At 47.2% G+C, this 143707-nt stretch overlaps 3 protein-coding genes across 3 annotated transcripts; all 3 read left to right on the top strand.

Moving 5' to 3' along the window:
• Nucleotides 1-517: 517 nt before the first annotated feature.
• Nucleotides 518-54574, top strand: RIGI (RNA sensor RIG-I). Its single transcript, XM_032971795.2, has 18 exons — nt 518-998; nt 14559-14693; nt 19417-19595; nt 19805-19946; nt 21147-21275; nt 25181-25330; nt 26097-26247; nt 28266-28530; nt 30073-30235; nt 31168-31269; nt 33587-33747; nt 38378-38513; nt 44310-44458; nt 45019-45112; nt 46388-46558; nt 48012-48166; nt 52134-52283; nt 52629-54574. The coding sequence occupies exons 1-18, from the start codon at nt 830-832 to the stop codon at nt 52944-52946; spliced, it is 2919 nt and encodes a 972-aa protein (XP_032827686.2). The 5' UTR covers nt 518-829; the 3' UTR covers nt 52947-54574.
• LOC142931048 (uncharacterized) lies at nt 6269-9271 on the top strand. The gene is made up of 2 exons (XM_076074320.1): nt 6269-8891; nt 9000-9271. The coding sequence occupies exons 1-2, from the start codon at nt 6851-6853 to the stop codon at nt 9110-9112; spliced, it is 2154 nt and encodes a 717-aa protein (XP_075930435.1). The 5' UTR covers nt 6269-6850; the 3' UTR covers nt 9113-9271.
• A 5091-nt stretch (nt 54575-59665) lies between the features above and the next one.
• On the top strand, nt 59666-120536 carry LOC116952450 (heparan-sulfate 6-O-sulfotransferase 1-A-like). Its single transcript, XM_032971808.2, has 2 exons — nt 59666-60561; nt 114535-120536. Exons 1-2 carry the CDS (start codon nt 59996-59998, stop codon nt 115535-115537), a joined length of 1569 nt encoding a protein of 522 aa, XP_032827699.2. The 5' UTR covers nt 59666-59995; the 3' UTR covers nt 115538-120536.
• The last annotated feature ends 23171 nt before the right edge of the window (nt 120537-143707 follow it).

Below are 143707 nucleotides of genomic sequence, written 5' to 3'. Positions count from 1 at the left end.
GGACCGGTTCAGATAATCGTCACTGATGTTGGCCGTGAGCGGGAATCGAACTCGGGTGGACAGGTTCATAGCGCAGCGCGCTAACCGCTACACTGTCGCTCCCCACAGACACACACGCACAGACGCACAGACACACGCACACACAGACACACGCACAGACACACACGCACAGACACACACACAAAGATCAAAAACAACAAAGATCCCCCATATAGCCTGTAACAGACTGTAACAGACTGTAGGGGCAAGTGCTGTTAGCGAGCACCTATGAAGGCTGGAAAGGTACACGAGGGGGTGGGTGGCCAGCACCACGCCCGACCGCCTTTGTCTCCCTAGTGGCGATGTTTACACACCGCACCAGGTACTCATTTGAGGCTGAGTCGACCTAGAGGAGGCCCAGGACCGGTTCAGATAATCGTCACTGGTGTTGGCCGTGAGCGGGAATCGAACTCGGGTCGCCGGGTTCATAGCGCAGCGTAGCGGTAACCGCTACACTACCGCTCCCCACAGACACACACGCACAGACACACGCACAGACACAGATACAAACACATACAGACACACGCACATACACACAGACACACGCACAGACAGATACACACAGACACACGCACAACATAAACACACGCACAGACACAGATACACACAGACACAGACAGACAGACACATATACAACACACACAGACACACACAGACACACACACAGATACAACACACACACACAGACACACACGCACAGATACAACACACAGAGACACACACACAGAGACACGCACACACAGAGACGCGCACACGGAAGTGAGTTCTCTTCCCGTGCTGCCGAGAGGCGATGGACGAGTCGGAGGCGATGGAGGGGGTCGACGAAGCGGGCGCGCAGACGGTGGACGCGCACATGGTGGACAAGAACAGGCGGGAGTGGCTGAAGCTCTACGAGGAGCTCATCACGAGCATCATACGGGGCCCGTATCTGGTCACTAAGTACAGCCTCATGAAGCGAGGTGAGCCGGCGGGAGGTTCCTGCCGTGCCCCAAGAGGCCCTCGGCGCGGTGGTGGTGGTGGTGTCGGTGGTGTCGATGGTGGTGGTGTCGGTGGTGGTGGTGTCGATGGTGGTGGTGTCGGTGGTGGTGGTGTCGGTGGTGGTGGTGTCGGTGGTGGTGGTGGTGTCGGTGGTGGTGGTGCTGGTGGTGTCGGTGGTGGTGGTGTCGATGGTGGTGGTGGTGGTGTCGGTGGTGGTGGTGCTGGTGGTGTCGGCCCCCCACTTGGGCGAGCCGAAGTCGTCTAATACAGTACAGCATGTTCTAATAGTCCAATATGTTCTAATACAGTACAGCATGTTATAATACAGTCCAACATGTTCTAGTACAGTCCAACATGTTCCAATACAGTACAGCATGTTCTAATAGTCCAACATGTTCTAATACAGTACAGCATGTTCTAATACAGTCCAACATGTTCTAGTACAGTCCAACATGTTCTAATACAGTACAGCATGTTCTAATACAGTCCAACATGTTCTAGTACAGTCCAACATGTTCTAATACAGTCCAGCATGTTCTAATACAGTCCAACATGTTCTAGTACAGTCCAACATGTTCTAATACAGTACAGCATGTTCTAATAGTCCAACATGTTCTAATACAGTACAGCATGTTCTAATACAGTCCAACATGTTCTAGTACAGTCCAGCATGTTCTAATACAGTACATCATGTTCTAATACAGTCCAACATGTTCTAATACAGTCCAACATGTTCTAATACAGTACATGTTCTAATACAGTCCAGCATGTTCTAATACAGTACATCATGTTCTAGTACAGTACAGCATGTTCTAGTACAGTCCAACATGTTCTAGTACAGTACATGTTCTAATACAGTCCAACATGTTCTAGTACAGTCCAACATGTTCTAGTACAGTACAACATGTTCTAGTACAGTACAACATGTTCTAATACAGTCCAACATGTTCTAGTACAGTCCAGCATGTTCTAATACAGTACATCATGTTCTAATACAGTCCAACATGTTCTAATACAGTCCAACATGTTCTAATACAGTCCAGCATGTTCTAATACAGTACATCATGTTCTAGTACAGTACAGCATGTTCTAGTACAGTCCAACATGTTCTAGTACAGTACATGTTCTAATACAGTCCAACATGTTCTAGTACAGTCCAACATGTTCTAGTACAGTATAACATGTTCTAGTACAGTACAACATGTTCTAATACAGTCCAACATGTTCTAATACAGTACAGCATGTTCTAACACAGTACAGCATGTTCTAATACAGTCCAACATGTTCTAATACAGTAAAGCATGTTCTGATACAGTACAGCATGTTCTAATACAGTACAGCATGTTCTAATACAGTCCAGAATGTTCTAGTACAGTACAGCATGTTCTAATACAGTACAGCAGGTTCTAATACAGTCCACCATGTTCTAATACAGTACAGCAGGTTCTAATACAGTTCAGCATGTTCTAATACAGTACAGCATGTTCTAATACAGTACAGCATGTTCTAATACAGTCCAACATGTAGTACAGTACAGCATGTTCTAGTACAGTCCAACATGTTCTAATACAGTACAGCATGTTCTAATACAGTTCAACATGTTGTAGTACAGTACAGCATGTTCTAATACAGTACAGCATGTTCTAGTACAGTCCAACATGTTCTAGTACAGTCCAACATGTTTTAATAGTTCAACATGTTCTAATACAGTACAGCATGTTCTAGTACAGTCCAACATGTTTAATAGTCCAACATGTTCTAATACAGTACAGCATGTTCTAATACAGTCCAACATGTTCTAGTACAGTACAGCATGTTCTAATACAGTACAGCATGTTCTAATACAGTCCAACATGTTCTAATACAGTACAGCATGTTCTAATACAGTACAGCATGTTCTGATACAGTCCAGAATGTTCTAGTACAGTACAGCATGTTCTAATACAGTACAGCATGTTCTGGTACAGTACAGCATGTTCTAACACAGTACAGCATGTTCTAATACAAGTCCAACATGTTCTAGTACAGTACAGCATGTTCTAATACAGTACAGCATGTTCTAATACAGTCCAGTATGTTCTAGTACAGTCCAACATGTTCTAATACAGTACAGCATGTTCTAATAGTCCAACATGTTCTAATACAGTACAGCATGTTCTAATACAGTCCAACATGTTCTAGTACAGTCCAGCATGTTCTAATACAGTACATCATGTTCTAATACAGTCCAACATGTTCTAATACAGTCCAACATGTTCTAATACAGTCCAGCATGTTCTAATACAGTACAGCATGTTCTAGTACAGTACAGCATGTTCTAGTATAGTCCAACATGTTCTAGTACAGTACAACATGTTCTAATAAGTCCAACATGTTCTAGTACAGTACATGTTCTAATACAGTCCAACATGTTCTAGTACAGTCCAACATGTTCTAGTACAGTACAACATGTTCTAGTACAGTCCAACATGTTCTAATACAGTCCAACATGTTCTAATACAGTCCAACATGTTCTAATACAGTTCAACATGTTTTAATCCCCGGAGGAATCAAGAATCAGATGAGCTATGAAGCTCTTTTTATCCCCGGAGGAATCCAGAATCAGATGAGCTATGAAGCTCTTTATCCCCGGAGGAATCAAGAATCAGATGAGCTATGAAGCTCTCTTTATCCCCGGAGGAATCAAGAATCCGATGAGCTAGAAAGCTCTTTTTTCACAGATGTCCAGTGGGGGTGGTGGGCCGGGGGGGTTCAGCAAGTTGCTGTACAACATAAAACGAATACAGCACTGATGCAGGCCCCCGGCTATCAGTTGTCCGTGACAAAGGTTACCGAGATGAACTCTCCTGCCACAGTCACCCTCAGTGCACACGGTCCATGATGTGAGCCTTGTTGCGTCTGGTCGAGCCAGGCAGGGACTCCAGGGGTGGCTACTCGACCTTTAACCACTAGTCACCCTCCTTGACCTTTAACCACGAGTCACCCTCCTTGACCTTTAACCACTAGTCACCCTCCTCGACCTTTAACCACTAGTCACCCTCCTCGACCTTTAACCACTAGTCACCCTACTCGTTCTTTAACCACGAGTCACCCTCCTCGACCTTTAACCACTAGTCACCCTCCTCGACCTTTAACCACTAGTCACCCTCCTTGACCTTTAACCACTAGTCACTCTACTCGACCTTTAAGCACGAGTCACCCTCCTCGACCTTTAACCACGAGTCACCCTCCTCGACCTTTAACCACTAGTCACCCTACTCGACCTTTAACCACTAGTCACCGTCCTCGATCTTTAACTACTAGTCACCCTCCTCGACCTTTAACCACTAGTCACCCTACTCGTTCTTTAACCACGAGTCACCCTACTCGACCTTTAACCACTAGTCACCCTCCTCGACCTTTAACCACTAGTCACCCTCCTTGACCTTTAACCACTAGTCACCCTACTCGACCTTTAACCACGAGTCACCCTCCTCGACCTTTAACCACTAGTCACCCTCCTCGACCTTTAACCACTAGTCACCCTCCTCGACCTTTAACCACGAGTCACCCTACTCGACCTTTAACCACTAGTCACCGTCCTCGATCTTTAACTACTAGTCACCCTCCTCGACCTTTAACCACTAGTCACCCTACTCGTTCTTTAACCACGAGTCACCCTACTCGACCTTTAACCACTAGTCACCCTCCTCGACCTTTAACCACTAGTCACCCTCCTTGACATTTAACCACTAGTCACCCTACTCGACCTTTAACCACGAGTCACCCTCCTCGACCTTTAACCACTAGTCACCCTCCTCGACCTTTAACCACGAGTCACCCTACTCGACCTTTAACCACTAGTCACCCTCCTCGATCTTTAACCACTAGTCACTCTACTCGACCTTTAACCACTAGTCACCCTCCTTGACCTTTAACCACTAGTCACCCTGCTCGACCTTTAACCACTAGTCACCCTCCTTGACCTTTAACCACTAGTCACCCTACTCGACCTTTAACCACGAGTCACCCTCCTCGACCTTTAACCACTAGTCACCCTCCTCGACCTTTAACCACTAGTCACCCTCCTCGACCTTTAACCACGAGTCACCCTACTCGACCTTTAACCACTAGTCACCGTCCTCGATCTTTAACTACTAGTCACCCTCCTCGACCTTTAACCACTAGTCACCCTACTCGTTCTTTAACCACGAGTCACCCTACTCGACCTTTAACCACTAGTCACCCTCCTCGACCTTTAACCACTAGTCACCCTCCTTGACCTTTAACCACTAGTCACCCTACTCGACCTTTAACCACGAGTCACCCTCCTCGACCTTTAACCACTAGTCACCCTCCTCGACCTTTAACCACGAGTCACCCTACTCGACCTTTAACCACTAGTCACCCTCCTCGATCTTTAACCACTAGTCACTCTACTCGACCTTTAACCACTAGTCACCCTCCTTGACCTTTAACCACTAGTCACCCTGCTCGACCTTTAACCACTAGTCACCCTCCTCGACCTTTAACCACGAGTCACTCTCCTCGACCTTTAACCATTAGTCACCCTCCTCGACCTTTAACCACGAGTCACTCTCCTCGACCTTTAACCACTAGTCACCCTACTCGACCTTTAACCACTAGTCACCCTCCTCGACCTTTAACCACGAGTCACTCTCCTCGATCTTTAACCACGAGTCACCCTCCTCGACCTTTAACTACTAGTCACCCTCCTTGACCTTTAACTACTAGTCACCCTCCTCGACCTTTATCCACTAGTCACCCTCCTCGACCTTTAACCACGAGTCACACGTCGCCCACGTTTAGGTCAATGAACGCCCGACAATGTCAAGACCAGTGCAGAGTTTTTCCTTTTACAAACACAGTACTTTAACTGCATTGAAACAATGTTCCTGACATGCACTCCCTGAAGGCGGTGTGGCTGATAGGATGTGTAAATACAGAAAAATATATAATCTGTGATGCTCCAGGCCCTTTATAGCTTATCCTATAATGTAATTCACCTTTGGTGTGCTATGAAGAAGGGCCATTGCCTGAAACGTCGCCGATATTGTTTCTATTTTAAGGCCACAGTGTTGTATGTGCTGTATGTATGTTGAACTTCTTTCGCACCTTACGTAGCCAACCGTGCGAATCGGGGGTGCGGTGTTGTTAACGAACGTGTCGAGTTTTTTGGTGATTTGTGCTTGTGTGCCACTGCCGACGCAGCAGCAGCAGCAGCAGCATCACCCGCTGATGATGTGTTTAACCACAACACAAATCGTTCTGTCTTTAAAACGTTCGTAAAGTCTTGAGTGGCAAAGTGCGGTGGTGATGAATCTGCACACATCCACAAAGTAGCAGCGAGTTCAATGGGAACCTCTACTCTTGATGGAGGGTATATAGAAATACACTTTAATGCAATATCAAACGACTTCATTGACTCCAGAGTCATCAAATTCCTAAATATAACATGGTAACAAAATAGAATTGCTGGACTTAACTATAATGTAATTCAGCTGTGTTGAGAGTGAATGGGTTCTATGAATATCTCTTTAGTGTGGGATCCCACTGCTATTAAGAAAGGCCACGTTGCCTGAATTTCTCGTCATATGTCAGTGTGATTCATGAATGTGTTGTTGAGTCTGCAGGTGTTTGGCCGGAGTCGCACCCTGTCCCGAGACACTTGGGTTTTTTATCACTCGCACATATCAAAACACAACCTTTAGTCACACGAGAGAGCTATACTAATTCATGACACCACAATCGGATTTAACACCGCGATTTACCAACTCTGACGTTGATGCCTCCGCAAGGTGTATGGGTATAGTTCCCTGGGTTACTGAGCCTGATGTTGGATTACGTTGTTTTATTGATTGCATGCGGGCACAGTCTTCCTACTCGTTCCTTTATGAAGCAGCAGCTGGGTAAAGTGGATGGTGCCTGGCTGTGGCAGACGGTACAAGGTGACAAGACGGTACAAGGTGACAAGACGGTACAAGGTGACAAGATGGTACAAAGTGACAAGATGGTACAAAGTGACAAGGCGGTACAAAGTGACAAGACGGTACAAGGTGACAAGACGGTACAAAGTGACAAGACGGTACAAAGTGACAAGACGATACAAAGTGACAAGATGGTACAAGGTCACAAGACGGTACAAAGTGACAAGACGGTACAAGGTGACAAGACGGTACAAAGTGACAAGACGGTACAAGGTGACAAGACGGTACAAGGTGACAAGACGGTACAAAGTGACAAGACGGTACAAGGTGACAAGATGGTACAAGGTGACAAGACGGTACAAAGTGACAAGACGGTACAAAGTGACAAGATGGTACAAAGTGACAAGACGGTACAAGGTGACAAGACTGTACAAGGTGACAAGACGGTACAAAGTGACAAGACGGTACAAGGTGACAAGACGGTACAAGGTGACAAGACGGTACAAGGTGACAAGACGGTACAAAGTGACAAGACGGTACAAAGTGACAAGACGGTACAAACTGGCAAGACGGTACAAAGTGACAAGACGGTACAAGGTGACAAGACGTTACAAACTGGCAAGACGGTACAAACTGGCAAGACGGTACAAGGTGACAAGACGGTACAAAGTGACAAGACTGTACAAAGTGACAAGACAGTACAAAGTGACAAGACGGTACAAGGTGACAAGACGGTACAAAGTGACAAGACAGTACAAAGTGACAAGACGGTACAAGGTGACAAGACGGTACAAAGTGACAAGACGGTACAAGGTGAAAAGACGGTACAAACTGGCAAGACGGTACAAGGTGACAAGACGGTACAAAGTGACAAGACTGTACAAAGTGACAAGACAGTACAAAGTGACAAGACGGTACAAGGTGACAAGACGGTACAAAGTGACAAGACAGTACAAAGTGACAAGACGGTACAAGGTGACAAGACGGTACAAAGTGACAAGACGGTACAAGGTGACAAGACGGTACAAGGTGACAGGACGGTACAAGGTAACAAGACGGTACAAAGTGACAAGACGGTACAAGGTGACAAGACGGTACAAAGTGACAAGACGGTACAAGGTGACAAGACGGTACAAGGTGACAAGACGGTACAAGGTAACAAGACGGTACAAAGTGACAAGACGGTACAAGGTGACAAGACGGTACAAGGTGACAAGACGGTACAAGGTGACAAGACGGTACAAAGTGACAAGACGGTACAAACTGGCAAGACGGTACAAACTGGCAAGACGGTACAAACTGGCAAGACGGTACAAGGTGACAAGACGGTACAAAGTGACAAGACTGTACAAAGTGACAAGACAGTACAAAGTGACAAGACGGTACAAGGTGACAAGACGGTACAAAGTGACAAGACAGTACAAAGTGACAAGACGGTACAAGGTGACAAGACGGTACAAAGTGACAAGACGGTACAAGGTGACAAGACGGTACAAGGTGACAAGACGGTACAAAGTGACAAGACGGTACAAGGTGACAAGACGGTACAAGGTAACAAGACGGTACAAAGTGACAAGACTGTACAAAGTGACAAGACGGTACAAAGTGACAAGACGGTACAAAGTGACAAGATGGTACAAAGTGACAAGATGGTACAAAGTGACAAGACGGTACAAAGTGACAAGACGGTACAAAGTGACAAGATGGTACAAAGTGACAAGACTGTACAAGGTGACAAGACGGTACAAGGTGACAAGACGGTACAAAGTGACAAGACTGTACAAAGTGACAAGACGGTACAAAGTGACAAGACGGTACAAGGTGACAAGACGGTACAAGGTGACAAGACGGTACAAGGTAACAAGACGGTACAAAGTGACAAGACGGTACAAGGTGACAAGACGGTACAAAGTGACAAGACGGTACAAGGTGACAAGACGGTACAAGGTAACAAGATGGTACAAAGTGACAAGACTGTACAAGGTGACAAGACGGTACAAAGTGACAAGACTGTACAAAGTGACAAGACGGTACAAGGTGACAAGACGGTACAAGGTGACAAGACGGTACAAAGTGACAAGACGGTACAAAGTGACAAGACGGTACAAAGTGACAAGACGGTACAAAGTGACAAGACGGTACAAGGTAAACAAGACGGTACAAGGTGACAAGACGGTACAAAGTGACAAGACTGTACAAAGTGACAAGAGGGTACAAGGTGACAAGACGGTACAAAGTGACAAGACGGTACAAAGTGACAAGACGGTACAAAGTGACAAGACGGTACAAAGTGACAAGACGGTACAAAGTGACAAGACGGTACAAGGTGACAAGACGGTACAAGGTGACAAGACTGTACAAAGTGACAAGACGGTACAAAGTGACAAGACGGTACAAAGTGACAAGACGGTACAAGGTGACAAGACGGTACAAAGTGACAAGACGGTACAAAGTGACAAGACGGTACAAGGTGACAAGACGGTACAAAGTGACAAGACGGTACAAGGTGACAAGACGGTACAAGGTGACAAGACGGTACAAGGTGACAAGACGGTACAAAGTGACAAGACGGTACAAAGTGACAAGACGGTACAAGGTGACAAGACGGTACAAAGTGACAAGACGGTACAAAGTGACAAGACGGTACAAAGTGACAAGACGGTACAAGGTGACAAGACTGTACAAAGTGACAAGACGGTACAAGGTGACAAGACGGTACAAAGTGACAAGACGGTACAAAGTGACAAGACGGTACAAAGTGACAAGACGGTACAAAGTGACAAGACGGTACAAAGTGACAAGATGGTACAAGGTGACAAGACTGTACAAGGTGACAAGACGGTACAAAGTGACAAGACGGTACAAGGTGACAAGACGGTACAAGGTGACAAGACGGTACAAAGTGACAAGACGGTACAAAGTGACAAGACGGTACAAGGTGACAAGATGGTACAAAGTGACAAGACGGTACAAAGTGACAAGACGGTGCAAGGTGACAAGACGGTACAAGGTGACAAGACGGTACAAAGTGACAAGATGGTACAAAGTGACAAGACGGTACAAGGTGACAAGACGGTACAAGGTGACAAGACGGTACAAAGTGACAAGACGGTACAAAGTGACAAGACGGTACAAGGTGACAAGACGGTACAAAGTGACAAGACGGTGCAAGGTGACAAGACGGTACAAGGTGACAAGACGGTACAAAGTGACAAGACGGTACAAAGTGACAAGACTGTACAAAGTGACAAGACGGTACAAAGTGACAAGACGGTACAAGGTGACAAGACGGTACAAAGTGACAAGACGGTACAAAATGACAAGACGGTGCAAGGTGACAAGACGGTACAAGGTGACAAGACGGTACAAAGTGACAAGACGGTACAAAGTGACAAGACTGTACAAAGTGACAAGACGGTACAAAGTGACAAGACGGTACAAGGTGACAAGACGGTACAAAGTGACAAGACGGTACAAAGTGACAAGACGGTACAAAGTGACAAGACGTTACAAGGTGACAAGACGGTACAAAGTGACAAGACGGTACAAAGTGACAAGACGGTACAAAGTGACAAGACGTTACAAGGTGACAAGACGGTACAAAGTGACAAGACGGTACAAAGTGACAAGACGGTACAAAGTGACAAGACGTTACAAGGTGACAAGACGGTACAAAGTGACAAGACGTTACAAAGTGACAAGACGGTACAAGGTGACAAGACGGTACAAAGTGACAAGACGGTACAAGGTGACAAGACGGTACAAGGTGACAAGACGGTACAAAGTGACAAGACGGTACAAGGTGACAAGACGGTACAAGGTGACAAGACGGTACAAAGTGACAAGACTGGCGCAAGCGACAGGGAGCAGTCACAGCAGAGCCACCCAGAGGGCGCCAGCAGCTATGAGTGACGCGCTCGCGAGCAGTGATGTTAAGCACCAGGAGGAACTTAAGCACAAGGCGTGGGCCGAGCTCATAGAGTTTTCTTTTTTAATGCAGTGCGAAGCTGAGCCTCATGTGGTGGACTCTTTTACACGGTGGAACGTGGTCATCAAGATGCCCGTGCAAAATGGAGGGATAACACAGGCAGCATGCAAGGTGTTTTAGAGTTGTCATAAACATAGATTCATTGGTACAATACGGTGATTAAGGACGTGCATTAAAGCTAACAATGTCATAGGAAGAAAACAAACGCACAGAAATCGAACGGCAATATGTAAAAGAGTCAATGGATTGGTATTACAAAAGTGAAATCATGAGTTAAAATCAATGAGGGGCTCCAGATTGATAGCAACACGTAGATTTTGATTTTCTGTAAAATGCAACAACGCGCACGTCACACTGAGCAGGTGTGTATCAGACCTCCGTTAACCGTGTGGCTGGTTGGGAATGGGAATACAGTACAAGGTGACTTACTCAAGAGCCCTGTCAGCCACCTTCTGGCCGGAGTCGATATTAGCCACGTGTGTACATGCACGATTTGTCGAAGCCTATAGAGGGTAGGGACGCTGTAAACAAACGCACCTTACACGATTGCTACAATCCCGCACGGCGTGCCCGACACGGAGTAACCTAATCGCACACCGCCGTCTGGGCTGATTCGGGAAGGACGCTCGTGGTCTGCAACAGCCAGTAACAACTGACGGGTTCGCCTCGTCCTTGCCCTGCGGGTTGAGCGTCGGAAATAGATCCGCAACGAAACCCGACCTCGCGTGGGCTCGCGGGGACGCCCAACGCTGGGCCTGGGTGCTGCTCAACGGACCGTGCCTACCTGGACGTGTGTGAAAAAGCGCCGTGAAGCTCACAGGATTCCTCCAGCGTGAATAAATATTCTTAATTCTGAAAAATATTCCGCCGGATCGCTGCCACATCTGGAGCAACGTTTGTCGCGGCCCCGCCGAGGGCTAAGTGACTGCTGCTGATGTTTCTGTTGTGCCACCACATTAAAGCAACGGTGATGGTGACGATGAAACAGCACAGCGAGCAATAGTAGATGCTATGTTCAGGTTTGTCTCACACACTTGTGAACGAAGCGACGGCAGTAGCAAATATGGCACACACTTCTTTCGTGTACTGTCTTGTGCAATACATCTTCGTTCAGGAATGTCCTATAATGCCTTCCTTATCAAACTTTACAGATTAAACAGCTCGACTTAAAGATTAATAACATGCAAAGGGAAATCATGTTTATTATATACATCTCTCTGGATTATGAAGACTATACTTCTACTTACGAACGAGTTAAGTTTCCTGAGGTCTGTTCGTAAGTCGATGTGTTCGTGAGTCCAACTTTACTTTTGTCGATTCCATACGGCATGTACACTCAACATGGGGAATGGCTTTAAACGTTGTATAATGTCCTGTAGATGCCACTGGTTCTTCATGTTCGGCAGATGTAGATGCCATTGGTTATTTATGGTCTGCAGATGTAGATGCTAGTTCCCTTTGGTGTTCGTGTTTCCTCCATACTCTTGAAAAACTTTCCAATAGATGTCTGCACAGTTGATCCTTATGGCAGTAATCCAGGGTACCAAATAATACAAAATGGCCGAGGCAATTAAATATTTTATTTCTGGGACACTATTTTTCCCAGGGGTGTAACTTCACTCCGCGACTGGGGTACCAATCAATCCGACATCAGTGCCACACTCCGCGATGTCGAAACGCCAAACGTTAACATAAAAAATCCGTTATCGAAAAATTCAACTTTGAATCGCGCATCGTGAGTACAGCTCGTCGAGATGAGTCGATTGCCACATCGCCGAACATCAACAGACTAAAAACGACTGCATCATTGACATTTTGCGAGAGCCGGGGTACTATGGGGGCCCCGGGGTACTGCCACAAGGTTTAGTTGCTCTCTTCTCTTCATAAATACTTGAGTAAACCTTTCCATGTTTGGGTCCCGAGACTCAAAACAAGCCAGTGCCTTGTTCGTATCTCTGAAAGTTAATTAGTTGATTGTTCGTAAGTAGAGGAGTCCCTGTAACTCTCTTGGTCACTATACTCTCACAAAAAGGGGGTTTCCCATTGGCGACTTATGAAACAACTTTTGACTCATATTCTTAGTTTTTTTGGTAAAGTCACGTTGAAGAGAAACAACAAAATAATAAAATATATATAAAACAATAAAAAATTATCACGACGTTTCGACCATAACTCAAACGGTCATCTTCAGGTGTGTTGGTTTGCACGACGTTTCGACCATAACTCAAACGGTCATCTTCAGGTGTGTTGGTTGGTTTCCAAACCAACACACCTGAAGATGCCACTGGCATCTACAGGACATTATACAACGTTTAAAGCCATTCCCCATGTTGAGTGTACATGCCGTATGGAATCGACAAAAGTAAAGTTGGACTCACGAACACATCGAAACGTCGTGAGAATTTTTTATTGTTTTATATATATTTTATTATTTTGTTGTTTCTCTTCAACGTGACTTTACCGAAAAAACTAAGAATATGAATTACTGCAGTCACGAAAGCTTTAAATCAAAATTTAACTTTTGACTTGCTTTATGGCGAGCATGATGCTGCTCTCTATCCTCTCTTCATGTTTTGCAAATCAACAGAACTCTCTAGAGCTGGTTACTTGCATGCCACTAATAGAGAAGTTTAGCTTGGTGGGGTAGGGAAGCCATTCCGTCTGGCTCCATCTCCTTCTCGGAGGCAGTAACACGTTATCCCCGGAGACGATAGTGAGTACAGCATTATATCTAAATTTCTCCATTGGCTTATATGGGGATGTGTAATTTGAGAACCCAAATCCATCCCACTTCTTATTAACTCAGCATCTCGCCTGGTATACATGAGTTTGTGGTTTTTATCCTGACCCTGATGCCTGTATATTTTAAGTTTGTACGTTTTTCCCATGGTCTCGTGGATGTTTCTCCGATTCCTCCAGTTTTCCCCTCCATATTTGTAAACATGCGGTGAGAGTATTGGGCTCCTGTACATTTCCACATGATGAGCCACTTTGTTGAGCTATCGTATGTGGCCAGGTCGCCTCTGAAACAGAGCTGCATAGCTCACCAGGCCTTGCCTGGTAAAAAAAAAAAAGTTAGCAAATTTCGAGTACGTCATGGCGAGGGACACAGTTCTTAAAACGGGATTGGGTATCAATGAGTTGAGTACCTTATTGCAAAAGGTACATAAAAAGGAAGGGCATAAATAATGGTGTTACTGTACTAGCGAAACGTCGTTTCCAATTGTTAAATGTTGTAAATTGATCTCCAACAGACCGGTGGTGCAGCTGAAGCAATAATGAGTTGTCACATTTGGTCAAATTGGCAGTGTCGGGTGGAGGAGGGTTTATGACTCAAGATTTGTTTGTACTGTCTGTCTGATACTGTTTAATCGATCATGTATGTTTCACGTGTACTCTTCCACGTACCATCTCATTTGTACCGTTTCGGTTGGCACTGGTACCGACTCGTCTTATTTCCTGACGACTGTGTTCGGCATCGTTTATACTTGGTCTCATTTGCATTGCCTCATTTCAACGGTCTCGTTTTTACTGCATCATTGCACCAAACCTTAGACCATGCGTGTATATATATACACACATGTATATTTATCTACACATTTGTAAAATGACTTTTTGTTTTCCAGAACATTGCGAAGAAGTATGTGCGATGGACACCAGCAAAGGGGCAACGTGTGGAGCTCAACTCTTCCTGTCCAGAGTACTGGAGTTTGGCAAGGAAGGGTGGTTTGTGGAGCTCATCAGTGCTCTCAGACAAGCAGGTGTGGTCATTAATTTAAATAGGCTTCATATATATATTTCTCCACAATCCTGGCTGTGTCGCCTGATGATGCTGGTTGTAATTACCGGCGAAATGTCGTGCTCGAAATGTAAATGTTGTGGGTTTACTCTCCAACACACAACGGGTGTGCTGTACTAGTGACGAATTGGGAACGTTCTGTTTACGTGACATACCTTACTAATTGGTTGTGTCAGATGTTGGCGGGTTTAACGACACATTGATATTTACGTGGCATAAACCCAAAAAAACAATTATGGATAGGCTATATATCTTGGTCTCTTATGTGGGTTTGGCTATTGGTGTGCCATCATCCCGCTGCTCCGGTGAGTTTGCCCGGTCACCCCAGCAGGGCCCCCTCCCAGTCTCGTGGCCCCACGGTCTTACTGCTCCCCCCCCCCCACCACCACCACCAACATGGTGCGGCAATGTGGCCCGGTGACCGTGGAATCACGCAAGCATGCGTCCCTACGTGCTTGGTGAACTGCTTTAATTTTGACTCGTAACGCACCACACAGTATTCACTCGCTCGATAGAGAGGGAACGACTCAAGAGGCTTGGGGAACCGCAGGCAAGCCGGAAGGCAGCAGCCACGCGTGTGCCAAATGCCAAGTTTCCCAAGCCGTGCGATCATATTTATATCAAGGTAGTATCGGCCAATTGAGTGTTTACATGTGTGGGAGTAAACGGGAAAAACCTAAGCGTGCAACGGGAAATCACTACATCCCGTACCGATGGAACAGGTGGGAGTCCACGTGTCTTCCATACCGCTTTCTGCTCTCATCTGCTGGTTTAACAGGGCTCTGTGTATTGTTTGGTATTTTCAAACTTTTTCCCATTTCTCTCATTTTTTCTTCACTTTATTTTTTGCGTGTTCTCGGATAGCTTGTGTCGTGTTTGCGTTTTTACTTTTCTTCCAGCTTTTTGGTGCACTGTCCCGCAAAATGTCAGTTATTTAGAATTAATCCTGCCACCTCGCTAGACATGGCGGTGTTCTCCTGCCCCTCTCTTTGCGCTGCTGGCGAAGTGGCCATCGCCTGGCTCGGCAAGGCGAGTGTACGATACGTGAGACTCGCGAATCCAGAACTGGCCATCGCGAGAGTTTACTGTATGTTATAAATTATCACGTTTATTCTAATCACTTGATTAAATTATAATTGTATTTGTTATCTCGCAAGACTAGCCAGAATATCGTACAGTTTTAGTTAGGTGTGAACATTCATTGTAAACTGTTCAGATCAATTCTGAGGGTATATTTTGGGGTTCGTGGTTCAAAAACCGGCAAGCCGCCCTGGTTAAAAACTGTGGGTGTAATAACCATAGTAATAAAACGACGACACGCCATCTGCTTCACAGTGGGCACAAAAGATCCACTGACGACAATCGAAGCCAGTAGGAGGTTATTGTGTGCTGGCATCATAGTCTTAATGGTAAGGGTCCAAGTTTTGCCGAATTCGAGAAATCACACCGCAAATTACTCAACTGGGATCTTGCATAGCAACGTCGCTCCTTCCTGGCAGATTACATCCATATGTGAAACGAATATAGTGCCTTCGTGATGGCCTTGCGCTGTAAGATTGCCGCAAATACAAAATGTACAAAGTTAATACTCTGAACATTTATAGTAATATTAAGATATATTAGTAAAATAGTAACAGTAGAATAATCTAACTAAACATATTTAATAATTAAGATATCCATATAATAGTATATTGAAGTATATTTAAAGTAATGTAATATGAAATATAAATCATTGTATGTATAAATCTTGACTTAAAGCTTTCGTGACTGCAGGAATTCATATTCTTGGGGTCTGTCGGTGAAGCCACGTAGATAGAAAAAATGATATAAATCAAAATCACGATGTTTCGATCACAACACAAGCAATAGTCTTCAAGAGAGAGAGAGAAATCTGCCGAGGCAGGCTGTTTATAAAAGTTTAGAGATGGGCGGGGCAGCTAATGCCACAATGTCGGAGCGAGTAGGAGAGAGAAATTTGAGGAGGGAGTAGGAGAGAGAAATTTGAGGAGCGAGTAGGGGGAGAGATTTTAGGAGCGAGTAGGAGAGAGAGAGATTTGAGGAGCGAGTAGGAGAGAGAAATTTGAGGAGCGAGTAGGAGAGAGAAATTTGAGGAGCGAGTAGGAGAGAAAGATTTGAGGAGCGAGTAGGGAGAGAGAGATTTGAGGACCGAGTAGGAGAGAGAAATTTGAGGAGCGAGTAGGGAGAGAGAGATTTGAGGAGCGAGTAGGAGAGGGAAATTTGAGGAGCGAGTAGGAGAGAGATATTTGAGGAGCGAGTAGGAGAGAGAGATTTGAGGAGCGAGTAGGAGAGAGAAATTTGAGGAGCGAGTAGGAGAGAGAAATTTGAGGAGCAAGTAGGAGAGAGAGCTTTGAGGAGCGAGTAGGAGAGAGAGATTTGAGGAGCGAGTAGGGAGAGATAAATTTGAGGAGCGAGTAGGAGAGAGAAATTTGAGGAGCGAGTAGGAGAGAGAGATTTGAGGAGCAAGTAGGAGCGAGTAGGAGAGAGAGATTTGAGGAGCGAGTAGGGAGAGTTAAATTTGAGGAGCGAGTAGGAGAGAGAAATTTGAGGAGCGAGTAGGAGAGAGAGATTTGAGGAGCGAGTAGGGGAGAGAGAGATTTGAGGAGCGAGTAGGGGAGAGAGAGATTTGAGGAGCGAGTAGGAGAGAGAGATTTGAGGAGCAAGTAGGGGAGAGAGAGATTTGAGGAGCGAGTAGGAGAGAGATTTGAGGAGCGAGTAGGGGAGAGAGAGATTTGAGGAGCGAGTAGGAGAGAGAAATTTGAGGAGCAAGTAGGAGAGAGAGATTTGAGGAGCGAGTAGGAGAGAGAGATTTGAGGAGCGAGTAGGAGAGAGAGATTTGAGGAGCGAGTAGGAGAGAGAGATTTGAGGAGCGAGTAGGGAGAGATAAATTTGAGGAGCGAGTAGGAGAGAGAGATTTGAGGAGCGAGTAGGAGAGAGAAATTTGAGGAGCAAGTAGGAGAGAGAGATTTGAGGAGCTAGTAGGGAGAGAGGAATTTGAGGAGCGAGTAGGAGAGAGAGAAATTTGAGGAGCGAGTAGGAGAGAGAGATTTGAGGAGCGAGTAGGAGAGAGAGATTTGAGGAGCGAGTGGGAGAGAGAGATTTGAGGAGCGAGTAGGAGAGGGAAATTTGAGGAGCGAGTAGGAGAGAGAAATTTGAGGAGCGAGTAGGGAGAGAGAAATTTGAGGAGCGAGTAGGGAGAGAGAAATTTGCTTGCAATTGTAAGCATCTGCGAGGGTCCGGAGGACGTAGTGGCAAGCCGCCATTTACGAACACACCTAAAGGTTGGCTGTGTTAGTGAATGTAACTCAGAGAGTCGAAAATAACTGCTAACATCGGCAGGTAGGATAGGAACATCACAGCTAGTTATGACCTAAACTGGTTAATAACGTCCTTCCAATGATTGCTCAGTTTGTACCCATCTTCTCGGTTGAAATTGTGTCTGTGTCTATATATCTGGATGGCTTCATGAACCATCCTCCTGCTCGCTCCTACATTGTGCCATTAGCTGCCCCGCGACTCTCTAAACCTTTATAAACAGCCTGCCTCAGCAGATTTCCCCCTCTCTTTTTCACCTGAAGACGATTGCTTGTGTTGCGACCGAAACGTCGTGATTTTGATTTTATTATTTTTTTCTATCTACGTGGCTTTACCGAAAGACCCAAAGAACATTGTATGTATGTTGAACTTCTTTCGCACTGTATGTAGCCAACCATGCTAATCGGATGTGTAGGTATATATTTCTATATATTTATATCGAACGTCTGCTATGAACTCATTTTTGAAGTATACTGCCATTTATGACATATTCATGGAGCCTTTTGACAAAACAAACGCAGTTCAATTGATGCCTCTACACAACTTACGGTTGAAACTATGAAACTAGGCTGTATTGCGGGCACCACTGATCGAATCACGAGGATCCTAAACAAACACGATGTCGAAGTCAGGTTCGGCGCCATCAGCAGCTAGAGACTCACCATTAATCGTGGACGGTGTATAACCGAATGTTAGCCTGTGGCTGTGGTCTTCTCTATGTTAGCCTGTTTGGCAGATCAGTTGTGACAATGATTAAACTGGTCCACAGTTGTCTTATCATTGTTGCCTGTCGGTCAAATATGCTCACGTTGTTTTAATGGTGACCTAAGAAAAGAGGACCACAATGCACTTCTTCAGGAAATGCTGATTTATGTTTGTTTGCATAATGCACAGAGGCTGTCTGCTATTTATACGTGTCTAGGTCTCGTTTGAAACGAAAGTTTTTCCATGCTGCTTTAAATAACCTCTTCAGATTGAGTCGCCTCGTCATTTATAGATTTAATTACGCTACTGTATTTCCCAGGTCTCTATTGAAAAACAGATGGCGAGTCTTAGTAATCCCTCACCTGCCTGTTCCCTTAATATCATAATAATCACTTACCTCAATGTGACATCCCGTTTATCTTTTTTTATATATGTATTTTGATTGAGGCAATGTGCGGGCACGTCATGACACACGCGTACAGACACCGTCAACACAAGCCAAGCCGGTTATGAAAAGCATACCGGGGCGGGGGGGGTCCCACCAAAAGAGGAGAGGGTAGCTTTTGACACTACGTTTCTTTTGATGCCAAGGTCCGAAGCAGTGTCTCATCAATGATTGCTAATGCTTTTTGTGTGTGTGTGTGCAGGATATAACACCTTGGCAGACTGCATAGACGAACAAAACTTTTTCAAACTGAATGATCTAGAGAACCAACGAAACATCATCAGACTGCATAGAACCACCATGGAGAGTCAGCTGCTTCCACGTGATGTCGTAATACATTTGGAGTTCCTGAGGGAGCTCGACAGGCAGGAAATCATACAGGTATACGATCGGGATATACGAGAGAAAGGTTCTACACTTTTCAGATGCGGTACAGCACTCCCCCACAAATGTTGTTGATGTCCTGTCATGATTACACAGCGCCACTTATTTACTAACAGATCACGATCGACGTGTACGTTTTGATTGAACTTTGGCGTTTTAATGGACTTTCGTCAATTTGCGTCTTTATTTGATCCGTGTCCAAACAGGAAACCGTTAGTTATGGGGACATCCGTGGCACAACAAAACTTATTGATCACGTGCTGCGATCTGACGAGCAAGATTTGCTGAAACAGTTCAAGTCAGCCATCATCAAAGCTGGCACTGGAGAGATAGCCGATCTTCTTGAAGGTACCGTTGCATTTGCAGTGAATAATGGATTTAATTGTCTTCGTTTTGGCCACAATTATGTGGACAATCTTAAATGGTTTTATTAATTGTTGGAACTGTTTAGCAAAGACTGTTTGTGATTCCCAAATGCCGTGCGAATAACAATTTGGCGCAAAGTTACGCAAGGGTGGACCACCCCACGGTAGGATGTCTCATCAGTTCATCTCAAATCGATGACCACACATTGGGACCTTAATGGTTTGCATGTGACGGTGTGTTTTGCACAATGATGTACCTGTGAAGTGTCAGCATTCCATGAGGGTTTTGTGAAATCGTGGGATTTCGTTTTCAGTACAACCCAGAGTGGATCCTATTGGATTATCCAGTCAATCAGTGACGCGGCTATGAACTTTGGTGCTTAGGGGAACCCACTCCTGCCCTAATTCCGTTTGGATCCAACACTTGAAGTTTTTCTTCCACAACCTCAAACTACATCCCCATAGGTCTGCCTCAGTTCCTTATGCTAAGTGGTATCCATTATAATTTTCCTTTCACAGTCGTATGCCTAGTCATGCTGTAGAAAAATATCGCACCCCGGGTTACTCTGTGCAGACCGAGATGGAATCCCCAATACACAGTCTCTTCCAACAAGGCCCGACTAGGCAGAACACTTATCAAGGCACGTGATGAAACAAAATACACTGCAATAAGGCCACGTGGTAAATGTTAAGAGGTTACAGAACTTTGTGAAACTGATCCCTGTGCTACAAGTATCTTCACTTGGTCTTCATCTTGCAGTCATCAGCGCTGACCCCACAGCCCCAAAACCTCCATCCCCCCTTTCCTACATTTTCCTTCACCCCACTTTTCCTCCAGACCCTTCCGTGCTTGTTCTCTTTCACCGACATTCCCATTACCGCTGCTTTCCCTCCACGTGTTATGCTGTGCGCGTACAGTACGGTATTGCATAATAGTCAGTTTTCAACGCGGTACATTTGCAGTTTAAATAATTGTGCAAAAAAGGCGCATTTTCTTAAAGAACGCATATGCAAAACTTGTAAAGAATATGTTCCCTAATTCATCATCAATGTGTATGCGCAACAACTCAATGTGATAACTTGCAGCGGAGGATCCCAGTACATTGCAACAATATTGGTATTATTGTATGAATCAGGAGTACAATCGTATCTGAACACATCAATTACATTTTTTACTTAACAGGGAAAGAACTCTATCATGATGAAGATGTTCAAAATGAATCTTTACAGTACACGGTGGACTTTGAGAAGCAAGATTGTGGAGCTGTAGACCATTGTAATGAATCATCCCAAAAAAACGTTGATGACCAAGGTAAATTCATGGTTGCAAAAACATATTGTTGTTCATTACACAAAATAAACAGCGTTGTTGTGGATTAAATAAAATGACAAAACAGATAAGCAGACACTATGTCTCCTTCAAGTATCCGTATCTCCACACCAGAAATAAAAGTATTTCTAAGACAACACATTGACCCAATGGCCTTATGGGAATGCATAATGTTTGAAGTACAGTGAGGGGAAAAAAGTATTTGATCGCCTGCTAATTTTGTACATTTGCCCACTGACAAAGAAATGATCAGTCTATAATTTGAATGGTAGGTTTATTTTAACAGTGAGAGACAGAATAACAACAAAAAAATCCAGAAAAACGCATGTCAAAAATGTTATAAATTGATTAGCATTTTAATGAGGGAAATAAGTATTTGACCCCCTCTCAATCAGAAAGATTTCTGGCTCCCATGTGTATTTTATACAGGTAACGAGCTGAGATTAGGAGCACACTCTTAAAGGGAGTGCTCCTAATCTCAGCTTTTTACCGGTATAAAAGACACCTGTCCACAGAAGCAATCAATCAATCAGATTCCAAACTCTACACAATGGCCAAGACCAAAGAGCTCTCCAAGGTTGTCAGGGACAAGATTGTAGACCTACACAAGGCTGGAATGGGCTACAAGACCATTGCCAAGCAGCTTGGTGAGAAGGTGACAACAGTTGGTGCGATTATTCGCAAATGGAAGAAACACAAAAGAACTGTCAATCTCCCTCGGCCTGGGGCTCCATGCAAGATCTCACCTCGTGGAGTTGCAATGATCATGAGAATGGTGAGGAATCAGCCCATAACTACACGGGAGGATCTTGTCAATGATCTCAAGGCAGCTGGGACCATAGTCACCAAGAAAACAATTGGTAACACACTACGCCATGAAGGACTGAAATCCTGCAGCACCCGCAAGGTCCCCCTGCTCAAGAAAGCACATATACATGCTGGTCTGAAGTTTGCCAATGAACATCTGAATGGTTCAGAGGACAACTGGGTGAAAGTGTTGTGGTCAGATGAGACCAAAATGGAGCTCTTTGGCATCAACTCAACTCGCCGTGTTTGGAGGAGGAGGAATGCTGCCTATGACCCCAAGAACACCATCCCCACCGTCAAACATGGAGGTGGAAACATTATGCTTTGGGGGTGTTTTTTTGCTAAGGGGACAGGACAACTTCACCGCATCAAAGGGACGATGGACGGGGCCATGTCCCATCAAATCTTGGGTGAGAACCTCCTTCCCTCAGCCAGGGCATTGAAAATGGGTCGTGGATGGGTATTCCAGCATGACAATGACCCAAAACACACGGCCAAGGCAACAAAGGAGTGGCTCAAGAAGAAGCACATTAAGGTCCTGGAGTGGCCTAGCCAGTCTCCAGACCTTAATCCCATAGAAAATCTGTGGCGGGAGCTAAAGGTTCGAGTTGCCAAACGTCAGCCTCGAAACCTTAATAACTTGGAGAAGATCTGCAAAGAGGAGTGGGACAAAATCCCTCCTGAGATGTGTGCAAACCTGGTGGCCAACTACAAGAAACTTCTGACCTCTGTGATTGCCAACAAGGGTTTTGCTACCAAGTACTAAGTCATGTTTTGCAGAGAGGTCAAATACTTATTTCCCTCATTAAAATGCAAATCAATTTTTGACATGCGTTTTTCTGGATTTTTTTTGTTGTTATTCTGTCTCTCACTGTTCAAATACACCTACCAATAAATTATAGAGTAATGATCATTTATTTGTCAGTGGGCAAAACGTACAAAATCAGCAGGGGATCAAATATTTGTTTCCGTCACTGTAAGTCTGACTGCTGATGAGACACTGTAAAAACACCGCTCGGAGTTTGCTTGCATTTTAGTGCTGCTGAAATGAAGCAACTCCAAGAAGGGCCCCGTTGGGTTCATGGGTTGGTGTAGGAAATATTTACCACGTGGAGAACAAAGCGTATTAGCCACTTATCGATAATGTAGTGCAATTCATGTTTTTCTACGACGCAAGATATTTTGGGATGGACTTACTTATGGTCCTTCCCTTTGGATTATTAAATAAATCACCGTAAGCAACTGGAGCATGGAATCGGCAAGTTTAAGGTTCATTATTGGTAGGCCACAAATTGTACCCCATAGGGAGAAAGCTGGAACCATGCCACGTGATACTGGTAAAGGTGAGTGGAGGCGTTTTATGAAGATATCGATTACAAAATATTTATACATCCCAGGCATCGAACCATATTTTCAGATGAAGAGGAGGAAGTTCCAGATGTCGCACTTGATGGTGTAAACTCTGCTTTTTCACGGGAATTACGAAAGGGAGAAACTACTGATCCAGATGAACTGGGAGATGTCAAGGGAGTTGAATCAGTTGTTGGAACAAGATGAGCCAACCTATGAATTCATGTTGACACACATTAAATAGTTCAATCATTCAGGAATGCTTCATTTCTGCTTATATCAAAACAAACAGTGGAACATATAAATGTATTCAATGATAACCATCCTGGATTTGCTGACGGTATAGTTCATTACAAAATGGCCAGTGCCAATTAACACTTGGAATTATTTAATGAAGATAGCCAGCAAAAGAGTTGGGCTCAAGATAAACGTGAGAAAGCGAAGAGTCGCGTACAAGTTTTTCGAGATGAATTGGGGATACTTGTCAGAGGTACTTGCAGGCCAGCATCAGCTCTAATGAGAAACATGAATTTTGATTTAAAGCTTTCGTGACTGCAGGGATTCATATTATTGGTTATTTCGGTAAAGTCACGTAGAAGGGAAACAATAAAATAATACAAAATATCAAACAATAAAAAAATTCTCACGACGTTTCGACAGCAAGAAAATTTGAAAATTTTGACTTTCGAATTTTTCTTGCTGTGGTTTTCTCACACCTGATGATGATTGCTTGTGTCGCAGTCGAAACATCGTGATAATTTTTATTGTTTGATATCTTTATTATTTTATTGTTTCCCTTTCTACGTGACTTTATCGAAAGAAGCAAGAATATGAGAAACATGAAGTTTATATTCTTGTTTACAGTGGCGACAAGTTCCGGAGCTAGAACCAATGTCGAGGTCTGCTGACCCCAACGAGAGGGCCTCAGGAGAGAGTTCGTTGTGGCTTTGCTACGTCTCCTCTTCATAATAATTCATAATAAAGGTGTTTGGGTTAGATCGCGTTATTTATAAATGTGTCGTAACCCTCCACCACCCGACACGGCCAATCAGCAAAAAAAAAAGTGTCACGTTGACAAAAGACAAATAGTTCACTACTTTAGCCCACCGGTGTGTTGAAGAGTGAATCCACAACATTTACAGTTTGAGTACGACGTTTCGCTGGTGATTACATCCAGCATCATCGGGCAATTCGCCAGAATGGTAAAGCCCTCACTTGCTCCCGGTCTTAAATAGAGCAGCATGGTGACGTCATTATTTAACTCATTCAGGTGCAGTGATTTTAGGCGGGGGGGGGGGGGGGTGTATTGTAATTATATAATCGATTGGTAATCAGTCAATGGTTATGATTAGTAATGAGTTGTAGATTAGAAATCAGTTGTAATGTGTGTGTTATTGTGATTATATGCTACGTTAGTAATCCGTTAATTAGTATGTGTTTCCCCTATAAGGAATTGTAATATGTATTATTATTTAATATCTTCACCTACGTGTATGTCTCCTCTGTTGAAGGAACGCAGATGGCGGTGCTTTACTATGCTTTGGGTTGCATGGCCACGGTCACACTGTGGCTTGTCTTTGACTTGCCATTCATGAAGTAGATGAAGAAGTCGTGAGAGAAGGATGGGAGTGCATTAAGTGGAGGAAAATGGTTAATCCGTGGGCATGTTCAGTTTTCACGTGTGAACGGTGCCAATTGAAAACTCCTTCGATAAATTTTTCTTTTTACAGAATGTGCACTCGCACAACCAGCGGAACAGGGGACGTCAATTGATGAGCCGAAGTCTGTGAAGTGTGGAAACGTATCGCTACGACAGTACCAGGCTGAACTCGCGGAGTCTGCTCTTAAGGGAAAAAACTCCATCATTGTTGCCCCTACAGGTGAGCAAGCCCGCAAGCCTCTGGGCGATATGCTTGCCAGAGCTAGGAATTTTTTTTTATCAGGGGTTCTTAAAAAGTCACGCCGCTCTAAGTTTATTCTCAGAAATGATGGGCTCCACGTACGCGAGGCGCTGGTGGCTGTGCACGTGGCCTGTAATCCAGCACTGGAAGAGGGCGAGGGTTGGTGGGTTGCAGAAATGTGAAACCCCTCCCGTGGACGTCGAGGACTCCACCTGTTCCATCTGTACGGGGGGGTAGTGTTTCCCCCCCCCCGCACGCGGGAGCTTTCTCAGGTGTGCTCCGGTTTTCTCCCAAACTCATTAATTGGCGGTTAACACCTTCATATGCAGTGGACCGCAGAGCCTGGGCAGTTGTTGGTAGTGCCGGCTCATCATGTGGCTGCTGCCTTCCCCGCTTGTCTGCGGTTCTTCTTCGTGCCTCTCGAGTCGTTGTCTCGATGAGAGCGAGTTGATATGCGGCGGCGGCGGCGGCGCGTTACAAATACAAATTATTATTACCTACAGCGGCGTCACGAGTAATGGGCGACTTTGCGCTGAATTATACAGTTCCTATCACATGGTAACCGGCGCTGCGGTCACAGGCGATGTGGCTGAAGGTGGCACTCATTTTCAGCAACCCTTTGTAGCGTTGAGAATGGTAGGCTTTTTATTGAAGTCTTGAGCTTCTCATTTGGTGAATGTCCTAAGGTAAAATGTTATTTCAATCAAATAGTGAATATTTTTTTTTTCTCTTTATCTTCGCACAGACAGTGGCAAGACGTTTGTGGCTTTAGCGATCTGTGACGAGCACCTGAGGCAACGCTCCGGAAAAGGCCCGAAGGTGATCTTTCTGGCACCCACACTGCCTGTGTTCCAACAACAATACGAACGCTTCCGCAAGCACTATCAGGACGAGAGGTATGTGTGCACACAATCGCGCACGGAAATGTCCCATTTTTACCCTTAGACCCACGTGGGATAATTGCCGTTCGCAAGTGATGTGTGTCCAGTATGGCTGAAGCCAGCACATAATAACCATTCTAAATGTTTGTCCCGCTATCAGTCGTAACAAATGAATATCAAATGCTAGTGCACGTGGCCTTTTTTGCCGATCGTGAAAAAAAAAACAATCGTTTTTAGTGGAAATCGAAGTGGTCATCCAAAGCTCTCATAACCAAGGTATTCATACTCTTTGGGTTATTTCGGTAAAGTGACGTAGAGTATAAAACTAAATAAATTAAATCACGACGTTTCGGGCGCAACACAAGCGTCCGCCATCAGGTGGGACAACCACAGCAGGAAACAACTGCTGAAGTGGGCAGAAGGACTGCCGTGACACGAGGCTATGTATAGGCAAGAGAGCGGGGGGGAGAGGCCAGGGAGGATATTGCATGTCAGGAATGACATCCTTCACAGATGGGATTAGATCACGGAATTTTGTGTACTGTACTGAATCGGACCTGGATGGATTTGAGTAACCAGGCAAAAACCTTAAATGCTTTATGGTGTTGCCTTCATATCCGCATCTCATTTTGCTTTACCTCAGCTCTCCCACTCCCAGCCCCGCCAACTTCCCCTCCCCACCCCCCCCCCCCCCCCCGACAAATCCCTTTAATCCCTTCTAGCTGCTCTTCACTTGGCGGCTCTCCCCCCCCCCCCTTTCTGTCTCTCCTCCCTGGCCCTGCCCCCAAAGAGTGTGGATCTCTGCAGTCACGAAAACTTAAAAATCTAGATTGAACCAATGTATTAATTAATTATGTGTGGACATCATCTGCTATTTTGAGATTACATAGAGTGATCAAGCATATATAATAAGAGCCGTCGGGAAAGGAGAGAGTGTCTCACCGAAGTTAAAGTGTTGATAGCCATTGTGACCACTGATAAAAGTGCGGGTGATGGTGATGGAAGCAGTGGGGTAGGTTTGGGGGATAATGTAAATGAGGATGATGTTGCAGGGCGATGAGGGTAAAAGTGGTAATGAGATGCAGGCACTGTGAGATGGGGTGATGATGTGATGAATGGAAGTCGTATAATTGGTGTAAAGAGTTGCGGGTGCACTGCATGGCAGTTACAGTTTGGATAAAATTGGGGTTATGAGAGGTGAAGAAAAGTGGGAGAAGTTCGTGTAAATGTTGCAGGAGTACACTATAAACTATTTAAAAAAAAAATATTTTACCGGGTGTAAGCCCCACTGAGCTGTGTAGCTCTACTCTTTGGTGCTATTCGGTAAAGCCACGTAGGTAAACAATAAAACAACAAAAATCACGACATAGGTAAAAAATAAAACAGCAAAAATCACGACGTTTCGGCCACAACACAAGCGGCCTTCATCACTGAAGGCCTTCATCGCTGAAGGCCGCTTGTGTTGTGACCGAAACGACGTGATTTTTGTTGTTTTATTTTTTTACCTACGTGACTTTACCGTAATAGAACCAAAGAGTATGGATCCTTGCAGTCACGAAAGCTTCAAATCTAGAGCTATGTAGCTCTTTTTCAGAAGCGACCTGGCCACAAATGATGGCTCAGCGAAGTGGCTCATCACGTGGAAATCTATCACCGCAGCCAGATACTCTGGAACACGTGATGTTGATTCTAAACGTGGAGGGTGAAAAAAAACGGAGGACCCGGCGAAGAATCCACGCGACCACGGGGAGAGAGAGACACGCAAACTCCAATTATATAGCAGGCACCAAGGTCGGGATCGAATTCACGACCTCCGGCATGCCGGGCAAGGCAGTTAACATCTCCTATCTACCGCAGGAGTAGTTTGGCTGAGGGGGGGGGGGGGGGATCGGGGTGAAGGGGTGCACGGGTAGGGGGGGGGCGGTGGTGTCCGTTTGTGTTAATTTGTGGTAAATTTCCACAATCTTCCATCTTTTGTCATCCTGTTTAAGCGCCTCGTGTGAATCCCCTTTCGATGTCCCTCAACGTTTCAGCAACAGGGTGTCCGTGGGCCGCGTGGCTGGAGGAGCCGAAACCCCCGAGCCCCTAGATCTGCAGCTGAAGAACAATGACGTTCTGATCATGACACCGCAGACCCTGCTCAATGGGCTCGAGAAAAATAATGTTTGCGCCATCGTGGATTTCAGCCTCATCATCTTCGACGAGTGCCACCATACCTGTAAAAACCACCCCTACAACGTCATCATGCAGCATTACCTCGGCGTCAAACATGGACCCAGTGCTCCACCACTGCCACAGGTATGCATATGTGCGCGCGTACGGACAGCGTTACATCTCGGTTGAAGTAGGATGTTTTTAAACAGGCGGTTTCAATCTGGAAAGGTGTTCCATCAGGGGTGGGACCGTCAGGGCCAGCAAGGCCTTCTCTGCTGGCCTAGAGATTGTCAGGATCAGAAAATTTAGACTTTTATAAATTAATACGTATTTTAATTAATTCTATACGTATTTTGCAAGGTTCGTTCCCATTAGTATATTGACGTCATTTCATTGCTACTCTCTCCCTCAGTTGCGCTGCTTCCAGTGCAGCTAATAAATTAGAGCTTTTATCCAATCAGATTTTCCACCTGTGCTGTCTCCGCCTCTCCGGGTGAAAAATCTACCCTGAGGCCTTCAGAATGTCGAGTGAATCCCGTCTGCTGTTGAAGCAAATGGGGACGATGTTGTTGCTTGTCATATTCTTTAACCAATCAGATTTCGAGTTTGCCATGGTGGGCGTATTCTTTGACACGCCGGAGCCTTCTAGCTGGCCTAGCCTCCTACGTCAGCCTTGTTCATGTGGCGTGATCGGAGGGCCAGTTAGCTAACTAAAGTAAAACTAGCTAGCACGTAATGTAGTATCATCTAAGATTCATTTAAACTTTATTTCGTGACGTTTAGATTTTTTGATGTAGTGCTTTAGATTTTTTTTCTGTGGCGAAGCCTGTTGAATCCTGATTGTGTTATTTGTGTTTTGCGCCTTTTTCGCTTGCTCGGTGGTCGTATGTGTAAATGTGACTGGTTGTTGTGAGTTTGTTATTACATCTTTAGTAATTACATTGATTTGGGCTATGCGAATATGGGGCGGTTACGTCGAATGACAATAGCCTATGGCCCTAGTGTCATGGTGAGGTTATTCGAAGGCGGTTTAATTGCGAGAGGATAGCACTGAAGGCCTAGGTGTAAAATACACGGCCCGCCACTGTATTCCACAAACGGTTAACACCTGCTGATTCGGCTTTAACCTTTCTGGCATAAATGCAGCTGTCAAGATCCACAATACAGGTGTTTTTTTTTAAGTATTATGGATGATATTGGTCGCGAGAACCTACGTGTTAAACGGAGCTGTCAAGTTGTTCCAACGCCAAAAAGACACCTATTGCAAAGCATTAAGTCGATATTATCCACACATACTTGTGGTAAAATAGGGTGACTTTGGTGGCTGAACTTCTTAACAGTTGTATTTACGCCAGAAAGGGTTAAGCTTTTTATTTTGTATTTTCTTAATACTGGCACACATAGATGTTACCTGCTGATTTGTAGTTTTTACTTAAGGTTATAGGCCGCGATTCTAGTCTTTGTTGAAAGGCAACTCTTGCTATTTGGCAGAAAATAAATGGTGGTGATCACGCCAAGGTTTGACTTTTTTTTTCTCTCTCCAAATTTAAACTTTCCAGCTCCTCTATATCATCATTATAATGCGCACCATTTACACACTCAATCTGCCACTCATTATTGTCGTCATGGTAAGGTGTAATGTATAGTATTTTAAAACACAATTTCCTTTTATTTCCCCTTTCACAGATCGTGGGCCTTACAGCCTCTGTCGGAGTTGGAGAAAATAAGAGCTTGCAAGGGGCAATTGATCATGTCTTAATGCTGTGCGCCAACATGGATTCCTGTGTCATATCCACCGTTCAGAGGAACCTCTCAGAGCTTGCTCAGTTTGTGCCCATAGCACAGCACAGTACGTGGGCTTCACCATGCAACCTCATTCACACCCATCTTCTTGTGTGTGGCTGATGTAGATGCAAAGCAAAAACTGCGATGTCACATTCAGGTGGTCAAGCCCAGATAACCGCATCAGGAGCAGCGGAGTAGCGTATCGTTGCCCTGGTGATGTCTCCTTCGTGTTTGTGGGATCGGTATGCGTTGTACCGTCTTCCGGATGATCGCGGTCGCGCACCGAGAGACTGTTTAATTTTCCATTTGTGCATCAGGTATCCGCATCTAGGTTCAGTACTACAGGGCCTTCTTGGCCGTAGTGACAGAATTTTTAAAAAAGCGTCAACGTTGTCCACGTTTGGTAATTTGAACAATGGAAGAATGCAAAGTGGTGACGTCGCTGAGAAAGCGTTCAACGAAAGTAACCAACTTCAAGGCGAACGTGCAGTGACCGACATTACACCCCCTGCATCGTACCATAATGTCGACATGCATTCCCTTCCCAAGCGGTTTTGCGTAGTCCAATCGGGAAAAAAAAATTAGGTACTCAATCAATTAAAACTAAATTTTACTAAATGTATCTACGAAGGAGCTATGAACAGCATATATGGCAAACTTTGTAAAGTTATGTTGCTATGAAGCATTACGGTTAGCAGTTTTACTATTCCTGCGTTTTTCGTAAGCCCCGAGGGAACAGCCCTCAAATCATGAGCGTCTATAAAACAGTTTTTTGTGCACAAACTAAAGATGCATTTAACATTTCAAACGGGTGTTTTTTTTTACCTCTGCACATTTAGCCTTTAAAAGCTGGTGATGAGATCAGGTTGCAATGCACATACAGTGCATGCTGATGGGCGAGTAAGACAGAGTATGGGTTGACAGGTACTAGAGAGTGTTTTCACAGGAAACGTCTCATCTTTCGTACCCGGTTACGGGTTTACTCTCTCGGCGCAGATATCCTACAGGTTGGGAGACGTCGTGCCGACCCATTTGCAGACATCATCAAAGATATTATGGCCAAAGTGGAAGACCTCTTACTTTCCCTGAACTTACCAGGTGAGCGTTCATGCCTTCTTCATTCAGTGTTCAGTGACCAGTTGAATAAAAAGCTTTAAGTGATTCTTTTTCTCCCCCCCGCTAAAATTCAATGAAAGACAAACCTCCCCCGTACCTTGTCCTTCCTCCGCACCTCCGATTAGCACGGTTCGCTACGTACGGTGCGAATGAAGCTCAACATACACACATAACTACAAACTAAGTGTAAAATTCTACCCAAGGTGTAGTTTTTACCAACACTGGGGCACACAGTGCTCAGCAGTTGAGCATGCCAGGCGGTCGCCTCCCCCCACCTCGCAGCAGATTATTTGAGGTTAATCCTTTGCTTAGTTTTTTGCCAGGAACCTTGCCGCAGAAGGTCACATTGAGTGTGGCGTTGGCGCTGTTGTTGTGGAGACGAATTTGCCAAGACAATCAATTTACTTGGGTTCGGTCTGAGTCGATATTTCGTGAAATACTCTGACCTGATGTTTGAGGTCACAGTTGAGAGTAGCTCCACCTCACCACGACTGTGGGGTTGTGTAGGAGGGGGGGGGGGGGAAGATTGTCCACGCACATGAACTTGCAGGAGATATCTATGGCATAGTATTCGTGTACAGGTTGCATAGTGTCAAAGTGAACAAATCACTCTGGAGATGCCAATTATTGAAAGTGAGGGGTAATAATAAAACCTGTTTGGCCAGGTCCACATGCACTCTTCACTTGTTGAGCAGGTTACGGGTCAGCAGCAGCAGCGTTTGGGCGTATGGCAGGATTCTGGATAGCTTCAGCATTACATTTTGATACCAAGCCGAATCATAGGTCAAAGACAGATCAATAAATGTGACATTGGTCTTGATATTTCTTTCGAATCCGCCTTTGATGTTCATTATACTGGCCAGGACTTCATCACGGACAATTATTTGTGGCCTGATCCTGGCTTGTTTTTTTGGGAGGATGGCTTCCATGATGGGGCTGATTCTTCTCACTCCATTGTCTCTCCGGTTAATCTGACATCCCACATCTTGCACACCAATACCACCTGTTGAAAACTCATTATATCAGCAAAACTTTATTTTTTACACATTGCACTGTTCACTTCGACGTTGCTTAAATTTTTCTGCCAAGAATTCCTAGCGTCCTCCGAGCTGAATTTGTGAAAGGTATTTCCACCATTGACCACATAAATATATATTATCAGTTCGGTTCTAGAATATATTCAAATGTATCATATAGCTTTATGCATAGATTTTCTTGATTATTTAATACGATTTTCTCGTGGAAAATTATACATTTTAGCCTTCTTGTACTCTTACACCAATGCCTGGAGATAAAATGTGTTGTATTTATCAAATCCATACTCTTTGGTTACGCCCATCCCCAAACCTTTATAAGCAGTTTTTCCTTTAGAGGCCGACTTCTGTGCCTGATGACGGCCGCTCGTGTTGCGATCGAAACGTCGTGATTTGTTTTATTTTATTTTATTTCTACCCACGTGGTGACCTTACCGAAAGAACCAAAGAGCACGGATCCCTGCAGTCGCGAAAGCCTCAAATCAAGACGATCAAATCCTATTATAAATGGCCACATGGTTTGCGTTAAGAGAGCGACGACATTGCATGAAGAGAACAGCAAGATAGAGATATGAAGAGCGGTCACGCAGGCGGATTTCCTCACCGAAGATATTTCGAGTACACGTTAGAATAGCAGATAGATAGATTTTTTTTTTTTAAGCGTTTGAGCAGAGGGATAAAGACTTGGGACAAGTAACCTGAGGGAGGTTCAGCCGGATGTTTTGTTGACACGGCCTTTATTTCAACGAGCGGTGAAAACAAATACATTATTGAAGAACGTCATTAATGGGGCTGCAAAGATGGACTCGCGGCCCGATAAGCAGATTTATGTTATCAGCAAGGTTATTCAAACCTCCACCCGCCTAGCTGCATTGACTTACTCTTCCCTCCAGATTAAACAGTTGTCAGCTGCTACGGTAAAACCTTGTGGATTGCGAGTAACCTGGTATGCATGCGAGTGTTTTGCAAGACGAGCAAACATTTTAAATAAATATAAATTTGATAAACGAGCGAGGGTCTTGCAATACGAGCAGCAGCACCTGTACGCTTTGTCGGGCCGAGCGTCACGTGATCACAGCTGACATGCGACGAGTGCTTTGATAAACGAGTGCTTTGGATTGCAAACACGTTTCCGGGACGAATTATGCTCGCAATCCAAGGTTTTACTGTATTTTTACAGCCAAGACCTGCCATTAATCCCCGTGTCAATGAAATGTGATTCCGATAGGTAGGACGTTAATCCCATTCGCCCCTTCTCGACCCAGATTCGGTGCCCGAGTTGAAGAAAGAAAAGGAACGTGGCACGCAGCAGTATGAGCAGTGGGTGATAAAAGTGCAGAGGGAGGGGAGCATGATCTCCATTCCGGACAAGGAGCTTGAGCAGAAATTGTGTTGGTCCATCTTCTCGTGCACAAGCCACCTCCGGGTAAGACTCGAGCCGAGAGCCCAGCAAAGAATCGGTGTAATCTTTTCTTCACTCGTCTTTATATAAGCGGGCCCCGCTATCTCGCACTTTTGGCCGTGAACTTGCTGAGCTCACGGTTGGGGGGGGTGGGGGGGGTGGGGGGGGCGGGTGACGTTAAATCGATATTAAAAGTTCGACAGTACTCTTGCTTTGCATTCCGCCGCGGCTCTGTGTTACGCGGTTCCAACCTCTCTCGGGCACCTGCCACTGCACATTGGGACCCTCGGATGAAATGCGCCTTGCAAATGTCAATTATTATTAGCTTCCAGGGGACGGCGTTGAGCCGTGGCAGCGCCCACATCATTCCTGCGCTGGCAGGGACTGAACTTTGATTGCCACCGGTTCACTACTCGCTTCACAGATGCAGCACGCCTCACTCTCCCTACCTCTAAACCCCTCCCACGTGGCTTTCCGTATACAGTACTAGCTTTACTACCCGGCTTCGCCCGGGACTTGGATTCACCACGCCCGGCCGCCTTTGTCTCCCCAGTGGCGATGTTCACACACCACAGCAGTTACTCGTTTGAGGCTGAGTCGACCTAGGGGAGGCCCAGGACCGGTTCAAATAATCGTCACCGGTGGCGGCCGTGAGCGGGAATTGAACTCGGGTCGCCGGGTTCGTAGCGCGACGCGCGAATCGCTACGCAGTCGCGGGTCACATGACAGATGTGACGTCACAGCTCACTTGCCGTGCAAAAAATATAAATGCATTATTGCGCCCCTCCCCCCCCCCCCAAAAAAAACACAAAAGTTTATTTTTATAATTTTTGCATGGTGTACAGTCTGGAAAGTACCCACATGGTACATTTCAAGTTTGTTGCATTTCGGGAAGTACGCTAAACATTTTTTAACAGACACGCATATTCACAAATTTCCCTTTTATATATCGAGATGAAACAGCATTTAATGGAGCGTTTTACTATCGTAAGGAAAAAAAGTTGTTAATATATTAGAAGGGACGGAAGGTTGCTTGCTACGCCTCTGCTCTAAGCCCATCACGACCCAGGCCTGTCCACGCTACTACTCCTCTCTTTGTTGTCATCCCTTTGTTCATCTGCACTGTTTATCACGAACTTTACCGCACCTGTTACACTCGTTCTATATGGGGTGATGCAACCCCGTGTGTACCTGCAATTACGTACTGAACAGAACATTTCGGTGTCTGACTCTTGACCAATTGCTTCATGAGGTATCTGGCAGGACCTCCATTGATACATTAGACTACAGTTTACAACATATGGAGAGAGTTCAATCTCTATTGAACACTCAACATACATACACACTGCTATACACGACATACTACACTATACACTACTCTATACTACACTACTATACACTACACTATATACTACATTTGTTGGCCTTCCCCCCGCACCTCCGATTAGCACGGTTGGCTACGTAGTGCGCATAAGAAGTTCAACAACGTACATGCACAAGTTCAACGTACATACAAAGAGATTGATACAAAACAGAGAGATGGAGAGGGAAGCTGTTAACCAGAGGAACAGAAATTGTTAAACAGAAACAAAAAAACAGATATATATACAGTAAAACAGAGAGTCAGCAACTATGAAACACTGAAACGGTGAACACACAGAGGACACTAAAACATCAACACAAAAGCCGAGGCAGAAATTTCTGAGCTTTCTTTCGGAGTGTGGCATTACTGAACGTTCCTTTCTGCCCATTCCCCCGTTGAACTTACGCAACTGTCTGCCAGGCAAATGGATCGGAGGCTAGATGTCAAACAATTCCCAGGCTGGGGCAGGATATGGGAATTCTGCCAAGATAATTTTTCAAGGAATTATCCATCGCCCTGATTGGGCCTCGTTCCCATACACATTGTACACCCAAGGTGAGCGTGCCGGATGGTCCTGTGAATCGGACGGAAAGGTCGCATCGATTGCACCAACTCGTGGTTCAGGTTTCAGGTGGATTTGCTTGCAAGCCTAATGAACAGGCCTTAAACCTCTCCGGCAAATAATTTCCCCTGATACCCAGCTTCTTCAGATTCCTGACTACAATATATCCTTTTGTGAGAAAAAAATCAATACAATTCTTATACATCTTCTTTTGAGAATTTGTCCCGCTTTCCGAGCCCTCTCTCTCTTTCCACGGTCTTTAATACATCGCCATCCTCACGGTAATGCCATCGCACGCTCTCCTATCCTCACTGACAACTTCTCGCCATGCCTTCTTGGGTCTCTCCCCCTCTTTCTCTTTCCCTCGTTTGTCATGGATCTGAACTTTCCAACGCAGCCATCCGCACGTCCAAGCCCTCACCAAGTCTATTCTCGCTCAAATTCTCCTCTGCTGACGATGCTCCCTGTATTATGGATGCTTCCCTCGCTCGTCCGTATCATCTTTTAGTTTCTCACGCGATCTCTTCCACTCCCTCCACAAATCCACCTCGGCATTCTCATCTCCGTTAACCTCATGGTGTGTTCCAGACGCTCATTAGCACCCAGCACTCCGGGCCATACGTTAACGCTCTTTCCTCGCCGATTAATTGCCGACGGCACCCAAATATTTTTCTCCTTTCCCTCTTTCAACCCTGACATTTCCTGCCGCATCTCCTCCACCCTGCCTGACTGCCATCCAATCCTGGATGGCGCTTCGCTCTCTCGATCCGTCCAAAACATCATTATTTTTGTTACAGCCTCCCTCTCTCCCCCTCCCATCCTCACCATCTCCTTGCCTCCTCTCTCCCTCGCTCCAGGTTCCTCTGCCCTCAACCTTGGATGTCAACTTTGACTCTTGGCTCATTTTTTTTCTACCCACATATCCGCGGCTATTCGCATCTGTCACTTTCATCTATTCAATATCAGGAAAATCCCACCTCTCATTTAACTTTCTGCCACCAAAACTCCTGGTTCATGCTCTGATCTTGACCCGGTCTGTACTACTGCAGTGCTCTTCTATTCGGTCTCCCTGCCTATGCACACTCACTTCCCTGCCAACAAATTCAAAATACCCCCGCGTGGATTATTTTATGTCCCCCGTTTAATTCTCACATTTCGCCTCCTCGCCATCAACTTGGCTGGCTCCCCGTTTACTATCGCTGCCTCTCTCTCTGTCTATTGTCATGTCCCCCCCAGTGCCCTTCGTTCACAGTCTTCTCTCTAGTAATAATAGGGGTTTTTCCCCTTTTTTCTGGCAACAAAACTGAAACCTTTTTGCAAGGAATCATGTGTGCATTAACCACAATAACTTGTGGTCAAAATGCAAACAAAAAACACACTGATAATATATGCATTGTCCTTGCAACTGCTTGGTCCATATATTATCAGAGTGTTTTTTGTTTGCATTTTGATCACAAGCATTGTGGTTAATGCACACATGATTCCTTGTAAAAAAGGTTTCAGTTTTTGTTGCCAGAAAAAAGGGGAAAAACCCTATTATTATATTTTGGTACTGGCAAAGGAGGTCTAATGATGTAGAGTCTTCTTTCTGTCTCTCTGGGCCGCCTCCCTGTGCCCAATCTCGTTTTCGATTCCTTCTCCCTCCTTGCGCACCTACCACGGGAGAAGCAACTTCCCCTGTACATTGAGCAGCACCGCCCATAGACTCGGCACCGTCCATAGACTCGGCACTGTCCATAAACTCGGCACCGTCCATCGACTCGGCACCGTCCATCGACTCGGCACCGTCCATAGACTCGGCACTGTCCATAGACTCGGCACTGTCCATAAACTCGGCACCGTCCATAGACTCGGCACTGTCCATAGACTCGACACTGTCCATAAACTCGGCACCGTCCATCGACTCGGCACCGCCCATAGACTCGGCACCGTCCATAGACTCGGCACTGTCCATAAACTCGGCACCGTCCATCGACTCGGCACCGTCCATAGACTCGGCACCGTCCATAGACTCGGCACCGTCCATAGACTCGGCACTGTCTATAAACTCGGCACCGCCCATAGAATCGGCACCGTCCATAGACTCGGCACTGTCCATAAACTCGGCACCGCCCATAGACTCGGCACTGTCCCCGTGTACATGAAGCAGTCCCCCTCCTTCACCTCTCTTCACCTCCCTTCTCCTTCCCTTCCTCTCTTGACGTTTCACCCCTTCTCCGTTGCCCATCCTCTTCCCTCCCATCGCCCCCCCCACCCACCCACTCCGTTCCGCCCTTCCCCTATAGCCCTTCCGTGACCCCCACGTGACCTCTGTTACGGTCATTCATTCCTCGGCCCTTGACACGCCCATGCCTTCTAAATCACTCTATTTTCGTTACCGCTTTTAAATTTTGTAAAGCGCCTTGCGCTACAAGGCGCTCTATAAATATAAAAGTAAGATACTATTCATGCTAATTGACGAGTTTCTTTCTTCGGGGGCTCTGATGCTAAGGCCACAGCCTGCGGCTTGCATGGTTTCTCTAATCTTTTGCTTGAATGTTTACAGCGTGAATGGAAGCCTGTGCCTATACTGTATGTATATTTTTTTGAATGGCGAACGTGAGAAGCTAAAGCCACGAGGAGAACTGCTGTCTTCGTACCCGGCTCTTCCACACATTCATTTTTGTGTCGTTCAAATTGGTCTGATCATAGCCAAAAAGGTGCCACGTGATATTTTTTTGTTTTTGCAGAAGTACAATGATGCTTTGTTTATTAATGAAGATACAAGAGCTAAGGACGCAATGAACTATCTTGAGAAATTCTTTGCATCGCTGGATCCCGAAGGTTTCATTGACATCGATGAAACACTGGCCAACTTTTTTAAAGGTAAGCTTGTCGTTAAATTTTTACTAAAAAGTATTTAGTATACCCGTCTGGCCCAGGAGATGTCCCTCGTCTTTAAATACGCGGTCAACAAATGATGTATTCTCAACATTACAAAATGTAATCATTACAGGTGTTGTATGTGTAGATGGACCACTTTAGGCTTGATAGAACAATCCGAGGAAGCAAAAAGATAAATAAAATGTACAGTAGATATTTTAAAACATAGACCCTGTCATCAATGGAGTCTTCTTCCGCCTGCCATTGGGCAAAGACTTCCCAGATGACCCCAAACAGAAAACCCTTGCCTGCATTATTTATTTACTAGCTGTACTACCCGGCTTGGCCCGGGACTTGGATTCACCACGCCCGGCCGCCTTTGTCTCCCCAGTGTCGATGTTCACACACCACACCAGTTACTCGTTTGAGGCTGAGTCGACCTAGGGGAGGCCCAGGACCGGTTAAAATAATCGTCACCGGTGGTGGCCGTGAGCGGGAATCGAACTCGGGTCGCCGGGTTCGTAGCGCAGCGTAGCGCTAACCACTACACTACAATGCGTCACGCTTCCACATGCGCGGGTCACGTGACAGATTTTACATTACAGCTCACTTGCCGTGCAAAAAAGATATGCATTGTTGTTACATGGTGTACAGCCTGGAAAGAACCCACACGGCAAATGTCAAGTTTGTTGCATGTCGGGAAGTACGCTAAACATTTTGAACAGACGCACATATTCACAACTTTGCCTTTTATATATATATGGAGATGAAACTTGTACATTCATTGTTTTGCCGGTTAGTAATTATCACGTCTGACCTTAAAGATGATGGAGGCATTATATTTTTTTTACACACTTGCTGAGCAAAGGCCCAAAAGGCTAGCAATGAACACGCGGACGGTAACAAACAGCGCTGTCACGACCAGAGCCGTTCCTCATTCAACGCGCTGGATGCGCGCCTGACAAGTGCCGCTTTAAGCGAAAACTCATGAAGCGACGAATCACCAATTTATCTGCATTGGAGGGCACAAGTCAATTAAACCGATGCAAATTTGAATCACGCTTGCCACTGTATAGTCAAGACTACAGTCATCCAATGGCAGGGCAGGAAGCTGAGATAAAGCTACGCCGCATACTGTATCACACCGCGAAAACGCGCAGCTCAAGAAAGTAGTTCTTGATCGACCAGTCGAAAACTGCGTTCATAACGGTGCGCGTTCTGTTTTTGTGCGAAAAAGTGCTCCCTCGTGTAAGAACTGCATTATCTTGAAAACGCACGCTCCTTAAGCGAGGACTTTGCGTATTTGAAAATTTCGTCGCTCGACAGAGGTGTGGGTCGGTCCAGAGGTTTGGTCACCCAACCCCCAACAATATCCAGAAACCCACAATCATAAAATAACGTGTTCATTATTGAAAATAACAATAATCAAAGGTCTTGTAACGCAACACTCGCCGGTACGCGGGGAATAATATTTCAGACAGGTTTTATGGAGTACGAGTCTCGTCACAGCACATTCCCAGAGCTTGGTTCTGCATACAGGAGCACATTCAGAGAATGTTTTTTCCCCCCTCGGTTACGCAATCAGATAGTACATTCATATTTATCCCTTGATGATGGCAGAGGTTGTTTTTTTTTCCACCCTCACCACCACCGCATCAGTTGTTTTGCACAATTGCACGTGAGACGGAGAGACGGACAACAACATCCGAGATTAAACTTCGCTTCACATGGGCGCCTGCGCTCTCGTTCCTCGCCGGCTGCTCCCCGCGGAGCGTCAACTTTGCGCACTCATTCTGAGCTCGGAGTCAACCCCAGAGAGACTCGCTTGGCTCGGCCTGATGAGTCCTTGTCCACCAGACATGGACCCTCGTCGATGGCCTACTTCCAGACTCCTGAAAGGCCGAAGTAAATATATATATATGAGAGTTCATTATACTCCGAATAATTATTTTCACTCACCGCTGACCAAAATTGAAGTGTACCGTGTTGAGATGGCATTCCAACCGACTGATGCTTATTCAGCCCTTGCTTCACAAGATGCCCATGAATGCTGCCCACTTTGCTTTTGTCTGTTCCATCGCTCTGGCATGATATGTAGCAAATGTTTGTGTAGGTATGGTGAACCTCATTCGCGCCGTACGCAGAAAACCGTGCTAATCGGAGGTGCGGGGGAAGGACACCAAACTCATCACAAAAAGCAATTCTAACGGAACGAGTTTTCAATCGAGATTTATAGGAAGAAAGAGCGGTCCATCTGAAAGCGCGCGATGCGGTGATCATCTTTGTTCGGTGGTTAGCCAAAATGCGCTGCGAGAATGAAATGTTTGCTCTTCACGCTTATATATATTTATATATTTGTATATATTTATATATCTATATTTACATATATTTATATATCCACATATGCATATTTATATATAGAGTTATATCTATATTTATTTATATATTTACATTCGTATATATATTTATATATTTACTTATTCATATTTTAAACTGATTAAACTCCCTCGCCTCTGAACGAAGCTTACAGTGAGGGGGAAAAAGTATTTGATCCCCTGCTGATTTTGTACGTTTGCCCACTGACAAAGAAATGATCAGTCTATAATTTTAATGGTAGGTTTATTTGAACAGTGAGAGACAGAATAACAACAACAAAATCCAGAAAAACGCATGTTAAAAATTTTATAAATTGATTTGCATTTTAATGAGGGAAATAAGTATTTGACCCTCTGAAAAACATGACTTAGTACTTGGTGGCAAAACCCTTATTGGCAATCATAGAGGTCAGATGTTTCTTGTAGTTGGCCACCAGGTTTTCACATATCTCAGGAGGGATTTTGTCCCACTCCTCTTTGCAGATCTTCTCCAAGTCATTGAGGTTTCGAGGCTGACGTTTGGCAACTCGAACATTCAGCTCCCTCCACAGATTTTCTATGGGATTAAGGTCTGGAGACTGGCTAGGCCACTCCAGGACCTTAATGTGCTTCTTCTTGAGCCACTCCTTTGTTGCCTTGGCCGTGTGTTTTGGGTCATTGTCATGCTGGAATACCCATCCACGACCCATTTTCAATGCCCTGGCTGAGGGAAGGAGGTTCTCATCCAATATTTGATGGTACATGGCCCCGTCCATCATCCCATTCATGCGGTGAAGTTTTCCTGTACCCTTAGCAGAAAACACCCCCAAAGCATAATGTTTCCACCTCCATGTTTGACGGTGGGGATGGTGTTTTTGGCGTCATAGGCAGCATTCCTCCTCCTCCAAACACGGCGAGTTGATGCCAAAGAGCTCCATTTTGGTCTCATCTGACCACAACACTTTCACCCAGTTGTCCTCTGAATCATTCAGATGTTCATTGGCAAACTTCAGACGGGCATGTATATGTGCTTTCTTGAGCAGGGGGACCTTGCGGGCGCTGCAGGATTTCAGTCCTTCACGGCGTAGTGTGTTACCAATTGTTTTCTTGGTGACTATGGTCCCAGCTGCCTTGAGATCATTGACAAGATCCTCCCGTGTAGTTCTGGGCTGATTCCTCACCGTTCTCATGATCATTGCAACTCCTAGAGGTGAGATCTTGCATGGAGCCCCAGGCCGAGGGAGATTTACAGTTCTTTTGTGTTTCTCCCATTTGCGAATAATCGCACCAACTGTTGTCACCTTCTCACCAAGCTGCTTGGCAATGGTCTTGTAGCCCATTCCAGCCTTGTGTAGGTCTACAATCTTGTCCCTGACATTCTTGGAGAGCTCTTTGGTCTTGGCCATGGTGGAGAGTTTGGAATCTGATTGATTGATTGCTTCTGTGGACAGGTGTCTTTTATCCAGGTAACAAGCTGAGATTAGGGGCACTCCCTTTAAGAGTGTGCTCCTAATCTCAGCTCGTTACCTGTATAAAAGACACCTGGGAGCCAGAAATCTTTCTGAATGAGAGGGGGTCAAATACTTATTTCCCTCATTAAAATGTCTTTTGAATTTGGGAGTATCTCTGGATGAGGCATCCCTTAAATTAGAACGACAACATTATACTGGTAGGAACGAAGTTGTAAACTGAGTGTACCAGCCTGCAATAGATTAATGTGTCCGTCCGTCCGTCCCCTTTCAATACTTTAACGAAGTGAAATCTCGTGCTGTTGGGTGTAAAATCAGCAATAGACAGCGCAGAGACTTGTCCTACCAGCCCACCCTGCAGGGACCTGTTACTGTCTGTTGTGTCCATTGAACGGCGCACACGCCGTTGCGCACGATGCTGACGATTCACACCCGCGCGAGCCCCCCCACAATGGAAGCAGATTTATTGAAAAACAGGAGACGAGGGAGAGCATCCCGCCACGCGAAGGCGCGCCACCACAGATTGGATTCTTAACCCGACCCCCGTACACGTAAACACGAATACACGTGTAATGCGAGCGTGCGCCGACGGTCGCCGAACGGTGGGATAGGCTTCGCCGCTTCGGCCTCTTCAGCCAATCGGGTGACGGGGAGTATCTGGCCCGGAGTTTCAAGGGCGGGGCCCCGAGGGTGCTAAGTTGGGAATACCATCTAGAAGGTTCGTGAGGGGGGGGGGGCGTGGCTAGAGGGCGGGGCTTATAAGGGGAAGCCGGAAGGGGACTCGGGGGTCAGCGCGGTAAGTCTGGAAGCGGGACCGCGTCTCGCGCCTCCGGGACGCCATCGGCCAACGTGGCGGTCCGGAGGCGGTCTCCCTGCGCGCCGTCTGCCAGCGGCGGGCGGCAGCGGGGAGAGCGAGCGGAGGACACCAGCTCGCGCCGCGCAACGCGGAGCGACGGAGGAGGTAGCGTGGAAGAACGCGGAGCTGTCCAGCGGCGATGGATGAATAAATAAATAAAGGAGACGGTGGCCGATTGTCGTCACAAAGTGTTTTCTCGCACATGTTGACGACAAAAAAAAACATTTGTAACGGACATTGCCAAAGCCTCTTCCTCTAAGGCTTCACGTTGTTTTTCACGCAGCGATTTCATCCAGCCGAAGCGCGTTCGCCGCTTGTCGCGGAGGTTCGCGCTTCGAATTCTCAACAGGCCGCCCTGGTTATTACTGCGGGTGCACCAACCTTAAACAAGACTATGCACCATCTGCATCGCAGTGGACGTCGCCGTGATGCCATTCTAAAAGAGTAGGCAGTGAGTTGGCTATTGTGCGCCAGCGTCATGGTCCACAATTGACCAAAAATAGAAAAATGCACCCTTCACGTTACTCAATTGGGATTACGCATAGCAACATCGCCCCGCTAGCTGTGCTACTACTGCACACTATGTGAAACATCGTGCACTTTTGATAGCCTTGTACTATCAGAAGGGTGCGCAGAAATGGAAATGCACGCCATTATTATTTGAAGAGCACGGGTATGTATACTCACGTGACTGGCGCATGCGAAAACCAGTCGTTTTTGTCACGCACAAGGCCATGAATGTTTCGATTATTAATAGGTTTCAAATTCAGTCCTGGGGCAGGGCGATTTGGACAAATATTTACTGGCCTTGATTTGAAGCTTTTGTGACTGCAGGAATCCGTACTTTCTGGTTTTTTCGGTAAAGTCACCTCGGTAGAAAAAAATCATAAAAGAAAACACGACGTTTTCGTCGCAACACAAGCGACTGAAACGTCGTGTTTTATTTTATTATTATTATTTTTATCTTCGTGACTTCACCGAAAGAACCAGAGAGCATTAATGGCCTTTTAAAATTTTTCTTTAATGTTTCTTACGGAGCTTGTCACTTGTAAAAGGGAAATGTGTGTCTGCACGTGCGTGTTTATGTCTTTGTGTGTTTGCATGTTGCCCTCGTTTTCAGAAAAGCTTCACGATCTGCAGTCATGTCTGAACAATCCTGAAAATGAAAATCCGAAGCTCCTCAAACTGGAGGAAATACTGCGGGACGAATACCAGATGAATGCTGCAACCAAATCCATCCTCTTTGTGAAGACACGTGCCATCTCCGAGGTGAACGCACAGTAACACATGGCTCTCTCATAGCCGGGCGCTGGTGGCTCTCACACCCCTGCGTGTCGAGGTGCCATTCCCTGGCTCGCCATGAGAAGGCAGCCGTTCCATATGGGATAGAGTGTTTCCCCCTCACACGTGTGGTTTTTCTCTGGGTGCTGTGGTTTCCTCCCACATGTCAACACTGATTAATGTCCCAATAACACCTTGATATATAGAGGATCACAAGTGTTGAGTCATTTGCACGCGAGCTTTCGAATTTGGCAAATGTGGACTGTAACGCTGGCAACGCTTTGAATGACGTCAGGGATTTTTAGCGTCCACTGCGAAAGGGGATGCCGCGTATTTCACGGTCAGTACGTGAGAAAGGGGGAAACATTCTATCCCATGAATACGGAACGGGTTGAATTCACATCTCCTGGTGAGCCAGGTGAATGGCACCCCCGACACTCACGGTTGTGTGCCACCAGCGCCCGGCGCAATTTTTTTAAATCTCAGCATCGTTATACTGCAAGAAGTACGACTCAAGGAGTAACGGATTTCAACTGCTTGTGTTTCAGGCAATGGAGAGTTGGATCAATGAAATTAAAACGGAGTTGCCTCATCTCAAGCCCTCCAAGCTCATTGGACGGGCTAAAAGCAAACACCATGAAGGTCCGTTTCCCTGATGAGAATGTGGCAACTTTGTCGTGAATGGTTTCACGTGTGGGACGGGAGTAGCGAGTTGAATCTGAACCTGGCTTGCCTTAAACTCGGCTGAAAACAATAACCGAGTGCAAATTTGCGAAAATCGGCACGTGTGCACTTACCTGCTCATGGCAAATGAAATGAGGTCCAAAAATAGTCGGATTCTCACCTTAATGGTCAAGCCAGGTGCTGCTCACCCAAGAGGGATGAGCCATGGTTTCACCTTTACTTAAAAACAAACGGCTCATCACAATCAATCGGTCGCAGGCCCCAGTCTATCGGGCAGCAACGTTTGGCGCCCGACGCCAAGCTGAAAGCACGCCGAGATTACGATGTCTGAGAAATTGCATCTAGCCTGGCACAGGAGTCACGCTGGCATTGCCGCCACCCTATGGGGAAATGAAAGACGACGTTGTCTTTGTGCGCGCACGCAAAATGTTGATGTATGGTTAAACGCACTTAACGACTAACGTTATTTTGGTATCGGTAAGTGGCATGGTCCTCTCGTAGGTTTTCTCAGCCGAATAATGAACACCTCTTACAGTGTGTCTTCAAGAGCACTTCAAGAGACAAAGACAGCCACGTTTGATGAATCCAAACGAGCAAGATTGTGCTACCTTTTCCAATAAACCAAACCCAGATATATATTTCTCAATCAGATGAGATCTATAAAAAAAACTCTACAATATACTCTAAACAAAGTTCAACACAACACCAGCAGATGTCAGTAAAATTCAACGTCTGACTGTCCAGGCTGTGTTGGAACATTCCGAATGTACATTTACATTTGTGGATAAGATATTCCTACCATATTACTCCCAACAATATTCATCATCAGCCGAACTGGACCAGATGGCAACCCTCGATACAATTTCCTGAGTATTTTTATAAATGCACTCGTGTGTGTGTGTGTATGCATGCACTGGGCGATGAACCTGGTGACCTGGGTTCGCTTCCCGCTCACAGCCAGCATTGGTGGCTAATATCTTACCAAGTATTGGGCCGGTCCTAAGCATCCCCAACGTAATTTCAACCTTAAACGAGTACCTGGTGCGGTGTGTAAAAGATCACCACTGGGGAGACAAAGGCGGCCGGGCGTGGTGTTGACCAACCATTCCCTCGTGCGCCGTGTCGGCCACCATAGGTGCTCGGTAGCAGCACTTGCCCCAACAGCCTGTAAAAGGCTACGTTGGGGGATCTTTGCCTTGGTTTGTGCATGCGCGTGTGCTTTGGGTATGCAAGGGATGACTCTAAATCAGCAGTCGGGGGCTGTGGACGAATTCCGAGAGGAGCAGGGAAGCAATCTGCTCATCGCGACGAGCGTGGCAGACGAGGGCCTTGACATCCAGCGCTGCAACCTGGTGCTGCTATACGACTACGTGGGCAACGTCATCAAGAGCGTGCAGACTCGCGGTACGAGCTCGTACCGCCGGGCAACATGGCGGCGGGGCCACGCGCGTAGCAGACCGGCGGAGAGTTAACTAACCGCTTAGTTGCACAAAGCAAGAGAGTGCTACTTTCATGAGAATAATAATAATCATTTGCATTGAGCGAAATGGCCCTTCACGCCGGAGCGTTCACGTCGGCAACTTGAAGTCGCATCTCATCTCAGATCATTTGAAAAGGCGCCCGCGCAGTGGCAGCTGTCCCAGTGCGGTACACGGCACCTGGTGTGCGAAGCGGGCATTAGCCTGGCAGTTGTACGGTGGTGATGATTGCTGCTGCGTGTAATTCAAATTGAGTCATTTGCGGGTGATTGAACGATTTTTGGCAAATTTGGGGAAGGACGCTGGCACGCAGTGGCCTCTTTATTTCGAATGACGTCAGGGGATCATTAGCGTCCACTGTGATGCGGAGAGCGTGCACTTTTAAAATTAATACCCCCCCGCAGCTATTCACTGAAAAAAACAACTATGATTCACACGTTACAAAATATGTTCAATATATATACACGTCACTTCCCCATATGTTGTTCCTCTCCAATCTTGCCACCCCAAGAAAACTGACACGAACCTCCTCTCTCTCTCGGGCATGCGACAAGTGCTCGTTCGTTTGCGTTCTCATTGTCTGAAACGAGCTTTGCCGCGTCATTGTTACCTCTGGCTGAATTCCAGTCCTAAAAAATGTCTACGTTCAAAAAACGTGATCCTGCCCGCGCGATTCAGTGTCAAGTGATCTCTTGTGCAATTCAACACTTTTGTGGTTCTTGGGATGTCCATGAGCTGTTTAGAGGGCCTCGACAGCCCAGTTCCCAGTGGACCATACCAGCCAATGTTCAAGTCTTATAATCTGGCAATATTTCAGGTGCCACAATCTATTATGACATTGCTCCAACTATAACCGCCCACCGCTACCTCTGCTGCTGCTGCTGTACGCTCGCTTCCTCCCGTTCCACGACTCTTACCGCGACCTGAAACGGAAAAGCGTGGAGCAAAAAGGAGGGGCCTAAATCAGAAAGGGGTGGAGCCTGAGGAGTAAGGGGGAGGGGCATAGGGGAAGGAGGTGGGGGCCTAAATATGAGGCGGGGCCTAAAAAGGAGGCGGGGCCTATGTAGGTTGAAATTCCCTGTGGATTTATAACGTAATGGAGGCTTATAATCAAATGCATTGCAGCAGGTAGCAGTTTGGAGCAGCATAGCTTTAGTGCCGCAGATGCGGCCATAGGCCAACTAGTTCATGTGAATACAGTGAAACGCAGGAGGCAACACATGGTGGTTGTAGGCACTGTCACACTGTACAAACACCAGCAGGCAAGTGAATGTGGTCATGTTATTCTTCTGCGTGCATTTCTTTGGTTGTGTAACGTTTCACAGCACAAGCCAGTGCCTGTCAGTGTACATGTCTTTGCCCATCTTCGCGCCGAATAGGACGAGGCCGTGCAGAAAACAGCAAGTGTATGCTGATCACCACCTTGAAGGGCGGCTTGGCAGAGAAAGAGAAAGTGAACCTTCTGATGGAGAAGGTCATGTACACCGCTATCGAGAATGTACAGAAGCTCGACCCTGTCACCAGGGCTAAAAAGGTAACTGTGCAACGGCATGTTTGCATTCCCTTAATTCCTGCGATGTGCTCCAATCCGTTCCGTGGGCTGGATGCCATTGACTTTGGGTCCCGTACCCCAAAACCAGCAGCTCACCTTTTGCGGACAACATTTTAAATAGTGAAAACACCGGGGGAAGGCTTGGTGGAAAGGGTTGGTGGATCGCGCAAATGTTGCGAAAATCCCTTCCCATGGATGCCAAGGAGGTACCACACCCCCTGCCTTGCCAGGAAAAGGCGGTGCAACAAAAAATTTGAATCCATCTGTATGGGATAGCGTTTCACCCTTGCACTTGTGGGCTTCCTCCAGGTGTTCTGGTCTCCTCCCACATGTAATTACTCATCGCTTGGTTTGTAACACCTTCATATATAAAGGACGGCAGAGCTTGGGGAATTGTTTGCGCCGACTGGACTGCGTGGATGCCTTCCCGCTTGCCCGTGGTTCTTTCTCGTGCCTGAGTCATTCTCTCTCTCTCTCGCTCCTCGAGAGTGATTGATTACTGTGAAGCAGTGCGTTACGTGTTGAAATTATCTTTATAATTGAGATTATTTCAGCAATTGCTCGAAACTTTGACTGTTATTGGGCGTGGCTGCCTTAGCAGTTATGCCACTCTACCGCGACATGAATAAAGTTTGTTACAATATACGTGCGAGCTATGGTATATTTAAGCTGCAAATCCAGAATGGTATATTTAATTAGTGTTAATCTGTGAAAAAAATGCTATTCTTAAAAAAAAAATCGAACTCTGTCAAGTAACAAGACTGGCGGCTAGGCCTCGGCAAATGCTGTCATCAACTCTGCGATCGACCCACCTGAACACCGTTTGACCACTTACACTCCGAAATGCCTGCGCTGACTCACACATCATACACTCACTCAACCTAATACTGACTCACACATCATACGCTGACTCACACATCATAAACTCACTCACGCTGCTGCTGACTCACTCACACATCATACACTGACTCACTCACACATCATACACTGACTCACTCACACATCATACACTGACTCACTCACACATCATACACTGACTCACTCACACATCATACACTGACTCACTCACACCATGCACTGACTCACTCACACATCATACACTGACTCACTCACACCATGCACTGACTCACTCACACATCATACACTGACTCACTCATCATGCGCTGACTCACTCACATCATACACTGACTCACTCACACATCATACACTGGGAGTGTCGTACTGCCAGCTACGGCTGCAGGTTTGTGTCGTACGTGTTATGTTCATCGTTTATTGTTAAATTTAAAATCACAGTTCCTATGATTACTCTTGTTACATTGTTTTTGTAGCTTTATTTTGGTCTGGTTGTGGTGTAATAGTTTTCTGCAATGTAGATTCATATTTAGTTTGTTGCGGTTGCACCCGACTTAAGAGCCGCATGGCTTACAGGGCTTTACCTAATAAATGAAACTTGAACCATTACGCCTCCTCCCGAGAGGCTTGGCAACTGTTGGCCTTCTTAGAGGGTGCGATTTAAACTACCGGATTTCTGGTCCTCAGACTATGGATGTAGTCACTCCTCGTCGCTGTCGGGAGGATCATCAATGTGACCTTCCACTTTGGTGTGCCAGCTTAAGAGCTGATATAGAATTGAAGCTTTCGTGACTGCAGAAATTACTATACTCATTGGTTTTTTCGGTAAAGTCAACGTATGTAGAAATAAATAAAATAAAAAGTAACTAAATTAAAATAAATCACGACGTTTCGAACGCAACACAAGCGATCATCATCAGGTGTAAAACAAATAGCGAGGGAACACTTAGGGGGACATCACGCACATAGCACATAGCGAACGTTGAACTGCACGGAGGCAAATACAACAAGAAGATGAGAAACGATAAACACAACAAACCTAAGAAAAATAACGCGATGCAAAACCAGTCGGCCAACAGCACAGACACTGACATGGTTGACCACGTGTTTCAGAAGACTGCTAAATTTCGTGTTCATCCTCTGGGTTGGACAAACCAGCATAGACAGTGTGAACAAATACGAGGTACAAGGTAGCAGAGATACATTACACAGGGAGGAACATCCAGGGAAAGATGTATTGGGCAGCACAGATGGACAACAAGAGTAACACCACACCAAGAGACATACACACATGGAGAGGCACACAACACAAAAGACTGGAGGGATGACGGACAGAGACTTAAATAGGCTGCAGAGGTGGGGGGAGGGGGGGAAGACAATAGGGGACATACGCGGAGGGTAGCACATTGATGAGCAACATCGGGGCAGAAAATAGAAAGGATGGAAATAACTGAAATAGAGACACAGTCCACGGTAAACAAAAAACGAAGTAACGTTGAAGGACATAGAGATACATACGAAGAAAAGATAACACAGGGCAATATTCTTTGTTTTTTTTCGGTAAAGTCACGTAGAAATAATAAAAAATAAAATTATATAATAGCATACGATGTTTCGATCGCAACACACGCAATCATCATCAGGTAGAGGAAACACAACCGCAGATATATATACAGACCTTAAGTAGGGGGAATTAACACAGATATACCAGGGGATACAGAGAGACGGAACATCACACTAAATCAAACAGGGTTTAGCAACCCTGTTTGTGTTGCTTTATATAGTTTCCAAATTTTGCTAAACCCTGTTTGATTTAGTGTCATGTTCTGTCTCTCTGTATCCCCTGGTATATCTGTGTTAATTCCCCCTACTTAAGGTCTGTATATATATCTGCGGTTGTGTTTCCTCTACCTGATGATGGTTGCTTGTGTTACGATCGAAACGTCGTATGCTATTATATAATTTTATTATTTCTACGTGACTTTACCTAAAAAACCAAAGAGTAATTCCTGCAGTCATGAAAGCACCCAATCACAGGGCAATATGTTTAGGACAGAATTGTAAAGATAACCTCCCCGTAGAGGTAGATTAATATAGAATTTACCCCGCATCTAACCCTTACTAACGTTGCCGCTGAGACACGGTAACCAAGTGTATCTTGCCCCGAGAAGATGCACACTGAGATCAACAACCCAATGATAATGATATCTCCCATTGCTGTGAAGGGGAGTCCCTACTGGAAGAGGCTTCTACCACTTTAGAAATAGATGTCTACCCACTCCTGAGACCCACTGGTTTTTTCTTGTCAGGCAGCTAAGTTGCTATTGTGCCTCCCACCCCACAAACCCAGTGTTTTGTCCTTCATTTACATATTTGGCAGCTGTTAAAGTCTACATGAAAAGCTGCTTCTTTGAGCTTTCATTTGTGGCCAGATCGCTTCTGAAAAAGTACTAAAAGCCTCCGCAGGCTTTACCTGGTAAAATTAAAAGTTTCAATCGTGCATGGTCCAACACCCAATGACTATTTCAGTCAGATGTTTGCAGGTGGAATTTGGTTACACAGGCAAAACTCGGTGCTGTTTTTTTGTTTTAACCTGTTGAGTTCCATGATTAAAGTGTGTCTTGTTAAATTAATTTTTAATTAACACGCTTGTTTTTTACCCAAGAAAAGGCTCGCTGAGTTTCATGCCTTTTTTTCAGGAGGGCCCTACCAAGTTTTGGTAGTGGTAGTATATTCCAACTGATGATTTTTTTTTGCAGGTCATCTTTCAAATGTGGGCCATGATGCCGGCACGCGCTGGCCTACTTTTGCAAATGACGTCACGGGATCTTTAACATTCGCATGTGAAGCAGACGGTGTGTGTGTATATATATATATTTTATGAAGACAGCCGCACTAATAACCAGGGTGGCCACTGGATTCGAAATGTGAACTCTCTGGAACAAGCAGCGTACGCTTGTTGCAGAGATGTCCCTGAACCTCAAAATCGTTCAGCAGAGTACTGTATGGCAATAAGAACAAGATTATTTTGGGCTATCTTAATGGAATGAGTGTAGTAGAATGTAAAACCGCTTTGGGTTTTTTTTTTTTGTTACAGATGGAAGGCTTGCAAAAGGCCACCCTGAGTTCTGCCGAATTTCAGCGCATGCTGCAGAGATTTAAAAAGACAGAGGAAGATATCTACTTTCTGCATTGCATCAAGTGCAAAGAACTAGTCTGCAAATCAAGCGACATCCGCTTAGTTGAGGTGGGTAATCCATGTCGAGGAAGTGTGACATTTTATTCCACATTTACCGAGCATAACGGTCTGAATAGTTGCAGCTGGGCCACCTGTGTTGATGACGGTTTCTGTACGAGAATGTCTGGATGGCGAATGTAACCACGTGTGATTATAGTCGAACAACCAAGAGGATATACATTTGACACCGAACCTCCACTGCCCCACCATCATCTGCTTTGATGTCTTCCCATTGGCATAAGTTGACTTGCTTTTCATTTGTACGGTTTTGGTTAATTTCAGCCAGCGCAAAGCATGTGTTTTCTTACGTACGTACATGTCGTTTTATTTGTGTAACTTGTCTGCTGTGAACAGAATACACACTACACTGTGATTTCTTCTGCCTTCATGGAGCTGGTAGACCACAAGCCCCACCAAAAACCTATGTCTTTTGATGGAATCAGTAAGATTGGAAAAATTCACCATAAGACATGCACTAAAGATTGGGGGATAACGGCCATCTACAAGAGCTTGAAGTTGCCCATCATCAAGATCCAGAGCTTCATTTTCAAGAAGGAGAACAGCAATGTTCATATCGTCCTCAACAAGTGGAAAGATTTTCCAGGAATAATTGCAGTGTTCTCTTTTGAGGAAATTGGACAGATCGGGGAAAATGTCCTTTCGGCTGAGTAACTTGTCATAGGATGCTTATTTTATTGCTGCACGAATAGGGAGTGGAAACTGTTCAATTGTGCTTCGTTATACCCTTACAGTGACTTTACGGTGTACCGCAAAAGGTATAATATGTTGTTTGGATTTTTGTGTGAGCTTACGAATGTTAAAAATAGGGTTTTAATTATTGCATGACGTACACATTTTAGGGTTTTAATACTTAAACGTAAGTTATGTATGTTAATACATATATGGAGGTGTCTGATATTGTGAATAAACAATGCGTAAATCCACACATAACCCTCCCAGCAAACATGGAACATTGGGCCCAGCGTCAGTCCAACGATTCTCACCATATGCCACCGTTACTGGGTTATAGTGAATTACTATGTAAGCAATGCAGTCATTTAATGAAACAAACTTCATTTAATATAGCACACTTCATAATATATTTGTCAGAGAACTTCAGAAGTCAACAAAATACGTAAAATAAATGCAATTGACAACAAATAAAAGTATACACCATGTTTCAAAATTGTGTATGTGAAAGATTGTAAAATAAATCTTTAGCCTGATTTAAAAAACCGCATAAGCTTATCAGATGGTTTTCATAGTGCACTCCATATGAACAAAACGTCGACAAGCACGCTGCACCATCGACACATTACTCGCAAAACTGTACCCACAAACCTTGGCTATGAACATATAAACCCGGACTATGAACCCACAACCCTAAACCAACAAACCAATAAACGCAGATTCCGAACCCACAAATCCGTACGAGGAACACACAAACCAAGACTCGGCACCAATAAACCCGGTTTATGAATTCACCCAGAATTTAGCAAACCCTTCCCTCTCGCAGATTTAGCTATCGCGTGGTTTTGCACCAAATATATTGAGGCACAGTTCACTATTCGTGCACTTTGGGTTGACCGTGAGATTCCTGTACACGGTTGTAACTGCACTGCCCGCGACGGTGCTGCCGCGGAAGAACACACACGCGGCACCATCTCGTCTCCATCTCGTCTCCCAAGTGGCCCATCGCGGGTCCCAGGCCATGAGGTGTTCCCAGCCTCCAGTGGGGGATGCTGTGAGGTTCAGCCGTGTGATTTTTTTTTCCCTGTAGTAGACTATTGTACGCCACATTTACCATTCAAGTTACGTTTAACACTCGAGAATATTAATCATATTTTACATTCACAGTACTTCCTGTTGAATCTGTTGGGCTGATGTAGGGTAACGTAAAATAAATGTAGGAGTGGGTGTTGTATTACGAACCGTGAAGCAAACCATTCTTTTCACATTTTTTGCCTTTGAGTTTGCGGATCGGGGATTTGCCGATAGCAGCGATTTGCAAGAACATATCTCCCACGATGGGCAAGGCTCTGCTGTACCTTCCAACAAATGTATTAGAATATTATATCTCCAATCTCAATGCTTTCTGAGGGCTTGGATCATTAGTTTGCACAAGTTTGCACAAGCTCGGATCCATTATAGCGAATTACATTTATGACACAGGATGATCGTGAAACACAAGTCGATTTCAGAACCAAACTGAAAGAAATAAAGTTTGTCAAATTATAATAGGGGGTATTGTAATGTGCTTAAAAAAAGTGTATACCGTTAATAAAGTGATGCAGAACGGATGGCTTTGGTGGCTGTTTTGGGGTGGGGTGGGGCTGGGTGGGGAGGGAGGGGCTGGGTGGGGAGGGGCTATGTGGGGAGGGAGGGGCTGGGTGGGGAGGGGAGGGTGGGGAGGGAGGGGCTGGGTGGGACTGGGTGGGGGGTGGGAGGGGTGGCGAGTGGCTGGTCACCCCGTGGTGCCCTTATAAAACTCAACGTTTAACCTACTCACGCCGGCTTGTGCTCACCCTCACAGTCGGGCATATTTGCGGAATACACCACGTGGTGCCGCCGTTGACCCTGGCCATTGACCGAGCAACCCAACGTTCCTACCAGCTCCCTCCGCAGGAGAATGTGTTGCGAGAGCCAGGGTGTTATGGTACCTCAGGGGTACCCACCATAAGGTTAATCTGTATACTTAATTGATGTGATTGACATGCATAGAGATATACAGAATACACAGACACAGACCCAGTGGGTGTTACGGGTTCACTGATTGAGACGACTGATGGATGCACCACCGCCTGATAGTTCACGGACACTAAGGGGCCGTCCATAAATGACGTCACGCACCTAGGGGGGAGGGGGGGGTCAGACATTTGTGACGATGTGTGACAAGGGAGGGGGGGGTTTGAGAATGTGACGTCACATCAAAATGCGCTACTTTAAATAAATATAGACTACACGTTCTACTTCATTAACAATACTTTTTTAATGTTTTCTCCTACAACATCAGAGTGCAGCGCCACATTAAATACGCACTACAATGACAATAGTTTAAAGCGATTTGAAGCATGTTTTATCTTTTTTTGGGTGGGGGAAAGGGGGGCAGAGCTTTGTGACGTCATATTTGAGGGGGGATCTGACTTTTTATGACGCCGTGTGACGAAGGGGGGGGGGGAGGTCAAAAATCGTCCAAAATCGCGTGACGTCATTTATGAACGACCCCTTTACTCATCGCCTGTTGCAAGGAGCGTGCGTCGACAAAGATAACAAAGATCCCCCATATAGCCTTAACAGACTGTAGGGGCAAGTGCTGTTAGCGAGCACCTATGAAGGCCGGAATGGTACACGAGGGGGTGGGTGGCCAGCACCACGCCCGACCACCTTTGTCTCCCTCGTGGCAATGTTTACTACACACCGCACCAGGTACGCACTTGAGGCTGAGTCGACCTAGGGGAGGCCCGGGACCGGTTCAGATAATCGTCACTGGTGTTGGCCGTGAGCAGGAATCGAACCCGTGTCGCTGGGTTCATAGCGCCGTGCGCTAACCGCTAAACTACCGCTCACACACAGACACACGTACACACACAGACACACACAGACAGATACACAACAACAACCGCAATTCGCCACTAAGTGGCGGTGACGTCACCACGACGCTTTTGCCAGGCCATGTGCACCTTGAGGCCACGTGAAGTGTCGAACGCCCGCTGACAGGAGATTACGGGGCAGACCCAGGTGCCACGGGTCGACTAAGATGACTGGCTGATGCACCACCTGTGCCCCCTACTCTGCCAACCTGCTGTGCTTTAGCAACCTGGCGCTCCGCTCGTTGTTGTGAGCGTCGCTCCTCCGCCCTCCGTTGTTGTTGGAGGGCGACTGCCTCCAACTGCCCAGTAGCGTCCTTCACGAGCCTCCTCCACAGAGGCCGATCTTGACACCGCTGGTACCAGTCATCGGCAAGTCCACTCAGCTCCACGTCCTCCTGTACCACATCACTCCATCTCTTCTCTAGCCCGTGCCGTGCCCGTTTAGCCCCCTCGATCCGGCCGAACAAAAGCTGCTTCGGCATTCGGTGGCTGGGCATGCGGGCAACATGACCCAGCCAACGCAGCCTTGCCTGTCGGAGGAGCTCACCGATGGGACCTTGCCCAGATCTTTCAAGGATTTGTGAGCTCCTCACACAATCCAGCCTGGTTTAACCCAGGATGGATCGTAGGCAGGCTAGCCTAAATGTTTCTAACCGGCGAAGATGTTCCATTAGGGGGGTCCACGTTTCGCAAGCGTAGAGAAGCGAGGGAATGACCGTGACCGAGAAGACCTGAAGCTTAGTGCGGAGTGACAGACCAGGTAGCTTCCACACAGCGTTACGCAACCGATGAAAAGATATTGCCGTTTGACTGATTCGGAGTGAGACCTCTGCTGTTAAACTGGAGCCGGTCATAAGCACACTGCCCAGGTATGGGAAACTCTCCACTCTCTCCACAACTTCCCCATTACCGATTGGGAGTTGTGGGGGTGGAGTGTCCGATGGTACAAAATACCCAGGCAGGTGCTTAGTTTTGGTGGGGCTGATGGTAAGGCCCCATCTCTTAGTGGCAAGCTCCAGTCTCAGCAGCAGCATCTCCAACTCCTCCTCTGAATGAGCAGCTATTACCAAATCATTGCCATACATAACGTGGTTGAGAAATAGGGAGCCATTCCTTGACCGCACCCGGGCATCGATCAGCCTCCCATTATATCTGTACCAAATGGAGATTCCCCCAGCACAGCTATTGAAGGCTTCACGAACTACGTGGTCAAAATAGATGTTAAATAATGTGGGAGCCAGAGGACATCCCTGTCGCACCCCAAGGTGTACAGGGAATGGCTGACTCCTGGCCATGTAGTTTTACCCGGGCCCGCTCACCATCATGAAGGTCCTTAATGATCGTGAGCAGAGGATCAAGGACTCCAAAAGCACGAAGAACAACCCAGAGCCCAGGCCTACTGATGGTATCATAGGCCTTGACCAGGTCAATAAAGCAGAGATGTAGGTCTTGCTGGAATTCCCTACACGTCTGCTGTAGCAGACGGACAGAAAATATGGCATCTGTGCAGGACCGCCCTTTCCTGAAACCGCATTGGGGCTCCGCAAGCCTCTCCTCAGTGTGCCTGGCAAGGTGATGTTGAATAATCCTTGCCAGGACTTTTCCCGGCACACTGAGAAGTGAGATGCCCTTATAGTTGTTACAGTCTGTGCAGTCCCCCTTCTTAAAGAGGGGGACCACCAGGGCATCCTTCCAATCCTGCAGAACCCATCCAGTGGTCCAGACTGTTATGATGTCATATAGGGCAGTCTGTACAATAACGCCACCCTCCCTCAGCATTTTGCTTGGGAGATAATCTCTGCCCGCTGCCTTTCCTGGTCTCAGACTCCGGATCGCCTTCAGTACTTCCTCAACAGATGGTACTTCAGCCAGCCACTCACAGGGGGTGACTTCTTCCAATCTTTGAGGCACCGCAGCCTCAGCAAGGTCATCCTCACTTTGTGCCACGATGTTTTCCTGGCTGAGGGATTTTCCCTCCCCCAGGACCTCACAGAAATGCTCAGCAAATCTGCAGAGATTGGATCACCGTTTTTTCCCCTAATTATGGTAATAGGTGTGGTGCTGCAGGTTACTTTTTTATGGACTTAAATAGAGATTTGTGATCACGGGCCACTGAGGCAGACTCCATCTCCTCAGCAACCCGCGACCACCACCCATCCTTGCAGCGCCTAACGGCTCTCCGAACCTCCGAGCGAAGGCTGCGGTCAGCCTCCTCATTCTCTGACGTGGGATTCTGTAGCCGATGACAGTGGGCCTGACGCTTTTTCTCAACCATCCTGAACACCTCCTCTGTCAGCCAGGGTCTCTGGGGAGGTCTGTACCGCATACCCAAAGCAGCCATTGCAGCTGCATGAGTCACAGTCCTAAACCTCGCCCATTTACCCTCGACATCAGGAGGAGTGGGGGACGATGCCAATCCCAGCCGCAAGCGATGATGACATTCTCGCTTGCAACTTTCATCAGATAACTGAGACCAGGCCACTTTAGGTTGGAATGGGGTCCTGGGTGTACACCCACCACCGGAGCGGAAGAATGGCAGGCGCATCTTACAGATGACTATGGTCAGAGGGCAGATCAGCTCCACGGTAGGTCCTGGTGTCAAGGACATGGGCTCGCATCCGCTGGTCCATCACTATGTAGTCCAGCAGATGTTCTTGCTTGGACCCGGCATGCATCCATGATGTTGTGTGGATGCGCCGATGCCGGAACAGCGTGTACACAGAGACACACACACAGAGACACACACACAGAGACACACACACACAAGGTCACCGACTCGCCCCCATGCGAAACGCGCTGCCACGCGCGCTTGCTCAACCCCCCCCCCCAACTCCAATCCATCATCAGGCGCCTGATTTGGGGATGCTGCGTAGATAATGAGGGGGTGGGTGTCACGGAAAATGTGATAGCGATCAATGATTCAACTCAAGCCTTACGTCTGGTATCGATATTAATCGATAACACCCGAGGGTTGATGCAACCCTCCCAATGAATTGACCCTTAGATTTGTGTTTTTGCCCTTTGCATATTAATTTCTGTTTTAAATCAGCCTTACTTTAAAAATGCATATTACGTTTTAGATAATTAAATGGGGGGGGGGGGGGGGTCACAAGACATCTGGACCAGTCTGTAGACTAAAACCGGGCATATTTGCCTCTAAATGAACAGCATGAGGTCCGTCATCACAATGCAGTTGGATTGTGGTACAGTTCTAAACTGTGATTAAAGTTATAAACTGATAAAGTTATAAACTGTGATAAAGTTCAACACGGCAATACCGGTACCGGATTGCGTTACAAATCAATTCCTTCTGACAAACGAAATTTTTGATGCCAGTCAGAGGCGGAGCTCGAAAATCCCCGACGGGGGAGGGTTCCTACATTCACATTTAAAATCACAACACCATTCAATCGCGTATCTTCTCTGATGATCAATCAAATATGCCGATTCCTTTAGATTCTTACGGTGACATATCGAACGGGCGAAATCTGGACAGGTGCCTCCACCCCCTGCCTGCCACTGCTATGCAGCGTCGAGCCCCTACGTAAGATGGCCGCAAACGCTCCCCCCCCCCTCCACGACAGCCCTGACGTCACGTCAGCGGGGCGTGTGTGTGGGGGGGGGGCGTTGGCGGCCATCTTACGTAGGGGCTCGACGCTGCGTGCGGACGAATCCCGGAACAGGTGGCAAACGCCACCCTCCTGCCTCTACCACGCCAGCTTCGAGCCCCTACGTAAGATGGCCGCAAACGCTGCCCCCCCCCACCACCTCCACGACAAGCCCTCGCGTCACGCGGACGCGACGTCACTGCGCGACGTGACGTCACCGCGCGTCGCGCGCACTGCACGCCGGGATGAGGGAGCCATGGGGGACCACGGCGCTGTTGGGCGCCTTCTGCTCCCCCCGGCCGCGCCGCGACTCCCCGGCGGTGCTTACCGCAGTGGCGGTGGTGGTGGTGGCGGCGGCGGCCGCGTGATTCGCCGGGGCTGAGCGCTAGCGGCGGTGAGCACACGAGCGCGGTTCTCACCCTCAGGGTTTTTGTTTTGTTTTGCGGGGGTGCGAAGTGTGGGAGCGGGCGGTGTGTGTGTGTGTGTGTGGGGGGTTCGCCGGGCGCCTTTACATGGACGAGAGATGGACCAGCGTCTGAGCAAAGCGCTGCTGGTGGCGGCGGCGGCCCTCATCTTCTTCACCATCGCCTACCAGTACGTGTGTCCGGGCGCGGGCTGCGGCCTCCTGCTCCTCACGCCGCCGCCACAGGCCCACCGCGGCGGCGGTGGCGGCGGCTCATCCTCATCCTCCTCCTCGTCCCTCTCGTCTCTCTCCTCCTCCTCGTTGGACCCGTACCCGGCGCCCGACCCTCACTACGTGCGCAAGTTTCACTTCGCGACGCGCGACCTCGACAAGACGGTGCCCTTCGACCTCAAGGGCGACGACGTGATCGTGTTCCTGCACATCCAGAAGACGGGCGGCACCACGTTCGGCCGCCACCTCGTGCGCAACATCCAACTCGAGCTGCCGTGCGAGTGCCGAGCCGGGCAGAAGAAGTGCGCCTGCCTGCGGCCCGGCCGCCGCGACACGTGGCTGTTCTCGCGCTTCTCCACGGGATGGAGCTGCGGCCTCCACGCCGACTGGACCGAGCTCACGAGCTGCGTGCCCGCCGTGCTGCAGCGCAAGGGCAGCCGCCTCGACGCCAAGAGGTACTACCCCCCCACCACCCACCCCAACAGCTACCCCCCCACCACCCACCACAACAGCTACCCCCCCACCCCAACAGCTATCCCCCCCCCACCCACCCCAACAGCTATCCCCCCCCCCACCCACCCCAACAGCTATCCCCCCCCCACCCACCCCAACAGCTATCCCCCCCCACCCACCCCAACAGCTATCCCCCCCCACCCACCCCAACAGCTATCCCCCCCCACCCACCCCAACAGCTATCCCCCCCCATGCACCCCAACAGCTATCCCCCCCCACCCACCCCAACAGCTATCCCCCCCCCACCCACCCCAACAGCTATCCCCCCCCCACCCACCCCAACAGCTATCCCCCCCCACCCACCCCAACAGCTATCCCCCCCCCACCCACCCCAACAGCTATCCCCCCCCACCCACCCCAACAGCTATCCCCCCCCACCCACCCCAACAGCTATCCCCCCCACTCACCCCAACAGCTATCCCCACCCACCCACCCCAACAGCTATCCCCACCCACCCACCCCAACAGCTATCCCCACCCACCCACTCCAACAGCTATCCCCACCCACCCACCCCAACAGCTATCCCCACCCACCCACCCCAACAGCTATCCCCACCCACCCCAACAGCTATCCCCACCCACCCCAACAGCTATCCCCACCCACCCACCCCAACAGCTATCCCCACCCACCCACCCCAACAGCTATCCCCACCCACCCCAACAGCTATCCCCACCCACCCACCCCAACAGCTATCCCCACCCACCCACCCCAACAGCTATCCCCACCCACCCACCCCAACAGCTATCCCCACCCACCCACCCCAACAGCTATCCCCACCCACCCACCCCAACAGCTATCCCCACCCACCCACCCCAACAGCTATCCCCACCCACCCCAACAGCTATCCCCACCCACCCCAACAGCTATCCCCACCCACCCACCCCAACAGCTATCACCCCCCACCCACCCCAACAGCTATCACCCCCCACCCACCCCAACAGCTATCCCCCCCCACCCACCCCAACAGCTATCCCCCCCCACCCACCCCAACAGCTATCCCCCCCCACCCACCCCAACAGCTACACCCACCCACCCCAACAGCTATCCCCCCACCCACCCCAACAGCTATCCCCACCCACCCACCCCAACAGCTATCCCCCCCCACCCACCCCAACAGCTATCCCCCCACCCACCCCAACAGCTATCCCCACCCACCCCAACAGCTATCCCCACCCACCCACCCCAACAGCTATCCCCACCCACCCCAACAGCTATCCCCACCCACCCCAACAGCTATCCCCACCCACCCCAACAGCTATCCCCACCCACCCCAATAGCTATCCCCCCACCCACCCACCCCAACAGCTATCCCCCCACCCACCCACCCCAACAGCTATCCCCCCACCCACCCCAACAGCTATCCCCACCCACCCCACCAGCTATCCCCCCACCCACCCCAACAGCTATCCCCCCACCACCAGCTATCCCCCCCTCCCACCCCAACAGCCATCCCCGCGATACACGCGCGCACGCACTGCTGCAGCAGCTTTGAGTTTGTGTGTACGCCATGTTGGACTTCTTTCAGCGCCGCACGTGGCCAACCGTGCTGATCGGAGGTGCGTTTGATTCGTTACGCCTGGATGATGGTCAGGTGTTTGCCAACTTTCCCGGCTATTTTACAACGGGGAGATCCCGCGGGGCGTTAAACGCAACCAAAACAAAGACGACGACAACACTGCAAAGGATGAGTACACACTCCTTAAGAGAATGCCGATGGTTCATTCATTGGTGTGTTGTTTGGATCGCGCCTTTGATAACGAATGTTGCGGCAGGCACGTACACCCCCCCCCCCACCTCCGACTCGTGCGTAGGGGATGAGATGTTGACGGGATGCTGCTGCTGCTATTGCCGCCTTTCAAGACCTTGACAACACGGCAGATTTGTCGCGAAATTGTCAAAGAGTCTTCACCCCACAAACACTTCACTTGCGAGGAGCCTTATGGCCCTGAAATGGAACCATAGGGTTGACGGAGAGTCTCTCAGGGATACAATCGTGAACAGTTGCGGGAGAGACTGGATGTTCTAGATTTGAAGCTTTCGTGACTGCAAGGATCCACACTCTTTGGTTCTATTCGGTAAAGTCACGTAGGTAAAAAAATAACATAACAAAAATCACGACGTTTCGGCCACAACACAAGTGGCCTTCATCAGGTGAAGGAGACCTACGTGACTTTACCGGATAGAACCAAAGAGTACAGACTGTGTTACCCCCCCCCCCCCCGTTTGTGTCACGCGTGTCCCGTCAGCCAATGACTCTTCCACGTAAATTCCACCAACAGCTGCTGCCTCTCCCAAAGCGTCTCTAGCCGACCGCATCTCACAACCACGCAAACAAATAGGGGAACCCTTTACCCATCTGGGGGGAGGGGTTTTTGTTGTTGTTGTTGTTGTCGTGCGAGGGTGCGGTTTTTGTGGCGTTGTATTAATTAGAGCAGGCAACGAGCGTTAACATTCTTTACAGGCCTGCGAAGGAATTGAGATGACCTGATGATCGTACAGATGCTCATGGGTACGCTTCATAGAAACAATGGCTGAAAAGGAAAATTACTTGAGTAAAGGCGGACGGGTCTGCGCGGTGTGGATGGCCATAGAAAAGGAATTCTAGAATGTAGGAGCAACAACAAGGAGCACGACCTCCCCTTGATCGAGGGTTGTTGACAGAAAGCCATTGCTGCTGGAACGGGGGTGAAGAGCGCCACGGTTTGCTAGGAGATGTTAACTACCTCGCCTGGTGTGCAGGAGGTCGTGAATTCCATCCCGACCCTGACGCCTGCTGCTGTATATTTGGAATCTGCGTGTCTCTTCCCCCTTGCGGTCGCGTGGATTTTTCTCCGGGTCCTCCGGTTTCTCCCTAAACATTTAGAAACATGAGTTTAGAATATGTGCCTGCTATAGATTTCCACGCGACAAGCCACTTCGTTGAGCTATCTATTTGTGTGGCCGGGTCGCTTCTGGAAAAGAGCTTAGTGGAAAATAGCTTAGTGGGCCTTACCTGGTAACATAGCAAAAATTTGTTACAAGTTAAAGTTGAATGGGCCAGTTGTGATGATGGTGGCCGGGAGATAGATGTCCACCATCGTCGTCGTTACTTATGAAGGTTGTGATGTTGTAGTTGGCGCGGTGATAGATTTACACCGTACATACCATTTAAGGGTGAACGCAGTGATTGGAGGCGAATATGAGTTTGTGTTGTGGGGAATGTGATGGATGAATCTTTTCATCATGGAACAGGCAAGCCAGGATGTAGGGACATTTAGAGGTGAGTGCGGTGATAGACTGGTGGCTCTGTCATTTACAATGAGGCGACCGGGGCGGGTGAGGGGGGGTCGCAGTGATCCCCCCCCCCCTTTCCAGGACCCTCCCCATCCTTTACCCCAACACCCCCCCATCATTTCCAAGACCCCCAACTCACCAACCCCCCCCCCCCCCCAAAAAAAAAATTCCCCTGTCACGCCAACTACAATTCACGAGCCCCTTCACGGGGCTGGCTGGTGTCCGTGCCATAGCTCAGCGGGAGCCACCCTGGAGGGGTAGGGGGGCGGGGTTGGTGCACAGTGGTGGTGTAGGGGCACGGGCTCCTGTGGGTTTAGGTGAACGTGACGATACCGCCAAGGTGGAGTGCGTCACCGTTACTGTAGCCGTAATGGCCACGAGTTTTATTTTGCTCTTTGTTCGGTGGCGTCACTGGAGGATTTGGGGGGGACGGGGGGGGTCATGATGCGTATGGTGTGATGATAATTACGTGTCTGCACAGACGAACCGCTAGAATGGCGCACCACGTTTGAGGCGTAAGAGGGCAGGACGCTGTTGAGTGAGGGAGTTAAAAGTCGTGATGGTAAACGAACAGATGGGCAGGCTGTCCCGTTAGGAGAGGGAGGTGGTGGGGAGGGAAGGGCCTTGATGATCACCTTGTGTATTTGACAAAGGTGTATCGCGGCTCACAACCTCGTTTTATTCCACGCTTCACCAAATCAAAATATTACTGTGGGCCTTAAATCCGGCAGTAGATTGCTCATGACCGATGATGATGATGATGTGTGTGTGCACGCATCTTTCTAAATTGATAACGCCGCTACGGATGGACTTTGCCATTGTGGAAATATGGCATTTGTTAATGAATGTTGTGGTTTTATTTATGCCTGCTGTGTTCATTTCAACGCCTATGTGTTTGTCTTATTTAATTGATCCGTGTGGGTTTCTGTCAACGTGTTTGTCAATTATTCTCTTTCATTGCCCTGTGTTTCTGTTGATCAAATCGAAAATATCAGGGCACACCTGGGAATTTTCCCGCGGCACCACCGGTTGCAAAGCTCCGGCCTTGTGGTTACAAGGGGGCAGGGCGAGGGTTCTCTTTTGTGCCTGTGCACCGTAAAAATCGTGGTTTATGTTGTGCACGGCTAGATAACATAGCGGGTCGGGTCGTAGGCTTGACTGAACAGCCCCGTGATCGGGCGCGCTCGCCAATAAACCATTTTGCACGGGGTGGTGGTTTCAATCCCATCTCCATTAAGTCTGCACATTCGGCAAATTTTGCTGCCAAGATACAATGATCGCTGGTTTTGTCTCCTGACTCTCGCGGACAAGCAGGTGGTGTGCTTTGGGTACGTTACCCACGGTTCGTGAGCGACTGACGGATTTGTACTGCCGCACTCAACGTGTGTGACGTGGTTTATAATCAGTGTGCTGGCCACCAAAGCTTGGCTAGGAATCCCGTGAGACGATTTACACACCGGTACACACGCAGACAGCCATTTGTACACACGCACTGTTACGTGCATACAGACAGCCTGGTGAAACACACTGATGCATATGGGCACAGATTAGGAATGTGGAAATCCATAAATGAATGTATTAATCTTACGTTCACGGTACATGTGTACAAATCTGTGATGTTACATAAACAAATAATTGGGCGAACAAAACTATAAACGAGGCGAAAAAAATTAGGTTCCGGAAATTAAAAAAAACCCTGAATAACGACAATTTATTGTCATAAATGTCATGTTTCATACTTTGTTTGATAGATAACAGAATAGGCAATGTACGCATAGACATGGTCATAGCTTGTGACATGGTCATAGCACACTGCTGAGCAGAATAATGTGCAGACACGTTCTGGTGAACATTAATTGTTATCGATGTATAATAATCATAGATACAAATCCTGGTATAAAACCAGACACAGTTGAAACAAGCAGACACTCAATATGTGCAGCACATACAAGACTGCAATCAGAGGCGGAGGTATATGACACGCACTGACAAGACACGGACACAAAGGTCAATTTGAAAGTTACGTAAACAGCATTATAGATGGTTATACACAAGCATTGCAAACAGCTATCCTGCAACACCCAATCACGCAGACACGTATTCTTGTGTCACCTTGTGTTCGCTTTTTCTATTTGTACCTTTTAAATACAATACTGGAGTAAAAAACTTATGCATATTTTTACGCATCCATATTTTGCTATTATTAATGACGCTTAACAAAGGAAAAAATTCCACGATTAGCTTGTTCATACTGTGAATGTGAATTTCACTTAGAGCACATTGTGTGTGTGTGTGTGCGCGCGTGCGCGCGAACACGTTTTAAACAACCGGGGTGGTCAAAGCATTTCTGTTTTAAGTTGAAGAATAATTGTCGGACTGGGTAAGTGAATTGTCTGGGCGGAATCTGCTCCACCAGACAATCTGGGGCTCGTGGAGCCACTGACCTCGTTGGCCAACCAGAGGTCACTGCAATGGACTAGAGGAAGGGAGCTCACCAAGGAAATAAAAAAAAACGTCCCTTGGCATAGCGAAAATTGTACCAGATCTAGCGCGAGCTTAGATCTCATTTCAAACAGAAAAATAATGCCAAAATAATGTGGTGTGTGTAAAGCGTGAGACATGCACAATCCATCCCGTTGTTGGGTAGGAGGAAGAAGAGCCTTTGTAGATGCTTCAGAATTGTTTGTTTCCACCTGACACAAACGGCAGCTGTGCTGCCAGTTGGTGGCGACGAACATTGGGTTTGACAGACAGAGTGCTGCTGGCCCGCTATTTTGTTGGTGGTAAAAAAAAAATACATCGATGCTTCACCAGTGTCTTTTTTTATAATGTGAAAAACTTTCTGAATTTAAAAAAAAATAAGTTCTGGTTACAAAAAAACTGAGATCCAGGCTTCAAATTGAAATCCTTATTCCTCAGCCTTATGACATTTTCACTTGCAACCGTTTTTTTTTTAAATCTCCAGACCTGATTATTTAATTTGCTAGCTGCGTTGAATTGTCCTTTCAGGTTGCATTAAAAAAAAAGTGTTAAATCTTCACCACTTGACACAACTGCAGACTAACTAGATTGTCGACACTTAAAACGGCGAAGTGGCGACCGGCCGTTTCTGGCCGCGTTCCGATTGTTGAACAAAACTTCCACTGCGTGTGCTGGAAATCGACGTAGCTGTTTACATGTTGTGCTATCTGTTTGGGTTTTTTTGTTTTACATTTACATCAAACTTCACGCTCGTGAATACATTTCCGGATTAATGAGCTCGCATGGCAACGTCTGCATAGCAAGAACGAGTCTCCATCTGCTATGCAACAGTGATTTTTCCCTCCTCCGTTTTATGAATTACATCCCAATTATGCAATCATCCTGCAGACACAGCGTAAAGCATCCCCCCCCCCCCATAACATACATCATAGCAGCAAATCACATTGATAGATGATCTACAGGTGACGTAGACCTTTGGTATCCTTTAAGGATGAATCTTTCTGTAACTTATTAAAAATGTTCTTGCTTCGTCCCGTAGAGAAGTGAATGGTTCACTGCATATTTGCTGCCCAAGTGATCGTTGTTGAACCGAATTTAGACCTAAATTTAGTGCAGAGTGAATGATTAAAGGATATTGGTCGTCTACATCATTAGACCTCCTTTGCCAGTACAAAAATGTAATAAAAAAGGGGAAAAACCCTATTATTATATTTCGGTACTGGCAAAGGAGGTCTAATGATGTAGATGCTCACCCCGAGCACTCATTACTTTGATAGTGCATTGTCTTTGAGCTGTACGCCTTTTGGCGTCATCTGGCTCGAGCACCAATTGGGTCGAGGCTCAAAAGAAAGCCGTCCCTTGGTGTGGACCAATCAGTTTCAAGGACAATGCATATATTATCATGGTATGTTTTTTGTTTGCATTTCCACTGCAGGTATTGTGGTTAATGCAGACATGAATCCTCGTAAAAAAAAGGTTTCAGTTTTGTTGCCAGAAAAAAAAGGGGAAAAACCCTATTATTAGATATTGGTCGTGTGCGTGCATTATCGTCGCACAGTATAACAACTGAGACGATGGAACTTCTTATGCTCGATTAGCGGTTCGGCTTTTTTTAGCCTCGAGATGAGCTGCCCAGATCTGAAGCCAAAGGCATTGCACTTTGTTGTGCATAGTGCAGACTTTTCCCCTAAGTGGAAAGTTCTGCACGTGGGGACACTTATGCTTGATATTATTTTTTTGGATTTCATTATCAAGTTATTTATGCTTCTAAACACTGCAGTCTACTATCGCTCGTCTTGGTACGTCGTACATACAACTATCCTTGTCCACCTTCGCTAGATGCCGTAGATATAACACTGTGTATTCATAATTGCGTCCTTCCAAGAGATGTATGTATCCAGTGCAGTACGCTTGCACTTGAACGCTGTTGTTGTGCTCATGATTAACTCGGATCCCAAATTAATGTTCAGCCTTTCTTCTTACGGTTCTTAAATCATGTCCTGCGACGAATTTACAATGGCTATAATAGCTATGCGATCAGCGAGCCCGAGATAGTTCATGGTTTTTTTGTATATTTGTTTATTTATTCATCCAATTATTGCGTGATGTCGTTTAACGTTGCTGTAAAGAACTTTGGCGTACGTTTTGCCTGACTCCCTTTGTTTTATATTTTCTAACTTTGTTTAGGAACCTCAGTGTTTATCGTTTATACGTATTTGTATTCAGGGCTTGACTATTGAGAGCTTGGTTCGCTGCGTGCATTGCCACTGAATCGCATACAAAAGGACGGACTGCACCTAAGACGAGGGTAATGACTCCGATGGAGCTATGAGATCGCGTGGGGAGCGGTAGTGCGCTAATAACCAAGTTCAATTCATGGCCAACACCAGTCATAATTATCTGAACCAGTCCTGGGCCTCTCCTAGGTCGACTCAGCCCCAAATCAGTACCTGGTGCAGCGACCGGGCGCGGTGATGGCCACCAACCCCCTCGCGTGCCGTGGGGGCGGCCTTCATAGGTGCTCGCTAACAGCACTTGCTCCAACAGTCTCTTAAATCTATACGGGTGACCTTTGTCTTTGTGGATTCGCAACACGGTGAGACGCCGTGATAGGGAGACCTTCATCCAGCCGAGCACAGACAGCGACTGATGAGGATGTACATTCGAAGTACAGACGTTCTCAGGAAGCCGTACACGGCAATAAGCGACAAGACAAAACAATATGAAATCCTTTTACTCTACACAACATGTTACCCTGTGCATAAAATGAGCTGTAAAGAATGTGTCTTCTCCCTCCCAATGTTCACTCTTTTCCCACTGCTCCAGCCTCGGCTGCTCTCCGGCTTTGTTCGGAATGGGTGGGGCAATTAACAGGTACCGGCACAATGTAAATGTTTGGCGTTAAAGGTCCTTGTGCTATTTGTATACTGTATTCATTTTCAACCTTGCTATAAACGGCTTTTCCTTACCTAGCCACTCACAAATGAATGTTAATTGGGAAGGGAAAAAAACACACAGCAATTGGCATCTGTGTTTTTTTGGCACGGCTTCGTTTGAGCAGCCCAATCTGTTTGCATTCTGTACGGAAAGGTGGCTATGCAGTTGTGTTGTTGTCGCTCCACGCATGAGCATGATTGTTGCGGCTCACTTGACTTTGACAACACGGTGACGACTCTGTGGGTCTGTATGGAAGGCACTCGTCTGAATTGCTGTGAAGGCCGCCCAAGGGTTCTCCCATTGTTGGCCAAAGTCATTTGATGTGTGGTACTCCCTCGCACAGAATACTTAGCGGTTTGTGTTCATTAAAAGCTTGGGTGCACACAGCAGCATTTTTCGAGCTGAAGGAAACGCCGCTTTACGCTTGTGCATACCTACCGCGTGTTTGCATTCGTTGTTTTAAAATCGGTCTGTCGTATCTGCATTTGCTCCATGAGCGATGTTACATTTGTCAAGAAAAGGTCATTTATTTTAAAGTTGCTTTTGGATCGTTATTGAAAAACAGCGGGTTTTAATGACGTCGTCTGGCACCTGCCCGATGGAGGGAAAAAAAACAATCGCCTTGAAATGTCTGCTGCTTGAGAGGCATCGCACGAGTAAACACTGGTAGGAATTGTGGCAGTGGTCGGTCAGCAATAACACCAATCTAAAAAACATGACACGTTCATGATTACTGTCAATTTGAGTCTCGGCTCCAATCCAAAATTACAATGTGCAATACTGTAGTGAGTCCTGAAGACTTTTTTTTAATTAAATTGAGTTATTTAAAAATGTCCACTATTTTTTTTGCCAGAAAAGTAACATCATTATTTCGTACAATTTAACCCTCCTGCACGGGCCCTACTGTGGTCGTGGACGGCTTTTGGCAAGGACGACCCAACAACCCAGCAGCAGCAGCAGCAGCTTTTGTTTAATTGGCCGCACTAGCTGGTTCAGATTCACAAGAACGATAATTGTGTCCAGAGTTGACCTTAGTGTAAATGCTGTTGGAAAACATTGCTCTGGAAGGTCGATGGACTTTGTCATATTTGCAATGAAAAATACTTTTCATATTCACTATTCTGCTAGCTACAATTCACCAAGAGACGCCGCCTAATAATGCATTACGCCGTGTTGAGGTCAATGATATGCAGATTTAATGAGCAGACTTTTCGCTGACACTTTTGGCCAATGGTGATCGCAGTTCAGTTATGTTTTGTAATTTCTCAACCAACAATACTGAGATACATATTGCCTCTGTTGTCAGGATACGTGCGGCTTAGCCACTCGGGGGAAACGCTTTAACTGCACATATTCAACCTTCCAGACTTGTGCGAGCACTTCTGGAGGAAGTTAATATTTCGAGAGTTTACGATTTTATATATCGAAATAATTGCTGAAGAACAATGCTCACAAATTGATAAATGACCAATTCCGATTTTGATTCTTGAAAAACTTCAAGTCATCGTCTAGAGCAGCGATACCCACCACAGTGGTCCCACTGACCGATGGTGGTCTGCACGACCATGGGACGTGGTCTGCAGAAATGTCCCAGAATCGATCATTTGGAATTATATTTTTTTATCATTATATTTTGTTGATGCACGGTGGTACAGAATTTTTTTTTTTTATGGTTGACAGCGGTCCATAGGTCCAGAAAGGTTGCAAACCACTGGTCTGTCTTTAGGTTGGTGAACAAAGTACCAAGTTCACCCGAGGTTCATGGAAACTGCTTACATTCTTTGGCGATTAAATTCAACTACAGTTAATCATGAATACCCGGGTTGGGTCTTTGGGCGTGTGTCCACATGACAAAGCAGATGGTTAACAATTGTGTGCAGTGCGGGTTAGGGGCCTCCGACAGACGGCATATTCCGTGTTTTTGCTTTTGAATCCATGAGTTGATGAGCATGCCGGGCCAAATGGCACGTGCAAGCTAAAGGTCTTGCGCATATTGAATCTGAACGTGGAAGCATTTTTGATCAACGAGAAAACATTTGCATTTAGTTGCACACGGGTGTATAGTGAAACCTTCCAATGCTGGACTTGAATGAGCGAGTACATTGAGGTAAGGGTAAGTCCGTTAAGGCTGACGGGGAGGGGGGGGGTGGAAAAATGGGCGGAGGAGTGAGGGGGCTTAAACTCCTGGCCGGAACACTGCTCGTGTGAGAGAATTTGTTGAGGAAATTCATGGGAGAGGCGTGAAAGCGAAAGCTTCGACAAGCGAGAAAGAGAGGGGAGAGGGTTTGTTAAAATGGCACACGGTGAAGGAAGGTGGCAGCACGATCGCCGGCTGCCTCGGACATTGACTCTGGGGTGCCGCAGAGAAACGCTTCCATTATAAGATGCAGTCATGCGTCACTTTGGCGGCATAGGAGAGGGAAGAGGTAGAGGAAACCTTACTGAACTGTGCCCGGCAGAGCGATGGTGGTGGGAGAGAGAGAGAGCGCGCGATGCGCTACGAACCTGGCGACCCGAGTTTGATTCCCGCTCACGGCCGACACAAGTGACGATTATTTGAACCAGTCCTAGGCCTCCCCTTGGTCGATTCGGCCTCAAATGAATATCTGGTGCGGTGTGTAAACATTGCCGCTCGGGAGACAAAGGAGGCCGGGCGTGGTGTTGGCCACCTACCCCTTTCGTGTGCCGTGCCGGCCTAAATAGGTGCTCGCTAACAGCGCTCGCCCCGACAGTCTGTTGAGGCTACACGGGGGATCCGTTGTCGTTGTGACGTCATGGCCACCTGCGCGGTGGTTGTTATACAGGCCCTTTTGTGCAAAGGAAGGTCACGGCTTCCATCCACTGCCCCTGGCTCCGTGCTCCCCCCTGATGCACCGTGCCGTGCTTCAGACATGCGACGAGTGCAAGCTGATGTAACGTTTTTTTTTATGTTTCTTGGCTTGCGTTCGCGCAATAATTCCGTGTGCTCATTGTGCTTTTGCAAACCTTTTGTGTGAATGAGGCCTCGTTTTTTTGTAAATGGCAGGTTTTTGTCGGTTTCCTTTTGGCACGTGGAAGGTCCCTTGTGCGATATCTCAGATGGACAATAGAGGCTAGACTTAACCTAACGCTAATGGTATACACGCGCAAAAATGTCTCTTGGTGCAGTGGACGCCAACAGAATTGTGCCTTTGGTGATGCAACAATGGACGTTGGCTCAACATTGATAACTCGATATTCTGAACATTGCAATCCGTGGAACCAATTCCACATCGTGCGCCGCAGTACGGTTTGTTGTCCTTCCCCCCGCACCTCCGATTAGCGCGGTTGGCTACTTACCGTACGAAAGAAGTTAAACGTGCGTACGTACGTACATCATCGTCCGCCACGCCTATTTGCACTGCTGGATTGAGGCCTCTCCATCCCATTGCCATCGCGCATTCGTGATGGACAGAACTCGTACGCGTGCGCGATGACCACCGCTCTCTTGACTTCGTGGTCCTGCGTTTCCACATCTCGTTCCGGTCATGGTTCTCGTCAAACAATTCAGAATGTTCTTGTTTCATTTAATGGTTTCATTTGCATTGTCTGTCAAAAAAAAATTCCCTGTCGCATTTCTTTAATTACGATGAAGGAAAGCATTTGCAAATGATTAGTATCAATCGTAAATAATGTATTCAACATGCATTAACCTTGAGCTTAAGAAACAATATTAATTGACGAATCATTATACACACCCTTAATTTCCCGGCAGCAAGGGCCACACTTAGGCCTTTATATGTAAAATAAAAATATGTTGGCCACTGCATAATGCTTAAGTGCTTGCCTGGTGAAAGGATGTATAGACTGAACGAGATCACATTCACTTGACAGTTCTGTGCCTATTTTGTTTTGTAATGTAGATTACGGAGAAACACGTGAGCAGAGTTGACGCCTGGCCCACTTGCTCTGAAGAAACTCGCGCTGCGTTTATCAGGAGAGGTTCGTTTTTTAACTCCAGACAATTGCTTGATTGTAGTATACAGTGAGGGAAAAAGTACTTGATCCCCTGATGATTTTGTACGTTTGCCCACTGACAAAGAAATGATCAGTCTATATTTTTTTTATGGTAGGTTTATTTGAACAGTGAGAGACAGAATAACAACAACAAAATATCCAGAAAAAAGCATGTCAAAAATGTTATAAATTGATTTGGATTTTAATGAGGGAAATAAGTATTTGACCCCTGGCTGAGGGAAGGAGGTTCTCACCCAAGATTTAACGGTCCATCGTCCCTTTGATGCGGTGAAGTTGTCCTGTCCCCTTGGCAGAAAAACACCCCCAAAGCATAATGTTTCCACCTCCATGTTTGACGGTGGGGATGGTGTTCTTGGGGTCATAGGCAGCATTCCTCCTCCTCCAAACACGGTGAGTTGAGTTGATGCCAAAGAGCTCCATTTTGGTCTCATCTGACCACAACAATTTCACCCAATTGTCCTCTGAATCATTCAGATGTTAATTGGCAAACTTCAGACGGGCATGTATATGTGCTTTCTTGAGCAGGGGGACCTTGCGGGCGCTGCAGGATTTCAGTCCTTCAAGGCGTAGTGTGTTACCAATTGTATTCTTGGTGACTTTGGTCCCATGTACCTTGAGATCATTGACAAGATCCTCCCGTATAGTTCTGAGCTGATTCCTCACCGTTCTCATGATCATTGCAACTCCACGAGGTGAGATCTTGCATGGAGCCCCAGGCCGAGGGAGATTGACAGTTCTTTTGTGTTTCTTCCATTTGCGAATAATCGCACCAACTGTTGTCACCTTCTCACCAAGCTGCTTGGCAATGGTCTTGTAGCCCATTCCATCCTTGTGTAGGTCTACAATCTTGTCCCTGACATCCTTGGAGAGCTCTTTGATTGATTGATTGCTTCTGTGGACGGGTGTCTTTTATACAGGTAACAAGCTGAGATTAGGAGCACTCCCTTTAAGAGTGTGCTCCTAATCTCAGCTCGTTACCTGTATAAAAGACACCTGGGAGCCAGAAATCTTTCTGATTGAGAGAGGATCAAATGCTTATGTCCCTCATTAAAATGCAAATCAATCGATAACATTTTTGACATGCCTTTGTCTGGATTTTTTGTTGTTGTTATTCTGTCTCTCACTGTTCAAATAAACCTACCATTAAAATGATAGACTGATCATTTCTTTGTCAGTGGGCAAACGTACAAAATCAGCAGGGGATCAAATACTTTTTTCCCTCACTGTATGCACGCTATCTTGATCCCTTGCCGCTGGGTACTTGTGCGAGTGTGTGTCCAGCCCATGTGTCATGTGCCAAGGAATCTACTACTGCCTTTTTAATGAAATTGTGGGGATACCAGTAAGTCCTTTACCATCCCTTCCAGGGCTGGACATGGGAAGGAATTACTGCGGGAACTCATAAATGATTCCCCTTGCCACCACTCGATCTGAGGAGGAGGAGCTTTGCTCCGTGTGTGGGTCTCTGTGCATTTTTCTGGGTCTCTAATTGTGTCTCTGGGTCTCTCAACGTGTCTGTGGGTCTCTGTGAGTGTTGGTGGGTCTCTAATTGTGTCTGTGGGTCTCTGATTGTGTCTGTGGGTCTTTGTGTGTCAGTGGGTCTCTGTGTGTCTGTGGGTCTCTAATTGTGTCTGTGGGTCTCTAATTGTGTCTGTGGGTCTCTAATTGTGTCTGTGGGTCTCTAATTGTGTCTGTGGGTCTCTAATTGTGTCTGTGGGTCTCTGTGTGACAGTGGGTCTCTGTGTGTATGTGGGTCTCTAATTGTGTTTGTGCGTGTTTGTGGGTCTTTCTGTTAGGCTAGCGGTCTAAGTGTGAGTCAAATCAATAAAAAAAATATGAAGCCTTGATTCCTTCCGGAACGCAGTCGGGTTCAAATGTTCACTCCCACCACGGCGTTCTGGGGCGTTCTGGCCCATTTCCACCACTACTCCTCTCCCCACCACCACAAGCTGCAGCTGTTTTGCAAGCTGCTTCGCCTTTGTCTTGAAATTGTTGACGAGAGGCCTTGGCACAGTTTGCAGCATCTACAGTCTTATTGCCCAGAGCAGCCAGTCGTGACGCATTGCCTAATCCCGTCGCTCTCACTTCGACTCGACACCTCTGGACCCCTATCCCCCAACCTGCGCCTTCATGCCTGTGTGTTCCCTTTGCTGTCGCGCACCTCGCATTGTCCTCATCCTCCGGCAGCAGAGGCGTCCATGGACGCACAGCAGGAATGTGCCTGTGTGTCGTGCGGTACGTTTAGTGGTTTATTTGTGTCCTGTGTTCGTGCTCAAAGTTAACATTTGGACGGCGCTTGTGTGAGGTTCACGGTCCCGAGCCACGAGTGGTAATTCCATTTTGTCACGGCAGGAACAATTGTTGATATTCCTGAGCTTCCTTCACATCGTGTCTTCTTGAAAGGGCGTGAGCCTCGTCTGCCCTCTTTGAATGGACGCATGCGAGTGAATGGTGACAGCGTAGATAAATCCCCACGTTGGATGAACATGTGTACGGGAACCTCCGTTGCTCCTCAAAAATGCAGCACGGTCCTTTGGCTGTCTATGGCTTCTTCCACCACATACTCACAAGTTATACCCATATGGGCTGGGACAGTTCCTTCAGACATTCCTACCGATTCTAGATTTTAAGCTTTCGTGTCAGCAAGGATTCATACTCTTTGGTTTTTTCGGTAAAGTCACGAAGGTAAAATAAATGAAAACAACTAAATTAAATCACGACGTTTCGGAGGCAACACAAGCTTCCGTCTTCAGGTGGAACAGTCACAGCAAAATAGCTGTATCAAGTGAAGAGCTCTGAGACAACCGAGATTATATATACAGGTTAAGGGGGGGGGGGGAGGACCCAGGAAGGAACGTGGGAGGAGAGGGCTAAGTTAAGCCGCCTTGTTATGTTGCAGGGGGTTCGGGGGAAGCGTTGAAGTAACAGGACTGTCCGGAAGACAGCGCTTGAGTGAACACTGCCAAGCATGGACAGCGTCTTTTTAAGCTGTGTGGGAGGAACAGAGCGCCTTGACCAAGGAGTTCACATATAAATTAGCACGTCAGTATGAGGGACAGGCTTCTGTTCAGACGGACGAGTCCATCTATGTTTGGAACGGCGGAGGGAGGGGGGAAGAGGAGGAAACAGCCACGGTGCACTGCTCTGTCCTGTGTTGAGTTATAACTATGCTATAAACTGGACTACTATACATTACAATATTATACCTTCCAATCTAAACTACATTGTATAATATCGTATCTATAGACAAATCCCACCCTTGAATTATACAATGCGTTACTATACACTACCCTATACTTTAGACTTGTAATATTACACTATCTTATTCTACCAACCCTACTGTATACCACACTGCTGTATATTCACTATACAATTACGATACTATATATTGCCTTATGAATTATGTTATACATTACAATGTTATACTATTTATTATTATACAACATGCTATAAACCATACCATTGACCGTCGCGTGAAAGGTATTAAGAGGCAGTGCCAGTGAATGGACTGTGGTCTGAAGGTCACCGTAAAATACAATAAATTAAAAGCCGAAATGGTTTATAACATCTTTCCAATGGTTACTAAGCCAGAATCCATCTTCTCGGTTGAAATTGGCTCTGTGTTTGTATATGTGGATGGCCTCATGAACGAATCTCTCATGGTAGCCGGATGGCTTGCAGAGAACCTCCGTCTTGGAGAAGTCAATGTCATGTGAGCCCACTGAATTATAACAATGATCTGCCACGGCAGAGGAGTTCGTCCTACCGTGTTTCAAGTCTGCTTTATGTTCACGGATGCGGTCCGAGATATGTTGTTTGGTTTCTCCAATGTAGCTGCTACCACAGAGGCAACTTAGTTTGTAGACGCCCGGGTACTGTATGTCTGGAACCACACCTTTTACAGACGGAACCAGATCACGGATTTTTTTGTACTGTGTTGAATCGAACCTGGATCTTGTGTTTATTCAGGATTTTGGAGATCTTTTTTGTGACCCCCGCAATGTAGGGTAAGGTAATGGTTTTGAATGGCTCCTCAAGAGGATCCTTCTTCATGACTGGAGTGATGGCTTTGCGGATTGTGTAGTCGGAGTAACCATTAGCCTTTAGAGCTTGGTGTACGTGCTTGAGTTCATTGGCAATGTGTTCCTGGTCGGAAATGCATTGGGCTCTATGGTACAGAGTCTTGATGAGGGAGTTCTTCTGGGATGGATGGTGGTGGGAATCCAGTTTTCAGTAAGCATCCGTATGGGTAGCTTTCCTGTAAAAGGGTAGCTTGCCATCTTTTTCGACTTCCATGGTAAATCTGATGGCTGGGTGTATGGAATTGATGTGATCGAGGAATTGGTCTAGAGCAGGCCGGCCATGTGGCCAGATGACAAAAGTGTCATCCACATACCTCTTCCATAAGGTCTTACCTTAATTAGTTCCTCATTTGACAATCACGCCTTATTCTTCCGCGCTTCCTTCTGCACAATTGCTTTAGTTTTGTCAGACTTAACAGTCAAGGCTCTCTTGGCAAAATGACTTACGAAGAAGACCCCAGCCGAGCACATGCAATGTGTGCTAAGCCACACGTGCATGGCAGCCAATTATTTTTAAACACAGAGGGAATTGGGTTGATATAAAAACTTGTAGAACTAAAACGATCTCACCGTAAATTAACCATTCATGCTGCCTGCCCGACTAAAAGTTTATGTCTGGAGCATTTACAAAATGTACATTGGTGGCCAGATTTTTTTCCTTTGACATCACTACCAACACAGTCTCTTAACGCTTTCCCATTCCGAGACATCTGCAAGTTGCAGGGTGGTGTCCCATTCACTGCCAATCTCGGAACGTACAAGCGATTAACGTGTAATTTTATTTAGAGAGGTCGAGCGCCATTGCTTTTAAAGACATTGTACTCTTACTCTCTGGTTCTTTCAGTAAAGTCACGTAGGTATAAAATTAAATTAATCACGACGTTTCGAGCGCAACACAAGCGTCCTCGGTTGAAGTTCAATTGAACCGCCTCTACGGGGAGGGTTTCCACACATCTGTTAAACACAGACACAACTTCAACCGGGAGGACGCTTGTGTTGCGCCCGAAACGTCGTGATTTATTTTAGTTTATACCCACGTGACTTTACCGAAAGAACCAAAGAGTGTGGATGCCTGCAGTCACGAAAGCTTCAAATCGACATTGTACTCGCGGCAGAGAACCGTAGCGACACAACCGCACGCTACGATAGCTCGCGCCAAACTGTGCCACACGCCCTCCCGCATGGCCTTGTGGGAACCTCGGTAGACCTTCTGACCTGAAGACGTACCGGCAAAGTTGTTATTTTTTTTTTATTCCTTTCCGGTGAATGGGAAAGGGTTCAATCCATCGTTGTCCTCTCCTCGTATTCATGTCACTGTATATTGAGCCTTAATCCATTCGCTTAGTCTGATCTATTGCGGGTGAGGAGAGGCAATGGTTTTGATAATGCCCTTGACGTTCATCGCAAGACCATTGGTTTCACCACAGGGCTACAGATGGGACCGCGGACAGAGAGGGTGGCATGATCTCACGAGCAGCGGCTTTGTGCGTGTGCTCTATTTCTGGCGTAACCGTGTCGGCGCTCATGAAAGCCAAGGCCACACACTTTGGCAGCAGGTTAATCTCAGCAGCGGCAAAAAAGCATTCGTGACAGTTGCAGGCCCCCCCCCCCCCCCCGCTGTTCGATGAGCCGAGTTTTCTCGCTGACGGCAGTCATCATGCCCCCCCCCGTTTGCCGTGACGGAGTCGGCATCGGGTTGGCACCGTTGATCTTTTGCGGATTTGTGCAGCTGCTGTTCAAGATGAGATTCCGGTTTGAAACGGATGCTCAAGCGCAGTTTTATAATACGCACGAGATGGGGGGCCCCCACAGCGGTGTTTACCTCCAACCTATTGTTTGTCGCGTACTCCCTAGGAGACCTATCAACTCGCCGAGCACGACGAGTGGGGGGTGGGGGGCTAGCCGGAGTATGCCTATCTTGAAAGCAAATTAAAGTTGATGTAAATCAAAACACAACCTACGTGATTCTACACGTATACATATAGCTATTGTGGTAAATATGTGTGTGTGTGTGCGTTTGTACAGACCAACAAATATAATACTTAAGTTATGCTATGCGATTTGGACTTTGCTGTACTGTAAAGTGTTGACGTCACTTGGTCCAAGGTGCTGCCACGTCCCCGATTCCCCCCTCCTCATGCCCCCCCTGTCACCCCTTCTACAACATACCCCACCCCAACAACAACAACAACCGCCGTTCACCACTAAGTGGCGATCACATCACCACTGGCGCTTGTGTCATGCTTGGTGCACTTTGAGGCCCACGTAAAATGTCGAAGGCCCGCTGGCAGGAGGTCACGGAATAGAGCCAGCAGATGGAACGGGTTGTTTGAGATCACTGCCAGATGCACCAGCTGTGCCGCCGACTGCACCAACTCGCTGCGTTTTAGCCGCCCGGCGCCCCGCTCGTTGTTGTGAGCGTCGCTCCTCTGCCCTACCCTGTTGGAGGGCGACTGCCTCCAACTCCTCGGCACCGTCGTTCACGAACCTCCTCCACACAGGCTGATCTTGACACTCCTGCTACCAGTCACCGGCAAGTCCAATCAGTTTCACATCTTTCTGTACCACAAGAGTCTATCTCTCTTCCCTAGCCCGTCCCGTGCCTGATTAGCCTCCTCTATCTGGCCAAACGCAAGCAGCTTGAGCAGCATGTGGTGGCATCCCCTGCCACCCCTCCCCTATCACTCCCCCATCAACTCCCCCCCCCATCACCCCCTCTCCTCACCCCCCACCACCCCTCCCCTATCACCCCCCTCCCCACCACCAACCCCTCCCCTCCCCTCTCACCTCATCCCCACCATCCCCAACACTCAGGTATTGGTATATGTTCATTTATTACACTTTTAACTGCTAATTTTATAGATTGCACGTAATATAACATGTTCTCGTGCATTTTTATTATTCCACGTTGTATATTATTACACATGGTACGCAACATTCTGGTATGGCTAATTGAGATATCTGGCTTGGTAGAATTTGATTATATATTTAATTTAATACTTGAAAAATTTGAATATTTCAATAATTTATTTGTAATTAATATCGAAGACATGTAGTTAATGCTTAATAACATTCGAGTACATAATCTAATGAAATATTTACAGTTCATTTCCATTCTTTTTTAAATGGCTATTTAAGTGGGGGTCACTCGCATCACCAGGAAGCAGAGCGTTTGGAAGGTTGGGTGTGGAACGCCAATGATTTTCCCCGACAGGCTTGACAATGTTTAATACGTAGGCCTTCGCGACCAATATTCATAATAACCTTTTTTGGATTAGATTGCGTAATGAATATTATGAATGTGTATGAATGTGTCGTAACCTGAATGTGTCGTAACCCTCCACCACCCGACACAGCCAGTAATGTTTGTCACGTAAGCAACGCACCAGTTAGTTTACTACTTCAGCCCACTGGTATATTGGAGAGTAAATCTACAACATTCTGGCAAATCACTCGATGAAGCAGGATGTAATTACCAGCGAAACGTCGTATTAAAATTGTGAACGTTGTGGATTTACTCTCCAACACACCCGGTGGGCTGAAGTCGTAACTAATTGGGGCGTTGTTTACGTGACAAACCTTACTGGCTGTCTTGGGTGGTGGAGGGTTACGACACATTTATACTTACGTGATCTAACCAAAAAACCTTTATTATGAGGCTTGACAATGTTTTGCTTCATTATTCTGTGCATCAGTAAATTACAAATTAAATGAACGCGATAAAAGAGAGAGAGCCCTCGGTAAAGCACGCGGGACGACGGGAGCGGCCAAGTGCACGGGTTTACCAAATTTCATCCAGCAGGTGAGTAGTATGAGGCTTCACTCCTTCCCCTACCTCCTGCACCTCCGATGAGCACGGTTGGCTATGTACGGTGCGAAAGAATTTAAACGTACGGTGGGGTTAGAATTGCTAGCGCAGGCACGCCGAGCATCAACCCGCTCGGTCACCCCATGTGACGACCGCCATTTGCGTGAATGCTCCCGGGAGATGTCGCGCGCAGGGAGATGTTGCGAGTAACCCCCGGTTATGAAACACTGCTCTCTGCTCTCGAGACCTTGATTTCTTCAAGCTGCGTATTTACATTGTAGACTGCCGTGCAGTTGAGGGACAATGAGTAATGAGAGGCGCTCGGCTAATTTATTACACACCCAAACACATCCCTATCCTCAACAAAGCTTATGTTTGAAAGATTGCACGGAACCAAGTGATCGCACGCACGCACACTTTGTACGTTTCCAGCAGAATTTACCTGGCATATCTGACACCAACCGAACCAAAAATTCATACAAATTGGCCGAGTGATGAAAATACTGACCACCGGGGCTCTACATTGTATTTAACACTTTTACATTTGTCCACATTTATCTCCCGTGTGTGTTGTCCGTGTGCGTAGTGTGTGTCAAACGGTGTGACAGAAAATGCTTTTTAGGTCACGGAAGCATTCCACAGATACGGGAAGAATGTCTAAATTGGCCAATAACTATAATTATTTCACTCCTAATTACCTGGCATTTGATCGTTAGATGGAAGTCATTTGACATGCATACGAATTAGTTTCAGCAGCCAATTAACTTTCTCACATTTAATAATGGGGTTCATGTTTGTTTTATGCTTCTTCACACAGGGTATGAATTACAATTTAAACTGGGTAAACCGTATTATACAATGAGGTTCGTCTGATTCCAACTTATTATGTCATCATGCTGCTATGCGGTTTGAAAACTTGTGGATGAGATGGGAACCTGCTGGGAGAAACTGGAGCTCAACCGGGTTTCTGCGGAATGTCTGGCTCTAATTAATGCATCGTTTAAAATAACCACAAAATTCCACAGTTGTGCTCAGTAGTCTGAGCCAAGGCAAAACACAAATGCGCTCTTCGAACGCTCCCAGGAGCCAGTGTGTGGGAGGTCGCTGCTGCTACGAAGTGAAAGACTTGTCATGGGACTTGAGAGTGTCTTGCAGCAGCCAAGGACCGACTTGATCCGAGGATTCTCAGCTGGGTACTTGGCTATTTGTGTCAGTCCAGAGGACTCGTGTGTGTCCCCATTGCGTGCAATTTTGACATTGGCTTTTACGTTATCCTCGCATCTTCTCTCTCGTACTCGGGACGGAACATGCCTTAACGTGAATGTGAACAGTAGAATGCGAACAATGTCGATTGTAATTGGCTTCCGCTGGTGTTGGCACAGGATGACTGGCCTAGTGCTTTGAATGTGCACAGCGGATTCCTATGGGAAGCTAAGCTAAGGGAACGGTGACTTTTTTTGTTAATTACAGTATTTTATTAACGTGTTGATGAAGATGGATGGAGTGGTGTACAAGCTCATTACGAGTGACGATTTTCTGAACCGGAGCCTCAAACGAGTGCCTGGGACATTGTGTAAACATCGTAACTCGGGAGACAAAGGGGGCTAGGGGTGGTGCTGGCCACCTATCCCCTCCCTGGTGTGTCGTGCCAGCCTTCATAGGTGCTCGGTAATAGCACTTTCCACCAAAGTAGGTTTAGGATATGCAGGGGATTGTTACGTTTGTCTTGTATTAACTTATTGATGAAGCAAATTCAGTACATTCAAGTAGAATGCAGAGGGAACCCTCGTATCTGTAAATCATGTTATCTGCATCAAATTTCTCTCTCTATATATACACACACAGGAGATAATCGATTATCCGGTGCACGATTATCCAGCTTCCAACATTTGCCGGTCCCGGTCCGATCCAGTGAAACCGGCATGCACTCCGGTGATCGCCGGAAAACCGCTCTTCTTAAGGCTGTACCAGCTCGGAGGTCTGTACCATGTGCATGCCAAAAGAAAGTAGCTGTGCTCGTCAAATATTAAATGCGGTGCATTATATACTACAAACAACAGCTTAAACAGTGGAAAAATACTGCGCGTATGTAAACTTTTCATGACCAAATAATTCATCAAAGCAGAAACTATTCACAGTGGGATTCGGTGTAAAGGGCGCTGTGTCATCCGGCGTGTGACGGAGCACCGGTCTAAAGGCTGCATCAGTCCGGCGATCGTAAAACACACGTTTTTACACAAGGGCGTAGTACTACTACGTACATCACCCCATGATTCGGAGTCTTCGAGATTGGAGTGGTAAGTACTTGTCCAGTAAATGCAGTATCTTTTTGCAGTAGGATATTTATTTTCGTCTATTTGTATGTTTAGTTATGCCAATTTCATAAAGTAAACACATTTTAAACACAAACATATACATAGCACCTAAAAACATAATCTCATACACGAGTGTGCAAAAACAAGTGTTTTTTTTTTAAATAATGATGAAAAGCTGCCTCCTCCTTCCCCCCCCCTAAGCCACCGGATAATCGATGATCTACTGTACCTTGTTAGATTGGCACGCATGCACAGTTGTCAACCATGCATGCTCTTCTCCCCGTTGGCTGCCTTCAGTGTGATGATGCATCTGTGGCCCGAGTGAACAGGCACAAACACGGTACACAACATGCATATGAATACGCAAAGGTCGCCCGTGTCCGCACATACGCAGTGTCACAGCAGGTACTGCTGGTGATCTCCTGTTCAGGAAAACCCAGTACAAGAGGGTTGTATGGCCAAGCGCCATGTCACCTTTGTCTCTCCAGTCCTAATACTTGCATCCTGCATCAGCTTACTCCTTTAATTTATGACATGAGCTAATGTTAACTTTTTTTTTTTAAACAATAGTTTTGTTTTTTTTTACACGCGGCATTTCTGTTACCGCCCACCTTACCACTGCCATTATCCACGGTCCCAATCAAGTCTGACCTGTCGCTGCTGATAATTACATTCACGCTGCCCATGCTCATGATGATGGTGATGCTGTTGACAATAATGACGGTGCTGCTGTTCGCACTGCCGCCGCTATCGGCCAGCGATGACGGTGCTGCTTGCTGCTTGCTGCTGCTGGTGTGATAACGCCGGTTGGGAGTATGGCCTTTCTGACAGTAATATTTCATGAAAGTATATTTCCAGTGGAGTAATTTCCAAGTCTCTAATTATCTACCCAAACACACTTGGAATTGCACCGATGGCACTGCATGATTGCACGGCCAGAGATTTTGTTCACACCCCGTCACACACGTGGGCACCAACCGTGGCGGGACGCACCGCCACCTACCCCCTCGTCTCACTCGGACCGCTCACATGGGATCGGCTCACGGGGGGTTCTTCTGACGTGGAATGGGGGGGGGGACAGGTGTAACATCCCAGCAGCCCCGCATTCTCTGCACGCTATATGTTATTTTTCTAATTAAATGCAAGCTATGTACACTGGAGTGTTAGGTGCCCAATTAGGGGAAGGGGCATGGCGAGCGTTTACCGTCGGAGATTTTCAGGCCCCAAGGCCCTGCGTTGGAGTGAAACCACCTCCCCCCCCCACCCTCCTCATTCCGATCCTCCTCCAAATTTATCATGAAACACGCAAGGTGACCTTGAACAGCAAGCCACTCGTATCTTGAGACGACTGGCTACTATTAAGTACGCGCCCCAACAAGCAACAATTCACTTTTTTAGTTTTATAACACACGCACTTGTTGTGCACTCTTTGTCAATCTACTGCTGGATGAAGACTTCCCCCGTGCCCTCTTGGTTCATGAGGGTTGTTTGACGGCTGGGCAGTGCGGGTTTGAGCGATCGATGTTAGGTCTCTCCGGGGTTCATGGCGTAGTGCACCAAGCATTCTGCCACCGCCCTGCTCTAGAAACTTTAATCTCATTTTAACAAGCGCTACTTCACGCGTTAAGAGAATTGTTTCCTTATTCTTTGGTTCTATTCGGTAAAGTCACGTAGGTTATATAATAAAATAACAAAAAATCACCTACGTGACTTTACCGAATAGAACCAAAGAGTGTGGATCCTTGCAGTCACGAAAGCTTTAAATCTAGAATTGTTTCCTTATTCTTTGGGCCTTTCGGTAAAGTCACGTTGATAGGTACAAAGAAAATAACCAAAAACGACGACGTTTCGATCGCAACATAAGCGATCGAAACGTCGTAGTTTTTGTTATTTTTTTTGTTTTGTTATTTTTTGTTCATTTTTTTGAGCCTATCTACGTGAAATTTCGGTAAAGTCACGTAGGTTATATAATAAAATAACAAAAAATCACCTACGTGACTTTACCGAATAGAACCAAAGAGTGTGGATCCTTGCAGTCACGAAAGCTTTAAATCTAGAATTGTTTCCTTATTCTTTGGGCCTTTCGGTAAAGTCACGTTGATAGGTACAAAGAAAATAACCAAAAACGACGACGTTTCGATCGCAACATAAGCGATCGAAACGTCGTAGTTTTTGTTATTTTTTTTGTTTTGTTATTTTTTGTTCATTTTTTTGAGCCTATCTACGTGAAATTTCGAACCTGTCTACTACGTGACTTTACCGAAAGACCCAAAGAATATGAATTCCTGCAGTCACGAAAGCTTTCAGTCAACTTGTTTACTTGTTGGAGAGTGAAACGTCCCACATTTATTTGAAAGGGACTAGAAACTTAATACTTTTCCTGCATGTGATAATGATGTTAATAAAAAAAAACATGCCTCAAAGTACAACACACAGTGCTGTTTCTCGTGATTGTTTTTTTTTACCAGCAGCGCTGTTGTACCGTTCCAAATCATAACACTACCTCCTCAGCAGTATAATGTAACAGCTGTTGTAGATGCCTTTGCCACCATTAGAGTCTGCGGGTAGATTTTGACATTTTAATGTTGGGGATGCCAAACCGATATATAGGCATGCTCAACCGAGTTGAAAAGATAATTCTTTTTTTTACACTTAATGACAGCATTGTTCATCAGCTACCTCCTTTTCACAAGATGTGAAAAGGAGGTAGCATGGGTCACAGAGCCGAACGTTTACGGAAAACAATTCGTTACGAAAAAAAAGGGCCACGCAGATAAAGCAAGATAGTTTGGAATAAAATATAAATTCAGAGTAAGACTTGGCAGGACATTGTGGAAGATGTAATTGAAAAGAGGAGGTTGTGATTTTGTATACATGGGGCCCAAGATGTATGTTGAACTTTTTTCGCACAGTACATAGCATGGGGATGACCTAAAGCTATCAGTACTGCCCTGTCAGCTGTGATGGTGATGATGATTAAAATAACACGAGCAGGAACACGTGGAACTTCTGCGGTAAAATGATGGCGAACATGTACGTTTTATCACGACTCCCCCTCCTACACCTCACCATTGTCGCGTCACGAGCCCCTCTCCTCACCACCCCCGCGTCTGGTGTCGTCACCTCTCTCCTTACCGAGATACCCCAATCTAACATGACGTCATCACATCACCCCTCCCACTCACCAGTGTCGCGCGACGTCATCACTCCGCCATGTCTCCTCATTAACTTCTGCGTCCCGTGACGTCATCAGCCCCCCTCGTCACAATATCAACCCCTCATCTTGCGTGACGTCGGTACACCTCATCCCAACAGCCCAGCGTCTCTGAGGTCAATCAGCCTCTCCCCTCCCCCTCACCAGCGTGGTGTCATAACCCCCCCCACCCCATCTCCCCAACCGGTCAGCGTTACAGACACAGGCATATTATTATTATATAGAGATTGGTGATAATGAGGTTATCGGTGACATGGAGATAGAATTTTTATTTGTCCTAGATAGGGTCACCCCTCGCCTCTTGTCACTGATAAGAGGAGGTTGCTCTCTTACAAACACTCATCGTTTTTTCAACGGGTGTATACACGATTTTCCTGCCGAAAAAACAACCCCATCGAATGTATCACCATCAGCTGCCGACAAATATCAGTTGGGGTTGCTTTGCCGTCACCCGCCGCCTAAACTGCGGAGCGCAGGTTGCGTAGCTACTCGCGCGTGCCTCGGTTGTGCCATAGGAGTGACGAGTGCCAGGCAGGGGTCGTGCCGTTGTGGCAGTGTGACACTGCTCATCTGCAGTACAAACAAAAAAAAATCCAATCTTGTCACAGTGCCAATGGAGAAGGTACAGAGATCCCTTGGGGATTTTGCTTCAACTTTACAAAGCGGGAGCCTTAAATACAAATGTTATCTTGTTTAACAGCTGAAGATGGGCAATGCCCTCTGGCCACTTCTCTGATGGGGGAGTCCTCGTTAATGTAACGGTTAATTTGTTACAAATTGGACCATCATGATATCGCATTGGCTTTAAATATTGAAAGCTTTGGCTTTAACTTGTAATCCAGCTTAGTTGCTGATAATTTTCTTCAGGATCATTTATGGCCCACTTGATAGCTGCAATGGACATGTCTGCTTTTCAGCTGCTGGGACAGAGGCATTGTTATACTATGTGTGTGGTTAGGCAGCTTATGAGGAAACATCTTTCGATTATGACTTGGTGCAGACTCTTCCCTTGGGAAAGGCAAATGCCAGAGAGTGTGATGTGCTCGGATGCGAGGGTGATCATTGCATTTGTTACAGATTCCATTTTGACAAAGGTCCCAAGGATATAACTTCTATAATTAATTGAAGTCAGCCATGAAGTTAGCAACGTAATCTTATCACGTCCTCATGTGCGTTGTGCACAGCGCTTAACATGGGCCATACGCTCGGTTTATCTATGTTGAAGTCGTGCTGTCCTGCAGCATCCTTGGTAACTGTGATGTAGCGGTACGGTTGAGGGGTTTGTGCGAGGTGTGTGCCGTTCCTTCCTCTCGTCTCATTGATGCAATTGTCAGGCTGAATCCCCGCACACGAGAATTGCACGTCACTTTGTTTGAGGTGCACTGGACAGGTCTTCTTCCCGCATGATGGGCGGACATTTCTGACTTGTTCAAACGCTTTCCAGAGCAGCGACAGTCTTTCCTGGATTTCTACGGACAAATGCGAATCAATGTTCATAATATTGAGTCACAGACATGTCTCAGAACTAACACACATGAACATGTAACACACATGAACAGAAACCTCAACACGTTCGTCAGTAACATTCCCGTAAAAGGGGAAAATATATAACAGGTGACGTTTCCAGCAATGGCCTTTCTACATAGCATATAAATAGCTTAAATAATTCCTTGTGTTGGTTCAATTATTAATTTTATTGCATATTACTTGCTTTATTTATCCTAGCTATTTGCTATGAAGAAGGACCATTGCCTGAAATGTCACATTTTATATACAGTGTATATTTTTTTATGTGATATTGTTGTTGACGAATGCGTTGAGATGGTTGTTAATGGCTGCGGCCGGTGCAAAACAGGTTCTACAAAGACAAAGATCCCCTGTAAAGCCTGTAACAGGCTGTTGGGGCAAGTGCTGTTAGCGAGCACCTAATGAAGGCTGGAACGGCACACGAGGAGGTGGGTGGCCAGCACCACGCCCGGCCGCCTTTGTCTCCCCAGTGGCGATGTTTACTGCACACCGCACCAGGTACTCATTTGAGGCTGAGTCAACCTAAGGGAGGCCCAGGACCGGTTCAGATAATCGTCACTGGTGTTGGGCGTGAGTGGAGATCAAACTCGGGTCGCCGGGTTCGTAGCGCAGCGCACTAACCGCGACACTACCACTCCGCACTACGCCCAGTGCAAAGAGGTTCTACACACACACGTACGCACACACGTACACACACGCACACACACACGTACACACACACCTACACAAAAAAGACAAACATCCCCCGCATAGCCTTAACAGAGATTGTAGGGGCAAGTGCTGTTAGCGAGCACCTATGAAGGCCGGAACGGCACACGAGGGGGTGGGTAGCCAGCACCATGCCCGACCGCCTTTGTCTCCCCAGGTGGCGATGCTTGCACACTGCACCAGGTACTCATTTGAGGCTGAGTCGACCTAGGGGAGGTCCAGGACCGGTTCAGATAATCGGCACCGGTGTTGGCCGTGAGCGGGAATCTAACTCAAACACATACACACACACATACAAAGACAAAGATCCCCCATAAACTCAAGATGAATCCCCCATATAGCCTTTACAAACTGTTGGGATAAGTGCTGCGAGCAAGCACATGAATGCCGGAGCGGTACACGAGGGGGTGGGTGGCCAGCACCGCGCCCGACCGCCTTTGTCTCCCCAGTGGCAATGGTTTACACACCGCACCAGGTACTCATTTTCAGGCTGAGTCGACCTGACACACACGCACGGACACACCTTCGTGGCATTGCTGCTCTCTCTCTCTCTCTCCACATGGCTGGTACAAGGTGTCTGTGTGTGTGTGTGTGTGCTCCATTGTTCACCTACATTTAATCTCAGCATCCGCGTCGCCCCGTGAGTGAAGAATGCGTCTCCTCTATCTCAAACGGGGCATCTCCCGGGGGGCGCCCCTCTTAATGACGCCAAACTGCTGTCGCCTTGTGGACAAAACGCGTCCCGGAGATTTCACTCCAAGTCTGTTCCACCGGACAATGTGGGGCACCGTATATCTGAGCCCTCTCTACACCTTGGGTTTCCCCGCACTTCCGATGAGCACGGTTGGCTACGTACAGTTCAACATACAGGCACACATAAAAGATATATTTAATTGTAAACAGAGTTTTAATTTGTGGGCAATCGTTTTTTTGGTACAGTATGGGAATTTCTTAATTAGTAGGGGGCTCGTTTTCCACTCGGAAACTAAGCTTCTCTGCTCGCGCTTAAGCACGTAGATTTATTTATGCGTTTCATTATTTTCTGCACAGACCCCGCCATTAATCATGCGTCCGTGCTCTAAATATGCCTGTGCTTTGCGGATGCACGGCAGTTATTCAGAAGACATACACGCGTTCTTTACGTGTTGTCTGTCTGGGCATCGCACATCATCCTGTGGGGGCTGCTAGGCTGTGACCTCAACTCCCGCATGCAGAGGATGAGCGCAAAGGGCAATTGGGACACCTGACGGAAATGCGATGCGCAAAAGTGCGGCAAATGTGCAGGACGGTCAACTTGAGTCCCAAGCTCGGCTGGGACCAAGCGAACTTCATCCCCAGAGCGTCGTCTGAACAAAACACCACCTTGGGAGAACTTCGTTGGGGAGGCCAACTCAAGCAGGTCCAGCTGCTCCGGTGACGTTTCAATGGGAGGTGTTCTCAGAAAAGACCCCCTCAGCCCGGTTACATGAAAGGGATGCAAGGGGCGAAAAGAGCCAATAGATTCCCGAGGCTAAAGGGCCGCTTACACCTCCTGGAGTAAAAAAGCCATCCGTCACCATAGAGTTTTTTCTGCGTGGATCATGTTGAAGGCAGAAGCATCAGGATCCCTCACAACGATGTAGCCGTGGTCACAGTTATTAACTGGCAGGGCTTACCCGCGTTTTGAAGCATGGGCGATGCAGCCTTGAACAGGGAGAAGCAACAGGCTCACCCCGACAGCACTGCACCTTGCAGAACAGGAAAATCCTCAGTCCGATCATCTAAAGTCAATCCTGGTTACACTCAGGAGGGGTGACTCATCTGTGGCTGTCTTTGAGCAGACCCCAAAGGACATTCTTTGGGTTTATTTATCTGCATCGCACAAGAATAGTGCTGCGCCCAAGTTTGGGCAAATACCCGCCACTGTATGCTCACCGATACCCAGATGAACATCGCCAGGACAGACCAGAGCTGCTGCTTGTAGCTGCACGCTGGCCATGCTGGTTGTGTGATGGATCTCCTGCCACAAGGAACTGCCGGTGGGGGCTATCCCTGCGAACTCCCTCGATAGCCTATCTGCAGTGCCCTGCACAGTCGACATTCCACTTGATTTAAGCATGGTGCGATTGTTTCAAAAACAGTGGAAATAGTTTGAAACGATTTAGCTTAAAGCGTAAACTTTCGCAACCGCTTGTAATCCAAATGCGGTTTCCTGGGTTGGGCTGCGTGTTAAGCATTTCTTCTTCCAAGTGTGTCTTATGAATCATTTCGTGAAAAATAATACGGTACCTTGGTAAACTCCGCTTTTTAAAATTGCCTGTCTGCACAAGTGCAGATTAGTGCTGTTATTCCGTACATTGAGCACCTTTCCTGCAACAGACGCAAGCCGTCTGGCAGAAGGGAAACACACGCGCCTTCCTCACCGGGAGAGGCGACCTGTCGTGCGACTGTCATCACTTACGAAAAACTGAGCACGTAAAAGTCAATGAACGTTCATGAATAACAACAAAAGCTGTTAATCGCGAGGGTGGCGAGCCCCACCACCTTCGCAACAACACTCCGGTTAGCCACGGAGCAATGCTTGCCTCGGTTGCCATATAGCTGACAACAATGCACGTGACCCCGAGTCCATTGTTACACCAAGATAAAACCATACAGCCATAGCAACACGATGGTAAACAGAAGACATTGCGCAAAAGAACCGCCAACAACCCCAGTCCGCAGTGCCTTTAAACTGCGCCGCTGTGAATAAATCACAAGCGTGGTCGACACAAGGGAAATACCGCGATGGTTTTCAGCCAAGGCTGATAAAACAAAAAGAGCCTCCCCCCCCTGCCCCAGCTTCGTTTGCCAACCCTCATCCCCTGCAGCTTTGCCTGAACTCTTCTCTGAACTCCATTCATTGACATTAAAGGGACACCTGTGCAGGGGGGGGGGTGCGTTCCACAGCGACCGTCGAGCGGAAACAAACATCCTTCGTCAGCGGCATGAAGGATGTCGCTGATAGAGGTCCCCCCCCGCAGTGGGCTAGCAGGCAGGTGGTGGGTGAGAGGTCGGCAGTGGCGAGAGTCGGGAAGGAGTGCGGCTGTCAATTATCAATACAAAAGCATCCATCCATCATCCATACCAAGGCTTGTTGAGGTTGCAACTGGGCTTGATGGCGCTGCACGGTGCTATTTAGCATGGGCTTTCATTATTATACGTATATATTCCTGCTCAGCGGTTATACGCGCACTGCAAGGCTGTGATGTGGTCAAAGGGCACAGGTGAGTTTGCACTACATGCCAGCATGCCGTCTGCCCCCATATATATTCGTCTTGCTTGTAGGGGCTCGTGCGTTGCTGAGATTCTTCACAGTGCTGGTGGTTCCCACCAGGGATGAGTTTTACTTTCTTCATCAAAACCCTGACGCCTGCTGTATAAAATAAAAAATAAGACAATAAAATTCTCACGACGTGACTTTACCGAATGAACCAAAGAAGATGATTCCCTGCAGTCACGAAAGCTTTAAATCGAAATTTAACCGCCTCTACGGGGAGGGATTCCACACAACCTTAAGATCATTCAACAGACTCCGGGACAAGAAAGCTCAACTAATCGAGTCTCTCACCTTTTCTTGAAGAGATACCGCGACTCTAAGGTGCTTCACACCTATCACCGAGCTTAAAAGACGCCACGAATCTCAGCAGCACTCATTGAAGCTCTGTCGTCCCGACAGTTCTGTTCTTTCACCTGAAGAAGGCCGCTTGTGTTGTGGCCGAAACGTCGTGAGAATTTTATTGTCTTATTTTTATTTTATTATTTTATTCTCATTCTACGTGACTTTACCGAAAGAACCAAAGAAGATGATTCCCTGCAGTCACAAAAGCTTTAAATTTAAGTTTAGCCTGCTGTATATTTGGAGTTTGCACGTGTCTCTCCCTCTCTATGTCCTCGTGGTCGCGTGGATTTTTCCCCGAGTCCTCCAGCTTAACCCTCCACGTTCACAAACATGCCTTTAGAGCAATTGGCTGCTATAAATTCCCACATGATGAGCCACTTCGGTGAGCTATCATTTATGGCCAGGTCACTTCTGAAAAATAACTGTATAGCCCGAGTGGGTTTTACCTGGTAAAGTAAAAAAAAAATCTTAAAGGTGACATGTGGAAGTCAGCAGTGATTGTCCTGTGGATAGACTCGCCCCATGTACCAGTAATGTGGAATTTCCACCATTGGCTTAGGGTAGTAGACTGGAATTCCGCTCCATGCTTGTGCGAGTGGGGGCTCCACTGACTTTCCTTGTACTTTGTTGGTGAGGCAGTTTCAGTTTTCAGCGTGCTTGCCACTGAAAGTGTTTGCACTATGTTGAACCTGTACAAATTGTGCAAATTGGAATCAGTTCTCATGAATGCAAATAACAAAGTCCCCATGATATAATTCGCAAGGAGTCGCCCCTTGTGTGTTGAAGTTAAAACCCCATGCGTAAATGTAAAACAAAATTCTGCAAGTATTTTTTTTCCCTCTCTCGGTAACTATCCTCACAAAATTGCCGCTGTCTCTCTCGACGAGCCAACGGACGATTGTGTTAAAGGGACCAAAAAAATAGTCTTAACTTGCCGGCAGTCGCAGCCATGAGGATAGACGCTGACCCCCCCCCCTCCCCCACTGAGGCTTCCCACAGCTTAAACTCTGAGCACGGTGGGGGGGGGGAGGGCACCCTCGTTACGGGAGCTTGTAACCGGCTCCCTTCTGCCGCACGCCCACGATAGATGGTGAGCTGAGTACCGCTCCCTTCTTTTTCTTCACGACAATACTTTTTTTCCAGTCGGATTTAATTTCATTTTTTTTTTACTTTTCCAGGGTATGCTCCGCAGTCTCAGGAGATCTATATGGACCCGGCGGCAATGTCGCGGGAGTTTCATTCTGGCCATTAGTCTGACGGCTTTTGGGCTCTCCACATCGGTAACGGTGGCAGGAAAATAAACCCGTTGTCGATTTTGTGTAGGGATGCGGCCTCGGGGAACGCTCTCCCGCGGATCCTCGTGATCGCCGCCCCTCGTTCCTTGGGGCTTGATCATTCTAACATTTGTCTGCGGCGCCCGCACAGTGCTTCCCGTCTCGTCCTTCAAGTGCAGGGCAGAGAGGCAGAGGTGCTTGCGAGCGAGGGGCGGCGGGCGGGGGTGGGGGGGGAATAACCCTTTTACAGGCTCACCGTCTCCCTCTGATGGAAGGTCGTTTTTGAACATGCAGTGCAGATCAAGGACCCTGAGATACCCGCCTGTCCCCTGATGAGGGACCTTCACCCCTGGGAAAATTGTGACGGAACACCCTGAGGCTAGTATTAGAGTCTACCAGGCTTGCGTTCTGGTTGGTGCCATCGTGGCCCGATATTAACAACCCTGGCACCACATTAACGACCTTGGCACTGGGGACAATGTCTCCTCCCCCCCACCCACCCCCTTTGTTGCGGTGACCCCCAAAGGTCAGCCTGCGGGGCAAGTCCTCATTAGCAGGAAGTAGCATTACTCCGCCGCAGGAATTGAGAGCTCAAATGGAATAGCGCTCGTTTCTGAGAATCAAACATCCAATGACCAGGAACCCCGGGGCCCCGGAGCAACTTGTGTCCCACAGGATTCGCTTGGAGAGGACGCCACGGCACGGTCGCCTTGGCCTCTATCCCGGCTCCCCAGTGCTGCAGGAGCCTGCCGACGTTATCACCGAGGTCCCTGTGAGCCCACTCAGCCGTCCTCCTTTTAATATGATGAACACAATCGTCCAGGGCTACACCTATCAGTTGCAAGTTAATAGTGCTTTTCCTAAGGAAAGCAGCTCCAAGCCGTAATAATGTCGACTTTAACCCCCCCCCACCCCGGCCCACAGTAAACCCAGTACTGCGGCCCCTTCACAGCCCCACCACAAGCTGCTTTCATTCATGCAAGCATTCACATTGGGGTTTTTTTTTTATGAAAATAGATACAACCCAGTGGACGGTACATAAAATGCAATATTAATTGAAAGCACCAGCTGCACCGACGCTATATTCATAACCTCAAGCACCACAATTTACGACGTACCATATTTTAAAGCCAGATGAATGGCACCGGTCATAAAATGATACGTATCTTGCATAAATGACAACAAAAAAGCGCATGACCTACTTTAAAACACGAGACTCCTTGCAATGCATATGCTTTATAATAACTGCATTGTGCTTTTCTCTTACACACCAATGCACGATGTGTGGCTTGAGGTCAGCAGGCCATATAGTTCTGATTCTTTAAGTATGGTTGAACCTCTTATATATTTTCTATGGTTGTTTAAAAATGTGAAATATTAAAACGCCGCAAGTTGATGCCGTTTGCATGTATCACTGGCAGCCACAATAGACTACTTAGCTTATTATGTTTTTCTTTAATTGCAATAAAGGTTTCTCCATAACACAGCGGTCCCAAAATAAATAAAATAAAAATGACCACCCATTATTTGCCAAGAAAGCCTCACTGAGTTTCAAGACTCAATTTGCACATTTGACAACTGCAAATCGATTGTTTTAATTAATTACAAAGCGCTATTTGCATGGTTTTGTTGTGGTAGACACTAAGAAATTGTAACTGTATAATAATGCTCTGCGAGATGTGTAAAAGTTTGAACGCAACAGCGCTTGCACACTTTCATATTATCACAGGTCACTATTTATGCACGCGTGCACACACACACAGTGGCTTGGCTCATTAAATATTTCACTCGGCATTGTTATATTGCATTCGAACGGTGGCAATCGTATTTGAGAAATAATATCTCAAGCATCGGCGGTCTCAGTAGTTCGGTAAACACAAGGAAGAGAATGTTAATGATAAGGATTGGTGAGTGGGTGGGGGGGGGCCCACGGTTAGTCGTGTGAGCCTGCGAACAGACTCCTGTGTGGGGGATCTTTGGGCTGTTGTGACTCGGTGCAGTTGCGCTCATCGGACGGTGCTACACTAATTAGACGGTGCTGCGCTAATACTCAGACGGTGCTACGCTAATTGGACAGTGCTGCGCTAATTGGACAGTGCTTCACTAATCGGACAGTGCTAATTGCACAGTGCTTCACTAATCGGACAGTGCTACACTAATCGGACAGTGCTACACTAATGGGACAGTGCTACACTAATGGGACAGTGCTACACTAATGGGACAGTGCTACACTAATGGGACAGTGCTACACTCATTGGACAGTGCTACACTAATCGGACAGTGCTAATCGGACAGTGCTGCGGTAATCGGACAGTGCTACACTAATGGGACAGTGCATCACTAATCGGACAGTGCTACACTAATGGGACAGTGCATCACTAATCGGACAGTGCTACACTAATCGGACAGTGCTACACTAATTGGACAGTGCATCACTAATCGGACAGTGCTTCACTAATCAGACAGTGCTTCACTAATCGGACAGTGCTACACTAATCGGACAGTGCTACACTAATCGGACAGTGCTACACTAATTGGACAGTGCTACACTAATTGGACAGTGCTTCACTAATGGGACAGTGCATCACTAATCGGACAGTGCTACACTAATCGGACAGTGCTACACTAATGGGACAGTGCTACACTAATTGGACAGTGCTTCACTAATTGGACAGTGCTACACTAATCGGACAGTGCTTCACTAATCGGACAGTGCTAATCGGACAGTGCTACACTAATCGGACAGTGCTACACTAATCGGACAGTGCTTCACTAATGGGACAGTGCTACACTAATGGGACAGTGCTACACTAATGGGACAGTGCTACACTAATGGGACAGTGCATCACTAATCGGACAGTGCTACACTAATCGGACAGTGCTACACTAATGGGACAGTGCTACACTAATTGGACAGTGCTACACTAATCGGACAGTGCTTCACTAATCGGACAGTGCTAATCGGACAGTGCTACACTAATGGGACAGTGCTACACTAATCGGACAGTGCTTCACTAATGGGACAGTGCTACACTAATGGGACAGTGCTACACTAATGGGACAGTGCTACACTAATGGGACAGTGCTACACTAATGGGACAGTGCTACACTAATCGGACAGTGCTACACTAATGGGACAGTGCTACACTAATGGGACAGTGCTACACTAATCGGACAGTGCTTCACTAATGGGACAGTGCTACACTAATTGGACAGTGCTACACTAATCGGACAGTGCTACACTAATTGGACAGTGCTACACTATTTGGACAGTGCTACACTATTTGGACAGTGCTACACTAATGGGACAGTGCTTCACTAATGGGACAGTGCTACACTAATCGGACAGTGCTTCACTAATGGGACAGTGCTACACTAATTGGACAGTGCTACACTAATCGGACAGTGCTACACTAATTGGACAGTGCTACACTATTTGGACAGTGCTACACTATTTGGACAGTGCTACACTATTTGGACAGTGCTACACTAATGGGACAGTGCTACACTAATCGGACAGTGCTTCACTAATGGGACAGTGCTACACTAATTGGACAGTGCTACACTAATCGGACAGTGCTACACTAATTGGACAGTGCTACACTATTTGGACAGTGCTACACTATTTGGACAGTGCTACACTAATGGGACAGTGCTTCACTAATCGGACAGTGCTGCCAAGTATGCTAAACGTGACAATGTAAAGTTCCATTTAGGTAAAGGCACTAAACATGCTTCAAATTATGAGCTATTAAATGCAATATTATTTTTTGCCATTAACCAGAATGCCTGATGGCATCTGTACTGGACCGGGTGTGTTAGGGTTTGTGCGGTTCCCGTTCAGGCTTTTATAATCTTAGTCAAGCAAAGCACCTTGACATAGTCAGGTTTTGTTTTCTGCTTGGAATTTTTGTCTCGTCCATGTTGACATGTTATTACAGGTGGGAGATAAAGCCGGAGTGAGAGCCAAAACAATTGTAGAGCATGGAAATCTAAAGTCCTCGCTGTACTGCTACTGAGCAGACACTGTTGTGCAGCAGTGTGGTGCTGCAAGTACACCACGGCTCCCCATCCCAAGTCACTGTAATACCGCTAGACATAGCCTTCACGCCCCAGTTAGTTTTAGCAAAATATATAAGCGGACAATATAGCTCATTCATGTTTTCCGTGTCTCCACATGAAAAATGAAATACAAGTTTTTCTTACACAGGCTTTTGGCCCCACGGCCTTCTGGGAAGTGCACAATTTCAGTGGCATTGATTCAAATGTGTAATACAAACTCTGGAACAATTTTTGCGCGCAGTGTCTCATCAGCATTCAGGCGCTCTTGTATCAATGTTGGTGAACTGTCAGATGTTACAGGCAGGTACCCTCCTTCTCCTTACTATTATTATTTAGTGTTATTATACGTGGTCCCAGGTCGACACAACATTAAATAAAATTAAGTCAATGTAATCATATATTCAGACTTAGTTGGAGTATTTTTTGTCAATAAAGTATTTGCCAACTCGGGTCTTGGCTGTGGTTTTGGATGACCAAGCTGTGGTGATGATATAGGTATGTGGATTAGGTCTGTATCTTTCGTCTTCCTACTTAGGGTTAGTCTTTGAACATAGTTTAAATGTGAACTTTTAGTTAATTTACACGGTAACTAATAGGTCAGAGAAAGGAAGAAATCTCTTTTCACGGACAAAAAACATACGTTTAATTCTTTGTAGCCTACAACCAGCAATAGATTGACAAAGGACTCCGCAATTACAGATCTGTGACCGTGTCGTTGGCGGTTAGAATTTGTTTATTCAGCACTTTGAGGTCTGGCGAGTGTGCAAATTCAATCGCCGTGCCGTGTAAAATTTTGTTTTGTATCAAGTCAGCTGGCCTTTCGTGCGAACATCGCTCCGCCGAGGCAAGATAGGGAATGCGAGCATTCAGCCGCAATGCAGCAACCCGCTCAAGTGCCGCTTCGTGCGCTCCCTTTTATAGCTCATTTGCACGTCAGATGTGATCTCGGCAAGCGGCGTCTTGAGACCCGCCGCTGCTGCTGCCGCCGCCCCCCCCAACCCCCATCTCCTTCGCGCATGCCCGTCTTGTTCCAGAGATGTTTTGGCGGCGTTTAATGGGCTTAATGCGGTGCGGATCCGGGCTGTCTCGTGCCGTCCTGAGATGATAATCACGGCTGCTTTATTACTTGCCCGTGGCCCCACGGCGAGAGGCCCGCGGGCCGCTGATACATTGCGGTGCGGTTCCAGTGCCGTCGCTTGCGCCAGGTGGGGTTTGTCCTTCGTGGATGCGAGAGAAGATAGGAAGTGGCGTTATAGTGGATTCTAAATTTGCTAAACTTATTTCGGTGACCGCAACAACCCCCCCCCGCCGCCGCCGCCCCCAAGGTCAATACTTGATGTCTCTACTCGGGAGACGCAGGTGGTTGGGCATGGTGTTTGTGACGTATCCATCCACCCCCCACCCATACAATGCTGACCTTCGTGTATGCTAGCTAAACACATTGGGCCTACATTTTTTAATGTCTCAAAATGTATTCTGTTTGGTGTGAAAGGTTTTTTTGTTTGTGTGGTAATATTTTACACAATACAGTTTGCATTAATATTTAATGTCCAAATACAAGTACATTTCAAGACTCCAACAAAGTAAAAACAGGCACTCAAAACATGAATCAATGCCAACGTTTATTTGCGAGCTATGGTACGTTGGCATATTTTCTGAGAGTTGTACAAAATATATATTTTTTTTTAAATAGCGAAATCGAGAAGCTTAGGGCATCGAAAATAACTGGTATCAATGTTGGATTTTAACTGAGAACAGTAACTTTGCGGTGCTACTGACAGACTGTCATGGAAAACGTATGAACAACCGGTGATATCCTTGCTGGCTTTGTGACCTTTTTATCCAGCAGTGGATGGAATGTGTCTGATGATGGGGTTGCGCACGTGCATACATCAGAGCATTGAAGTGGGACATGTTATTCGTTCCTCGCACTCGCCAGATGCCCCTTGCTCGTTAAATTCCGGGAATACATATTTATATATATTTTCTTTAAACCCATTTACTCTAACAAGGGACCCCTGCCACTCATTAGAGCTGTCATCATTAAAACTCCTTCCTCCAGGAAAAAAAAAATATTTTAAAAGAATCTAACATGAGCTGTGTGTGTGTGTGTGGGCTACTTCAGAGGATACCATTCTATTTTCGGCACCTGCAATTACGCGTCCCTTGCGTTATTACCACAATTCGGCAAAGCAATTGTTAGTGCTGTATTTTACTCTTATGTAAATATGTGTGCATGCGTGTATACGAGAAGAAACGGCCTGTTTTTTTTAGCACCAATTCCGGAAAGCTGCATTGTAAACGGTAGGAAAACGTCCCCTGTTTTCTCATAGTTGAAGGTTTTATTGCATAACGTTGCCAAGTAAATTCATGCTTTATGTTTTCACAGTTCCGCAAAAGTAACGTAACATAACCATTGGAAGACGTAGGGCTGTGGGTTCGATGAGAATTGCCAGAATGTGTAGCTCATCGTTAGGCGAAAGGCAGATGGGAAAAAAAAACATTGTCTCTCTTGCTAAGAACCGTAAAAGCATGAGGGGTTCTCAGAAAATGTGAACTCGTCAGGGATTGCAGTGGCACAGAAAGAGGAGGAGGAAGTGTACCGCAGCCCATTTTGCGAGCTATTGGTCAAGGAAGCAACACACGAACCAATTAAAGCATCAACAAGGGGAAGCCTCTGATTCTTAATAGATTCTTGGATAAAGCCACGTAATTATCTGGCCAAACCGCTGTCGTTAACATTCTCCACCACCATCCAGGAAATGCATTAATTGTATTCTGACTTCGTGGTTCTTGTAGTTTCAGGTTGAAACATCGCGTTATCTGATTGATACATTTAGTTGTGAGAACTGTTCCTTCAGCTCGCCGGTGAGCTGAAACGATAATAATTGATGCGTTTAAAAGCTTGTACACGGGCAGTTGAATTGGTTTGGTTGTGTCGGGTGGGGGGGAGGGTCATCACGACACAAATTTGGATAGCTCATTGCGTGGCCTATCTCAAAAATCTAATATGAATCCGGAATGGCTCCGAAAACCTCTGTGTTTGGAAGATAATTCCTTTGCAATAAGCGTATCATGCTAACGTTTTAAGGAAGTAACCTGTAAAGAGTTTACATGAGCTGTCGCACCACTTGTGCCTGCTAAGGCAACAGCAGTGCGTGTGATATTCCTCCCGACATAAATGGGATTCTGCAGACGCTGGTAGGAACTGCCGAAGAGCAGTTGGATAAGAGTTGCAAGGACTAGGCGAGCAGCTGGCAAAGGCCTGGGAAAACGCTGCTCTTACACCATCGCATCAAAAGGGGAGTAGGAAAAAATTGTAGGTCTCGACGGGTGGGATAAGGCAATTGAACATTATCGAGAAATGTTTACCAAATGCATTTCACTATGCAGATTAGAAGTGCCCTAAATGCTAGATGCAAGCACACACGTTTGGGGTATATTATTTCATTACAATTATATGAATCTAGTTTAATGTGGCAGTTGAATTCTGCTATGTACATGAACATTTTGAAAATAAACCTTCACTTTTTCATTTCCAGTGGATGCCTATAATAAAGATGCAGTGCTGCCATTATGGTTTCCCCCACACTGGGCTCTCTGAAACAGTTGAGCAGCTCCCAGCATGCAGTGTGCCTCACGGTGTAGCCATGGTAACAGGCCTACTGCCATGCAGGTGGAGACTCCACCGTGGCTGCGGATTAGTGGATTAGTGTTGGGGCTACGCAGAGGCCTCGCTGTGCGGCTACGTGATGCAGTGATGGAATGCAAACGAGTCTGTTGCCTTTGGTTCCTGCGGTATGGGGAGCGGTGGTGTCGCGGTTAGCGCGCCTCGCTACGAACCTGGCGACCCGGGTTTCGATTCCCGCTCATGCCCACCACCAGTGACGATTATCTGAACCGGTCGTGGGCTTCCCCTAGCTCGACTCGGCCTCAAATGAGGACCATGTGCGGTGTGTCAACGTCGCCACTTGGGAGACAAAGGCGGCCGGGCGTGGTGCTTGCCACCCACCCCCTCGCGTGCCTTGCGAGGGGGTTGAGTCACCTTGTCCTGCACATGGACAGCTGCCACTGGGTGTCCCCTTCGAATTGATGAGATGCGGTGCAACGCCGCTTTGAGATTCTGGGTTATTTTAGCACTCTTCAACTGCAACGATTATAGTCGTTGTTTACGCTTTATTTCTGTTGAAATACACATCCGACTTGCTGGAGGGCACTGCGTCTTTGTGCCTAAGCGTTTTCACGTTAAATTCTCATCAGGACAGTTGTTAACGGTGCTGTCAGGAGAAGCCACTTCACGTCATAAAACAAGCAAAGTTTTAATGTTACAAACACGAGGTGACTTTTCCCACCGTAAACTCCACCAGGTTCACGCACTGGGGGGGTGGGGTGGGGGGGGGGGAGGAGGCGGCGCGTCTCTGTGATTCGGTGGCTTAGCATTTTGCGTAGCTCCTGAGCTGAACACGGGCGGCAGGGTCTCGGGTGTTGTCTGGGTCACGCGTGCAGTGGACTCTGAACTCCAGTCAGCAATCGCCACCCTCGGTGGGCGCTAGAAATGGCCCTGCCAGCTCTCTTCACTGTGGGATGCGAGAGCGGCGGAGTGCATCGGGGGAAGAGGAGAGTGCAGATATACCCCCGTCTCTCTGGTCTATATTCACACAATACTAGTATTATGCCAAATCGGTGAGTGCTGAATTGCGTAGCCAAGAAGCAACGTGAATGTATTTTAACTGAAAGGATAGCACGTGTGGTTCATTAAGGAGTTGTTCCTCGTTTACTGGGCGGCTGAGACCTCCATGGTGGAATGATTTTGCCGAGGAATGAGGATAGATCGCCATTTGGTTCCACTCGAACCATCTTTGTACCAGGAGAGCTGAGAGCTCCCAGTAATGGGCTCGGCCACCTGCTGCTGATGCTTCTGCTGCTGTATAATATGCATGGAATTATGTTCATGCAATCCCTACTAAATTCTCACACGCAGCAATATACTTCCATGGCATATGAAGTACATTAGGATTCCACATACAAGAAGATGCCTTTGAGTTTAGTGAGGAGAAAAATATGTTTGGGAATAGCAAGCAATGGGCATGTCCTTTAGATGTGAGCCTCCCTGCCAGCCAGCCAGCAAAACTTTTTTTTAATTACAGAATATTATTATTCGAAGAATATCAAAATATATAAAGGAACTATTTTAATCACATTCATAAATTTTAATCAAATCTATTCCCATGATTGAAATTGAGTAATCCCATTATTTAGGCCAGTTTCATTAGAATTCGAACAATATAATGATTTGGCCAAATGTCTGTCATGAGGCTCTCCACCACCCCAAAATAGACAAGCACATTAAATTGTCACAGGCCACAAGTGTTTTAACGTGTCGGTTATTGATAATAGGTTTTTCCCCTTTTTTCTGGCAACTAAACAGGTGTTAAGATGTTAAAACACCAAACTGAAACCTGTTACAAGGAATCATGTCTGCATTACCACAATGCTTGTGATCAGAATGCAAAAAAAACATACTCTGATAATATATGCATTGTCCTTGAAACTGATTGGTCCACACGTGGTGCTAACGTTAAAAAAACGCCACTTTTTTCAAATTTTCTTGCTCTGGTTTTCACACCTGATGATGATTGCTTGTGTTGCAGTCGAAACGTCGCGATGATTTTATTGTTTTAGATTTTTATTATTTTATTGTTTCCCTTCTACGTGACTTTACCGAAAGAACCAAGAATATGAATCCCTGCAGTCACGAAAGCTTTAAATAAAAATCTTGAACACCTGTTTTGTTTCCAGAAAAAAGGAGAAAAACTTATTATCATATTTTGGTACTGGCAAAGGAGGTCCCATGATGTATCGGTTGTTATTTCAGCTCACACCGGGTAATTTGAACAATGCTCAGAACCAAATGTGGCAATCGAATACGACGCTTCACTTCGCAACTATGCCAAGCATCTTCAGGACAGAACCCAGGTAGGTAGTCAATGATTTGGCGTAACCCAAAAAAATTCAATAATGAATTATATCGGCTGTGAGAACCTGCATGCCAATCACTAACCACATTGTGATATTGCCTTTATTTATCCCTGACAGCCTCATTGTGTCTGAGGACTAATTGCAGGAGGATCCTTTCATGTTTAATATTTGATCATTGCCATTAATGACCTGTCTGACAACTGGCAGAAGGAATTCACTTTGCAGAGGGGTTAAACATTGCAGCATATGAGGGGATAACGCTAAATTATCCACAGTTAAGATTCAATAATTCATTAATGTACTGTCATCCTGGCCACTTTTAGAGTCTGGTTGCCATGTCATCATTGATGATGTTCTTTGTCAAATCACAGTTGTTGAGCACAGGCCCAATTTGAAATTGTGATGGATAAAGAGTTGCAATACGTCTCTGGAATTGAGCAACGGTTTAAGAACTTGGGAAATTGAGCCGGTGGTAGGGAATTCCTGAGTTAAAGCAGTGTGATGAAGGAAGCGGTAAGTACAGTAAATTTAGACTTAAACTTTGGTGACTGCAGGAATTCATATTCTTGGTTTTTTTGGTAAAGTCACATAGATAGAAAACAAAAATCAAAATTGCTTTTAATTCAGATTTTTGTTTTCTATCTCCGTGACTTTACCGAAAGAACCAAGCATATAGAAAGTACAATAAATTGTTTTGACTTGCAGTGTGGTGGTTTGGGTGAGTTGTTGTGACCTCTACAATTATGGTGGTGGTGGTGGTGGTTCGGGTGAGTGAGTTGTGACCTGCAGCATTGTGGCGGTGGTTGACCACAGCATGGGGCTAAGACTAAAAGAGTCGAGTCTGGTGAACAGTTCTCAACGTGGGTGCAGGAATCAATGAGTGACGTTCATGGCAAACGTTAATCTAATGGATGCTTTAGAAATGTAAAATTATTGTGAGAAACATCCGGCATGAGTTGCATTTCTTTCAAGATATCATCGATTCAGAGCTTGTGCATCTGAAAATGTTTTTTTGAGATTTTGCACTGAGATTCCTGCACTGTAAAGTTGTTGATCATGATAGAGATAACCATTACACAAGTGCGCATTTTGGGAGAAGTCTAACAATGTTTTGAAACCATTTTAGGAAAGTTTGTGAATCGCAATGCGGTGCTTCCCACGTTGTGTGATGGTTTATTCATACAGTGGTCGCCGACACACTCCCAAAGTTTTTTTTTAACCTTTTCATTTCTTCTGTTGCCACGCTGTTTGTTTAAGTTTTCCTTCCTGTTCCATCAACTAAAGCTGCTTCGATCAAGATTGAGCTGTCTTTTTAGTGTACAGAAGCATAACGCTGAACGTGCGCCTGCGTATGTGTCTGTAGTGGGGAGCGATAGTGTAGCGGTTAGCGCGCTGCGCTATGAACCTGGCGACCCGGGTTCGATTCCCGCTCACGGCCAACACCAGTGACGATTATCTGAACCGGTCCCGGGCCTCCCCTAGGTCGACTCAGCCTCAAATGAGTACCTGGTGCGGTGTGTAAACATTGCCACTAGGGAGACAAAGGCGGTCGGGCGTGGTGCTGGCCACCCACCCCCTCGTGTACCGTTCCGGCCTTCATAGGTGCTCGCTAACAGCACTTGCCCCTACAGTCTGTTAAGGCTATATGGGGGATCTTTGTCTTTGTCTTTTTGTCTTCGGGGAGCGGTTAGCACGCGCCGCTACGAACCCTTGCGACCCGGGTTCGATTCCCGCTCACGGTCAACACCAGTGACGAATATCCAAACTGGTGCTGGGCCTTCCCTAGGTCGACTTGGCCTCAAATGAGTACCTGCTGCGGTGTGTAAATGTCGCCACTAGGGAAACAAAGGCGGCCGAGCGTGGTGCTGGCCTTCATAGGTGCTCGCTAACAGCACTTGCCCCAACAGTCTGTTAAGGCTATATGGGGACGTCTTTGTCTTGTGCATTTGTGGATGCGGGCAATGGGTAGGGATGAAAGGGAACGATGTGGAGCGCCTTTTATCATCGCTAAGTATCGGGTTCAGGGTCAGGACAAGCTGGCTAGTGATCACTAATGAGTCACGTGGTTCCTGGGAGCACACACGTGCGCATGACCTTGGATCGGCCTTATCCATCTCAATTTCACTGCATCCTATCCTCGCCCACTCTCCCACTCCCTTTCATCCACCTTTGTCCATGCCCACACCTTTATCTTCGGCTTCGTTTTCTCCCCTTAATAGTGCAATTACGGGGAACAACAATGCAATGACTTTTCAAGCGCACGAAGGATGATAAGTTTGCATTAAAAAAAAAAACACGCCGTCTGTTTTGTATTCTGCGCAAGGGTTTTATAACGGGGCTAGGGCACTTGCCCGAGCTGTGGCTGCTTGCAATTTTGATTCTGGCAAAACGTGTGTTTGTACGTGCGTCCCATACACTCGCCGTACGATGGTGAAAAAAAACCCATCTCCACGAGTGTGTGGAAGTGGATGTTTTGGAATGAGATGGTGGATTCCTAAGCAGAGTGATTGAAGTCGGCATTCCCATGCCAAAAAGCATGATGATTGAGCATTGTGCATTTCTGTTGGCCATCATTAACCAGCGGTGGAAATTTTGAATTCCTCTATAAGGGGGCATTATTTTTGCAGAGCAGCCGGCGTGTGCTTGCCACGAAATAGTACCGATATTGTTCCACCTCGCGGGGGAAGATGGGTTGCCTTGACATCAAGTCAAGCGCTCTAGCAATGCACCACCTAGGTTCTGATATCACGTGCAAGTGTCAGGCCATCATTATACAACAAGTCACGCTTTAATAGAGTCAACACGACCACTGACACTGTATGGGGGAGAGCACTCGGGTGTCTTAAGAGAGCTGCTGAAGACGGTTCATGGATGCGCTGATGAAACAGAAGCAGGATAATATAGGATGAAGTAATCTTTTTTTTATATATATAAAAATGCGTTGTCATAAAGAACGAAATTGTGCTGCGTGCAGAAATCTACGCTGTAATTTATGCTAATACAAAAGCACGTGTTAAAGAAAACAACCGTAACCTGTGGCCATCACAAGTGTTACAAAATAAAAGGGCATGGGTAAATAAGTCTCAGGAAAAAAGGAGGACAGTCGATGGAAACTGGTGTTATCAAAGAATTGACAAAGATATAATTTGACGTTATGACATCAGGGTTTTTGTGCAAATGATTGCCTCTGCTCACGACCACCATGCAATGAATCAAGGAGTGGATTTTACATAATTTTCTGATGAATGTGGCAATGGAACGGGATGCAGATGGGAATTACAGTACAGACGTGTGTGAGACCCAGTTTACTCCACTCGGTGTTCGACAAATTTTAATCTAGCCAGCCGCACCCTTGATGAGCGTGGTCGGCTACGTACGGTGCGAAAAGAAGTTCAACATGCAATGGATTAGACGTCAACCACCGAGGAGGTCCGATGACCTGGTTACTTAGGCACACGTTGCCGTGGCGGGGTTTGCAGCGGCGAGAGCGGGGTAGCTGTCCTGCATGCGTGCTTTTCACAGGGATGTTGATGTCGGCGGAAAATGGGCTTGTGGAGGGGGGGGGGGGATAGTGTGGTAGGAAGGGCGGCGGCGGGGGCGGGGGGGTTGGTCTGGCAGAAGGCGCTTAAGTGACGAGCACGCGCACGCGGGCGAGATGCATGGCTGGATTCATTGCTCGGACACACCGTAAATCGGCCCAACATGCAGACAGGCATCGATCGGTGTCTACGAGTGTGTGTTTTTTTTTTACTCCGCCGTCATCGCACGATCGCTCTCGGGCAAGCCTGTCCAGCCGTGAGCCCACATTACCCTCGCGCTGCACCCGCTCCTCCCTGCCGGCCCGGCGCGCCCCGCCGAGGCCACCGGCATCGTCCTGTCACGGGCAGACATTCATCTGCGTTGTCTGCTTGCACTTTGGGTACATGCACACTGGGTAAGCCGAGCAGGGGGCCATTGGGTTGCTCCAGAACCGGTTGGTGCGCGGCGGTTGGCGCGGTTCTCCCCGGGGTGTTGGGTTGTTTCCGCAGGGAACCCCCAGAGTGCATGCTGCGGTATGCTTTGATGTGGATGTTTCAAGAGCCGGTAATTACATTTTTCAAGAGTGGAATATTGTTTTGTATGTATGTTGAACTTCTTTCGCACCGCACGCAGCCAACCGTGCTAAGCGGGGGTGCGGTTTTTCTGCCGTTGTCTTGATTCGTGAAGAATATCGTCGACTGAAATTGCATCAAAACGTTATGTGCAAAATTATTAATGAATTGCGCTGGACTCTCACCTGGCTAGTCAAATCCAAGACAGTTGTGGACTGTGATGCGCCATGGTCTGTATTATGTGCTTTGATTATAGGAGAGTGAGCTAAGTCAGCTTGTCTCCACACAACTGGTTATTCCTTAAATTTTGATTTAAAGCGTTCGTGACTGCAGTAATTCATATTCTTAGCTCTTTCGGTAAAGTCACGTTGAACTGAAACAATAAAATAATAAAATATATATAAAACAATAAAAATTCTCACGACGTTTCGACCATAACACAAACGGTCATCATCACCTGATGATTTTTATTGTTTTATATATTTTATTATGTTATTGTTTCTCTTCAACGTGACTTTACCGAAAGAGCTAAGAATATGGTTATTCCTTATGGATATACAATTACTCTTGCACGTTCATTTCAGTGTCCCTCGACCAACAAGAGAGTCTGCTGATTTTCACTGTTTGTATAATAAGAAATAGCAGAGTTGAGTGTAGCTTATTAACAAGACCAATGTGATATTTTAGACTCAAGTCAGAAAAGGGGGACCTGTAAGGCCAGGTTCAGACAGTTACCACTGGTCATGAATGGCAAATTAAATTTAAAAAAACAAAATTATCAGGATTGTATAGCTGGGTACCAACCAGATACAATGCAACCACTACACGCACCTCCGATTGGCACGGTGTGGCAACATACGGTTCGAAAGGCGAAAGAAGTTCGACATACATGCAGACACATACACATGCAGACACAGAAAGCAAGCGTATGTGGGCAGCCGGGCGAGTTAATGTGCACACATTCATTCACTGCACACGTGTGCATTTGCTGGCCACTCGAGCGGCTCTTTGTAGCGAGAGTACAAAGCATTTCCCTGCAAAGTACATTAAAGTCTTGATAATGGAAATGTCTCGCCAAGATGATGGAGCGAATGGCAGAGCACTACCCAACTGCCCTCCCCAGCCCTCGCACGATCCGTTCTTATGGCCTCCTAAGGTTAGGATGCACGCAGTTCCCAAACTTTTGTGTCGCTATTTCCATTCACAGGGCGTTAAAGGCAACAATGTATAGACCGTGATACTTTAACGGCAGATTACAGACAGTGCACTTGCAGATGCAGAAGGGAGCAGTCCATTGGAGCGAAGATGCCATTTTTTAAAAAATCTAATCAAACCAAACTTCCTTGAACTGAATTTGTGTTTTTTAGAAATGCAAGGAATGTTGAGCACATGACCACACATTGTCTGCTTGTAGGACTGCCAATTGACAAAGAATTAAGCCTGGATTCCAAACAACAGATACCTTGGGGCGCGTGCAGGGGACAGGCCAAACATACTCGGCAACAAATCCACGCGCACTCTTAAAAGCAAATCCTCCACTTCAAGCGTAGCTACACTTTTCAAGAGAGGACTTGTTTGGAGTGCTGGCTTCCCATCACACCGTCGGCACACCGTATACTCAATTCCGGCTACGTTTAAATACACATTTGTGTTAATGTTGCACATGGCCTAGAATTAATTCTAGATCACATATCGTAACGCAGTATACCAGGCACCTTACCACCACCACCAGCTCCTACAATATGCACAAACTTACATATATAAACTCACGGCAAGACGTATAAAGATGCCCCATGTAGCCTTCAACAGACATTTGGGTTAATAGCTGTTAGCAAGCACCTATAAAGACCGAAATGGTACACAATGGGGTGGGTGGCCAGCACCACTTCCTTTGTACCACTCATTTAAAGTCAACCAAGGGGAGGCCCATGACCGGTTCAGATATTCGTCACTGATATTGGTAATGAGCGGTAATTGAACTTAGGTTGCCAGGTCAATAGCGCAGTGTGCTAACCACGTTGCGTACCTATCCCAAGCAAATATAAAACAAATATCCCTCATCCTTAACAGACTCTATGGGCAAGTAGTGTTAGTGAGTAGCACCTATGAAGGGGGTAGGTGGCCAGCAACATGCCCGATCGCCTTTGTCTCCCTAGTGGTGATGCTCACACAATCGCACCAAGTACTCGTTTGAGGCTGGGTCGACGTAGGGGAGGCCCGGGACGGGTCCTGATAGTCGTCACCGGTGTTGGTCGCGAGCGGCATTCGAGCTCGGGTCGCCGGGGTTTCGCAGCGCGCCTTCGCCGCCACGCTGCTACACGCTCCCCACGTACGCGCACAAGTGAAATATTCATAGGGAGCTCATTTGCTAACAATCGGCATGCGTGTGCCAAGCGTTGCATCCCGCCGCTGGAGGTCTACCAAGTAGTAGTACAGTGTGCGAGCGCGGTATTTGCGAGCACCATTAAGAGAGGGTGACCGGAGGTCTGATCCCGTCGTCCCCGCCGCACGGCGCTTGACGCCCCGTCACCAGGCGGCGCTGATCCCCGTCACTCGGGATCTCCAGAAGTGATTGCAGAATGTGGTGGAAGTGCTTAGGGAGTGACGTGAACGGGGCCGAACGTAAAAAAGATCGTGGCGACAGGCTGGTTCGAGTTGATAAAAGAATAGCGCCGCGATTTTTACCTGGACGCCTCGCAAGGCTGAAGTCGGTTTTATAAAAGAGAAAAAAAAAACGAGGCAGGACTGATGGCATAACGCGCTGGGCCATCGGTGGAGAAAAACTAGCTCTCATTTTGAGTTTTTACGGCGCCAGGCACTATAATATATGTCTGGACCGAATGCCGTGTGTGCTGCTGGGGTGTAATGGTTAGCACACTGAACTTGCAATCCCGAATCCTCCGGTTCCGTTCAAGATTCCTGCACAGCCGTGGCCAATACACCCAGCACTGTGATGATCGGTGTGATGATCGGTCCTGGTGGATCTCAACGGGCTCCACGATGATCCAACAGAAAGCACATTACCAACACTTAGCCACATTTAATCCTGTGATGCCCAAGTGTGTGTTTTTCTGTTTATGAGGGCAGTTACTTTATTGATGTGGCTATTCCGTTTCTTGTGCCAAAACGCTGTTTTTCTTCAACAATGCACTGCATATGAAAAACCTATTATAACAATAATAGAGGTGGCTTCACGCTGTTATTTGTTAAAGAATAAATAATATACTACCAGGACCATATATTGGAGGTACATGTTTAATAAACTCATTTTTGTTTGCCATCAGTCCAAAGAAAAATAGTTTGTTTTGATTTGTCCTGAGGTCCACGACAAAATCTTTTGCGACCCAAGTGCTTGCCACCACTGTTCCGAGCACAGCAGTTGTAACAATGGTGCGGCACCTTCCTTAAATATTGCCTTGCACCCAGGGCAGTCTAACTGCAGAGGCAGTGAGGTGTGTGTTGTGTAGGGAGTGATGCAGTAAGCATGCCGTTTCATTTATGATCTACCTTTCCAGAGTTTCGATGTTCTCCACCCATTGCATTCTCTCAAACCTAGTAGTGCACGTATGTTGAACTTCTTTCGTTGCGTACGTAGCCAACAGTGCTAATCGGAGGTGTGGGGGAAGGACAACAAGCTAACACAAAAAGCACCTTGAATGCACATACATCCCTTGTGTCAATCCACTGCCGGGTCAGGGCCCCTCCCCATGCCGTGCAGGTCACGGGGGTTATTTTACCACACGTCATCACGCTGCTAAGTGCGGCTTTGTGCAGGCTGGTGCAGGCAGGGAGCGTGGACATCGGTTTTTAAGAGGTACAACAGCAATGGATTTTTGGCATTGCCCTCTCATCGATGTGGCGAAGCCTGCCAGTTGCCAATGACAACCTGGCTTGACACGGTGGTCACCCGACCAACCATTGTCCAGGCTCCACCCCAGCTTAGCTTCCCACATCTGATGTTGCGCCTCTGATCAACACATAGTACGTACAACACCTCTTCCTATCGTCTGAGATTTTCATGGTCATCCGTCATCGTTAGTCGCGGCTCGGGTGGCTCGTCGTTCCAGCGAACGGCTCGCAGTCGCAAGGTTGTGAGTTCAACTCCTGGCTGGGGGGGGGGGGGGGTTGACTCAGCCCATCGTCCGCACCTACGATTAGCACGTCTGGCTACGTTCAGTGTGAAAAAAAAGTTCTGGCGATATAAGATGCATTTTATTTGATTTATTTGTGTAATCTTAACACTATACAGTGAAACATCGTGAAGGTTGACCTGGGTAAGCCAGAATTGTGGGTAATTGTGATTTCTTGCAAGAGATTTGCTCCAGCATTAGTGAGAGGCCCCCTTTTGAAGCTCCTTTGCAGCAGGTGCAGATATTCATGGGCTTCTTGATGGCCTTGAATGCCCATTAGTTGAAGTTGACACTTCAATTAATGTTTGACTTCAATTGAATGCAGATTATTTATGTTTTATTTAGTAATTTAGAGGAAAATACTCTATTGGAAAGAATAAACTTGCTTCGGTTACATCATAGTCATGATTAACTTAAAGCCATTACACACAATTTGTGCATTGTTTGATGGTGTCCATCCACTTAAATTTTATTTGAATACCTACTCGTTATGCGTTAGTTTAATTTAATGATCCGCCTTTAATGAAAATCTTAATTTCATTGACAAGCTTGGTATAAATTACTCTTCAGCAGCATGTATAAAATTGATGAATATCTTGTCTACAAAAAGCCATCTACATTCGCATTAAATAACCTGTGATGAGCTTTGCCTTCTATCTCATCTCGATCTTTCATCCAGGCGGCAGCTTGGCGCCTTGGTCACACTCGGGCCTCGCAGCAAGAAGTCCCTGGGTTAGAGTCCCAACTCGGTGCCTATCTGTGTGGCATTTTGTATGGTCTCTCCCTGTTCTGCATGAGCCTCGAACTGGCTGTCCCATTTCATAGCGAAAACAATGTATGTAAAATGTAACTGGTATTGGGTAAATATCCCAATGCTGAGACATTACCTTTCACCTTACTGAAATGGGATTACACATTTCAGCAATGTCACCCACCCCCCCCCCCCCCCTATACTACCAAATCTTGGCAGGATCCTCCTGAAAAAGATTCGTGAGACTCAGTGTGGCCTCTCCTGAGCAAACAAGCGTAACAATGGTAATAACACATTATAATCAAGCCAGGAAGTTTTACTCCAGAAGCTTCAAGTTTTCCAGTGAACACTCGCTGTGTAAGCACGCATTCTGACATGGAGCCGCTGATAGGGCTTCGAACAATCCAGATGGTTCCTCGTGGCGACTGAGGATTAATGCTTTTAGCTCCATGTCTGGCAAGATGTGATCCCGAGTAAATTAAACGGTGGGGCAAGAAGCACATTTGTCAGCAGTCACTGCAGCCACTTCATTTCCATGATTTTCAGTGCAATACTCGATCAATAAAACACGTGTGTGTGTGTGTGTGTATAAGAATAATCCTCATCTGATGGAAGCCCCTCTTAAAAGTTTAAACAACGTTATATATTTATTACAATATTCTAAATTCACCTTGCGAAGTGGCAGTGACGACCGGCCCAGTGTGCGCGGCTCGTATTTGAAGGATTTGTGCGATGCGAGGTGACACTTTCCTCGGGGGAACTCAACTTGTGATTGCGATACAAAATGCCCAGCGTGCTCGTCAGGTAGCTTGTCCGTCGACAGCTGACGTTTCGGGGACAGATTCAAGCGGCGTCGTTGTTGTCAAGAGAGAGGAAGGCTTGCCGATGGGAGGTCACACGGCAGACCCCGGTGCGTTATGGGTTGTCCGTACTGTGCGAGCTCTAAAAAAGCTACCACCTGCTGACAATTTTCTATATTATGTTGAGTAGCCTTTTTTTGCTTTTCCTTTTGCGTTTGCCCACTCGGTATCTGCTGAACCGCTTTCTCCGCATATTAATTCATGACCCTTTTGTACATTGGTCTTTTCTGACGGCCTGCAGAGAGGGTCCTCGCATCATTATTATACTGACAATAAGTACCAGTTATTTTATTTAGCACCCGTTTCTACGGGCACGCGACACACAAATTACTTATTGTCTCAAACGTTTGAAAGGGCACCCCCATTGGCAGCTGTCCCTGTCGGCACAAGGTGACTCGTCACCTTGGCCTGCAAGGAAGCATTCGTCTGCCGGTAGGGAGCAATTATCGATGCAATTGATCCCATTTGAGTAATTATTGTAATGATGCATGTCCCAGTTTTGCCTCTAATTGTTCCAACCCATAAAACGCATGACCTCTCTCTGGCCACAACTTGGGGCCAGCAAAATGAAACTCTCGCGTAAAGAGTCAACGGAGGAGAAAAAAAAAACATCCTATTGAAATCTCAACCGGGAATAGTTGTTCATACCGAAACCCCACTCGCGAGGTACGGAACAATTGACGACGCTGAATGTGTTGCGGAGTGCAGTGAAAATCTCACGCGGATTATTCCCAACAAGTCCAGCTTAACGGTTGCTCCCCCCCCCCCCCCCCGTCTTTGTCACTAGGAACTTCTACTACATCACGATGCTGCGCGACCCTGTGTCGCGCTACCTGAGCGAGTGGCGGCACGTGCAGCGCGGCGCCACGTGGAAGACCTCGCTGCACATGTGCGACGGGCGGGCGCCCACTCCGCACGAGCTGCCCTCGTGCTACGCCGGCGACGACTGGGCGGGCGTCTCTCTCACGGACTTCATGGCCTGCCCGTACAACCTGGCCAACAACCGACAGACGCGCATGCTCGCCGACCTGAGCCTCGTCGGCTGCTACAACGCGTCGTTCATGATCGAGCGTCGCCGCGGGCAGATTCTGCTCGAGAGCGCCAAACGCAACCTGCGCGGCATGGCCTTCTTCGGACTCACCGAGTTCCAGCGGCGCACGCAGTTCCTCTTTGAGCGCACGTTTCAGCTGCGCTTCATCGCGCCGTTCACCCAGTACAACGCCACGCGCGCCGCCGGCGTGGACGTGCCCAACGCCACGATGGCGCGCATCCGCGAGCTCAACGACATGGACGTGCAGCTGTACGAGTACGCGCGCGACCTCTTCCTGCAGCGCTACCAGCGGGCGCGGCGGCTGGAGCGCCAGCGCCAGCGGCAGCAGGAGCGCGCCGGCCCTCGCGCCTGGTGGTTTGGCCGCGCCGAGGCGGCGCCCGCGCCGGGCGCCGCCTCGGCGGGGGCCGCCGATCCGACGCGCGGCGGCGGCGGCGGCGGCGGCGGCGGCGGCGGCGGCGACATCTCGCAGGAAGAGGAGGAGGAGGCCGAATTTCTCGAACGGCAACTGGAAAACGATTTTAAGCTGCAGCAGCGGCAGCAGCTGGAGGAGGAGGAGGAGGAGGCGGCGGCGGCCGCGGCCGAGCCGGCGTTGCCAAGTGACGGAGGCGCCCCAGACGGCGGTGTCGGTCGCGCCGAGCGACAGGGTGGCGGCGGAGGTGGCGAGGGCGGGACTGTTGCGGAGCCGAATGCCCCGCGCCCGGCGAACAGTGACTACTCCGGTCACGTGCAGAAGTGGTGATGCGGAATGCGGCCACCGCGGCTGAGAAGGCCGCGGGAGACACGGGATTGTCAGAAAATGCATTCACAAGACGCACGCGTACACATGCCAACACACACACCCTGCAGACCTATTGTGGTGGAGGTATAATGGACTTTATATGACCCTAATCCATATAAGAATTCTGGTACTCTAAATTTTGTAGTCATTGAAAACACATTCCCGGGATTTGAGTTAGGAACGAGGTGACACTACAACTTTTACAGCCTCATCACAGAGTCTTTTTTATAAGACAAGTTAAATATTGTGTGTGTGTGTATATAGCTGTGTTGTCAATGCAGATGAAAGGACCTTGCATATAGTCATGGTGTGGTGTAATGGGCTGTTTAAGATTAAATGTATCGTGAACACCATTCGTTTTGCTTGCAGTATATGCAGAGAATATATTAACACGTGTTTTATTTAAAACATAGTAATCCACGCCAAAAAAAAAGAGTGGGCAAAAAGTGCTTTTGGTTCTGTCAACAGCATTGCTTGAGGTGTATTTGTGCAGTAGATGTGTGAAGAGTTTAGCTCTGTGTGGCCGTACAGACGTTAATGATTTTTGACATGGAGCTGTGATGTGATGCATCTCATTGTGTGTTGTACTTTCACGTTTTGCTGATTTAGTGATGTTGAAACAAAACAAAAAACTCTTATGGTAAAATGTTGAAAACCATTTTCGGTTGGAATCCAAGAACACCCAATGTAGTGACTGCAGCGAAATGCTTCGCCTTTTTCCTCTGATAAACCACAATTTCTGTACAGTTAAAATCGAATGGCTTTTATTAGCGATAGAGAAACACAATCACTTTCAGCTTTGGGACTAAAAATGATGATCGCATGCATTGTCTAGTTTGTGTTGTAGGCACCATCGTGGTTTCAGAAACCTCCGGCTCATTATGCAATTGTTGATTGTGGAAGTTGATTTTGGATCGGCCAGACCTTGCCTACTTGTGACTAAATTCCAAAAAGTGAAACTCATTTTAATCCACAGATATTACTTAAAACGAAGTCTCCAAAGTCTGTGTTTTGAAGCCACGCCAAAAAAAGTGACGCTCGTGTGAGAGTTGTGCAATGCTCCCCCCATTGTTCGTGTCCCGAGCTTGTGGAAATTCCACATTCCGGTGGCAAGGGACTCTTTTAAACACACCAACCACCATTCATTTGCTTCCCACCAAGTGGTGTAACTTGAACAGGGAGTGTTAATTTAACAAGCAGATTTCTTTTTGTGACCAAAACGATTCGTAACATTTAACAACGTGGATTGCAGTCCCAACACCCGGTGTGCTTGAAGCGGTAATGCATTGGCACATTGTGACAACTTTATTCATTGGCTGTGTTAGGTGGAGGAGGGCATACGGCCACATATTTTGCTGACGCGGCGATCTAACCCATCAAACCGACTCGGAATCGGGTGGGGTTGGTTTTTTATTGAAGCTGCAAGGTTGCCGTGGTGCGCGCTGACGGTGATTGGAATTCGATCTTTTTGACATTGCGATGGAGAAGAACCTTTTGGTCTACCATCGTCGTCTGCGTTGTCCTCATCTCTCTCCCATCACTGATCCTGTTAACGGTGTAGCACTGTGTTCCCACAACTTAAAAACGGTGACGTTGCGCTACGGTTTGTGTCAAAAGATTGCTTTTTTTGTTATTTTCGTTTGCTCGGAGGGTTTTGTTGTTTGTAATTAATTACACCTGTGCTGTTTTAGAAATTCCACCCCATGACTGCTTACTTCTGTATGATAATAATACTCTTATATTTATATATGCAGTACATATTATATATACTGTACATAGCTTATGTATAATCTAACTGTGAATGAACAGCTGCACTGATTGAACCTGATTGGAAGTTGAAAACGTGTATATTATTATTATAATTGACATTTACTATAATAAGACCTACAGATGTGTAATCCTGTAAGGGTCTCATATTATAAATAATGTTTAAGTCTTATTCAGTTGGCTCCCTCTAATCCAGTAGTGTTTTGAATCGGAAGTCTCGCAGATCGGCATATTATTTTTCGGATCGGTGGTCGTCCCATTAGGAGGAAATGCATCGTCTGTGATTCGTTGGTTTCCTTTCCTAGCTAACTCGTGAAGGTGGCACCTGTAGCACGCGATTGCGTGCCGCTGTCATCATGTGGCTGTTTGTGACTTTTGCTATTCGTGCGTTTTTTTTTCTATTACTGTTGGTTGCATGTGCAGTTGGAACAGCCATGGTTTAATTCCTTTTTTATATTGAAAAATAAAGTTAAAGAGAAAAAAAAATACACACTGCCCTTTTGACCTAAGGATGAGGGTTTGACGTTAAGGTAGATCGCTATTAGAGCGAGTTTGCTATACACTGTGTGTGGCTTATATAGGAGGTGAGGGTTGTCATTCGGGGAGCGGTGGTGTTAGCGGTTAGCGCGCTGCGCAGTGAACCTGACGGGACCCGGGTTTGATTCCCGCTCACGGCCAACAACAGTGACAATTATCTGAACCAGTCCTGGGCCTCCCCTAGGTCGAGTCGGCCTCAAATGAGGACTGTACCTGGTGTGGTGTGTAAACATCGCCACTGGGCAGACAAAGGCGGTCGGGCGTGTTGTTGGCCACCCACCCCCTCGTGTACTGTGCAGGCCTTCATAGGTGCTCGCTAACAGCACTTGCCCCAACAGTCCCGGGGGATCTTTGTCTTTGTTTGGGCTCTCATACTCTGGTAGGAGTACGTGAGAATGTGTGTTTTAATCTGTAACTGCCAACATTTCTTTGGGGGAAAAAAAATGTAATACCGATTTGGGCTGCTGCCTTTACTAAATATAGTTTTATATCAGAACTATACAGCTAATATGTGCTTTTCGGCAAGTTCAATAATTGCCTTCCTTCAAAAAAAAATATTCTCACACACTGCTGTTCCTCATCAGTATGCAAAGCCATTGTAGATCTTGCCCAAGAGCAGCTATCGTCTTCTTCATATGACTGACGGTGCTGATGTAGAGCAACAGCTATAATTTTGCATTGAGGTGGTTGGGCTAGATGATTGCGTGAGGAGTAGTGGAGTGTGTCGTGGTATAAAGTACCCATTCTGAAATCTCCAATGTTTCTGCAGTGTACAGACGTTTCAGCTTACGTTGCTTCATACGGTTTTAGTGTCCGAATCATAGTTTGGTTTAATCGAGGAACCTTTTCACGATAATATCTGCTGAAAACGTGTGTCGTGCATTGTCGGTCAATCTCTTTAGATCACGTTCAGACCTAATAAAATACCTAAACCCTGGTCCACTCCACTTAACGAACGATTCTCATTTTAAAAAAAAGAAAATCTACAAAATTGAAGTTGGCTTTTGCTTTCATTTATATGGCCGAAAAGAATAAAAGCATGTAAGCAGACTGCCAAACCGGACAATGCAACACGGTCTTTTATTTCATTAATAGTATTATTATTATTATGCTTTTTAATCCAGAACGGCTTCGCTAAGACTCAATGCTTTTTCCAGAGGCTCCTGACTTTTCACAGTCGGCAGCAATGGTGTTGCTGCTGCTGCGTATAACCCCATTTGAGTAATTTGCAGGTATTTCTTCAGCAATGGGAGGTTTGGCCAATACCAATTACGTTGTATGTTTTTTTATAGCTATTTCCCGCACCTCCGATTTGCCACGGTTGGCTACGTACGGTGCAGAAGAAGGCACCCTTGCCACCCAATGGGTTTGTCGCGCTGTTCAAGCGACTCTTATTACACGTGGGTGGTGATGAGATAGACACCTGTAAAATTCAATTCGGAGGACCGGTAATTTTTCAATGTAGGGATGTTCTCCATGATATGGAAGTAACACCCATCTATCTTCTTGTGAATTGTGGTGAGTTTTGGTCATGTATTGGTATGGGCTTCTCACACACAAATATAATTATAAACGAATTGACCTTACAACCAAAACAAACAGTTTTTACTCCCAAAATGGATTATCGTATTTAAGGAGTTTAATGGTCTCAGCCCAGGGACCATTGTCTGAACACAAATTAGTCGGTGGCTTTTGCACTTAATGGAATCTAGGCAAGATCTAAAGGTTTAATATATCTGCAGATGAACACAGCGAAGCACTGTACACGTAAAATGATCGTCGTTTTGAGGTTGGGATAAGAGAGACTTCTGAAATCATTTCCCAATTTGACATTTTGAGACTCGTGTTTATAAAAGATTTCCATGATCAACAACTGCGTCCTTGCGTCACATTGTCATCGCAATTTTGATGTGAAATGGATGGTAATTTGTGAGGAACTCTACCCAGTTCGCAGGGCTTTAAGAAAGGGTCCATGTAGCTTTCACTGTGCTTGCCGCCAGGATGGTTTTCATGGAGTTGAACCTTCAAGTATACCACGGTCAAGGAAATGCCACTGAAGTCTTAAATGTGTCTGACAGTACATGCTAAAGACACCATTTAAATCATTGCTCTCAAGATTGCAGTTGTGTTCAGTCGCTGATGTAGTACAGGAGAGTGGTAAAATAATATCATAGAATTACGGCTTTTATTTTAAAAAAGCACCACATTTGCAGTCTTTGTTTTAAGCATTACAAATGGTAACAAAAACTTGTAAAGCTTGACCGAATGAACAACATTGATTATGGACTCGCTTGAAAATGTCCAAAGTGACCACGAGCAAGTATACAAATAAAAACTGATACAAATCATACATTGATTTCGAGGACTCATCCATCACCTGGCACGATCTATCCACCACGATCTATCCATCGCCGAATGAGGGCCTCCCCACGTTGGTCGCCGCTGCCGCGGTCTTTCACGGTCCAAAGAGACAATCACTGCTGCCCGTGAATTGATGTCCGTTGCTTCATCTCCGGTGATCATCCTCCCCGACATGTTTCCCTTCCTTTGGCCGCTGTTCTGTCACGGCCGTCATCTTCGAGGGATTGTCTCCCGTCCGAGTCCACTGAATTCTCTTCGTAGTCCATATGTTGATTAAAAGTTGCCATGTATGTTCCATGTGTTCCTTCTGCCTGTGTCATTACAAGCATGCGCCTTTTCGTATTTCTTTGCATACTTTTTAGTATTGTCAATGTTTCTGATCCATGTGGCCAGTTATATACACGGATTGGAACATTCTTATTTTGGCCTGTTTAGTCACCTTGTGTTGCTTTTCATTATGAAATGTACGTGCATGACTTTTATCAGTGCACTGCGGGATGATTGCCTTATGCTGTGTGGATGGTGGGGATTCCTTGACCATACCTCATTCTGGTCTGTGTGAGTTGAAGGTGGCGTGGATAGACGTGGGCATAGCACAGTGCAACAATTGCTTATGCTGCACTGCGCTCTGCTGCCCATAAAGCAACCCTCCAGAAGCCAATTGACGACGCCCCTTGTCACGGCCACCCATTCTCTGTGATGACCTCCGTCTCAACATTACTTGTTCACACATATTTTGCGCCGTGCAAGTGCATCGGCACGCCACGCGGTTTCACGGCGCACACGGATGGATGCATGACGCAGCGTGTGCGGGCAGCGAGCTCCATCTCCGTTTGAGTGATGCAGTCCGCCTTGAGGCGAGCTGTGCCTCCCAGGGATGAACGAAGACGGACGTGCTCTGACCCTCGTGGGTACCGACGCTGGCACCCAGCGCTTTGACCGGCGATGATTTGTAATGTTGAAGCCCCCACAATTCGGGCCCCTTGAGGCCCAGGGGACCACCTCTGCTGCATTGAGCGCCTCGCATTCGGCAGCACTTCGAAAGCACGTGGGGCCCCGGGGGTGGCAGCGATGTGTTGAAGAAAAAAAGGAGTTCTGGCAGAAGTCCTACAGATTCATCCATTTCTCGTATTTACTGCCTCTTACCATTCTCAACGGTGAACACATTGCCAAAGCTGTCACCGATGAGACGGGGAACCCCATGGCGATCTAGGGAATCGCAGCAGGGAGATCACGGCCCTACCGAACGCCGCATTAGCCGAGGCCACTGGTTTTAACCTGCACTGTTCGATAAATGAATCCGAATCTGTATTTAGGCTGGAGGAATACGATTAGCTATGAAGCTCTTTTTCACAGATGTCTAGAACCTGGCTGTACTCCCAAGTATGGATGGATGTTGCACTTCTTTCGCACCGTACATAGCCACCACTTCGCAAAATGGGCCCTGTTGGGGAGGCCCCTGTTCTGTGCCCGTGGTGTTTCCATTCCTCCTCGTCGAATTACGGCAAATTCCCACCAAGCATTAACAGGTCGGAATCACTAAAACACGATGACACCTCTTCAACCAAATTCCCGGCCCCTTATACACTGGCTGCCCTCTAACGTCCTTGAGCAATACCATTGCCGAGACGACTTGTGTAGCCTATGCCTTGCCAAGACATGTATGTACACGTATGTATGTTGAGCTTCTTTCGCACCGTACGGTAGCCAACCGTGCCAATCGGAGTCCAACTCTGGGTCATCTCGTCCATTCTCGACGGACGTGGACGGAGGTTTCGGGCTGACACATTTTTTTGTGATCCGAATAAAACGTTGAAGCGACCTTGTCCCCGGTGATGCACCACCTGATCGTCACCCCGCAACTTCCCCCACACTTTTTTGCTGTTGCTTATCGCGACAAAAAAAACCCCATCTCTTTCGATTCAGATGTAAAAAGAAACACGAATTCCAAATTGTGTTTTTAAGCGGCGGAAGGGAAATATTGCCTTTTTGATATTCGGATACCTGGAGGGGACCGGTGTTTTTAACTGCGGGTTGCTCCAAACATGCTCTCAGCAATCTGGTGATAAAATTAAATAAGTTCGCTATCTCTCCTACCCCACACGTAACAGGATACGTGCCATTCCGAAGACACTACCTTGTAAAACTTCACCAGTGGCTGAGAACACACTGAGGTCTGTCTGAACCAATAAAGTGTTATAGACAGCACTCGGAACAACCACACGTAAGCTGTCCTGACAACCCACTACATTGCCAGTACAATACATCATCCCTACATGACCCATACACTGTTGTGTGTGTGTGTGCGCGCAAATCCGTACTCGCGATCATGGAGCATATGAGCAGCGCAGTGTCTTGTGTCTGGGGTCTTATCCCAGTTAAAGATTCCACAGCAGGGCTGAACGAGTCTTATCCCAGTTAAAGATTCCACAGCAGGGCTGAACGAGTCTTATCCCAGTTAAAGATTCCACAGCAGGGCTGAATGAGTCTTATCCCAGTTAAATATTCCACAGTAGGGCTGAACGAGTCTTATCCCAGTTAAAGATTCCACAGTAGGGCTGAACGAGTCTTATCCCATATAAAGATTCCACAGCAGGGATGAACGAGTCTTATCCCAGTTAAAGATTCCACAGTAGGGCTGAACGAGTTGGTGGAAATATTTAACTACGATTTTTCTGCCATTGCGATTTGATTTGCGATTTAAAAAAATGTTTAAGTCAAGCTTCAGTTGAGTATTCACTGTGTAATAGATTTAAACCATGTGATGGAGCATTACCACGTGATACCATCAACAATATGAACTGCTCTATATATTCTAATGCAAGGATGATAACTTAAAAGATATGAGTGTTTTGCAAAAGCAAAACATTACAGTAAGATTTGGTACAGTACACAAAATTCAAAAACTAGTATCTTGCACTAAAGACGCATTACCTAAACTATCAACAGAAGGTGTATATCGGATTAATTGTTCATGTGGCAGCTGCTACATTGGGCAGACGGGACGTAACATCAGCGTAAGACTAGAAGAACATCAGAGAAATATTAAATTATCTCAAACACAACTGTCGGCAGTGGCAGAACATGCTTGTCAACAAGGACACTCAATTGATTTTGACAATGTTGCAGTGGTGTGTAAAACTAATTATTACTGGCAAAGACTAATTAGAGAATCCATTGAAATTGAGAGGAACAAGAATAACTTTAATCGCTCTGACAGCTACCGGCTTAGTGCGGCCTGGAAGCGTATTATTAAATAATACACATTACATTTTGATTTAAAGAATTACTAATCTACAACTCATTACTAATCATAACCAATGACTGATTACTAATCGATTATATAATTGCATTACACCCCCCCCCCTCCGCCTCTAATCACTGCACCTGATGAGTTAAGTGATGACGTCACCCTGCTGCCCTATATAAAACCGGGAGCAAGCGAGGGCTTTACCATTCTGGCGAATTGCCCGATGATGCTGGAAGTATTTACCAGCGAAACGTCGTACTCAAACTGTAAATGTGGATTAACTCTTCAACACACCGGTGGGCTGAAGTAGTGAATTATTTGTCTTTGTCAACGTGACACTTTTTTGCTGATTGGCCGTGTCGGGTGGTGGAGGGTTACGACACATTTATAAATAAACGCGATCTAACCCAAGAACCTTTATTATGATTAAAAGATATGAATTGCTTCGAACATAATCTTTGGTTCTTTCAGTAAAGTCACCAAAGATTATGGATTCCTGCAGTCACGAAATGCTTCAAATCAAGATTGCTTCCAACATGTATTTATTATATAAAAAAATATTGAAATGGAACAACCAAACATAGAACAATTGTTAAGTTAAATAAATAAAGTTATAATAAAACAATTGCAATAAGAAAGTAATAGGAATGCAAAAAAATCGCAGCCTTTGCGATTTGCTAATCGCGTTGTTTCAAATTGCGATTAATCGATTTGAAATCGATTCATCGTTCAGCCCTATTCCACAGCATCATTTTTGCTGTCAGCAATTGAGGATTCGCCTGGCGATGTCCCTCCAAGAGCGGGATGAGAATTTGTCGGGAGTCATCTCTCCACTGCCCTTCACATCGTCCCGTCCGTTCCCCCGTCGAAATGGAAGAGAAAGTGCGTCCTCACGTAAATTAAAAATTCTACACCGCGGTGCGGGAGATTCGGGAGTACAAACACCGCATGAGCAAAGACTTGTGCAAGAAGAAAAAGAGGAAGAAGAAGAAGAAAAATAAATCGCTGAGAAAGTGCGCGTGATCGGGCAGGCTAAGCCACACGGAGAGAGCACGGGAGAATGTGTTGACTTGCAGCTGCGCCAATCTCGTTCCCTACATGGCCATAGTTGCCACCCTACGGCACCGCGCGCCTTACACCTGCCGATAGCAGCGCAGGTGAAAGTGTTGTTGGCAAAGCGTTTCGTTTTGTTTGTGTCCTGCGGTGGTTGCCGACGCCGTCCTGGCTTAGACACAACTTGAATTGCGTCGGCGTGCTGCTCCCGTCTGCACCATGCGAAACCCCTCAGCCGCTCTTCCTTAAGTGTTCCAAAGCGATCTTGAGCGCTAAGAAAATACAGCGTCACCTCCTTACTGCATCTGCGATCGAAGGCTTTGTTGTCCTCTAGACAGTCTGGTCCCTTCACCTGATGAAGGCCACTTGTGTTGTGGCCGAAACGTCGTGAATTTTTATTATTATTTTTACGTATTTATTGTTGTTTTTTTTACGTGACTTTACCGAATAGAACCAAAGAGTATGGATCCTTGCAGTCACGAAAGCTTTAAATCTAGAATCTTTGTAAGCCTTTGTGACTCAAGGTGTTAAAAACAAAAATCGTCGTAGGTGCTTGTAGCAGCGGCTGTGACCGCTTGGGTAAAGTAAGTTCTGCCGGAGCCGATTAAGTAAACCATTGTGGGGTTTGCAAGTGGTAGCAGTTGGCGGCGGCCCTCTCTCGATAACGAATGGCCGCACGCGTAAATAATTGCGAGGAGCGTGCCTCTGAAGACTCCCTCCTCCCCCCTTGCTTTCATTGCCTTGGGCATGGGCCAAGTTCGTGAAGAATGTGTCTACAATGCAAGCCAGAGAGGGCAGGGTGTGTGCGGAGGATTCTTGGTATTTGGTGCCCCAAAAAAAAACAATTCCGTGACACTGTACGTGAAACGCGGGCTCTCCGCTCTGCTCCGTGTGATGCAGGATTCCGTTTCGGATGGCAGTCCCGAGCCTCGAGAAGGAGCAGCCCAGGACAAGCGAGAGAGTGAGAGAGAGAGTGAGAGAGAGAGTGAGAGAGAGTGAGAGAGAGAGTGAGAGAGAGAGTGAGAGAGAGAGAGTGAGAGAGAGTGAGAGAGAGTGAGAGAGAGAGTGAGAGAGAGTGAGAGAGAGAGTGAGAGAGAGAGAGTGAGAGAGAGTGAGAGAGAGAGAGTGAGAGAGAGAGAGAGTGAGAGGGAGAGAGTGAGAGAGAGTGAGAGAGAGAGTGAGAGAGAGAGTGAGAGAGAGAGTGAGATAGAGAGAGTGAGATAGAGAGTGAGAGAGAGAGTGAGAGAGAGAGTGAGAGAGTGAGAGAGATCTCAACCTGCAGAACCAAAGAGTTTGGCCCCGAGTGACTGTGTCCTTTGGGAGAGACCATGCCCAAGGCCTCTTCGGGGCCGTCCATAAATGACGTCACGCACCTAGGTGGTGGTGGTGGGGGGGGGTCAGACATTTGTGACGATTTGTGACGAGGGGGGGTGGGGGTTTGAAAAATGTGAGGTCACATCAAAATGCGCAACTTTAAATAAATATAGACAACACGTTCTACTTAGTTAAATAGACTTTTTTGTTATAAATGTTTTCTCCTACAACATCAGAGTGCAGCGGCACATTAAATACGCACTACAATGACAATAGTTTAAAGTGATTTGAAGCATGTTTTATTTTTTTTGGGGGGGGGGCGGGGCAGAGCTTTGTGACGTCATATTTGAGGGGGGTCTGACTTTTTGTGACGCCGTGTGACGAGGGGGAGGGTCAAAAATCGTCCAAAATCGCGTGACGTCATTTACGGACGGCCCCATATCGGCCTCCTATCACTCCAGCATGGTCCAGCGCTGATTAAAGAGGCCACTTCCTTCATGATGCTGAGAATTTAAAACTAAATTCAGCAGACGCTCTGTGCGCGTCAAGTTCCTTTGTTGCCGCTCGCTGGTTACTCTTGGAAAACACATTGTTTAAAATCATTGAGTTTATAAAGGTATTTTCTATATGTCTTGATTTGAAGCTTTCGTGGCTGCAGGAATCCATACTCTTTGGTTCTCTCGGTAAAGTCACGTGGGTAGAAGAAAAATAATTAAATTGAATAAAACAAATAATAATAATAGATCACGACGTTTCGATCGCAATGCAAGCGGTCGTCCTCAGGCGGACAAAAATATTCCAGCGAGTTCTACCGCTGAACCAACGAGTTGACCAGCGAGGTCCACCGCTGAACCAGCGAGGTTCCACCGCTGAACCAGCGAGTTGACCGGCGAGTTCTACTACTGAACCAGCGAGTTGACCAGCGAGTTCTACTACTGAACCAGCGAGTTCCACCACTGAACCAGCGAGTTCTACTACTGAACCAGCGAGTTCCACCGCTGAACCAGCGAGTTCCACCGCTGGTCAAGCGAGTTCTACTACTGGACCAGCGAGTTCCACCGCTGAACCAGCGAGTTCTACCGCTGGACCAGCGAGTTCCACCGCTGGACCAGCGAGTTCTACCACTGGACCAGCGAGTTCTACTGCTGGTCAAGCGAGTTCTACCACTGAACCAGCGAGTTCCACTACTGAACCAGCGAGTTCTACCACTGAACCAGCGAGTTCCACTACTGAACCAGCGAGTTCTACCACTGAACCAGCGAGTTCCACTACTGAACCAGCGAGTTCTACCACTGGACCAGCGAGTTCTACTGCTGGTCAAGCGAGTTCTACCACTGAACCAGCGAGTTCCACTACTGAACCAACGAGTTCTACCACTGGACCAGCGAGTTCTACCGCTGGACCAGCGAGTTCTACCGCTGAACCAGCGAGTTCTACTACTGGACCAGCGAGTCCTACCACTGGTCAAGCGAGTTCTACCACTGAACCAGCGAATTCTACTGCTGAACCAGCGAGTTCCACCGCTGAACCAACGAGTTCTACCGCTGAACCAACGAGTTATACCACTGAACGAGCGAGTTCTACTGCTGAACCAGCGAGTTTTACTGCTGGTCAAGCGAGTTTTACCGCTGAACCAGCGAGTTCCACCGCTGAACCAGCGAGTTCTACCACTGGTCCAGCGAGTTCCACCGCTGAACCAGCGAGTTCTACCGCTGGTCCAGCGAGTTCCACCGCTGAACCAGCGAGTTCTACTACTGGACCAGCGAGTTCTACCGCTGGTCCAGCGAGTTCCACCGCTGAACCAGCGAGTTCCACCACTGAACCAGCGAGTTCTACTACTGGACCAGCGAGTTCTACTACTGGACCAGCGAGTTCCACCGCTGAACCAGCGAGTTCCACCATTGAACCAGCGAGTTCTACTACTGGACCAACGAGTTCCACCACTGAACCAGCGAGTTCCACCATTGAACCAGCGAGTTCTACTACTGGACCAGCGAGTTCTACCGCTGGTCCAGCGAGTTCCACCGCTGAACCAGCGAGTTCCACCACTGAACCAGCGAGTTCTACTACTGGACCCGCGAGTTCTACTACTGGACCAGCGAGTTCCACCGCTGAACCAGCGAGTTCCACCATTGAACCAGCGAGTTCTACTACTGGACCAGCGAGTTCCACCACTGAACCAGCGAGTTCTACCGCTGAACCAGCAGGTTCCATTGCTGCGTAATTTTTTCCGCCTGAGGACGACCGCTTGTGTTGCGATCGAAACGTCGTGATATTTTTTTAAAAAATATTTTTCTACCTACGTGACTTTACCGAGAGAACCAAAGAGTATTTTATTGTTCTAGGTCACCATATGGATAAAACAAAAAAACAAATCGTAGTTATATTTTATATTGGCAGATTCATACGTGATCATTATTCACCAATGACTCTCGTGGATGATATAACTCCATACATTTATAAATGACCTCACGAATACCCCTTGACACATTGCCCCGCGCGGGACCACCCCCCAAGGAAGTGGGGTGGCCCCGCGCGGACCCCCCGAAGTGAATGGCGGCAGTGGGGCCACGCGGTTGCGAGCGGCGCGGCCTTCATCGCAAGGCTCGCAGGCCACTGGCGGCCTTCAGTGCGGCCCTGACTTGCGGCACCCCGACAATACACACCGAGTGAGAACACCCCACCCCATCATCATCATCATCATCGTCGTGCTGCTGTGAAAAACACCCAATCAGGGACGGGGCCAGGGGGGGGTGACACGGGGGTGACATTCTGCGTGTAAGTGTACGACACTCGGTCTGGCGGACTGCGTGCCAACCGCATTGTCAGAGTGTGTCGCCAAACCGATGGCGTCTACTAGTTCAACAGCCTGACTCTCTAATCATTCTTGATATTAACATTTGTTGAATGTCACCCCGGGCTGAAAATCCTGGCTCCGCCCCTGCACCCAATGGTTTCAAATGTGTGGCGACCACCCTCACTCTGGTGATGTCTTATCGGCGAAAGTGACTTCCTCTGGAAATAAGTGAAGATCATCGCGGTATACGTTCATTTACATCAATATTGAGGTTTCGGAGTCCCTGGCACTGGGTGAAATTCAATTGTATCCGCGATTCGGAGCGTGACGGTGGTCATTTATGAAGGCGTGGAGTGTTTTCCAAGACCCTGTTTTTTTTTATACAGCGGCCAACGAGAGCAGTGAGTGGGATAATCTTCAGATATTGCACCTCTAAATACTTTCGCTCCTACCCTATATATGTATTTCAATATGATTTATTAAAAAAAAATGTTTGGTATACATTATACCGTAGGCATGACTCATTTTCGCATTAAACCGAGTAACTTTTCAGGAGCTTGCTCAGCAGCAGTCCAAATGTGTAGCTGTATATTTTAATATCTCGTGGTTATTTCAGTGAGTTGAGGAAGCCATCGTGCCCATGTGCCTCTTCTCAGCTGCGACTAACAGCATCTGTACGCTCCACTTGGCTCCACAAAAACTCGCCACTCAAGAAATTACTCCCCATGATTTAGTTACGCCCTCCGTTGACTCTCACCAATCGCCTCTCATTTCTCTCCACGCAGCCACTCCAGCTTTCACGCAACCTGGCTCTTTCCCCCATCCTCGCTGCCACACAACCCCCGCAGGCTTCCTGATGAAATCCACTGTCACACTCTCTCTGTCGACCGCTCTCAGCCGTATTATTGGGTCTTTCGGGAGAGTCACGTCGACAGGTTCGAAGAAAATAAGAACAAACTAGGACGGTTGCGGCTCTGCGATCTTCCATTAACATGCTCATCTCTTATAATAGGGGGGTTTTCCCCTTTTTTTCTGGCAACAAAACAGCTGTGTTAAGATGTTAAAACACCAAACTGAAACCTTTTACAAGGAATGGTGTTACTGCATTAACTACAATGCTTGTGGTCGGAATGCAAACAAAAAACATCCTATGATAATGTGTGCATTGTCCTTGAAACTGATTGATCCACACAAAGGGACGGCTTTCTCTTGAGCCTCGACCCAATTGGTGCTCGACCAGATGACGCCAAAAGGCGTACAGCTCAAAGACAATGCACTATCAAAGTAATGAGGGCTTGGGGTGAGCATCTACATCATTAGACCCCTTTTGCCAGTACCAAAATATAATAAGTTTTTTCCCTTTTTTCTGGCAACAAAAACATTCTCTGATCATCTTGACTTAAAGGTTTCGTGACTGCAGGAATTCATAGTCTTTGGATCTTTCGGTAAAGTCACGTAGATAGAAGAAAAAGAAAAATAATATTTCCAAAATCATTAGCAAACACAAGATCCAGGTCTGATTCAACACAGTACGTAAAATTCGTGATCTGATCCCATCTGTGAAGGATGTGATCCCTGACATGCAATACCGCAATGTCTACAAACTAAGCTGTGTCTGCGGCAGTAGTTACATTGGGGAAACTAAGTGACATGTCTGAAACACGGTAGGACCAATACCTCAGCTGTGGCTGATCATTGTTTGAATGCTGTGGGCACACACGAAATTGATTTCTTCAAGACGAAGGTACTATGCAAACCCACTGCCTATCAACAAATATTTGTTCATGAAGCCATCCAGATATATAAACACGGACACAATTTCAACCGAGAAGATGGGTACAAACTGAGCAATCATTGGAAGGACGTTCTTCACCAGTTTAGGTCATAACTGGCTGTGATGCTTCCATCCTACCTGCCTATGTTAGCAGTTATTTCCGACTCTCTGATTTACATTACCTTGTTAAATGTCTTTACATTAACAGGCTAAATGTCTCACTGACATAGCTGCTGCTTCCCTTTTCCTCAATGTGGCGGTGGATCTCGTTTAATTGGCTGAATGTGTCTCATTAACACAGCCGCTGCTGCAGGAGCCATCTCACATTGACATTCAAATCTCTAATCTATTGCAATACAATGGCTTCTTCAGCCCCGTCACCGTGGGGTTACATTAACAGATTGGCATGCTAATCTCTAGCAATACAATGGCTTCTTTAGCACCGTAGTCGTGGGGTTACATTAACACATTGACATGCTAATCTCTAGCAATACAATGGCTTCTTCAGCACCTTAGTGGTGGGGTTACATTAACACATTGACATGCTAATCTCTAGCAATACAATGGCTTCTTCAGCACTGTAACCATGGGGTTACATTAACAGATTGACATGCTCATCTCTAACAATACAATGGCCGAAGTATACCTAGCTCTGCAATCTTATATTTACTCGCAAATTCCATCTCTAGCCCCGCCCACTTACCCTTGGGTTGTACCCATCTCAAACCTTTATAACCAATGGCTGCAGTAGCTCTCTCGCTACATTTATTCCTGCCTCAGCAGTCCGCCTGCTGTATTTTTTCACCTGAAGACGATTGCTTGTGTTGCGATCGAGACGTCGTGATTTTTATTTTTATTATATTTCTATCTACGTGACTTTACCGAAAGACCCAAGAATATGAATTCCTGCAGTCACGAACGCTTGAAGTCAAGGGAAAGGTGTGGGGATATTTCCTCCGTACATGTGACGATCTGGGGGGGGGGGGGGGGGGGGGGTGGGGGGCACTCATACACCAAACTGCGAATGCGGTGGGTGAATTGCAAGCCACCAGACGCACACCACCGATGGCTCCACACAATACAGCCGCGCGTGCTCTGGTGGAACAAGCGGACTTCACTCGGCTACCGCACCGGATGCCGTGGAGTGCCTTACACAATTACAAATGCAGCGTGTTGACTTTTTCAAAGGCCATGCGAAGGAAGAAGACTCGGTCTCTCTGTCCCATGCTTCTCCTCCACGTGTAGGGTGCCACGTTGGTGAGCTGTTAACTCAATCCCCTGGTGTGCAGGAGATCGTGGTTTCGATCCCGACCCTGAAGCCTGTATATTTGGAGTATGCGTGTCTCTCTCTCTCTCTCCCCGTGGTCGTGTGGATTTTTGTTCGGGTCCTCCGGTTTTGCCCTCTACATTTAGAAACGTGCGTTTAGAGTATTTGCCAGCTATAAATCTCCACGTGATAAGCCGCTTCGTTGAGCTTTCATTTGTGGCCAGGTCGCTTCTGAAATAGAGCCATATAGCTCAGTGGGCCTTACCTGGGAAAATAAAAAAAATAGTTTAGTTAAATGTTTAGTATATCTCTCACTCTTCTCAAACCATTTTCACCAGCTATCACTTGTTTTCACATCTTCAAATAAAGTGGCCCGAATTCCTTTTTTAAACGACATATTGTTCTTGCTCCAGTATACCCATAATCCTCATTTAAACGGAACATCCAATGGAACTGGTATTGGCCAAATATCCATTTGCTCGAAATAATTGTCTGCACATTACTCAATTGGGATTATGTACAGCAACGTCACCCTCCCCCCCACCACCAACTGCACAAACTGGCAGGACGGCACACGAATGGCTTGCACGTGTGACAGCTCCTACACCCGGCCGCCTTTGTCTTCCCCATGCTGATGTTTTCACACCGCAACATCTATACTCATTTAAGGCCGAGTCAAGGACCAGTTTAAATATTCGCTACTAATGTTGGTGGCTCAGAGCGGGAATCTAACTCGGGGAGCGATGGGTGCGTAGCGTCGCAGTGTTCAACGCAACACCCGTGGTAAATCCACTGCTGGATGAAGTCCTCCCTCCCAAGACACCCTCAAATTCTCGCGATCCAAAGCCCTTCTCGCCATCGCTCACGGCCCTGCAATGCACTAATCCATCACAGGCTGCGACATGAGCCGATTTCATCGCTCCATCTCTTCAGTGCACTGGCTCTCTCATCTGTTCCAATTCTTCTGGGTTTAAATTCCAGAGCATAACAACAACAACATTTTGGTTCTGTTTGAGGTTTTAGTTCCGGAAAGTGTACGGTTAAATCCTCTTATCCACGGTCTCCACCTCCCTACTGTTCACCCCGCACCTCCGATTAGCACAGTTGGTTGCGTACGGTGCAAAATAAGTTCAACATCCAGTACATATGTAGTGACTGGGATTGTCACTGTGTGGTGCCGGGCTGACAAAGCCACGGCGGATAATGTGTTGGCATTATGTGTAGCCACGTACTGGGCATAGTACCAGCCCTAGCGGGGCTTGGGTGAGCGCGGAGGCACCACGTGTAGTGTGCGGTGCGGGCTCCCGCTGAGGAGCGAGAGGGAGTGTCGGCCAGCCAGGGTTACGTTGGGGCATGATACGCTGGATGACCTGCCGACACGTGACCGGATGATATTGGAGGGGGGCCACCGGTGGACGGGGGCCACTGGGCGGTCACGTGGTATAAAAGAGCTCTCGGGGAGCCTTCGGGAAAGAGCTCGAGAGATCTAGAAGGTGGGCAGGGCGAGGGGCGGAGCCAGCCCCAGCCCAGGCCGATATAACGGGGGCCCCATGAGGGGCTCGGGGTTCTTCGGGTTGCTGGTGAAGAAGATCCACGTCGGGTTAAAGAAGCCTCTAGCCACGCGGTCCGGGACCCAGCTTGTGGTCCGGGCCGGGATAGCGAACTGTGTCTAGTTCTGCCGTAGCGTGGCTAGATGGGCACTCAACACCCCAGTGTAGATTGTGTTATGCTGTGTTGTGTTACTGGAATAAATAGTGTTGCTCCCAAGACAACGTCTGCGACTCAGTTGGACTCACTACACACATTTATACACGCCCTCTATTTCTATTTGTGTTCCTTTTTCTGATGCTCAGATATTTCCTGCCTTACCCAATCCCACCAAAGACAAAGATCAAGCCGTCTAGCCTTAGCATCCTACTGGGACCAAGTGCTGTTAGCGAGCACCTATTAAGGCCGCCACGGCGTACGAGAAGGTGGGTGGCAAACACCACACCCGGCCGCCTTTATCTCCCCAGCGGCGATGTTTGCACATCGCGCCAGGCTGCGTCGATCTCGGAGAAGCCCAGGACCGGTTCCGATATTCGTCGCCTGGTGTCGGTGGCCGTGAGCGGGAATCGAACTCGGGTGGCATTCCACACTGGGTGGTGGCCGGGTCCGGATCGCACCACCAGCGGGCACATTCAGCGTGCGCAGTGAAACAGCCTCCTCCGTGCGCCCTGCCCAGGCTAAAATTGGACGTCTCCACTCACAGCAATCTGGTGACCTCCACCTCCTAACGCGCGCGCGCATGCACAACCCCCAGAGAGGCCCTGGGGAGATGCTTTTCTGTTATTGTTGAAGCAGCGGTGTTGGCTGCTGCTGCTGCTGCTATCTTGTGCCCCACTGTTCCCTCTCGTGAAGCGGGACACAAGTGTGGATCGTGGCTGGCTGGCCTCGTGTCTGTGCACCCTGCGGGGTGTTCCAACCATTCCGTACGCCTCCCCTATCTCTCTCTCTCACTTGATGTTTCTTTTGAAGCCCTTCGATTGTATTATATCCTATCGTCTCTGTATCTCCTCGCTCGTAACGAAATTATATAATTTGGTGAGCCCGTAGTATTTCGTTGCTTTACACTTTGTAGCGTTCACCGTGTGCCCCATATGCACTTGCTTTGGTGATATTGTGCCTTTGTATCTGTTGTTGTTGTTGTGTGGGGAGCGGTGACGCAGTGGTTAGCGCACTGCACTCCAAAACCCGGCGACCCCGAACCAATTCCCGCTCACGACCACCAACACAATAGTAACGATTAATTGAACCGGGCCTGTGCCTCCCCTAGTTCGACTCAGCTTCAAATGAATACTTGGTACGGTGTGTATGCAGTACATTACCACTGGGGAGACAAAGGCGGTCGAGCGTGGTGCTGGTCACCCACCCCCTCGTGTACCGTACCGGGCCTCCGCTAACGTCACTTACCCTGAAGGCCGGTTGAGGCTACGAGCTGGGATCTTTGTCGTGGTTGTGTAACTTTCTTGTAAAACCAAATGTCATCGATTTTCGCTCATTCCATCTCTCCGCATTCTCCTCAACCTCCGCAGGAACCTCTCCCAAGTGTATCGCCTCCGGCGTCTCGGAGCCCCGAGGCGGCTCTGGTGTTCGCATCTCTTAATCCCGAGTCAAGCTTTAATCACGCTTCGCGTCGGACTGCGAACTCCGGGAGCATTCTTTTTCATTTCCCAGAGGCAAAGCTCCATAAATAATAAATATGTTAACGACAAGCGTGGATGCGCCCGAGACGGCAGAGTGAGGTGCGGAGCGGCGGCGTTCGTGCGCACGTCTTAGGGAGCTGCGTCTCAATCGCAGTGCGGTGTGTTGCGGCGGTGTTTGAGCGGTGGCTGCCGTGATGATTTTTTTTTTCCATGGGCTATGCTTTAACCCTCGTGCCGAGCAGCTCCCCCCCCCCCTACCTCCCCGATCTCTAGCCGTGCGATGCACAAACAAGCGACCGCCAGTGGCGTGGACGTGGAAGTTGCAAAGAAATGACTTAGCCAGTTACAATGTGCGCGTGTGTGCGTGTGTGCACTCTTGCCAGTGGTGAATCAAACGTCAGAAATGTGGACGGAATGACATCAGGGCTGCCGGAGGCGTGCCACGTGATGGTAACTGTGGCGAGCAGCACACTGGGATGGACTGCTTGCAACCCAGAGGTCGCCGGCTAGATTCGATCTCCAGGCGCGGCAGTGGAAACAATGGGGGCAATGTTCTGAAATCACTGCCTTCCCCCCCCACCCCAACCCCGCCTCCCTCCCACCACCTCTGTCCCAATCAGCTGCCGTGCCGTTTGCAGGCGGAAATCGGTGGCGCTGCATCCGCGACTGACATTCCACAGTGAACGATTTCCCGGTTCCCGCACTTTGAAAGCGGTTACCGGTTAGCATGGTTTTGTTTTGCTCCAGATGCATGTATCCGCTGCTGTTGTTGTTGAAGGTAGGAAGCAGTGCTGGAGCCGTAGGAGACCTCTGGCCACGTCCAATATATTTTCCAATCTACCGCAGCACAAAAGCATTGCAGGTCGCTTTTGCAATGTCTCACATCTCACGCTCATGCACGAAGCAAACTCGACCCACTGAGTAATACGCAAACCATCTTTAATTTTAGACATACAACTCTCACAGCGATGCATCAGCTTGCAGACTGCAATGCAATTTGAATTTTGAGAGCATCTTCGGTGCAGGCAACATCTCACGTTGTTTAATGTTTTATTTATAAGCAGAATCAGACGGTGAAAGATAGAGGAAGAGATGAAATAATGTCGCCTATTTAATCGCAGGGAGTTGGCAGCACAGATGGGCAAGGTCCCATCGGTGAGCTCCTCCGGCGGCGGGAAAGGCTGCGATGGCTGGGTCATGTAGACCGTATGCCCAGCCACCGCATGCCGAAACAGCTTTTGTTCGGCCGGATTGAGGGGGCTAAACGGGCGCGGCACGGGCTAGAGAAGAGATGGAGTGATGTGGTACAGGAGGACGTGGAGCTGAGTGGACTTACCGATGACTGGTACCAGCGGTGTCAAGATCGGCCTCTGTGGAGAAGGCTCGTGAAGGATGCTACTGGGCAGTTGGAGGTAGTCGCCCTCCAACAACAACGGTTGGCGGAGGAGCGACGCTCACAACAATAAGCGGAGCGCCGGGTGGCTAAAGCACAGCAAGAAGGCACAGTGGGGGGCACAGGTGGTGCATCAGTCAGTCATCTCAGTTATCTCAGTCAGTCGACCTGTGGCACCTGGGTCTGCCCCGTGACCTCCTGCCAGCGGGCGTTCAACACTTCACGTGGCCTCAAGGTGCACATGGCCTGGCACAAGCGTCGTGGTGACGTCACCGCCACTTAGTGGCGAATGGCGGTTGTTATGTGTCTGTGTTACACAAACTGTAACAACTACAGGGGCATCTCACTCCTCAGTGTGCCGGGAAAGGTCCTGGCAAGGATTATTCAACATCGCCTTGCCAGGCACGCTGAAGTGAGGCTTGCGGAGCCCCAATGCGGTTTCAGGAAAGGGCGGTCCTGCACAGATGCCATATTTTCTGTCCGTCTGCTACAGCATAGGTGTAGCAGACGGACCTGGTCAAGGCCTATGATACCATCAGTAGGCCTGGGCTCTGGGTTGTTCTTCGTGCTTTTGGAGTACCTGACCCTCTGCTCACGATCATTAAGGACCTTCATGATGGTGAGCGGGCCCGGGTACAACTACGTGGCCGGGAGTCAGAGCCATTCCCTTTACACCTTGGGGTGCGACAGGGATGTCCTCTGGTTCCCACATTATTTAACATCTATTTTAACCACGTAGTTCGTGAAGCCTTCAATAGCTGTACCGGGGGAATCTCCATATGGTACAGATATAATGGGAGGCTGATCGATGCCCGGGTGCGGTCAAGGGATGGCTCCCTATTGCTCAACCACGTTATGTATGCTGATGATTTGGTAATAGCTGCTCATTCAGAGGAGGAGCTGGAGACGCTGCTGCTGAGACTGGAGCGTGCCACTAAGAGATGGGGCCTTACCATCAGCCCCACCAAAACTAAGCACCTGCCTTGGTATTTTGTACCATCGGACACTCCACCCCCACAACTCCCAATCGGTGATGGGGCAGTTGTGGAGAGAGTGGAGAGTTTCCCATACCTGGGCAGTGTGCTTATGACTGGCTCCAGTTTAACAGCAGAGGTCTCACTCCGAATCAGTCGAGCGGCAATATCTTTTCATCGGTTGCGTAACGCTGTGTGGAAGCTACCTGGTCTGTCGCTCCGCACTAAGCTTCAGGTCTTCTCGGCCACGGTCATTCCCTCCCTTCTCTACGCTTGCGAAACGTGGACCCCCCTAATGGAACATCTTCGCCGGTTAGAAATATTTAGGCTGGCCTGCTTACGATCCATCCTGGATTTGACCAGACTGGATTGTGTGAGGAGCTCACAAATCCTTGAAAGATCTGGGCAAGGTCCCATCGGTGAGCTCCTCCGGCGGGGAAGGCTGCGATGGCTGGGTCATGTAGCCCGCATGCCCAGCCACCGCATGCCGAAACAGCTTTGTTCGGCCGGATCGAGGGGGGCTAAACGGGCGCGGCACGGGCTAGAGAAGAGATGGAGTGATGTGGTACAGGAGGACGTGGAGCTGAGTGGACTTGCCGATGACTGGTACCAGTGGTGTCAAGATCGGCCTTTGTGGAGAAGGCTCGTGAAGGATGCTACTGGGCAGTTGGATGTAGTCGCCCTCCAACAACAACGGTTGGCGGAGGAGCGACGCTCACAACAATAAGCGGAGCGCCGGGTGGCTAAAGCACAGCAAGAAGGCACAGTGGGGGGCACAGGTGGTGCATCAGTCAGTCATCTCAGTTATCTCAGTCAGTCGACCTGTGGCACCTGGGTCTGCCCCGTGACCTCCTGCCAGCGGGCGTTCAACACTTCACGTGGCCTCAAGGTGCACATGGCCTGGCACAAGCGTCGTGGTGACGTCACCGCCACTTAGTGGCGAATGGCGGTTGTTATGTGTCTGTGTTACACAAACTGTAACAACTACAGGGGCATCTCACTCCTCAGTGTGCCAGGAAAGGTCCTGGCAAGGATTATTCAACATCGCCTTGCCAGGCACGCTGAAGTGAGGCTTGCGGAGCCCCAATGCGGTTTCAGGAAAGGGCGGTCCTGCACAGATGCCATATTTTCTGTCCGTCTGCTACAGCATAGGTGTAGCAGACGGACCTGGTCAAGGCCTATGATACCATCAGTAGGCCTGGGCTCTGGGTTGTTCTTCGTGCTTTTGGAGTACCTGACCCTCTGCTCACGATCATTAAGGACCTTCATGATGGTGAGCGGGCCCGGGTACAACTACGTGGCCGGGAGTCAGAGCCATTCCCTTTACACCTTGGGGTGCGACAGGGATGTCCTCTGGTTCCCACATTATTTAACATCTATTTTAACCACGTAGTTCGTGAAGCCTTCAATAGCTGTACCGGGGGAATCTCCATATGGTACAGATATAATGGGAGGCTGATCGATGCCCGGGTGCGGTCAAGGGATGGCTCCCTATTGCTCAACCACGTTATGTATGCTGATGATTTGGTAATAGCTGCTCATTCAGAGGAGGAGCTGGAGACGCTGCTGCTGAGACTGGAGCGTGCCACTAAGAGATGGGGCCTTACCAGCAGCCCCACCAAAACTAAGCACCTGCCTTGGTATTTTGTACCATCGGACACTCCACCCCCACAACTCCCAATCGGTGATGGGGCAGTTGTGGAGAGAGTGGAGAGTTTCCCATACCTGGGCAGTGTGCTTATGACTGGCTCCAGTTTAACAGCAGAGGTCTCACTCCGAATCAGTCGAGCGGCAATATCTTTTCATCGGTTGCGTAACGCTGTGTGGAAGCTACCTGGTCTGTCGCTCCGCACTAAGCTTCAGGTCTTCTCGGCCACGGTCATTCCCTCCCTTCTCTACGCTTGCGAAACGTGGACCCCCCTAATGGAACATCTTCGCCGGTTAGAAATATTTAGGCTGGCCTGCTTACGATCCATCCTGGGTTTGACCAGACTGGATTGTGTGAGGAGCTCACAAATCCTTGAAAGATCTGGGCAAGGTCCCATCGGTGAGCTCCTCCGGCGGGGAAGGCTGCGATGGCTGGGTCATGTAGCCCGCATGCCCAGCCACCGCATGCCGAAACAGCTTTGTTCAGCCGGATCGAGGGGGCTAAACGGGCGCGGCACGGGCTAGAGAAGAGATGGAGTGATGTGGTACAGGAGGACGTGGAGCTGAGTGGACTTGCCGATGACTGGTACCAGTGGTGTCAAGATCGGCCTTTGTGGAGAAGGCTCGTGAAGGATGCTACTGGGCAGTTGGATGTAGTCGCCCTCCAACAACAACGGTTGGCGGAGGAGCGACGCTCACAACAATAAGCGGAGCGCCGGGTGGCTAAAGCACAGCAAGAAGGCACAGTGGGGGGCACAGGTGGTGCATCAGCCAGTCATCTCAGTCAGTCGACCCGTGGCACCTGGGTCTGCCCCGTGACCTGCCAGCGGGAGTTCGACACTTCACGTGGCCTCAGGGTGCACATGGCCTGGCACAAGTGTCGTGGTGACGTCACCGCCACTTAGTGGCGAATGGCGGTTGTTGTTGTCTGTGTGTGTGTGTCTGTGTGTGTGTCTGTGTGTCTGTGTGTGTGTGTCTGTGTATGTGTGTGTCTGTGTGTGTCTGTGTGTGTGTGTCTGTGTGTGTCTGTCTGTGTGTGTGGGGAGCGGTGGTGTAGCGGTTAGCGCGCTGCGCTATGAACATGGCGACCCGGGTTCGATTCCCGCTCACGGCCAACATCAGTGACGATTATCTGAACCGGTCCCGGGCCTCCCCTAGGTCGACTCAGCCTCAAATGAGTACCTGGTGCGGTGTGCAAACATTGCCACTAGGGAGACAAAGGCGGTCGGGCGTGGTGCTGGCCACCCACCCCCTCGTATACCGTTCCGGCCTTCATAGGTGCTCGCTAACAGCACTTGCCCCTACAGTCTGTTAAGGCTATATGGGGGATCTTTATCTTTGTTTTGTGTGTCTGTGTGTGTGTGTCTGTGTGTCTGTGTGTGTCTGTGTGTGTGTGTGTCTGTGTGTGTGTGTCTGTGTGTGTGTCTGTGTGTGTGTGTGTGTCTGTGTGTGTGTGTGTCTGTCTGTGTGTGTGTATGTGTGTGTGTTTGTCTGTGTGTGTCTGTGTGTGTGTGTATGTGTGTGTGTATGTGTGTGTGTCTGTGTGTGTGTGTGTGTCTGTGTGTGTCTGTGTGTCTGTGTGTGTCTGTGTGTGTATGTGTGTGTATGTGTGTGTGTGTCTGTGTGTGTATGTCTGTGTGTGTGTGTGTAATTGTGGGTACACATTGCCCCCATTCCGACAGGGACTCTAGGTAAATGAAAATAAAACAGCTGTTTTCTATTAATGTTACTTTATTATTTATTTACTATACAATATTTCTTACAGCATTAAATGCAAATGTACAATGTATCTTATTTGTAAGTTTAACAATGCTTCTCTTTTTTGTTGAACCGTAACACATGTTGTAACACTGACCGCGTGCGCATTTAAATCGCGTTACACTATTGTGTTCCGACCTACGGACCGTTCGACTTACGAACAAGTCTCAGGAACGCAACCCGTTCGTAAGTCGAAGACTGCCCTACAGCATTAACGATTGCAACGTGTAACATACACACACTGCATTCGCCCACCTCTCTAAGAGAGAGAGGGAGAACGACGCAGAAGCGCGAGATAGCACAGACAAGCGGAAATCTCTGCCCCAGCACTGGCGTCCTCCGTATACTAAGGTGGTATTGACCAACTGATGAGTATTCTTGGTTCTTTCGGTAAAGTCGCCACGTAGAAGGGAAACAATAAAATAATAAAAATATAAAACAATACAATTCTCACGGCGTTTCGACTGCAACACGAGCAATCATCATCAGGTGTGAAAACCACAATCAAGAAAATTTGAAAAAAGTGGCGGTTTTGTTTTTACGTTAGCACCACGGAGAGCGATTTTAAAAAACCCGCCCCCCCCCCAGAAAAAAATCTAAATTTGAAAACCCATTTCCCGCCTAAAATATTAAAAAATTAACTAACACATAGGATGGATTTTTTTTTTATTTTTTTAACAACAATGTCTAATAGTGTATTGAATTACATTGCTCTGTTTTTTCTGTTTTACCTTTTCTTGTTTCATTGTATGTAATGGCAGAGTTTAGGGATTAATAAAGTACAACCATAACCACAATCATATAAACACAAATCTATTTTATAGCAATATATTGGGGGGGACATTTTGAGCATATTTGAATATTGGGGGGGGGGGGACGGGATGTGTTACCCCCCCCTATATTATAATTACGGCCTTGCCATACAGACTTAACAGGTGAAGGTTCGCCTTCTTGCTGTATCGCCTTCTCGCGAGCCAGGGTGTCTGGCTCCTCGAGTCTCACAACATTTGTGTGCGGCAATCCACCAACCATCGCTGGCTGCCTCCAACAGCGCTGGAGATTACAGCCAACCGCGTGCATAGCCACCACCGCCCCTGCTACGTGGGGGCAAATGCAGGAGTGATTTGGCTTAGAGGTACAGAAATAAATGTTGTAATATACATTTCATTTGTTACATTTTTTGAAAATGTATTCTGCATCTGAGTGTCCAGCAGGTGGCAGGAGACTACCAGCCGAGTGTAAGCATGGGGGTGGGCAGGAGCAGGGCTCACGTTCGTGCGTGGCGTCGTGCTAATGCTTTGACCTGTTTACAGCCTTCAACTGGCTGCTGACCATAATTGTACGGTGGGGACAGATCCATCGGCGGGACGATCGCAGATCAGCACCCTGTTGCTGGGCTGCACGTACGCATGTTGAACCTCTTTCGCACCGTACGTAGCCAAGGGGGCGTCCATAAATGACGTCACGCGATTTTTGACGATTTTTGACCCCACCCCCCTCTCGTAACACGGCGTCACAAAAATTCGGACCCCCACCCTCAAATATGACGTCACAAATCTCTGTCCACCCCCCCCCCCCTCCAAAAAAATAAAACATGCTTCAAATCGCTTTAAACTATTGTCACTGTAGTGCGTATTTAATGCGGCGCTGCACTCTGATGTTGTAGAAGAAAACATGCATTATTATATGTATTATTATATGCTAATTCCTTTGTCAAGGCGCTTGGTGTTTTTCTTCTAACACAGCTTAAAGGTCGTGATCTAAGCGTGGCTTCTCCCACTCCAGCGCTGTTCTCCAGACAGTCTCGTCCCTTCACCTGATGAAGGCCGCTTGTGTTGTGGCCGAAACGTCGTGATTTTTTGTTATTTTATTTTCACCTACGTGACTTTACCCAATAGAACCAAAGAGTATGGATCCTAGCAGTCACGAAAGCTTTAAATCTAGAATGTATTAAAAAGTCTATTTAATTAAGCAGAACGTGTTGTCTATATTTATTTAAAGTTGCGCATTTTGACGTGACGTCACATTTCTCACCCCCCCCCCACACCCCTCGTCACGCATCGTCACAAATGTCTGACCCCGCCCCCCACTCCCCCTAGGTGCGTGACGTCATTTATGGACGCCCCCCCCAAACCGTGCTAATCGGAGGTGCGGTGGAAGGACAAAAGGGGTTGGCTACATACGGTGCGAAAGAAGTTCAGCATATTGCAGTCTATCACCAAAGACGAACTTGCCAACAGCGGATCCATGCACACACACACTCTGTTATTCGTATACCGATGTTACCAATCGCGGCCTGGAAATGTGAGCATCCACACGGGTAAGAACGGGGTCCGCAACACACATTGACGAGTATGAAAAATCATGAGGCCTCCTTTTTTGCCAGTAGCAAAATGTAATAATAGGTGTTTTACCATTTTTTTTCTTGGCAACAAAACCGAAACCTTTTTTTTTTACGAGGAATCATGTTCACATTAACCACAATACCTGCGGCCAGAATGCGCCACCTGAGACGAGGCTCTAAAGAAAGCCGTCTCTGGTGTGGACCAATCAATTTCAAGGACAATGCCACATACATTATCAGAGCGTGTTTTTTTGTTGTTGTTTGCGTTCTGTCCGCAGGTATCGCGGTTAATGTGAACACGATTCCTCGTAAAAAAAAAGGTTTCGGTTTTGTTGCCAGAAAAAAAATGGTAAACCACCTATTATTATCTTCTTTGGTTCTTTCGGTAAAGTCACGTAGAATGAGAATAAAATAATAAATTGATAAAATAAAATAACACAATAATATTCTCATTCTACGTGACTTTACCGAAAGAACCAAAGAAGATGAATCATTGCAATCACGAAAGCTTTAAATCGAGACACCTATTATTACTATCATCACAAGTATGAAGAACTCAAAATAGGTTTTACCCTTTCCGTCAATGAAACAGCTGTGTTGAGATTGTTCAAACACCAAACAGAAACCTTTTGCAAACGAAATCAAACTCCCGCTTTTACAAAACGTCGCTGGGCAGCGGTTCTCGTGGGCGCCACAGCGCCACCCGTGGT

This window comes from Petromyzon marinus, chromosome 47 (genome assembly GCF_048934315.1).
Source record: "Petromyzon marinus isolate PM22_M1 ecotype Great Lakes invasive population chromosome 47, UKy_Petmar_22M1.pri1.0, whole genome shotgun sequence".
Taxonomy (NCBI): domain Eukaryota; kingdom Metazoa; phylum Chordata; class Hyperoartia; order Petromyzontiformes; family Petromyzontidae; genus Petromyzon; species Petromyzon marinus.
Note: the sequence above shows the minus strand (reverse complement) of the source record. Positions and strands in the feature narration are given on the sequence as shown.

Bases quoted from the DNA above. Each gene is read 5' to 3' on its own strand.
- RIGI (XM_032971795.2), top strand. From the start codon at position 830: ATGGACGAGTCGGAGGCGATGGAGGGGGTCGACGAAGCGGGCGCGCAG. The intron at 31,270-33,586 runs GTGAGCGTTCAT...TTCTCGACCCAG, and splicing joins ACTTTCCCTGAACTTACCAG to ATTCGGTGCCCGAGTTGAAG. The intron at 48,167-52,133 runs GTAACTGTGCAA...TTTTTGTTACAG, and splicing joins CTGTCACCAGGGCTAAAAAG to ATGGAAGGCTTGCAAAAGGC.
- LOC142931048 (XM_076074320.1), top strand. From the start codon at position 6,851: ATGTTGGATTACGTTGTTTTATTGATTGCATGCGGGCACAGTCTTCCT. The intron at 8,892-8,999 runs GTAACAAGATGG...AGACGGTACAAG, and splicing joins AGGTGACAAGACGGTACAAG to GTGACAAGACGGTACAAAGT.
- LOC116952450 (XM_032971808.2), top strand. From the start codon at position 59,996: ATGGACCAGCGTCTGAGCAAAGCGCTGCTGGTGGCGGCGGCGGCCCTC. The intron at 60,562-114,534 runs GTACTACCCCCC...CTTTGTCACTAG, and splicing joins AGCCGCCTCGACGCCAAGAG to GAACTTCTACTACATCACGA.